At 44.5% G+C, this 119784-nt stretch overlaps 13 protein-coding genes, 2 long non-coding RNA genes and 1 other non-coding gene across 18 annotated transcripts; 8 read left to right on the forward strand and 8 right to left on the reverse strand.

Annotated features, from left to right (window-relative positions):
- Nucleotides 1-4794: 4794 nt before the first annotated feature.
- Nucleotides 4795-7389, forward strand: LOC9271642 (uncharacterized). The gene is made up of 4 exons (XR_001547369.3): nt 4795-4929; nt 5012-5271; nt 5349-5460; nt 7334-7389. It is a non-coding gene; the product is annotated as an uncharacterized lncRNA (long non-coding RNA).
- Nucleotides 7390-13521: 6132 nt separating this feature from the next.
- On the forward strand, nt 13522-16114 carry LOC4327378 (coatomer subunit zeta-3-like). Its single transcript, NM_001409083.1, has 6 exons — nt 13522-13691; nt 13945-14104; nt 14748-14895; nt 15000-15077; nt 15509-15593; nt 15719-16114. Exons 1-6 carry the CDS (start codon nt 13689-13691, stop codon nt 15776-15778), a joined length of 534 nt encoding a protein of 177 aa, NP_001396012.1. The 5' UTR covers nt 13522-13688; the 3' UTR covers nt 15779-16114.
- Nucleotides 16109-19506, reverse strand: LOC4327379 (protein ALP1-like). Its single transcript, NM_001409082.1, has 2 exons — nt 19282-19506; nt 16109-17358 (listed from the first exon to the last, which is right to left on the reverse strand). The coding sequence occupies exons 1-2, from the start codon at nt 19412-19414 to the stop codon at nt 16301-16303; spliced, it is 1191 nt and encodes a 396-aa protein (NP_001396011.1). The 5' UTR covers nt 19415-19506; the 3' UTR covers nt 16109-16300.
- Nucleotides 19507-33147: 13641 nt separating this feature from the next.
- Nucleotides 33148-34017, forward strand: LOC9272517 (zinc finger protein ZAT8). The gene has a single exon (XM_015779175.3). It carries the CDS (start codon nt 33214-33216, stop codon nt 33727-33729), a length of 516 nt encoding a protein of 171 aa, XP_015634661.1. The 5' UTR covers nt 33148-33213; the 3' UTR covers nt 33730-34017.
- A 304-nt stretch (nt 34018-34321) lies between these two features.
- LOC4327381 (protein SOSEKI 5) lies at nt 34322-37112 on the reverse strand. Its single transcript, XM_015779753.3, has 4 exons — nt 36644-37112; nt 36457-36526; nt 35564-36352; nt 34322-34742 (listed from the first exon to the last, which is right to left on the reverse strand). Exons 1-4 carry the CDS (start codon nt 36873-36875, stop codon nt 34598-34600), a joined length of 1236 nt encoding a protein of 411 aa, XP_015635239.1. The 5' UTR covers nt 36876-37112; the 3' UTR covers nt 34322-34597.
- A 2206-nt stretch (nt 37113-39318) lies between these two features.
- On the forward strand, nt 39319-41810 carry LOC4327382 (uncharacterized). 2 transcript variants are annotated; one of them, XM_066309944.1, is made up of 6 exons: nt 39319-39451; nt 39540-39594; nt 39691-39741; nt 40617-40708; nt 40956-41033; nt 41404-41810. In XM_066309944.1, the coding sequence occupies exons 1-6, from the start codon at nt 39396-39398 to the stop codon at nt 41645-41647; spliced, it is 576 nt and encodes a 191-aa protein (XP_066166041.1). In that variant the 5' UTR covers nt 39319-39395; the 3' UTR covers nt 41648-41810. The 2 variants fall into 2 exon arrangements, with proteins under 2 accessions (XP_066166041.1, XP_015627914.1); XM_015772428.3 differs by having other exon boundaries at nt 41433-41810.
- A 1490-nt stretch (nt 41811-43300) lies between these two features.
- Nucleotides 43301-45385, forward strand: LOC4327383 (pentatricopeptide repeat-containing protein At5g42450, mitochondrial). The gene has a single exon (XM_015786147.3). The coding sequence runs from the start codon at nt 43564-43566 to the stop codon at nt 44932-44934; it is 1371 nt and encodes a 456-aa protein (XP_015641633.1). The 5' UTR covers nt 43301-43563; the 3' UTR covers nt 44935-45385.
- Nucleotides 45386-45765: 380 nt separating this feature from the next.
- LOC4327384 (histone H2B.11-like) lies at nt 45766-46606 on the reverse strand. Its single transcript, NM_001409084.1, has one exon. The coding sequence runs from the start codon at nt 46504-46506 to the stop codon at nt 46087-46089; it is 420 nt and encodes a 139-aa protein (NP_001396013.1). The 5' UTR covers nt 46507-46606; the 3' UTR covers nt 45766-46086.
- Nucleotides 46607-47010: 404 nt separating this feature from the next.
- LOC136356263 (uncharacterized) lies at nt 47011-48928 on the forward strand. The gene is made up of 2 exons (XR_010740945.1): nt 47011-47188; nt 48501-48928. It is a non-coding gene; the product is annotated as an uncharacterized lncRNA (long non-coding RNA).
- TRNAR-CCG (transfer RNA arginine (anticodon CCG)) lies at nt 48377-48449 on the forward strand. Its single transcript has one exon. It is a non-coding gene; the product is annotated as a tRNA-Arg (tRNA).
- Nucleotides 48929-49117: 189 nt separating the features above from the next.
- On the reverse strand, nt 49118-55294 carry LOC4327386 (ubiquitin-conjugating enzyme E2 7). Of its 2 annotated transcripts, NM_001409085.1 has the most exons (6): nt 55090-55294; nt 54868-54970; nt 51161-51258; nt 50976-51076; nt 50096-50173; nt 49119-49656 (listed from the first exon to the last, which is right to left on the reverse strand). In NM_001409085.1, the coding sequence occupies exons 1-6, from the start codon at nt 55139-55141 to the stop codon at nt 49579-49581; spliced, it is 510 nt and encodes a 169-aa protein (NP_001396014.1). In that variant the 5' UTR covers nt 55142-55294; the 3' UTR covers nt 49119-49578. The 2 variants fall into 2 exon arrangements, with proteins under 2 accessions (XP_066163080.1, NP_001396014.1); XM_066306983.1 differs by lacking the exon at nt 55090-55294 and having other exon boundaries at nt 49118-49656; nt 54723-54944.
- A 6477-nt stretch (nt 55295-61771) lies between these two features.
- Nucleotides 61772-62815, reverse strand: LOC4327387 (osmotin-like protein). The gene has a single exon (XM_015762600.3). It carries the CDS (start codon nt 62749-62751, stop codon nt 62008-62010), a length of 744 nt encoding a protein of 247 aa, XP_015618086.1. The 5' UTR covers nt 62752-62815; the 3' UTR covers nt 61772-62007.
- An 8807-nt stretch (nt 62816-71622) lies between these two features.
- LOC4327388 (heat shock 70 kDa protein 4) lies at nt 71623-75071 on the forward strand. Its single transcript, XM_015763480.3, has 2 exons — nt 71623-71972; nt 73152-75071. The coding sequence occupies exons 1-2, from the start codon at nt 71762-71764 to the stop codon at nt 74885-74887; spliced, it is 1947 nt and encodes a 648-aa protein (XP_015618966.1). The 5' UTR covers nt 71623-71761; the 3' UTR covers nt 74888-75071.
- A 1026-nt stretch (nt 75072-76097) lies between these two features.
- On the reverse strand, nt 76098-78439 carry LOC4327389 (uncharacterized). Its single transcript, XM_015765898.3, has one exon. It carries the CDS (start codon nt 77962-77964, stop codon nt 76399-76401), a length of 1566 nt encoding a protein of 521 aa, XP_015621384.1. The 5' UTR covers nt 77965-78439; the 3' UTR covers nt 76098-76398.
- Nucleotides 78440-89260: 10821 nt separating this feature from the next.
- On the reverse strand, nt 89261-91847 carry LOC4327390 (WUSCHEL-related homeobox 5). Its single transcript, NM_001409086.1, has 2 exons — nt 91001-91847; nt 89261-89962 (listed from the first exon to the last, which is right to left on the reverse strand). The coding sequence occupies exons 1-2, from the start codon at nt 91482-91484 to the stop codon at nt 89505-89507; spliced, it is 942 nt and encodes a 313-aa protein (NP_001396015.1). The 5' UTR covers nt 91485-91847; the 3' UTR covers nt 89261-89504.
- Nucleotides 91848-114989: 23142 nt separating this feature from the next.
- Nucleotides 114990-117579, reverse strand: LOC4327391 (large ribosomal subunit protein eL36x). Its single transcript, XM_015769703.3, has 4 exons — nt 117534-117579; nt 117272-117400; nt 116021-116220; nt 114990-115212 (listed from the first exon to the last, which is right to left on the reverse strand). Exons 2-4 carry the CDS (start codon nt 117371-117373, stop codon nt 115182-115184), a joined length of 333 nt encoding a protein of 110 aa, XP_015625189.1. The 5' UTR covers nt 117374-117400; nt 117534-117579; the 3' UTR covers nt 114990-115181.
- Between the last annotated feature and the right edge of the window lie 2205 nt (nt 117580-119784).

The following is a 119784-nucleotide window of genomic DNA, read 5'->3' on the forward strand; positions in this document are numbered from 1 at the left end:
ATATAGAAATACAATTAAGAAAAAAATAGAAATTCGGAATTAAAAAAATAAGGAATATTAGAAGTAGAGTATAGAGTCCATATAGGAATTTAAAACTAACTAAAATTCGGAATAAACATAATAAAATTAAAGGTAGAGTTTTGAGTCTGTATAAAAATATAATTTACAAATAACTAAAATTCGAAATTAAGAAAAACACGGGAAGAAGAGTTTAAAGTCAACATAGGAATACAATTTAGAAGTAACTGAAATTCGAAATTAAAAATTAAAGAATATTGAAAGATGAGTTTAGAGTCCACATAAAAATACAATTTGAAATAATAAAAATTCAGAAATAAAAATAAATAATATTGGAAGAAGAGCCTAGAGTCTATATAGAAATACAATTTACAGAAAATTCGGAATATAATTTACAAATAACTAAAATTTGATATTAAAAATAATTAATAACTAACACGTATATAAAATACAATATGAATATTACACATTTGTAGTTTCGTAAAGTTATTGCAAAATTTAAAATTATGATGTTATTTTAATATATTTGAATAATATAATGAGAAAGCATATATGCTATTATATGAGAGAAAATATAATGATGCTAGCCGCGCAATCTGCGCGGGCCACCATGCTAATTGTATTAAAACGTTTAACCAAGATGTTCTGTACGGACAAAATGTGATCGAACACGAGCTGAATTCAGAGAGAGCTTTAAAAAACTAGTGCAGTACTGTACTAGTGTGTTCCGTTGGGACTGCATAAGGTACTCGTGGTTAGCTAGTTATAGCTGTTTGACACGGCAATGTTCATGCCTTCATTCACCCACAAATTTCTTGACTGGAATAGTGGAATGCATGGTCTTTATTTTTACTTTCTGATGAGCACTTCATCTGGATTAACCTTGTATGAATAATCAGCTTGACAGCTTTGCAGTAGCTGAGTCAAATGCCAATCCGTGTTAATTAGCTCACGTTCTGAGCTTTACCGAGGAATTCAAACTTACATGTTTAAACTTTTGGAACTTGCGAAGATTATTATTGTGGTGGGCACACCTAACTTCAGATGCAACTCCGCAATTACGCTTGTAACAGAATTCAGAATTGAGAAAGAAGAGAGAAAGATGAGTTTGGTGATGCAGTCCAGGTCTTGGCGGCAAATTAAACGATTTGACCGGTTATCAGTGGGGCGAAATGGCTAGGTGTGTGCATTTTGTTTGGCTGACTGGGCCCATCCAATATTCCAATGATTCAGTTAATGCCTTTCTCTGCACACTACTTAACGCATTCTACGCTTTTAATTGTTGCACCGCCTGTTCATAGGTGAGAACAGCAGATGCCACTACGAGAACATGTCTTCAATGCAACTACTCCCCCGTCACAAACTACTAATTGCCAATAGTCAAATTAAGTTTTGATAGTTTGACTAAAAGATTTCCAAAATTATAAGAAATCATAGTGCCTAAACTTGATAAATAGTAGTAGAAGGGATCAGCTGAACTAGATGAACTCCCAAGATCGGTCAAATGGTCAACACACACGCATGTCTTAGGCTGGTAGCCTGGGGCGTTCTCTCTCTCAAAAAAAAAAAAGAGAGAAGGTATTGAGCTGAACCTCAAAAGCTAATTTTTGCAGCACATATAGATATAGAACGACCACTATCATGCATGACTCATGCGTGCAAAGAGTTCTAGTTACACCTACCATTTGTTCCTGAATCCTGCATATTTTGTCAACACAAACATCACGAGTAGTGAGTACCATGTTCTAACCAAGAACCAAATCTTGGACTCCGACTGACTGACTCACCAGTCACCACAGCAACACACACATCAATGTGCGGCACGATTTCACGAAACGTGTTCTTTGAATTTTCTTGCAGCAGTTGTACATAGAGCACTAATAAATTAGCTTCTTTTAAACAACTCTAATTAGGCAAGTGCCGAAGAGATAAGTGTTAACGTACTTGCTAGGTCATGCTTGCATAAGTTGTATTCCGTTTTTATAATATAAAAAATATAACGTCTTCCATGTTTCATCATTCGTCTTTTAAAAAAAAAGGTAAATATGTCAAAATATAAGTCACACTTATTTAAAGTACATTTAATACTACGCCCATCCCAATTTATGTATAACTGTGGGTTTTTGTGTCCAACGTTTGATCGTCTTTCTTATTTTAAAAATTTATGAAAAAAATTTAAAAAATAGTCTCACATGAAGTACTATTCATGTTTTATCATCTAATAACAATAAAAATACTAATAATATTTTTTTCAAATAATATGGACAGTTAAACGTTGGACATAAACAGTACAAAATTACAGTCTTTCTGGGATAGAGGTAGTAATAAAATACTACCTCCGTGCAAATAAGTGCAGTTGTGGGTATTCGTGTCCAACGTTTGACCGTTCATCTTATTTAAAAATTTTATGATTTTTTTAAAAATAGTGACACATAAAGTACTATTCATATTTTATCATCTACTAACAATAAAATAACTAATTATAAAAAGTTTTCAAATAAGTTGAACGGTCAATATTGGACATAAACAATACAAAAGTGCACTTATTATGGGATGGAGGGAGTAAATCATAACAAAATAAACAACAATCTCTGTGTCACACTATTATTCATATTTAATAATATTATTACTATATTTATATAGCTGCACGATCATCTGAGTGCCAAAGGTCAACTCGGCATATTTAATATCGGACGACTTCTGTGATAGTGGCTCAGGTGTCTGGAATGGTTGTCTTTCCAAGGTCTGGTTGCTTCTAGCTGATGGAATTTGCAAAAATGTCTAAGAAAATTAGGTCACAATGTTGTACAGATTTTGCTCTAGAAGTATACGACTGGACTGACTGCATGGTAATTCTCTATGAGCAACTCAGCATGATGGTTACGCTCGCGGCTAATCATCATTGTGGAAAAAGAAACGCCGAACTTAATTAATATGCATTTTCTCATCTAGTATACCCGATTGGAACGTACGATGCGAAAAATAGAGAAATCGATTTTGCACGATTCAAATCATATAGGGTAGTTCCGACGTCATTTGGAATTAATTAGTGGGTGACCCCAACATTAATGTTTTTCTTTTTAAGTTCCTAGCCATGGCTTGTCCTTTAGGGCGGTCCCAACCCATGATATCCATAAGCAGTGTCTATGATACCATTTCAATAAGACATCACAACATAAACTACACTTTACAACCCATGATTTCTTAAAGTGGGCCATTAATAAATACATCATCTCTCTTCTCTACCAATAATATTTATTCTTCATCTATTATGAAGACACTATTCTCTCCCAATGCAAAACTTGATAGCGTTGAAGCTATGTCATGCATGAGACCCAGTTTCTTCCTCTCTTCACTCTTTCTCTTAATTAATATAGTGTCATATAAGTTAAAAGTCCTACATAGCAATATAATTAATGTCATACACACCATCCTAGGTGGAGGGTTAGGACTGCCCTTAATAGTAATGACAAAATATGAAAAGCTAAGACTATTTTTTGTGGGTTATTACTTATTACTAGCGTACCGTTTAACTATACCGTACAGCGTTTTCTAGTCTGTACATATGTTTTTTCACTGTGCTGATGAAGAGCGCGGACTGCATTTGTAATAGTTAGAGGTTAACTTCTCCAATTTTTGAGAGCAAAAAAATTTCCGTTTTAATTTAGGTGATGACCAACTTAAACTATTGCATGATTAAAATTTGAGAACAAAATAAAACCTTTTCATTTCCAACATTAGACTAGAAATGTCATCAAGCTTTTGAGCATACACGTGCATAATGCATGCCTAGGCTCGAGTACCTTGTGCATTTGGATTTTGGTCTCGCTTTTCATAATAGGTCTCATGAGCATAAACTAAAAGGGTTAAAATTACTAAACAAACCTATAGTTAATCTTGGGTGATAACATGTGGACTTAATATTAAACTCAAATATCATCTTCTCAGCCCAAAAGAAGTTTAATGTAATCCCTGTAACAATATTAGGTGCAATTATGAAGTGGGAACACATATACAAAGTAAAGTAATCCTAATTCTCTAAAATATTATGTGCAAGTTAAAAACCATGGAAAAAAATTAGATAGACAATGTTTAGCACAAGCAATTCACTATAATATTGGTACAAGTTAATAACTAAGTTTAATACCACAAATTAATCAGTCAAAGCATAAAACTAAAAGGAATCAAATTAAATTTTAATCGGCTAAAGCCATACTTCATCCAAAAGTACATTTAACTGCTCATAAGTGAACATGGAAAATAATTTATTCAAATACTAGATTATTTATCATGCCTAAATATAACTTTTCTAGAATTTTCCTCCTCTATTTAAGCCTCCTAAAAATTCAATCTAGCTTTCTAATAGCCCGTCTTTGTTTAATTTCTATGAGCAGTCTACCCATTATTTTTAAGTGCAATCAAAGAAAATGGAATCTAGATATAAACATCTACCACCAGTAAAATCTACACTAATTCTTCTGGTCCACATATTAAGATATTGAGTTGCAAACTTAGGGGGAAGAAATAATTCCGAAAATTATCCAAAAACTAAGTCTACCCAAACTCCTACCCATACCTCTCTTCCTAGCCTAGCTTCCATCGACTTGGCCCCACCTGGCAGCCTCTCCAGCTCGCCCTTCTTCTGTCCGTCATCCTTAGCCGACCAAGAAACACAGAGAGCAAGAGATCGAGAGCCGACCGAGTCCTGGACGCGTCGACGCGTGGTGACGACGTGTCGACGCCTTCAAGTCACTGAGTCATGCCTCCATCTCCTCCAGACCGAGTCGCCCAACTCCACACATCACTCTGGAGCTGAAGAAGTCGAGGGAGAGGTCCTCAGCCTCTCCGTCATCCTCAACCTCGCCGCCGGTCATAGTGACGACGACCTTCGCCATCTCCGTTTGAGTCAAGGTCACCTCCATCTCTTTCGCGTTCCCATCTCTCCACACAATGCCGAGCATTTCCTCTTTTGACCTAAACCCCTCTCGTGCAGTGCATCGCTGGGAACGCAAGCCACGCTGACAACGCCCTGGAGCACGCACCGGAGCGCCGCCACTTCAACCATCGTCGTCGTCCGGCCATTCTCGACCACCTCAGAGCAAGCCACTGCGCCATCGTCATCGCCTCATCCTCCTCTTCAATACGCCTCAAGAACCCCAGCCGGAGATGTGAAGGACTTGGAGAACACATCTTTTCTTCACCGGCGCCGATCTAGAATTGCCTCCGCCGTCATCATCGATTACCGCTGCCTCGGTGAGCCATTGTTCGATTCCTTGCGCATACACCATCTCCTTGACCTCACAACCCTCGTGCATGCTTGCTTGAAGCAGCTCATTGTCCCGTTCGAGCCGTCGTCGTTCACCCGAGGAGGAGCGCCGTCGCCGAGCCGTTCCACAAGTCACCGCTGCCGCCAAGACCTCGACAACCCTAGCTCGACCCACGGTGAGCATCCTGAAGTCTAGAAGACCACATGCATGCATCCTTTTCGTTCGGAATCGACTTCCATGCACACATGCACTTTCACCCCAAGAACCACCGCCGCTCACACTCGCCATCGGCGCTACTCCGATGTCCTCTAACCAAGAAAACTAGAGGAATGGAATCGCGAGAGCTTGCTCTTCATTTTATCTCTTGACCTCAACCTCAAACGAGCCACCGTTTGCCGCCGGCGAGCTCGAGATCGAGCTCAGCCATGGCTAGCTCTGCTCTGTCTAGAGCAGAGGGATGACTTCCGTGAATTAGATTAAGTGCAGGGATCCGTTTACAATTGTAGAAACACACTGACATATGGGCCTAGGACTGCGGGTTGATTCCTAGAAACCTCAAGGGCCTTTGTGCATATTGGTCCCTCACAGCCATGTGGACCCCATCCTTTAAAATCTGAAGAATAATTAAGAAAATGCCCAAACAAATATATGTTTAGCAGAAAAATGCACAAAGTTGTAAAATCTATATAAAATCAAATATAGCTCATTTTAAAGTGATTACAGTTGCTGTAGATTCTTGAAGTTATGAACTTTATTCCAGGAATATAAAACTTGACACTCACTGTACAAATAATGTCTCTAAAATTTATCTAAGATAGGTCATACATAAAACATGTACAAACTTATAAAATACATAGAAAATTCATCTCAACTCATTTTGAAACAAACTCAAAAACTGCAGATTCATCATCATGCATGCACTCTCTGATTAGGTGAAATAAAAGTAATTACTTACTTTGCATCAAATTCCTCTAAAACTATTATATCTAAAATGATTAGTTTTAGATAAGCTAAACTTTAGAAATTCATGTAGAACCCAATTTAGCTTCAATTTGAATAAACTTAAGTTCTGTAGGATCACCAAAACATGTATTTCCATGTTATGAAATAAGATTATATACTTACTGTGTAGTAAAAGTCTCTAAATATTCATATAAGGATTTACTAACATAGAGCAGCCTTTAATTTGTAAAACTTGTAGAAAATTCATTTTTAGTCCAAATGAAATGAACAAAGTTTCCATAGAACCAGCAAATAGTTATCTTCAACATAGTAAAATAAAATTTGGCACCTTTTGTAGAGAACATAGATCAAAACCTTAACTTAGTGAAATAAGAATTTAAACACATAGTGTTGTTTAAGTAATACATAAACATGTATAAGTATATATACACTTTAGGTCTAATTAAACCTAAATAAAAACTTGATTGACCAGTGAAGCCATAGTTCCATCCTCATCCACTAAAACTTAGAAGAACTTAGCTCATATGACAATTTCTAGGTTAATATAATATATTGCTAGTTTAGATTAGAGCATCTCTAGTTTATAAAATATGAACCATAGTAGTAAAGACCATAAACATGTGAAATAAAAATGTTTTAGTTAACCAAATTATTCCTTTTATTCAACTTAAACAGGAAGTAGCATGTTCTGAACCTATAACTCAAAAGTCATGAACATATAAAACACTATATGCCTAAAACACGTTGTAACTTGTAAAATCTATAAGAAAATCATTATAACTCCAAAAATTGTGAAACCAAATGTGTTAGTCTTAGAAAACACATCTCCACACCCCTGTGAAGTCTAATATAATAAAAATCACTTTACAAAAGTATTTTATAACACTACCTAAGACTATACTACTATAAACCGATAAAACTTCTAAAATTCATAACTCCCAAATGGAATAAAATAAAATAGGAATTATTTCACCTAAAGTCATTTTAGATCAGTACCAACCCACTGTGCATAAATCATGCATTTTAGAGCATTTTGGATTTTCAGCTCTTTCGGTATTTAATTGCATATCGTGTCCTTTATCTAGATAATTGCATAATCGGTGAAGAAGTGGATTAGGTGCTAACATTTATCTGATCAAGGCAAGTTTTCTCCTCCCATCCTTTGAACGCATTGAATCCCATGATTTGAGGAATGAAAATATTTGTTTGCAAAGTTGCATGTGAACTTAAACTATATTGGTATTTAAAATTGGGTTAAGGTAGTTATGACCTATTTGCTGCATTCCCTACCTTGAATAATTGAGCCTCTTGCAGCTTGAACCCCTAGAAATGGTTACAGTACACTCTTTGTGCTCAAATTGGTTTATATATGCTCTATGTGCAACTACTTGCTTAGCCATGCTTAGAAATATGCAAATGCTCATTCCATCTATAATTAAAATGTGATTTTCATATGTGAACCTTTGCTGGAATAAAATGAATATGATGGGTATTTGCGAACTAAAATATGTAAAATGTGATTTTATACTTGGGCGGCAAGTGGTGTGCATATGGTGTTAGTTGCATACCGATAGGGGGAGTGTTTGCCCAAGTCCATAAGGACAGAACTTGTGTTACCCATTTAAAGTTATTCGTACATCCACATGTGCTAGTATGGGATGGCCTAAGCTGATTAATCTATTTAGGAATAGCCTTGCATTCTGGTAGGCCGGTGTGTATGAGTTCGTATAATTCAGAGGAGCTTCCTATTTACCCCGACGTGGTAGTTTAGGTGACTAAGCGTGTCCAATATAACGGTATTGTGCCACGTGGTGGGTTCCCGTCGTGTCCGCCACCACGGCGTTAAGTTTAAGGTGTGGGCCCGCCACTTAACGGTTCTAGGTATATTCCAAGTATGCCTAGGATGGAGGAACACGTATCGTGCTGGTGCAAGGCTAGGCTCTAAGTAGTGTAAAGGCTTCGTTATGGCCTCTAGATCACATTCAACATGAAGAGTGTGGTGGAGTCTTGCAAACTCAAAACAAACTAGAGAGTTCATATCATGTGGGTAAAGCTGTACAAACTCTGCAGAGTTCTTTAAACTAATTGATTAGCCATGCTCACGGTCATGAGCGCTTTGGTGATGTGTCATGAGTATAGACTATGTTTTAAAAATGTGATCATGTGACATTGGTTTGAAATTGATAAATGTGTTGAGTTGTGTGTGTGGTGATACATTATGACTTATTGTTAAGTATGGCAATAAGAGATTGATTATGATGGAATTATGAAGAAGTTAATAATGAAACTTAAAACTTGTCTTTGTTAATTGAAGCATCAACTCCTTTACAAAAGAATTGCGAAACAAAACTTGCTTTATGCTGAAATTGAACTACATATTTCCTTCCTTTGAATATATGCCTTACATGTAGTATGGTAGGATTGACTTGTGCTTGCTAGTACATTAACTTGTTTAATGTACTGACTCTTGCTGTTGATATAACCTTTTGTTTGCAGGTTTAGACTTAGTCTTTGAGTGATGCGGGTTTCGATTGCTTCTTCTAGGATGAGAACTTAATGGGGTAAACCCTTAGTCGGTGTGCTTGTGATTGGGTAGTCAAGCTTCCGCTGTTCTCTAATAAGTCTATTTGGCCGGTCGGCCTATCTAATTATTAAGTTGTTGTATGTCTTAAGTTTCTTTCATCTTAGTTGTGTTTGCTATGTATAATCATGCTTAAGATGAAAGTGTTAATCTAGTGCACATCATCCTGGGAACTAGATTTACATGAGTATGAGTTAGGAATATTTGAGAGGTTGTAGATCTTTAGTCATTTTTGTCAAGTCTTCTGAATGTGTAACACATCTGGTCGCCGCCTTCGAGTGGTTTGACGGGCACATATCAGGCTGAAGTTGACTGGCAGGCTAAGGGCTCAGCAATGTCTCCAATATTTCTCTCTCGAGGCGTCGGATGTTTCATTATGCTTGTTTGATGACTTGAATTATTCACTTCATCTCTCAAATATCTCTCAAATATAATGAAGGTCCGGAGAGCCTACGACAGCATTTATTATAAGCACAAGAAAAACATTGGTGTTCAAAAAAATGTCGATCAGATTTTTTCAGGTTTAGCTCATCTATATTAATGCCAGTAAAGACTTATAGTGTAAAATATATAAGTTGAAACATTTATTAGCGCTAAAAAATTATGAATAAAAATTTATCAGAAATATTACAAAATGGTATACCGTTCCAACGAAATAGATGACGTCATGATGCCGTCAATATGATACCTAGATATCGGATCTGGTACATACGAGATATCATATATATCTAATACCGGAGGTACTAGATCCGATATCTATGATATCATACTGATACTATCATGATACCTAGTTATCAGATCTAGTACATACGAGATATCATATTTGATACCGGAGGTAATATATTCGGTACCTACAATATCATGTTGATGTTAGCACACATTAGCATTCTGTTAGAACATGTATATCGTTCTGTAGTTTCCCTCAACTTTTATACATGTGTTTTTAGTGACTCAAGCAAAGGTTGAAAAATAAATTATGATAAAAGAACATTAAAATTAACTTTAAATTCACATTTTAGTTGTGGCTGATAAGCTGACGAATAAACGATGGTAGTTTATACTTTATAGTAGCATGTGCTTGCAACTTTTCGTTAGGAATTCTACCAATATATTATATCCTCTATTTCTTAAAACAACTGAAATGGCTAAAAATGTGTTTCCCATTTTAGAATTTTCATCGATCAAGCAAATGTTGAAAAATAAATTATGATAAAAGAACATCAAAATTAACTTTAAATTCACATTTTAGTTGTGGTTGATAAGCTGAAGAATAAACGATGGTAGTTTATAGCTGCATGTGTTTGCAACTTTTCGTTAGGAATTCTACCAATATATTATATCCTCTATTTCTTAAAACAACTGAAATGGCTAAAAATGTGTTTCCCATTTTAGAATTTTCATCGAAATTCTAACATTTGAAATATTGTATCTATATATTCCAGGCACTTAATTTCGCGGTCCAAAACACACCGCATAATATAATTATTTTTTTCACCGGATGCATAATATAATTATTGCACTTTTGACTTTTATGTCATATGATTGTTTTCTTTTAGCCCGTAGCAACGCACATACATTCCGGTAGTCTTCTCAACAACAGTAAAATACCTGTTTTTTCGTGTATAACTAGAATTCTTTGTAATCTTGGTGGCGTGCAGGCATTTATAAATCCGTATCTGCTGTACTCGAATGAATTAATTAGGCGGGACTTTCGCTCTCTTCGCAAAAAGGTTCTCTGCGACATACCCTCTGCTTTCTAGACACGCGTGGCCCTGAACATCGATGTACACAGTACACTGCGTTCCAATGCGTACGAACACCTGTTGCAAATGGCAATAATACTGGCTCCACACGGTGATCCACTCTAACGTGAAACAATACTTCAATCTCAGAACATGGGAAGTCAACAAATGCAGATGGAATGTACGCGCCATATGATGTGGACTTTGGAATTGGTATGGAATTCATCCGATGCAACTTGGATCCAACAAGCACTCAACTCGGTTAATTACCAACGGGATATCAGAATATGCATGCAGATGATGGCTAATCACCAGCAATGGACGCATGGTTCATTGTATCAGGATGACGACTCCTAAATCCGGCAAGTCAAAAAAATATAATAGTAACTACTTGAACTACATATGCATAATTGCAGGTATGCATGTCTCTCTTCCATGTTTTGATGTTTAATCTGCATTTGCTTTGCTGTTTCACTGAGTCAATGAAAGAATGTGTCTCTGTCAGGATCTGTAATTAATTGGTATCAACTGAAGGTTCATCCAGAAGAAATCAAATGAGGATTTGTGCGAATGCGATTGCATCATAGATGACATAGCAGTACCAAGGTCAGAGTTTATTTTTATGCCTTGTCATATCTAGGCGCACACCATGCCAATTCATGATTTCTTACTTAGTACATTGCACCTTGCATCATCACGTTGATGATATGTTAATGGTTAGCGACGAACATATCTATTCTAGGCATGGTTGTATCTAGTAAACGATTATTGTTTTCTATCTTGCTATATAAATGCAGGAAACCAAATTTGCAGAAACTGAAGGTTCACCAGGTTTTGGCAATGCGTCGTGGATGACATGAAACCAGTTACAGCTGCAGTTTCAGTTATGTCAAAGATGCTTCATTTATATTAGTGTTTCTTGAATTGTGAGCCATATACTTTTTCTCCTTGCTAATCTTGTGTGGATATGAAACACCGGAACTTCTCTGCGCCTACTTGTTTATATCTTTCGTGAGAAAAACCATTTGCCTGAATTTTCAGAGAGAAGCTTGTTTGCTGCAACTACTCGATTCCAACCCAAAGTACAGGCTGTGGAAGCAGAACACCATCGTCCTTGTCTTACTTTTCCTTGAACTCATCCTCAAGCCAGCCAACTTCCCAGTATTTTCAGGTTTTCAAAGAGCAATTCGAGACGAAATAAATTTCACACTTAATTTTCGTTATACTACTATTCTTAACCGATTAACATGTGCACAAGTCGAACCTGAACTAGCCCGTTTCCTTCTACTACTTTTCAGTAGAAAATACCCTTGAACCCCTTTTGTTTCAGACCAGGATGTGCCCAGGTCAAGAGAAAAAACTTAACTACCCAGCTGTTGCTGTGTCTGCAACTCTGAATGCAATCAAGACATCAAGATCAGAAGATACCGTGCTGCTTTTGAAGGTGATTTACTGAGTTCTGACTTGATTAGCAGTCGACTACGTACTGACTTAGCTATCCAGTGGGAAGGAAGTCAACACACGGGAAGGACTAGTAGTAGTGACCTCGCCACTGATCCAATTTGCAGCTTCTTTTTTTCAGAGTTATTCGGTTTACTTGCCGGAGTAGACGACTTTAGGAAGCTAGCTTGTGCAGTACTTCTCAAGTTGTCGCTGAAAAGCCTTACCTGATGAAAGAGAGAAGATGAGATAACAAGTTGCTTCTGAGATTGAAGTCTTGTTTCAGGTTAGCTAAGAGTGCTGATTAAGTGTGTAAGGTTGACAGCTCTCTTCAACCAAGCTGAGTTTCCAGAAAAAGAACCCAATGAGGCAAGGATCTATGGACCATTTGAAACTTGGCAGGACATTTTGCAAGTATAGCACATGCCCTAATATTTTTGTATCTGATCTATTTATTAATTTTAGATAGAGAAAGGACCAAGGATATGCTAAGAGAAAATGTTGGGGCTGTTTGGTTATTTGCCAAATTCAACCCTACCAAAAAGGTTGGCTCTGCCAGAACATTTGCCACTTGTTTGGTTTGCTACCACAAATTTGGCGATACCTTTTTTTTTCCGTTACTAGTCTAACTAATCTTGCCAGCAATCCAAGCAATCATCTTTGCCAAAAAAATAATTTGCAATAGCCAAATCTTGCCAATGGTTGCCATTGTAAAAATGTTAGCAATACTAAAAATGGAAGAGAATCAAGTAGGCCCATTAAGGCTGCGTTCTTTTGTAGGGTTCCCTACTCCCCTCTCGTTTTTCATGCACACGTTTTTTAAACTGCTTAACGGTATGTTTTTTTAAAAAAAAATTATAGGAAAGTTGCTTTAAAAAATTATATTAATCTATTTTTTAAGTTAGTTTTAGTTAATACTTAATTAATCATGTGCTATTGTACTCCGTTTTCCGTGCTGGAAGAGAATAGAAGGTTTTCAACTAGCACAACGAACACAGCCTAAGCCCTGCTACTTCATCAAATTATTGCTGTGAATTATTTGCTCTATGCTACTTCTCAAGAAAAAAAACCAGCACTTATTCTAAGTCATTTGTTAAGTTTATCTTAAAATATTGTATTATTCCTATAATCAAGTAGATAATCAAGTAAAAATTTAGGTCTCATCTTTTCGCTTATACTTATACTTATACTTATCGGCCAAAATTTAAATTTAAGCTGATTTTAAGGTCTTTTTAATCAAAGTTTATTTTTTAGCCTAAAAACACGTATATAAAAATTTTATTTACAAATTAATTTACGTTTACAAATATGCCGTTTCGCTTATTCAAAACAATGCCTTTTTTGAATGGGCTCTAACGCCCCTGGCCGAAGGATTTATTTATTGATATTCTTATCTTTTTCTTAACCGTAAGTCTGTAACCAGCCCAATAATTATGGGCCGTTGTTTGGGCTTTGGGCCGGATCATGATATTGCAGTTATCGGATTTGTACCCGAAAAGGAAAAATCCGCTTCACTCGCCTCCTTTCTCCTCCTCCGTCCTCGTCCTGGTCTCGCGGACTCGCTCCCTCCTCCCCTCCGCCATCGCCTCGCTCGCGCAGCAATCCGCGACAAATCCACCAGCCAATCGCGGCATCGCGCCCATCCCTTCCCCTATACTGCAAATCCGCTTCCCCGAGATGGTAATTTCCTTCCGCCAGTCTCTCCTCTCACGATGTTTAATTGCGCGCATCTCTGTTTCTTCGGTCTAGTTATGTCGTTTAGGGTTTATGACCAAGAGCAGATGGTGAAAAATCCGGAGTTCTTGGTCACTCGGCGTGCCATTCCATATCTTTTATGCGTAATAAGACCTTTTTTTTATGTTTTTGTTTCCCAAATTTTGCTGTCTGGAAATAATTTCTTGAAAGGGTTGGCTTTGATCGTTTGCTCGTGCAGGAATCCTGTCCTTCGGTGAAGAACATTCTTGTGCTGGATTCCGAAGGGAAGCGCGTGGCGGTGAAGTACTACAGCGATGACTGGCCCTCTTTGTCCTCGAAGCAAGCTTTCGAGAAGTCGGTCTTTGCTAAAACCCAGAAAACGAGCGCTAGAACAGAAGGTGATTAAAATATACTTTTATTCTAGTTCTGTTCTGGAAGAATCAAAACAATGTTTGTTTCTTTTTTTTCAAAAAAAAAAGGTGCTCTGTGCTACTTGTGTAGAGAACAACTGCCTTATCCCTGAGAACATCAATTAGCAATTTAGCATCTCACAATATGGCATTGTTGATTATTGTAAGACTCCTGTGGAATATTCTAGAGGCATACACATATCTTCCAGTTCGAGCATCATTCCATTGTTTGGCTCATCTTCTGTAAACCTGTGGTTTGCTTGTTATGAGATGTTAATTGGTCGATTTCTGAATTTTGGCAGAGTTATCACCAGATTTTGCTGTGGAATACTAACCTTATATTATAGAATAACAGGTTATCTGTTTTTTACTGCTCATGAATTCCGTTGCATTTCTTAAAATTGACTGAAAGATTCAAGTTTCGGAAAAATGAATTTTTGTTCCAACAAATGAAATGATCTCGATGCCTGTGTCATCTGAAATGCCTTATTTTTGGTTGATCATTCATTTTGGGGGATTTTAGAATAATTGCATTGCACATGAGTGTAAAATTTGCATGGTAGGTTGTTTAGTTCAAGTCATCCAACTATATTCATCCAGTGATTTCTTTCTTTTCTTTCCCAATTTGCAGCTGAGATAGTAATGTTTGACAGTTACTTCGTTGTATACAAGTTCATCCAAGATCTACACTTTTTTGTAACTGGAGGTGATGAAGAGAATGAGCTCATTTTAGCATCTGTTCTTCAGGGCTTCTCTGAAGCTATTGATTACCTTCTCAGGTGTGGACATTTCCTGTGCCGTACACTCCTATCTTTTTTAACATCCATTATAAATGCTTGTCAGTACTGTATACTATTTTAACAACTCTCTTTCTTGTTTTCAGAAACAAAGTGCACAGAAGGGCTGCGCTTGAAAACTTGGATCTTATCTTCTTATGCCTTGACGAAGTTGTTGATGGAGGGTAATTACTATGTTTGCATTGCAATATGCTAACCTTTGCTTTCCATCAATTGAACAAGCCCAGTTTTGATAACTATCACATTTTTACGTTCATATCAAAGGCAACAGACAAGGTCTTGGGCTTGTATTGCTGAAATGTGAGGTTAGGCACTAGTTGGTTAATGTAAAGAAACTACACTCTGGCCTTGTTTAGGTGATGAGAATTGAGCCAGAATTTTACACAAAATCAGCATTGACAGCTATCAGTTATCTATAATATTTTTATAGTTCATTGTTGGGTATGCTCAGTTCACAGCCAACCAATTTTCAGATAAACATTTGCACAAATGCTATGCTAATGTAGAACATCTACAATCAGGCATATTAAACATTTGACAACCTGTAGTTATTGATTGACGCTACTAATTGTTTCTTCACAATCGGGTTTTGCAGGATTGTTCTGGAAACAGATGCAAAGGCGATTCTTGAAAAGGTATCAGGTCATGGATTGGAAGGATCCGGGTCTCTCACTGAGCAGGTATGGCAAGCCGTCGCATCACCTTAAGTGCAATTGCACAATGAGATGCAATCATGGTGTCGTAATTGCCACCAAACCAACATGAGAAAATTCCCAAGTGAATTAATTCTTTTTTGTACATGCAGAAGTTAAGCAGTGCCCTAGCAACGGCAAGAGAACACTTTGCGAGATCTATTTTCAGCTGATGGCGTGTCATCCTTCAGGTTGACGATGAGCAAGCCTCAGATAGTGTCTCTGTTAGCAGATCAGTACTCCCAGTTTGCAATGTCCTTTGAACATTTGCCACGGGTTAGTGGTAGGTGCAGCTTAACTGGCGATCATTGTCATCCTAAGAAGGTTGTGGTCGGCACACTTGTTACTCTTGTGGTTTCATGTCGATCTTGGCTGTAATCGAGCACAGTAACCATGTAGCAACATGTTTCTGCTCAAAGACGAGCCAGTTTCCAAATTGTCTTCAGTATACAGCCGCCATGTTTTGACGTAGTACTACATACATTTACTTCGGCCTGGTTTGGAATTTGAATGGTATTCTTTATAGCTAAGTTGCTTAATAATGTTTGACTAATTTCAGAATACTTGCTATCAAAACCGACCAATCATCGAAAGTAACCAAAATTCGCATTACAATTCTATCACCTGTTGGTATGTTTCATCTCATGTCAAGGTAAACAAAAAGAGACAAAAGTAATCAAGCAAAGCGACCAGAATCACGCCGGCAAACTGCTGCCAATCCTGCTCACATACTGGCACAGCTGGTCCCTCAGCGCGGCCGCGCCGACGTCGGCGACATCGCTGAACTGCTGCCGGTAGCCGTCGTCGTGGTTGTGCGACGGCGGCATGCCGCCCCTCGCCGCGTCCTCGAGGTCGATCATGATGTTGGTGAGCAGGCAGCAGACGTAGATGATCCTCGGCAGCCGGTGCTTGTCCGGCCTCCACAGCTCTCCCTTGAGAACCTGCCACCTCTCCTTCAGCTTGGCCAGAGCACCCTGCACCACCATGATCGTCGCGGCGTGCCGCTTGTTGAAGTCGGCTTTCGCCGGAGATAGATCCTTCTCACGGTATGGAGTCATCAGCCAGGGAAGGAGAGGGTAGCTTGCATCCCCAAGAATGTAGTCTCTGACCACTGACCCAGCTGGCTCTCCTGGAAGCTCCGTTTGTCCGTCCAGCCTCGCGCCTTTCTCGCAGAGCCTGTAGAATCCTGAGGTGCGCAGGATGCACGAGTCATTCAAGCTGCCAGGCCAGCCACTGACAACGTCTCTGAACCGCATGTCGGCATCGACGATGGCCTGCAGGACCATGCTGTTCCTGTTCTCGCCGTCGAGCCAGACATTGCTGTTAGGCTGAGCTGAAGAGCACATGAGGATGTGCGTTGTGTCTATGGCGCCGCAGCAGTTGGGGAGGCCCTGAATCTTTTCAAACTTAGATTTGACGGTTGCCATCTCCTCAGGAGTAGGCCACTTAAGATGATTGGCAGCGCGCTCCTCCAAGGCCTCAATAAACTTCCAAGTGATGTTTGAGATAGCTGAGTGGTTCATCCCGAAGCGGTTCCCTATGCTCAAAAGCGACTCACCGGTGGTCAATCTTAACAGAGCAACACCTACTTGATCTTCCACGCCTAGAATTGCCTTGTCTCCAAACCTGAAATTTCTGAAACTTTGTGTCTTTCTTGTGAAGTCCCCACTAATCAGAGAGCAAAGGTAGTCAAAGGTCTTCCTCGACATCTTGAAGACGGACTCAAAGTTTTGGCAGTCTTTGGAAAATTGTCCTGTGGACATAAGACATAGTCAAAGATCGCAGTGGCGTTAGTCGAGCATATCATAAATTATTTGGCAGGGAACTTGAAAGCATAAAAGGGAAAATTCAGATATATTGAAATTCAAAGAATTCGATTCGTTCTCCTCATATTGAAATTAGAAGGGCAGAGGAAGAAACGGGGTAAACCTTATGATAGCAAATTTAACAGAAGAGATTCAAATCTAATAGAACATGGTCCACAAGTGTCGAGAACAGAAAATGAACAATACTAGCAATATCATGAATGAACTGAGCATATTATATGAGAAAAGGTTTAGCTGTTTTGGCAATACAGTGAATATCGATTCAAAATTTAGAAGAATCATCAGTAGAAGGGACACTGCCCTTGTTAAATAGATGACTAGAATGCTATCATTCCTGTATCTACCTTCTTAAATCACTCACACTTGATGCTCAGGTTTGTACTAATTGTTCAAAATGTCACTCTTGTCAAAATTTGAAAATTCTAACAATGTCACTTGTCATAAAGGATAGGTAGGCATTCAAAACCAATGTTTTCCAGTGTTTCAGATCATTTCAGCAATCAGGGAAGCTCAGAATAAATATCACTAACGACTTCAAGAATTCAAAAATATATTGTCTATGTTTTTGTAAGAACATGTATGATCAAAATAAGAATACAGCAGCCAGACAAATAGCTATACAAATCTACTTTATTTGTTCAAGCTAAATTGTACTTGTATGGGCTGCTTCACCCAATGATCTCTGAAAGACTCACTTGAACACCATACAGAGAGGCCTAATGAATCTATACTCCTGGATGATCTATCACATTGAATTATAAAACAGTATTTGCTGTGGTACCAGGTACTATAAGATTCAAGAAACTTATCGTGGGAATCCATTTCTCGGAACACATCATTCAACCGACCTACCTTTGAGCCACACTAATCATTTTCTGGATTTGCCAGTCAATCTATTGGAACCCAATCCCCTCACGTGTTTCCTTTAAAAAAAAATATTAACAGCCAATCGGATGATGAAATTGGGGAAACTACCTGTGAACAGATGAGCTAATTACTTAAAAAAAACGCATATGCTACACTTTACAATTCTGGACTGAACAGGCAAAGCAATTCGATGGCAAGTACAGACTAATTGTTCTCCGGGAGATGTTGTTTTCCCCTTAGCAAAATGAAGTTACTTCATAAGTTGCAAAGAGAAAAGAAGTTAGTTCTTGCAATGTCAAGGCATGAACAGTCAACCAACCTATTCTGAATTAGATTGACACAATGGGCAAAAGCCAACAGCACCCGTAAATTTCTAGCCCCAAAATACCATTGCACCAAAGGCTTCATAGATCTGGATTGGAGAAGGAAACAACAAAACCACAGATGGCACAACCAATTCTTCTCCCAAACACGGTCTACTCGATCGATACCCATCAGAGCAACGGCATTCACAAGCTTTTCCTTGCTCATACCCTCGGAGCAATCGACATCCATGGTGGTCTCCAATCCAGAACATCCCCCCCGCCCGAGATGGTTCGCTGCCTCGGAGCACCGTACAATCCCACCACCTCCAAAACAAAGCCCACCGAAACAGCGGATTTGCAACAGTAACCACCCTGATTAAGGAGCACTGCACGGGCGGATTAAGCGACCGCATCGAACAGATACCGCGCAGGCACGAACAGTGCAAATTCAACGGCGGGTCTCCCTGATCTAACCCCGCGGAATCCGCCCGCGAACAATCCCAAGCGCGCGAGGGGGTTAAGCACGCATTACTCGCCGCCGACGAGGGTTACGGTGCGCGGGCGCGAGGTTTACAGCGAGCCAAGGAACCAGGGAACGGGCATGGACATGGTTAAGGACGAGGAGCACAGTGCTCGCAAACAGGGAAGAGACGAACGAACGAACGGCAAGACGTATACCTGCTGCAAGCCTGCGGGCGAAGCCGTCCCACCAATCCCCGCCGGGCGCCGGCGCCGGCATCGCCTGCCCCGCCGCCGGCAACGCCTTCTCCGGCTGCCGCTTCCGCCGCTTGGCTCCCCTCAGTGGTGCCATGACGAGACGAGACGAGAGCGACGCGAACGCGAACCCCGGAAGGAGGAGAAGAGATCAAGAAAAGAAAAAAAAAACGAGCAAACCAACCAAAGCAAAACTCACCCCCAATGGCTTAGACTTGAAAAGACCCAGTTGTTTTAGTGCCTAAACAAAAGCAGCCGCAGCAGCAGCTGTTGCCCAGACTATTCTGCTTCCGTTATTTTTCAGGCCCAGAGGCATGCAAGAATCCAACAAGTTTTTTTTTTTTTTTTACAAAATGTGAACTCATGTGCTTGTGCAATCTGCACACAGCCTAGCCTCTGGTTTTTTTTTTTGTGTGTGAGGAATGTGAGATGAGATGAGATGGCATGCAGATGCAACACAGGGCTTGGAGAATTGGAAAGACTTGGGCAGGATGGATGGGTTAGGTCAAATGGAATGCTCTTTGTTATCTACCTATGTGTTATTAGGTGGTCTCCTCAGGGCTGTAGTGTAAAGAAAAAAAAAGAAAGAGAGGAGATTCTTTTGTTTGATAAGCTTGCAAATTAGTTGAGAAAAATTCAAGGTAAAAAATACCTTTATTGAGGAGTGTTTGGGTAACCTGCCCAAGGGATTTGTATAACTGACTGATGTTTTTTGGGGATCTCTGTTGCTGTTCCTGGTGATAGAACTGATGATGCTCTGCTGTTTCATGTGATCTGCAGGGCTTGGACAATGCTTACAAGGTAGCTCTATACTGCTATATATGGGTTTCTTTACACATTTCTCTTCCTTTCTCGTTGTTTTCACGCTCGGTCAGTTTAATTTAGGCCGGGTTTAGTTCCCAATTTTTTCTTCAAACTTTCAACTTTTTCATCCCATCAAAACTTTCCTACACACATAAACTTTTAACTTTTTTCTTCAAACTTTCAATTTTAGTCAAACTTCTAATTTTGACGTGGAACTAAACACACCTTAAGGAGGGGATGGTAAATTGGATTTTTTTTTACCCCCTGAATAAGAACATCAGCATTTTGATTGATCAACAGATGTTTTGGTTTAGCTTGCATTGGTTTCACTAGATGTACAAACACAAGTGATGTGAAAATGTACTGAAGCATATTTATAGTATATGTTGTACTTAATTAATTCACGCCATGGTGTAATGCAAGTATGCAAATATTAAACACCGACGTACCTGATGTCTTATGAACTACGAAAATGAACCAACAACCTTGATTTGGTCACGTGTAGATCGGCTGGTGTAGCTATCTGCCACGTTTACATAAGAACCCTTTTTTTTGGGGTAATTTTGCAATGAAATATGCCATTTGGTTTGTTCTAATTATTTGGTTAATGGATTCACACCCAACTTCTGGAGAAAAATTCAAGGGTAAAAAAGGAAACAAAACCTTGTAGAAACGGTCCCGGGAATAGTACATCACCTCGAAAACGTTTTCTGGTCCCTTTCTTAGGCCCCACTAATGAACATATCCAAATCCACCGGAAATGTCTCATGCTTAACTTTTTTGCTAGGCATGAACCCTCTGCTAATCTTGATTGTGCCTAACTAATAGCACAGATTGCAATATATATGATCTTTACACGTCATATTTAAGTGCCATACATATCTTAAAACCGGCTCCAAAATCAACATAAGTAACCAAACATTTTAAAAAGACCATAAATAATCTAAACATAATAACGATACCAAGACACAGTATTTTCTTATAAGGTTTATTTGAAAAAGGACGTGTACAGTACAATACATTGATAGTATATAATACTAGTATAAATAAGGTTACATTAGGAATCTATCATCCCAATTGCATTAATTACAAGACTCCTATCTGATCTAGCATAATTACAACGTATCATGTTATCCACGACCATCGATCGGATAGGACGCCGACCAATCATCCCTCGTCTATGTTATTATCGTTATACGATTACAACCGATGGTGCCTCTCTATTTAAGAGAAACTATACGAGAGAGTTCGACCCTAATTATATCTTACATTTATTATAACTCCAAATTTTAAAACACAATTGACTTTGTACACATTCAACACATACTCTAACAGAAGAAATCACTCACATGTGTGGTCTGCTGAGCTATTTTAAATAGATTTAACTAATTAATGATTTGATTATATAGACAACATATACAGTGATACGGATAATGTTAAATGTTCAGTAGACCGTATGTTAATCAACGTTGTTGACATCATGGCATTGTTTATGCACCTTTGACCTTTATCTTCCAATTCCTCAGGAAGATCGGAGTATAAGACATTTTAGTCATAAATATTTATTAGCTGTGTGCCCAACAACAGAGAACCATTTCAGTTATATAAAAAAATGAATCATGTGCGATTCTTCATTTCTTCTAGTATCAATTTGTAAATCAAAATAATGAATCACTACGAAAAACAATTGTTCATAATTTCTTATGCACAGTATATTCACTTCTAATTGTTTTAATCAGGGTCAAGCGACTCAAGCCTGGTTAACACCTATGCTACAGTCTCTTGATGTCGTGTGTGTTTGAAACTTATTTCGGTTCTCTCTTATGTCATTTATGACTAGATTCAGATGCAGCACATCGTGTCTGGGCATGGTTCCCGTATCTCCAGCCTCACCGTATGCCCAGGCGACAATATTTTTTTTGAAAAGACTACAGATACCAATATTATTTATGAATAGATTCACACTTCGAGCTTTAATTGTCAGCTTGTTATCAATCACAAAATTTTAACTGAAACTTAGCTTTAGCCATGTTTTTTTTAGACATTGGATGGTTTGGAAGGAAAGAAATGTGCGTGTGTTTCAGAACCAGCGGCACTCGACAAGTTTCATGTTTGGTTCAATTAAAAAAGAAGTGGCGATTTGGAAGGAGGTTGGGGTTTTCAGAAATATATAAGAGAGTAATTTCTCGGTGTATTTTTTTTTTTTTTGGAGGTTGCTCATGTGACAACTTTCATTTACTTCGACAGCTTCGTATTGAAGTCAAAACTTTATATATTTGTACATATTTCTCAGTCTTAAGTAAATTTGGTTGGCCTATCATGGCCGGCCTATCATTAGCCATGTTTTAGACCGCTAATAGTACAATCCATAAAATATCTTTAATTGTCTTGTTTATTTCTATACGTTCTTATCAGCTATAGCTCAACTGATCGAAACTTATCTATTATGTCCCGTGAGAGAAACGTCTATGGGTCTTCCTGCTAGTTCTACAAAGTGGTGGGCTAGACGATCTGGATTCGAAGCCTCAATCCTTCTAATTATTGAATATTAGATCATTCCCTAATTAACATTCACGTTTTTCCATTTCGTCCCGTGTCAATCTTGTTCTGCTTGTAAGACTACCTATATTACCACTTCGGTCAGTACGTGCCAATTTTGATTGACAGATGAGAATCGGGATCAACGAGCTAGCCACTTAGCCAGCAGGATAACATTGGAACAAGTAGCAGGTTTCAATGTTCTCAAATGAAAAAAGTAGCAGGTTTCAGAAAGTTTGGCAAGGTATCAACAAGACAACAAGTTCACAATAAGCTTCACAGGGGTTTCAACGATTTTTCAAGTCGAAGTTCTACAATTCTACGTTGCAGCAAAGTTCCAGAGAAAAAACATTCAGATCCACAGCTGCCAGTCTGCCCAGTTGACGCTGTGCCTCGTAGTGCGGCTTGCCCACCGGCCACCGGCCACGAGGCCCACGCCGTCGCTATGGGGCTCGATCGGCTAGGTGGCGAACCGCCACGGTGTTGGGACACCGTCGGTGGCCGCCACCAAACTGGACGGCCAATCTAGACTTCGCCCGCCGATCACTCGGCAAAACGGGGCGGGGTCCGATCGCCGAGTCTGGCTCGCCGCGGCGCTCGCATCGCATGCCCTCGTCGACGGGACAAACGCTACTGGTTGGTCGCCGGTCCGTGCGGTGGTCGTACCACGGAATCTTTGGGTATTCCCGGCCCCCACGATGATTTGTTACGGAATGATATACGGTTCTCTGATATTCCCGTCGTCCGTCGACGATTAGGCGCTAAACTGGCCCGGCAAAAAAAAAAGAAGGAATAGGTGCTAAGCAAGCTGATTGGCGATAGAAAAAAAAATATGACTGTCTATGGATCATTTGATAGAAAACCCCTCAAAAATCTTGCAAATTTTAGACCACCCGATTGCTTTAAGATTCGTGCAGGCAATCAAACCCTAAAAATCCTCTCTCCTCTCCCGATTCCTCACGCGCCGCCGCTCCTCAGCGCTCCCCCCCCCCCGGCCGGCCCCCTCTCCTCTCCTTTGCCTCAAGTCGGCGGCGGCGAGCTGTCCGTTGTCTTCCCCGTCGCCGGCGGCGGGACGCTACGACGGCCGCCTCGTCCTACCACTCTTTCCACTTTGCCCCCGCCGCCGTCCTCAGCCCCGCGGCTTCGGCAGCGCCACCGCCGCCTCGCCGCCCGCCTGATCCGCCACCTCCCACGGCCATCCCTCTAAAGCCGGCGAACTCCCCCCTCTTCCCCCTCCCCCTCCCCCACCCCCACCCCACCCCAGGACCCTAATTCGTTGGCCCTCTACTGGAGTTTGGGTTCGCCGGCGCCAGAGAAGAAGAGGTGGCCGCCGGAGTTAGAGAAGAAGAGCACGAATCGTAAAGCATATCCAGTGATCTAAAATTTGCAAAATTTGAGATAAGATTTTCTGTCGACAGAGTTTTAGCAATTCCAAAAAAAAATCCCAAAACATTAGCTGTGGATACGTATGTCTACGTGATGAGAGTTAGTGGCAGAAAGTATTGTCCAACTTATATAATTATGCAGAGGACTATTAAAAACTGCCGTAAATTTTTAAAGTGATCTTTCAAATCTGACTACAGTATAGTTATAATATAGTTTTACATAACTACAATATATATATATATATATATAAAAGTATAAGTATTAAAAAATATATGTAACTTTGTAGTTTGTACTAAGTTATATAGATATTACAATGTAATTACACTATACTTACACTGAGTTCGATGTAACTCAGTGTAAGTATAGTGTAATTACATTATGGTTACATTGAGTTATATTAGAAAGTTTTTTGAAAAAAGCTTGCGACAGTTTTTAGCAATTCCGATTATGCAACATTGAATAACTATGATATTTGATTATGTTGATATGGTACATATGCCTCTAAAATATTTTTAATTGTATCGTGGCTTTGTTTGCCTTACAAATAAAATGCCTTTACAATTAATATATGTGGTCAGTTTTTTTTTTCATGTCTATTGCATTGCACCGAGTGCTTAGTGAGTTTCCCCGTCACACTATCAAACAGGAAGGATGCAGCTTTGTGTATCTTTGACGCGGCGGCACAGTTATCTTTATAAATGAGGGCAACATATACTATGCACATAGGCCCTCACGTGTACACACGTGCACACCAACTAAAAAATGTCACCAAAAAATCTAGAAAAAATCATACACATACTTTTAATTGTATTACACCTAGGGTTAAAATCTTAACATCAAATTCATTATATTTTAGCCGTAACAAAAAAACAAAAAATCTGACAGTTTTAAAGTTGCAATTTTGTCAGAATTTTATCTTTTTTGTTATTCTCTATGTAGAATGAATTTGAAGATACGACTTTACACGTAGATGTAATACTATTGAAAGTACATGTATGAATTTTCCTAGAATTTTTTGTGATAATTTTTAGTTGGTGTACACGATGTGTACACGCGAGGGCTTGTGTGCATAGGATACGCTCCCATAAATGAGAAGTGTACAATTTATCTATTTTTTTAATTGATATATTAATGGCGTGAAGTATTAATACATATCAATTCACTAAAACAATACTACCACGTGAAAGTATACAAATTAGCGAACAATTTCCACTTCCACACATGGCTACAAAATTGAATAAATGGATGGGTTGTTGCAATAGGCATTATTGCCCAAAAAGAGCATTTTATCTCTTGTCTCGCACGTGAAGGTTTCTTTTATTTCTTGGTGGGTTCTACGATGCGCTAGCAACAAAAGGTATAAATAAAAAATAGAAGTCTTTCTTGTGACATAAAGTCAAAGGGATATGGATCACTGACATAAGAAAACTACACGTTAGAGACACATGTCCCTCTGATGTATGTTAGAGAAACCTCGTCAATCGGAGGATAGAGGCGAATTGATGTATGGGTGAAGTGGCAATGATAAAGAATTTGGGTTCAAAAGAAAAAAAGTATTTGGTATATACCCAGTTACATTTATACATGTAAAACTTTATACATCATCTTGGTGTTGGTGCTACAACCAAAGAAAGGTACCAATAGCCTGTACCCCCACCAAAAGAGTACATATTGGTACATCTTCTTAAGGGCATATACCAACAATCCCAAACCCCATCTTTGCTGTACGATGGGGTAGATAGGTACACAATCAGCAGTAGCTCAATTTGGAAATTAATGACCCGGAATAGCCACAAGAGAGCAGTAGTAACCCTGCTGAGCATTGACAATGACAAGAGCGAGCCACGGAATGGAGGAAGCCGGATCAAACGGCTCAGAAAGATCGGATGGTGACAGGTCAGCTTGCCGTTCCCGGGCCGTCAAAAAGGGCATTTGCCATAGGAATAAGTTCACATTGGGTCCCTCTATTTCTCGTTCAGTCCGATTTTCGTCCCTTACCGTAAAACCGGGTACGACCCGTCCCCCAACTTACGAAAACCGGGCAAACAAAGTCTCTTGGCGGTTTTAAAGGCGGTTTTGGCTGATGTGGCGCCTATGTGGCTTAGTTTGACTAGGTCTCTATCCGACGTGGCAATGACGTGACGCTTACGTGGCAATTTAACCCAAAAAATAAATAAACCTTGTGGGACCCACATGTCAGTTTCACACAGAAATTATAAAAAAAAGGTGGGGCCCACGTGGGCCCCACATGTCAGTTTCACACCGTCTTTAGGGACATCTAGTGGGCCCCATGCTGGCCTTCACGGACAGGCAGCTCAAGTCCCTTGGCGGTTTTGAATGCGGTTTTGGCTGATGTAACGCCTACGTGGCTTAGTTTGACTAGGTCTCTGTCCAACGTGGCGCTAACGTGGCAATTCAACCTGAAAAATAAATAAACCTTATGGGACCCACATGTCAGTTTCACACAGAAATTATAAAAAAGGTAGGGCCCACGTGGGCCCCACATGTCAGTTTCACACCGTCTTTAGGGACATCTGGTGGGCCCCACGTTGGCCTTCACGGACAGGCAGCTCCTCGTCGTCCAGGACATCGCGGCGGTGCTCTTCCCGGCCACCGAGTGCGTCCTCGGCAGGGACGACGACCTCGTCCTCCTCGTCGAGTCTTTGCCCGCCAAGCTCACGGCGCGATCGACGGCCTCGAGGCCTTCGCCGCAGGCGCCGTGGGGCACCCGCTGGGGCACGGCGGTGGTGGCGGCCGAGCACGGGGGAGCTCCCCATCCCATCCACTGTCTTCCGCTTCGGCCTAGCTCGCCCTCCGCTGCTCTGCCCGCGGCCGTGCTCGCTCGCCGCCCCTCCGCCGCCGCGCTCGCCCTCCGCTGCTTTGCCCACTGCTGCACTCACCCGCCGCCGCTCCTCCGCCGCGCTTGCATATTTTTTGTTAGTGGCTGGTTGCAGGAAGCAGGTAAATTAGGTAGCTAACAACGTTAATGTGCTAAGCAAGCTAATGAATTAAATATGACTCATGCATGAGTCATGCACGTAATGGCATATATACATTTGAGTGTGCTCAGCCATAGACACATGTTTGGCTAATATATATGTCTGCATGTTGTTGGCGGCAAACCAACAAGAAGCTAGCTAGAGGCTATAGCTGGTCATCTCCATGCATGCATATATATGCTCGTACGAAGACACATATGCATGCGGCCGTCTGTACCCGGCGTATATGCGTATGAGGCTATGAGCTACTCCTATGGGCTCGGAAGGAACTCGAGAACTTGGAGGTTGTCACGGCGGACGACGGCGGCAGTGGCGATGGCAACACCGTTACCGTGCATGGCGACAAGGCTCCCGTTGATGGCAAAGGAGAGGCAGCGACTCCGGCGAAACGCGCCGACGTATCAGGTGGCCAAGAATGCGGCGTGGTCCGCGTGGAGGATGTACAGCGGGTGGAGACGCCAGCTGCAGAGATCACGAATGCCATGAAGGACACGGAGATCGTGAAGAATAAGGACCAGGAGAGAGGAGGCAGCGAGAGGGAAGAAGAGGAGACTGTTGCCATGGCCGGCACGGGGAGCAGGGAGGAAGCATCTCTTCGATACAGCATGGAAATAGGGGAACCTCCTTACCGGCGGGAGCGGCGGGACGGCGGGTGCGCTTGCACTAACTCGTGGCCGCGGCGGGTCAGGAAGGCAGGCGACGCTGCCGGTCGCTGGGCTGCGGCGGCGGATGGAGTCGCGTCGTCGGTAACCGCTGGCGGGCGCGGGCGGCGAAGGGCGATGGAGGAAAAGGGGAGAGAATGACAGGTGGGGCCCACGTGGGCCCCATCTTTTTTATAAATCTTATGTGAAACTGACAAGTGGGGCCCATGTGGGCCCCACCTTTTTTATAATTTCTGTGTGAAACTGACATGTGGGTCCCACAAGGTTTATTTATTTTTCGGGTTGAATTGCCACGTAAGCGTCACGTCAATGCCACGTGGGACGGAGACCTAGTCAAACAAGCCACGTAGGTGCCACGTCAGCCAAAACCGCCTTCAAAACCACCGAGGGACCTCGTTTGTCCGGTTTTCATAAGTTGTGGGACGGGTCGTAGCTGGTTTTGTGGTCAAGGGACGAAAATCAGATTGGGCGACAAATAGAGGGACCCAAAGTGAACTTATTCCTTTGCCATATGCCATCTCCGAATAAATTCAGCCCATTTAACGTTGTGGGCTGAACAAAGAGAATGAGGAATAAGTTCACTTTGGGTCCCTCTATTTGCCACCCAGTCCGATTTTCGCCCCAGGTCGGTTTTGGCTGACGTGGCGCCTACGTGGCTTGTTTGACTAGGTCTCTATCCCACGTGGTATTGACGTGGCGCTTTATGTGGCAACTATAACTCGGAAAATAATAAAAAGTGTGGCCCCACATGTCAGCTGCACACAAAAAATAATTTTAAAATGGTGGGGCCCATATGGGCCCTACATGTTAGCCTCACCCCTCTCTTCTTCCCTCTCCCTTCTCTCTCTTCTTCCCTTTCCCCTCTCTCTCTCTCCCCTTACTGGGCATGGACGGCGCGGGTGGGCGGCGGAGCAGGCGAGCAGAGTTGGAGTTGGAGCGTGGCGAGTGACGGAGAAGCGAGCGCGCCGGCCGGGCGGTCGGAGTCGGCGAGCGCCGCGACGTCGGAATCGGCCGACAGCTGAAGGTCCACGTCTGGCCCGGGCTCAGCTGCGTGCCGCCGGCCACACCGTGAACGAGCACCGGTTGGTGATGGTGAAGGTTGCCGCGTTGGCGCCGCCGGCGGCGAGGGTCGCCACCAAGGCCACGACGACGAGCACTGCAGAAGAGGCGGTCAGAGCTGACGCCATTGTTGAATATCGATCTCTCGAAGCTAGCTAGTTTATATTGCTTCTTAGGATATATCGATGTATCCGGCCGGCGGTGGCTGTATCGGGAGGTGGAAGGGGACGCGCGCAGTCGCAGTGCTACTGCTACCACCACCACCATTGGGGCTGGGTGTGCGTGGGTCGGAGAGCTCGAGGATTCCGCCGCCGGCCGATTCCGACGTTGTTGTGCTCGCCGACTCCGACCGCCCGGCGCGCGCGCTTCTCCGGTCACCCACCGCCTACGCCGCGCTGTCCGCGGCGCTCCGGTCGGGGGGCAGCGCCGACCATGCCCGCCGCCGCTGCCGGAGCTCGCCTGCTCCGCCGCTTACCCGCGTCGTCCGTTGCGATAGAGAGGGGAAGGAGAAGAAGAAGAAGAGAGAAGGGAGAGGGAAGAAGTGAGGAGTGAGGCTGACATGTGGGGCCCATTTAATTTTTTTTGTGTGCAGTTGATATGTGGGGCCAAGCTTTTTATTATTTTTCTGAGATATAATTACCACGTAAGCGCCACGTCAATACCACGTGAGACGGATACCTAGTCAAACAAGCCATGTAGGCACCACGTCAGCCAAAACCGCCTTCAAAACCGCCGAGGGATCTCGTTTGCCTGATTTTCGTAAGTTAGGGGACGGGTCGTACCTGGTTTTGCGGTCAAGCGACGAAAATCGGACTGGGCGACAAATAGAGAGACCCAAAGTGAACTTATTCCAAGAAATGACGTGTGGCCCGAAGAGAGAGAGAGAGAGAGATATAGTACAGCCCATTATAGCATTGCCGATGTGCGTTCTTCCACTAGGCCTGACGCTTCCAATCCAACCTCGTCCCTTCTCGTCAGCCCATCAATCCACCGACCTTGATGAATTTTTCGTCTCGTTTCTTCTTTTTTCTCTTTTTTATTCTCTATTGGAGTAGAGCATGTCTCTTTTTAAAAAAAACTGAGTAGAGCATGTCATGTTCATCGCTCAATTTCCACGTTCCTCTTGCGAGGGTTTTGAATTCCATGTCAACATACGTTCACGCGGTTGTTCAAGCTGCACGTGTGAGCCGCGCGAAGGTTGACCGCAGTACTGTCGAGAATTGGCTTCTGCCCTTATCTCAAAGCTCACATAAAAAAAACAGGGATTTCGAGTTCTGGATGTAGACTTGAACAAATGAAAAGTAACATGATGTTGTTTTCAAGCCAGGCAAACTATCGCTGGATTTCAATGAAAAACAAATCATGGCTGGAGTAAGTAAGATTTGCTGTTGCATATACGCGCCGCCGTCTGTCTGCCTCCAGTCTCCACTGCATCTTCCAGTGTCCAGTCTTCTCTCTAGTCTGTCTGTTTTTTCAACCACGGCCGGTCTACAAAAGGTACAAATCAAATCCACCGTTCTTGTTGGAATTGCTTAAGGCCAAATCCATTCGCAAGTCAAGCATTCAGATTTCACTATAGGCATCCAATAAAAAAAAAAGAGCATATGGGAGTATATTTGTTAGCATTCCCTTCTTTTGATCGTTTCCCCTCTTCTCTCGTACAGTACCTACCTACTTCTTTGGATTTGACTGTACTTACTGCAGAGTTGGTACCAACTGCCCTATCAACCACACTACCACAGTTGCTAAGCATCCAGAAATTCAGAATACGAGTATTAGGCGATCCCAAACCCTCCCTATCATCTCCCTATCATCTACTGTCCATGTGGCAAAAGAATTAATAAGGAGAGAGATAAAAAAATAAAGAAACTATTTCTTATACAAGAAACTATCTCTACACAGTAACCAAGAATGAAAACAAGAGGATATGTGCAGCCCCATCGTTTGGCTATTTGGTGGAATAAGCCAAACATCATATTTACAAATAAAAAATAATCTGTGAATAAAACTTTTATATACATGTTCTAAGCGATTTAAAAGCAAAGGCTGAAAAATAAACTATGATGGAAAAACTCCAAAATCAACTCCAAATTTAAGGTTGAAAATTCAAATTTTGGCTGATAAGCATAATCATAAGCGAAAAGATGAGGCCGGTGGATAAAAGGAGAGAGAAGAGAGATAATTAGATAATAATTTAATCTGAAGACATCATTCATTGGATATATAGTTTCTATGCATAAGTTGTGTTTAGTTCACACCAAAATTCCAAGTTTGTTTGAAATTGGAACAATGTGATGGAAAAGTTGGAAGTTTGTGTATAAGAAAGTTTTGATGTGATAGAAAGGTTGGAAGTTTGAAGAATTATTTTGGAACTAAACACGGCGATAGTGCTTATATGATATGGCAAGTATGAAAACTACTTGCCCTAGGGGTGCGTTTAGTTCCACGCCAAAATTGAAAGTTTGACTAAATTGAAAGTTTGAAGAAAAAAGTTAGAAGTTTATGTGTGTAGGAAAGTTTTGATGTGATGGAAAAGTTTAAAATTTGAAGAAAAAGTTGGAAACTAAGGCTGTGTTTAGTTCCTTCCAAAGTTGGAAGTTTGGATTGAAATTGGTACGATGTGACTGAAAAATTGTGTGTGTATGACCAATTGAGATCCCCTGCAGTACTGCAGCAGTACTGCAGGCTGACATGTGGGCCCGAGGGCTGTGGGGCCCACATGTCAGCTTGCAGTACTGCACATGCAGTACTGCATGTGCAGTACTGCAGACGACCTGTGTCCGTGTAAGACAGGTTGAGGTGATGGAAAAAATTGGAAGTTTGGATCTAAACACAGCCTAAAGCACTACTCCCTCCGTCCCAAAAAAAAAGGTAAACCCTGAGTTTCCATGTCCAACTTTGACTGTATGTCTTATATGAAATTTTTTTTATAATTCGTATTTTCATTGTTGTTAGATGATAAAACATGATTAATATTTTATGCATGACTTGTCTTTTTAATTTTTTTTCATAATTTTTTTAAATAAGACGGACGGTTAAACGTTGGGCACGGAAACCATCTAGGTTGGGGATGACATTAGTAGTAGTATCTCACATCAGCATGACTGACATCCACATCAGTTTCTGGATAAAGCTCCAAGTTGACTTCTACCAGTGGATTGTATATACTCCCACTCTACCCGTAACTACCTTGCCGACTTGCAGTAGCACGCGTCCGGTACGCGAGAAGCGCACTCCATCAAATAGCTTCCGGATGTACTGGCAGTATTCTGCTTTCGCCTTTCGGCACAAGAAATACACGTATGCGGAAAAAGAAAATCAACTGAAACAACAGGAGGAACAATTAAATTTCAATTCGTTCCGGAATTTTATATGCCTCGCCACACGTACAGGCGAAGTGGTCGTTGTCCCACACGCCTCACGCCCCGTGCGTGGCGCCGCACGCGTCACGTCCGCCGCCGCGCGGGTTCGCCGGTTCGCATGCTCCTCTCGCCGACGTGGTCTACACGGCCGCCGCGCGCTACACTATCCTTTCTTCCAGTAGATTTATTCCCACGATCAAACGCGCGAATATTTATCAGTACACGATACACTAGCTTAGCTCGATCGGGTGTCCATGACGACTTGTTGCACCGTCCACTGACGTGACGGAATGGCCAGTGCGTGCACTTTCGATTCGTCAAGATATGTACGTACAGTTACCAGATAGATGGTCAATGTACGCACACGATTAAGCGAGATGGACAGCCAAGTGGGATGACTGGACGGATACTCATCAACTCGTGACGAATATCCGTATCCTGCCCGTGAGCACACGGAGAGTAGTGTAGTGTTCCTTTTTCGCTCGCACACAACTGCCAGGTGACGTCGCGGCAAACGTTTCCGTTTCCCACTTGCTGATATATTCTCCTGCACTCTGTTGGAGCCAGTCGAAAACGGAAGCTCCAGGAGAAGATTTTTTTTAAAAAAAAATTGAAACGGCGGCTGCAGAAGCGAGTTCCTGAAGTTGACGAGGCTTGTGAATGATCGGCTTCTGGAAAGCGCGCAAAAGCAAGCAAACTTTTAGCCCAACCGATAAACCATGTGTGCGCGACCGAGCGCTTCGTTGCGTTCCGACCCGAGTCGGGGCACGCCACGGGTGCACATACGTGATGCACACGTACGCGAGCAGCGCGACCGCGTCACGTTTCTTCGTGGCCAAGCCTGGCGCGCTAGCTACCTCCTACCGCTACCTCGCTCGCTCATGCGGCTTGCTTGCTTGGCTCTAGTTAGTAGTTTGGCGCCCGCGCGCACCAACCTTGACGTGAACGACTCTATCACACCTCATTAGCGCATATTAACCGCGTACTCTCTATATATAAAACGAGTACGTCCGCCAACGTGAAGGGAATTTTTAGCTCGTCATTAAGAGCGAAAGAAAGTTACTTGGAATTCTTTGGTTTGTTGTAATGACAATCACGAGAGAAGAAGCGGAGAGCAAGGAGATGGAGAGCCTACGGGTGCACGCCAGCGCGCTGCTCTCGCTGTCGTCGCCTGCAGCGTCGGCGTCGCAGCCGACGTCGTCGTCGTCGACGACGGAGGGGGTGTTCGAGTGCAAGACGTGCAGCAAGCGGTTCCCGTCGTTCCAGGCGCTGGGCGGGCACCGGACGAGCCACACGCGGCTGCAGGCGAAGCTGCTGAGCGACCCCGCCGCGGCGGCGGCGGCGGCGGCCGAGAGGGACAGGGCACGCGTCCACGAGTGCGCCGTGTGCGGGGTCGAGTTCTCCATGGGGCAGGCGCTCGGCGGCCACATGCGCCGGCACAGGGGCGAGACGGGCACGACGACCGTCGTGCTCGCGGACGCCGACGACTCGGGCGGCGCCACCGTGCCGCAGCCGCCGGAGCCCATGCCGGACCTGAACTACCCGCCGCTGGAGGACGCCGGCGACGGCTCGGAGCCTGAGTTACTTAACCTTCTTGTATAAGTTGCATCGATAGATATACATGTGAATTGAATTGGCGTCTGTACATAGATATGGTGGATGGATTCTTTACCAAATTTGATCGAAAAAAAGAACTAAATTTTGGAGCGTGATGATCATAGCATGTAAGTTGTAACAAATGATTGTTAACTGTAAGATAGGAATTCTATTCATTTGTTCTCTTCTGTACAAAATTACAAATAGGTTGATTAATTAGTTGGTCGGTTGTGGTTGATTCTTTGTAAAATACCAATTTACTAGTATAAATATACTGACAGCTTATTGTTTCAATTGTTTTGCATCCTTGAAAAATCCTTGTTTCCATGATCGTAATAGGAAGTGTTCTTTCCCAACCCGCAAGAAAGTAAGAAACGGTCGATCAGAGAGGAAAAAGTGCGAAAACGCTAATCCATGGTTCCATTCCATGGAGGAGGTCAACATTTCCAGGCGTATCTGGACCTCCTAGAAGTCCAATCGTATTAGTCTGGGCTGTGAACCGATCTATTACAAACCGTGTGGGCTGTGAGCCCAAGTCACCAACTCATATTTTGTCACTTGGGCTAGACTATGTAACACTGACGCGAGCCCAATACACTAGAAGTCCAAGATTTTGATCAGTGCTTGTATTCCTAATAGATTACTTGCACACTCTCCAGAAATAGTTCTTTAGTACATAAATGATGCATTCATTCTCCAGAAAATGATATAACCCAAGACACCAGACAGTGGTCAGAGGCTAGTCACTAGAGGCATATACAGAACATAATTAATGGCTAACATATAGGAGTATCAATTTCGGAATTATCATCCCGTACAATAGGTAGTATGAGATCACCACACCGGCGCAAGCCTGAACCCAAGCCCAAACTCCTCATCCCCCGTGCCTTTTGCTCCCGTACTGCCCGTTCCCGCCGGAGATGAGGTAGGCGCCGCCGTCCTTCTTGCCCCTGGGCCTCCGCGGGATGCATCTGTCGTGCATGTCCACGGCCTCCGTCGACGGCTCCACCTTCTGCACCCTGCCATGCCGCGAGGCAGAGATAGCATACCATCATATCACCAACTCATCATCATCATATTCTCATCGTACTCCATGACGCCACACAGAGGCAGGCTAGCCTGGCTAGTAGTATTGGGTTCTTTTTAAGCAACGGCGAGCGCCGTGCAGCAGCAGATATGATGATAACTACGTTATCAGGTTCTGGGTTAGGGCTCTGGACCACGCTTAAAGCAGAGTTCAATGACTTCAAATTGCTGACAAAGGCTGGTGCTACTGCTGCTAGGAGCTCGCGTCATATTCATTAGTTACTCCGATCCCTCACCTCGTCACACACGTGATTGAGTGCGGCTTATCATTGACGCGATATGGCTCTCAACGAGCTAATCAAGGCTTTTCGATGAAGGCTCGCATGGATTAATTAGGGCGGGACGAGAATTCAAGCCCCGTCCCTGACATTCCCCATTCATCCCGTCGGCTCTGTGCGAGACAGCTCCGCGAGACCTACTTCCATTTATGAACGCAACCACTAATCAGGTACACTACTCCTCATATCTTGCATGTACAGCAATGGCATTTGCAGAGGAGTTCAGTGCCGCACTAGCAATTCTTAACTGCCGCCACGGCAGTATGGTTCAATGCAACAGTACCAGTTCATGTGTTATTCCTTACAACTACGACTCTACGAGAGATTTAGAGGCAACCATTCAACCAACCAAATGGAGTTCTAAACTGCTACGGCATGGTAACTAACTGGTCGTACCGATTTGGATACTGGCGTTGAACATTGATTTGCATTGATGTTTTGCGACTAATTAACCAGCTATGGATGGATTGGTGTACCTGTCGGCGTTGTAAGAGGATGACCGCCGGAGAACGGCAATGTCTTGGGACGTGTCGGCCGGCGACGAGCGCTTCGTCTCGACGAGGCTACCGCTGAAGTACTCCTTGTCCTCGACGATCTTTTGGCGGTAGTTCGGGATCTCGGTGGTGGTCGACGCGAGTGTAGGTGGGCGCGGTGGCCGTGGACGGTAGTGCGCGGCGGTGCGAGCCATCACCGGCGAGGCGAGCGTGCTCTTGACGGAGACGGACCCGCACGAGATGAGCTGCATGAGCACGGACGACGCCCTGGTCCTCCCGCCGCCGGTGACGGCCGCCATGACGCGTCCGTCCGCCTTGATCAGCGCCTCGAGCGTCTCGGGGCTCGTCGACGCCGTCGGCGGCGACGTCTCCTCTCTGCTCAGCTCCTCCTGCGCCGCCGCGGCCGCGGCGCGCTGGGCGTGTCTACCGCGGCTGCTGCGGTAACCGTCCTCGGTCTGCGTCGCGGCGTCCGCGGCCGCCGCGGCGGGGTCCTCGGCCTTGTACACCCTGTACTCACAAAGCTCCGACGTGTTTATTCCCGCGCCCTTCTTTTGGCGCGCCTCGCCGGTGCCGTTCTCCCACCCGGGCGGCGAGGACGTGGCCGTCTCCTGCGAGCCCGAGGAGCAGGACGACGCGGCGGCCGCGTCGAGCAGCGGGAGCTGGATCGGGTGCAGCCGCTCCGTGCCCTTGAGCACGTACTCTCGCCCAGCCACCGGGTAGATGTAGTCGTCGTCCGCCAGGTCGTGCCACACGAACCCGTTCCGGTAGCTCCTGCAATATTGCCACAACATTGAGGACGATCCCATGTCCAATGCTCGCTTGCACCTCACTGGCAAGCAAGCCACAACAAGAACAAGTTCGTGAAAAAAACTAACCTTTTGGACGCCCACGAGTACATGCGCGCCATCCCCTTGCCTCTGAGCGCGTCGAGCCGGTCGATCACATCTACGCACAGCAACGACGACGACGACGTCACGGAACGGCGGCGAATGCAGCAACAAAAACAAAAGAAAAACCGAAACGCGCGACGACGAGACGATCAAGCTGAGCACACGCACGTACCTCGGAGGTAGAGCCCGTCAGGTGAGGCGACGGCAACCTCCATGAAATGCGGGTGCTCGAGGTGCCCGTTCCTCGAGAGGTAGTACACGACGGCGGCCCTCGCCGGCCCCGGCCTTGGCCTTGGCGGCCGCGACGGCGCCATGTCGGGGCACCTCGCCTCCTGCTGCGCCTCTCGCCACGGCAGCCGCTGCTGCTCCCCTTTCCCCCTGCTGCCAGCCACCACCACTGCCATCCTCGTCAACCTAACCTACCCTTGCTGGCTGCTGCTGCTGCCCCCAGCAATAATCCCTGAGCTATATGCAGCGAGCTGCAATGCAAGGCTGCAGGCGTCGTCGTCACCGCTCAGCAGCTAGCGCTTAAAGGGCGCGAGTGCGACACAGGGGAAGGTGCAAAGGAGGGCGCAGCGGAGGCAGTGATGAGTGGCATTCAAACGATGCCAGGACCAGCTCAGCTGTGAGAGAGCTGGGGCAGAGTGTGGGTTGATGGAGGCGAGAGCAGCGATATCAGAGGATTTGTAGTAATAGAAAAGCTTCACTAGCTCTCTGGTTAGTTGCTTTCTCCTTTAGGTTCTTGAAGTCAACACACTGCTGCATTGTGTATCACTACTGATGTATGGTAGACTGTCCTATTGTTAAGTACTGGTACCTAGAGCTTAATTACCGGTGATGTTGACTAGTAGTAGTACTAATTAAGGTGTTTGCAGTGTGGGGGTGAGACCAGTGGATTAAGGGTGGGTAATTATTGTGGGGGACTCTAGAGGGTGGTGAAATGGCAGCTGGTTCGGCGCTGCCAAAGCAGTTCTTTTAAGCGAAAACGTTTGACTAACGAGGCCCACACGTATGGGGCGCGGCGACGCTGACCAAGACTAGTCGCTGGGCCCGTATGTCAGTGAGCCAATCGAGGACTTCTCCCTCTCTCTTAAGACTCTTGCTAACGCTCTGTGAGTCCAACTCCCAGTGCACTGTAAGTCCTGGATGGTTTGTTAATCTGATTGCTGTCTCTTAATGCCTGATGTGTCCGTAGACAAATAAGCCGTGCATGTGAAGCCTTGGAGCACGGGTTGGGTTTCCCCGCTGATGCTGCGAGTATTAATATTTGGAAGCATTTGCGTGCATGGGAAGGCTGCAATCCCTGTCCTGTCCATTTGGGCCTCCTTCCAAGTCCCAATTAAACTCCCTGCCCCTCCCCTGCCCTGGTGCTTTGCTTTGCCATGGCACAGAGATCAGCGACGCGACAAGTGATACTAATCCCAGCCACGTGACAGGGACCATCCTGCTGATTAACACACAGCAGCGGCAAACACCCGGCGTTAACCTAACACGGGCCATTAAGCAGCGTGACCCACCACCGCGAGGCCCCACGCGTCGGCGAGACGGCTGCCTGCCGCTATCGCACGCGAAAGCAGAGGCGAGAGAGGTGTTTCGCTTCGTCAGGGTTTTGCAGCGGAGGAGGACAAGGGGGGAAGGCTCCACCGACTACGAGATGGCAAAATGGAGGGGGTGTGTAGCCTATGGCGCGGACAGCGAGACAGCACGGCGTACGCGCGCGAAACCGGAGAGGAGAGAGGAGGCTGCGTTTGCCTCACGGAGATGGGGGCGGTGCGGTGCGGTGGGTGCCCGCCACCGCCAGCGCCACACCTCGCCGCGAGCATCGAGATCCGCGCCGGCCGGCGTCTCAGCTCGCGCTGCCGGTTTTCTTTTCACTCACATGCCGCGCTCCTGCGTCTCGATCCCGGCCGCAGCCTTCGCGCTTTGTTCTTTACCGCGCCCCGGTAATTGAAGCCTGCTGATTACTGGGGTCTACTACTCGTCTAGTACTCCTGATTACCGGACCAGTAATTCAGTACGGATTCTACTGATTCGTCTGAGGCCATGCGTGCCTACTGTCAGGTATGCAATCGATCCGGTCACGCAGCCGAGGTGTGTCGGAATTCGGAAGCGAGACGCGCGCAGCGAGCGACACCGTACGCACAGGTTCTCCTTTTAATATTTGCGTAGGTCGACGTCTGTCCGTATCGGTTCGTCGCACATGTCCCCGAACGTATTAGGTCGGGTCGGTCAGTGGCTCAGTGCGTAGGTGAAACGGAGGCTGGAAGCTTGTGCGGGTTGTGGGCTTGTGGCTGCCTGCACGGCACTGCGGATTGAATCGGGACCAGTGCGCGCGTTGAAAACATGAGACGTCTAGGTCACGAGGCCAAGAGGCGCCCCAGCACGACAAATCATCAGCGATTCGTGAACAGCAAACAAACGTAACACCTTAACACGTCATGCAGTTTGCCGACGAATTTGAGCATGCATACGCATACGCTTCACTGCTGGTCCATAGCATAGAGATCATTCTTTCTCCTGTGCTGGTCAGGCACAGCTGTAATAACGGATGATAGTTCCAGCGCAAGAAAGATACTAATGCCGCGGGCGATAGGAGTACGTACGGTGCTACATACGGGTGTAGAACTAGCGTGTTTCTCGTGTCGAGCTCACCAAAACGACCTTTTTGTGCTTGTCCTGCCTGCTTCGCTGACCTGTATAGCTTGACCTTTAGAATCTCTCGTGTTTGCTTCGCTTGGCCCACAAGCTCACGGGCCTACGAAGGAGGGGGGATTTAGTGAGGCCCACTGGGCCGAAAAGGCCGTCGGCGCGGGAGCACAAACCTAGCGGAGTGGACAGGTCCGAACCGAGTTCCACCTCCCAAACCCCTCAACCCTCGCCGCCGCCGCCGCCGCCGCCGCTCGTCGCTCTGCTCCGCCGCAGCCATGGGGAAGTTCCGCAAGCTCGGCCGCCACGCCGCCCACCGAGTATCCATGCTCAGGTACCATTTGGCCTCGATCCTTCTCTCTCGAGCGCGAGATCCGCATCTCTCTGTGTGTGTCGGAGTCATGGACATGTCTGTTCGGCAGGACGATGGTGTCGCAGCTCGTGAAGCACGAGCGAATCGAGACCACCGTCGCCAAGGTACGTACTCTCTCCTTTCCGCCTAGGATCTGGTCGAACACCTTGTAGAGTGGGGGCGCCTCGGATTTATGTGCTGGGAGTCGTGGTTGATTCCAGGCGAAGGAGGTGCGGCGCAAGGCGGATCAGATGGTGCAGCTCGGGAAAGAGGTAAAAACTGCTACCTGTGAAACATTCTCCTGTTGCCATAGAACTATAACCTGAAAAAAATTACTGTTTAGTGCCATCCATGAACCTATGTAGAGCTTTGGATTGCCGCATTTTTTTTTGCACAACCGCGCACACAGTTCTGTAGTACGAGTAACTAGTAAGCATGGATGAGTACTTGATTAGTTCCATGAGCGTGACATTTTGTTTACTGTTAAATTTCGTACAAGAGATGAATTGACTATTGAGGGATGTAGGGATGTGTCTTCACAAGAATGGCAGTATGGAAACAATTTACTCTCTCCATCTTGAAATATAAGCATTTCTGATTTTGTCCTAACTCAAACTATCCTAAGTTTGACCTTATAGAAAGAAAGCAACAATATCCACGATATCAAATGAGTATCATTAGATCCATTATGAAATATATTTTCATACTTTACCTATTAGACATGGTAGTAGATGTTAATATTCTTCTCTATACACTTGATCAAGAACAAAATTAGAAATGCTTATATTTTGGGACGGTGTGAGTAATGTTTTACATCGTGGTTTTAATCAGATTCAAATGAGTTTTCTACTTTTGTATTTTATTTTCTCTCTTCGTTATGAGATGGTTGAAATGTTCAGGTCATATAGCTAATCAATGATTGGTTGTCTGATAAATTGTCTCAAGTTTCTGTTACATACTAGGCGATCCATCTGAATGATGTCTTCTTGTTTTGGAGTCGATGCTACATAAGCCTTCCTGTGATTGTGCCATTCTGCATGTTACCTTAAACGTCTTTTGATCTGGCTGGAATGTTGCATTGATTTATTTAAGTCTATTCTTAAAGGTATTCGTCCAGAAACTTATCTTTTATTTGCATAAATTATAGGGCACATTGGATGCAGCAAGACGTGCTTCTGCTTTTGTTCGGGGAGATGATGTTGTTCATAAGCTATTTACAGAGCTAGCCTACCGTTACAAGTAAAACTCCTTCATGTGTTGTGTATCAATTTGATTTGTTTCTACCACTGTTTAAAAATATGTCATGTTAGCATCTCACATAAGGAATAAAGTAAAATGCCTACCATGGTCTTTGTACAATGCATCTAAAAGGTGTAGGATTTTATGCATCACAAAATTGTAATACTAGAACGCTATGTACTGGTAGCATAGGGTCATAATATTTTTAGGTCGATCCTAATGATTCTTTTGTCCCTTTTGAATTTAGGAACCGAGCTGGTGGGTACACCAGACTATTGCGAACTAGGATACGAGTTGGTGATGCTGCACCGATGGCATACATTGAGTAAGCTTCTCTTATGATTTTTAAAATGGAAAATTGATCAGTGACCTTTCCATTGGGTTATTAGTCAGTTTTTTTTTTGCGGGGAATTAGTCAGTTTTGTTATTCGCTTACTTTTACTTTGTGTTTGCTATTAAAAAATTACTACCATGCCACCGACTTGTTTTTGCCCCTGCTTCACGTGGAACAATCAACTGGTTGAGTATAAAATTCAGCATCATGCAGTGTTTTTTAAATGAAAGAAGCTAGCGTGCTAAAAGCATCTTCAAACCATGCAAAGTTTTTTTTTTCTAAAATGCTGAGTTTTAGCTGGCTGTGCCAGAAATATATCATCATATCAAATTCCCAGAAATCATAACTTGCTGTTTTGCAGCCCAAGTCACTCGCTGTCTTCATCTGCAGGTTCGTTGATAGGGAAAATGAACTTCGAGAAGCCAAACCTGCAACACCACAGCCACCTCAACGGTCTCCTCTTGATCCCTGGGCCAAGTCTCGTGCTAGCCAACAGTGGGCGGGACCTAAAATCAGCGAGGGCTCTAGAAAAGAAGGCTTATGAAAATAATATTCATGTGTTGAGTTCCTTGAGACTGTATTCAATTTTCTGTACTAGGCTATGAGGCACCAGCTTGTCATTTTGGAGGAGTTTTGTCACGAGATATATTGTCAATAGAATAATTTGAACTTGGCTGCTTACTTTTAACAAAGCCTGATGCCCTCATGAGATGTGTATCATGTATGACTGCAAATCATTCATTGAGATATGAAATGCAGAATTATCCATACCTGTATTATTCCCGGAAGAATATCGGTGGAGTACTGGATTTCCTATAGCTGATGTATATGAGTCCCCCTTGCCAATTCGTGATTGGGTTAGATGCTATTCGTTCTGGCTATTGTGTGTACACTGTATACATGTTTCTTTTCTGTAGACTGTAGCTACTGACTTCCTACATGTCCGGATCCTCTGACGTACTTTATTCTACGTCAGAGGGACGTTCGACCATGGATCGCCGTTCCTTGCGCATCCGACGGCAACAACCGTTTTAGTCTCGTCACTTGTCTCAGGCCCCACAGCGCAATGTCTCTGCCTGCTCTCCGGCCCATTCATTGATAGGGACAGCGGTGCCGCGCCGGCCGCCGGAGAGCTCAGGCCGCCGCACACTGCCGCCAGCGGGGAGGTCGGACTAGGACGCGGTGCTAGCGCCGTCCGTCGGCGAGGTCGAGGGCGACGGCTACGCCCGCCTTGGTGTTTGCTGTTTGTCCCATCGCACAGAGACTGCTGTTCTCGGAACCGTCGCCGGCGAAGTTGGATTGGAATCGATCTGTAGCCGATCGAACTTCCATCATCAAGTTGCCTTTTCTCATGGAAGAGGCAGCTGGTTGAAAATCTTGCTAAGGCATTCGTGCTGTCATTAACTTGTCCCAGAAACTAAGAAACTACAAGTAACCTGAAGAATAAAATTCAGAGCTAACCAGAAGAAAAGAAACCAAAACTTTGCCAACAGATTCACAGTAGAATGCGACATAGCAAGTCTACAATTGCAATAAGAAAATACCAAAGAAGATGGTTTTTTTCCTTGAAGAAGAGATCAATCGAGTGCAGATGTTAACCAAGTAAAGAAATCTCATGGCATGAAATGAAGAGAAGATGAGTAACTTTTCTGTTCTATTTGTTCCCCGTATAGCTCTCCGACGACGGTTCCGACAACAGCAGCCGCTGGGCGGAGCCATCGCCCTCGACCTCGCCGGCGGACAGCGGTAGCGCCGCGTTCCAGTCCAACCTCCCCGCCGGCTTCAGCGCGCGGCGGCCTGAGCTCCCCGGCGGCTGGCGCGGTGCCGCTGCCCCTATTAACGAATGGGCCAGAGAGCAGGCAGGGACATCGCGCTTGCGGGGCCTGAGACAAGAGACGGGACTGAAACGGTTGTTGCCGTCGGATACGCAAGCAACGACGATCTATAGTCGAACGTCCCTCTGACATAGAATAGATTACGTTAGAGGATCCGGTTCAATGTTCAGGAGATGTTGTCATTTTCGGAAGTCACAAGCAACACAACCAAAAAACGCAAAAGTATGTACGGAGTAGATGCTAGCAGCAGTGGGGAGATCATTCTCAAGCAAGAATTCCAAAATATAGCGACTCTGGATCAGATTTAGTGCATCTTCCATAAAGGATTATGATGTGTCTCATCTAATTCTTAGTTATTATATTTTGTGACGTGGTAATATTTATTATGTTTTGAATAAATACAAAATTCTTCAAGATAGGAGCAAACCCTGTAACCTGCTAGTAGTCTGCAGCACCAACGTTCTCTTCGGCCGATTCGGCGATTGCATCAGACTGACCAACAAGATACAGAAATCCTCATCCACCACATCCAAAGCGGCAAAGCTCGTCCGCTCCAAAAGGCCCGACTTTCCTGCGATCAGATGCAGCACCTTGGGGGTTCCCTGAGGACCCTGACCTAGCCCACGGCACAGCTGGTGGTGCCGTTCACACGGTTCCCTGGATCCGCCCACAATCTGCTCGACGAAATGCCGCACCGGGACGTCGTCTCGGCCACGGCGGCCATTGGCGCGCTCACCCGCAGCGGCCGGCACCGGGACGCGGTCGCCCTCTTCTCCGGCATTCTTGGGGACGGCATCGTGCCCAACGAGTTCACCTTCGGCACCATCCTGCAGTCGGCGAGCGCGCTGCGCGACCTTCGCGTCGGTGCGCAGCTCCACGCCTGCGTCGCCAAGCTTGGCCTCTGTTCCAACGTCTTCGTCGGCAGCGCTCTCGTCGACCACTACGCCAAGATGGGCTCCGTGAGGGAAGCCCAGGGCGCGCTGCAGGACACCCGCGAGCCGAACGTCGTCTCTTACACCGCGCTCATTGCGGGGTTTCTGAAGAATGGGATGTCTGGGGATGCAGCCCGGCTGTTCCGGTGCATGCCGGAGAGGAATGTGATTTCTTGGAACGCCATGATCGGCGGATCCAGCAAGGCAGGACTCAACGAGGAGGCAGTCAATCTGTTCCTGGAGATGTGTCGGGAAGGCGTCAGGCCGAACGAGAGCACGTTTCCCTGCTTGCTCACATCCGTTGCCAATGCAGGGGCGCTCGGCGTTGGCAGAAGCATCCATGCTTCTGCTATCAAGTTCTTGGGTAAGCTTGATGTTTTTGCGGGCAATTCTCTTGTCAGCTTCTATGCTAGATGTGGCAGTTTGGATGACAGCGTCCTGGCGTTCAAAAAGATCAAGAACAAGAACGTGGTGTCCTGGAACGCGTTGATCTGCGGATATGCGCAAAATGGGAGGGGGGAGGAGGCTTTGGATGCCTTCAGGAGGATGAAAGCTACAGGCTTGAAGCTGGATCGTGTTACTCTTCTTGGCTTGCTGTTTGGTTGCAACCATGCTGGTCTGGTTGATGAAGGTTACTCATTGTTCAGGACTGCCGAGATGGAGCAGCCGGGTGTATTGAGACCTGAGCACTATGCTTGTGTGGTTGATCTCTTCTCCAGGGCTAAGCGATTTGATGATGCCAAGCGGTTTCTTGAGAACCTTCCCTTCGAGCCAGGCATTGGATTCTGGAAGTCGTTGATAGGAGGGTGCCAGATTCACTGGAATAGGGAGCTGGCTAAGAGTGTCGCGAAGCATATTCATGCACTGGATCCTAAGGATACTTCTTCATACATCCTTCTATCTAATGTTTACTCTGCAGCAGGAAGCTGGCAGGATGTGTCAATGATCAGAAGGGAAATTAAAGAAAAGGGACTGAAGAGGATCACTGGTTGCAGTTGGATTGAGGTCCAGAACCAGGTTCATGTCTTCTTCAATGGAGACCGCAGACATCCAAAGAGTGATGATATTTACATGATGCTTGAATCTTGTCTGAATAGCGAGGAAGATGAGGACTGCCTTGTATGATTATCAGACACCATAAAAAAGACAGCTCGAGGAATGGCATTCCAATGAAAGCTTTTTCGGATCTTGAGATAAATATAAAGTTCTGGGCACATGTACAGCAAGCTTGTCTTTGCATATCAAGTATTTGCTTAAAGATTAAACTATGAGCCCTAACAGCATTAGCAAGAAATACTGAAAGTCTGAAACAGACCTCATAAGATTTAAGCATGGTACCTGGTAACCTGGAGATGAACAGAAATGACCACATGCAACTCTCAACTCTGGATCTGTTGTGGTGCTGACCATTTTCTTTATTTTTTGCCTCACATGATTGGCTTCTTGCACAAAGGGAAAATTGATCATATGCTACAAATACTGTCAAAATTGAATTGTTAGCGATAGAACTTTCCTGTTCAAATTTTTTTTTGAATGGAACCAGCACGTGAGTGTGCTTTTTTTTTTCCTGTTCAAATTGAAATTCCTTTGGATGAGAAAACATATTCAATCATACCGAGTGCAGAATTGCAGACTAGGAGTCTAGGACCATCAAGCTCCAGCCTCAAATGGTTTAATAGTAGACACTACACAAAGGATAGATTGTGTAGTGTGTACAAAATCACCATAATACTGGTGTCTTTTGATTTAATTTTTTCGGGCGAAATTCTCTCATTTTTGGAAAGAAATAAACTTGTTTAAATCGCAAATCAAACGTTAGCGCTGAAAACATCAGTGAAAGGAAACTGATCTGGCCACATCAACACTTGCAAAACCATGACATGAGATGAGACCAAGGATACACTTCTAAAGGCCTGTAGAGTACTTAACATGTGTTCAAAACATTCTATATTATTCTGTAATCTAAATCCCATAAATTCGGTATTATTCACTCTGATACATCACAAACTTTTTCCACTGATACAAATTACAAAATCCTCCGTAGGTAGCCTCTGCGGTCACTCATTTGACATTTCCTGCAGCCCGTTCAAAGCACAAACCACAAATTCACAGGAATTCAAGCACCAAGAGAAACACATTGAAAGTTGTGATAAGATCAGCGATTCATTTATAGCGAATTTCACCGATACTACATTGTTCCATGTGGGAAATCTAAGAGCGCTCTAAATAAACATCAGAACAGATAAACATCCAACGAACATGAACAGATCACGCGTCTTAAGACGACGTGAACTTGGTGACGGCCTTGGTGCCCTCAGAGACGGCGTGCTTGGCGAGCTCGCCGGGGAGGACGAGGCGCACCGAGGTCTGGATCTCGCGGGAGGTGATGGTCGGCTTCTTGTTGTAGCGGGCGAGACGGGCGGCCTCCTGGGCGAGCTTCTCGAAGATATCGTTGATGAACGAGTTCATGATCGACATGGCCTTGGACGATATCCCGATATCGGGATGCACCTGCTTGAGGACCTTGAAAATGTAGATCTTATAAGTTTCGACGCTCTTCTTGGCCTTCTTCTTCCCCTTCTTCTCGCCGCCGCCCTCCTTGGCGCCCGGCACCCGCTTCTCGGCCTTGGGCTTCTTCTCCGCCTTCTCCTCCACCGGCTTCTTCTCCGCGGGCTTCTTCTCCGCCTTGGGCGCCATCGGGAATTCGCTGGAGATGAACCGCGACGACGACGAGTAGAGGATTTGGGATTTGGAGGCGAGAGGTGGATTGGATTTGATTTGCTTTCGCCGTGTGGGGAATTAGGATGGGGCGGGTGGGGTGGGGATATATAGGAGTGTGGGGAGGGACGTGATTGGTGGGTTGGGTGGTGGCGCGGATCGATGAGGTGGTGGGGCTCGCGGCCGTTGGATTCGTTGTACGGCTGGATCTTGACGCGCCCCGGCGTGGGGATCCGTGATGTGGCGGCTCCGTGGGTGGGGTTAGGCGGTAAGCTGGAGTTTGGGAAGCGAAATGCAAGCGGGAAACCCGTGTTTTGGCCAAAGGGAGGAGGCGATTCGAGTTGGAATTTTTCAGGGGATTTTGGCGGGCCGCGCACGGCCCACGACGAGCATTGGGCCATAGGCGGGGGGAGACCAACCGCCGCTGGGAAGATGGTCGATCCGCCGGCCGCCGGCCGCCGGCCATCCCTGGCCGCTCGCTTCTCCGCCGGCTTACTTGCCGGCCGGTACGATCCATCCCTACTTTCTCCGTATCCACTCTACATCTCTACAGCCAGGGCCACGCCCATCGCTGGATCTCCTTCTGCGAAGATCTGGTTTAGATCTACCGGTGGCCTGACCTAGATTTGTTGAATCGATCTAACACCCCCCTGATCTGATGGTAAAGCTTTTGTCGGTTGTCTGGATAATCGTTTAGATGCTGTCAACACGCTATTTGTAGGGTTCGTGGCATAGTTGTTGATTTGAGTGAGTTTCGGTCATTTGGGTGCTATGGAATCGTGCTGGTATTACTTAGAACGGAGCGCTGAGTTTGATCTGACACGAAAATTAACCTAGGCCCGGTTGGACCTGGTAATTGCAGGTTTGCAGCGCACATGAGCATGAGATTAAGGCTCATGGCATATGGCTGTATCACAAATTCACAAATATTTGCTTTGCTTTTTCACAACAATGAGTTGCTGCTGCATGCATTTTAGTTCTCCCAGCAAACCAAAACAGTACTATCTCATCAGCTGCTATGCTTTGCTAGCCGTTAGCATGGAATGATTGTAGTGACAAAACTTTTTTTTTGGGGGCATATATGTTCCTTATTTCAGTTATTGAGTTTGGTTACCTTGCCGATTTCACTTACTACTTGTTTGTCATGTACCATCAACATACCTTTACTGGATACAGAAATATTTGTTTGTGTATAGTGCTGGTGAGACTTACTCCCTCCGTTCCATAAAAAACCAACCTAGTACTGGATGTGACACATCCTATTACAACGAATCTGGACATACATCTGTCCAGATTTGTTATACTAGAATATGTCACATCCAGTCCTAGATTCACTTTTTTTGGGACGGAGGGAGTATCTTTTAGGAATTGAGAGAAATTCACCTACAGTTTAACATGTTGCACAGTTGTGCATCCTTGTCATCCTGTGCTGTTTAATGTTTATTTATGTTGTTTGACAGTTATTTTTCTTTCAGTTTCGACAGTCTACTGTTGATGTTTGTTACCTGTATATATATAACTATGTAACTATCTCCCAAATCTTAATAAAATTGGATGGCCCTTCCTTCGGCCACCCTGGCAAAATAATGTTTATCTAGTCTGTAATTTTAAAACGTCTGTAAGTTGAAGAGTATGCATTTCCTTTTGTTTCCTCCCTATAGAAACAGTTCAATGCATACCCTTTATCCATAGTTATTACATTTTGCTTCAGTTCTTGGATGTTACTAATGCTAGCTAGAACTTATTTGCATTGGCCTTGTTAGTTGTTTCCTCTGCCTCTTGAAAGCTAGGACATGGATGCAGATGGCTTTTATGTATCAAAATTTAATTGTGTATGCAAGCCAACAACGATCATATAGCGAAGTGGATATCGCGTTAGATTCCGAATCTAAAAGTCGTGGGTTCGAATCCCACTATGATCGATTTCCCTTGGCTTTTATTTTTCCTTCTTGTTTCTGGTGTTCTGTTTTCAGCTGACAGGGACATATTGGCATCATCCACAAGGGCACGAGGTATTCAGAGTTCACTTTTGAATATGGTTGGTCCCAGAACTTTGCTGCCTTTGGAGAGGATTGGCACGGAGTGCAGAGTTCTGCTCATTTCTAACTCTTGGGAGTCTTACCATCCGGTTTTACCAGCTGCAACCCTGCAAATACATACAAGCTTGCATGCTTGGAACTTCATGGCTTATCGATTTGCCTTCTGTAATCTGCTGGTAGCAATTGTGATCTTTCTTTTTACCGGAAATGGGACCATCCAAGCAAGGTTTGCTCGACGATGGTCCATCAGCATTATCCAAAACATGAGGCTGTGGCGTGGTGTGGTTGCTAGTTTCAGAAAATCTTTTTACGTTCTACCTGTGAGACCATAGTAGATTCAATCCAGAGTTATTGTGTTCGTATGCGTTGCGTGGAGAAAACATCCGATATATATATTTGTCTGTGGTAGCTTGATTTTGGAAAATTTGCTAGAACAAAAAAGGGATGTATATCATGCGGCGTAGATTCAGTATCAGGAAACCCTTTTTTTTTTTTTGAGAACTGCAAACTAAAAAGAGTAGTAGTTTGCCTCGAGAGGAAACGAAACACGGTAAGCCAATATAGATTTATAACTGATGAATGAGTAAACTCCAGCAAGTATTTTTGTACAGCACCGAGTATTGCTCCATTTATAAGAACATATTACAAAGAACGGACTGAAACCAGTTTGCAGACATTGTGTTTCAACGTTCAACAGCTAGCAGATCAGGCAGGTGCCTGCTTATATGACGTTTGTTACGAAAATTGTGATGAGTGGCAGTATTTCAAAGTTTCTCAACGTTTACAGCCCAAGCCACACAAATACAACCAGAGCTTTAGAATAGGTGACAAACATGTCCCAGTGCTATTCAGCCTTCCTGGGAGACGAAACCGCGACCACCACCAGGCACACTATGGGAAGTACAGAGGGGGAGAAGTGAATTGCTAGTGTCAACTGACATTTGGAAATCGACAGCCAAATCATGCACATGTGACGTGGTATGGTTAACTTTCCCCAGTACTGCCGGTTTCTTCAGAGCATTTCTTGTGATTTCCTTACAAGGCGCCTAACCTTTTTCTTGAAGTCATCCCTCTTCTCTCTCCATTCCTTCTGCGCAAGAACAGTAGGCAGAAGTTCAGAACAAAGGTCCACCAAACAGCAGGCAAAATACACTACGCATTGTCCTGACTACAATTTTCTGTGTGTTTAAAAAGTCATTCAAATGTCTGGTGTGTAAATTCACAGATGTTTCAAGGACTATAGCAGTACCTGAGAAAATTCTCAGGGCTGCAACTAACCAAATAAATAGGTGAATATCTAAGATGAAAGGTACATGCAGAATCCAGTATGCAAATGTTGATAATAAAGTTAAATGGTTTTTGGACTGGAAGTTAGATTATTTTGTAGGATCTGCCAACTCTGTGTTTTCCCTATTGACAAGTACTTCAACTCTTCCCCCATCCCTCCGTGACAGATAAAATGCCATATACACCAAGGCCCAGGAGGAACAGAGTTCTCAATTTCCATAGCAAATGTTAAGTGAACTTACAGCTGCTTCAATATTTGCTGGTGATTCATCATTTGGACCAGAAAGCATCGAAATGATGCTCAGAACTATGCTCTCAACCTGTAAATGGAAAACACTCATTAAAATTACAAGAATCAGGAATATGATGATTAGACAGTAAAAAATGGCTACTTACAAAAAGCTAGAGAAGATAAACATATGATCATGACAAGATCAGTGACAAAACAAACAAGTAACTTTGCAGCATTGTTCAAAATATGACTATTATTCAAATGCAAGATTCAAATGCTACAATTACTTTTGACTTTTCAGTATACCAGAAGCTGAGTTTGATATGTCAACGATGGAATTTGTAGTGATGTTTCAAGCTATCATACTATAAATTACCGAAGGTTACACCAACTCTACATATAAGGCTTCTTATACTTTGAAGTTTGAAAGGATTTACTATCTGAACTAGATAATATCAGATGCACAAAGATTCTTATGCAAGTTTAATAACTTGCTAGTCCAAAGAAAATAACGCATTGCACTTTACAGTAACAATATTAGAGATAAAAGGATTACAAAAACGAAACTCTAGGTGGAAGGCAAAAAAGTTATCATGAATATCCAAAATGCAAAACAAAGCCATCATCATTGTTCACAATTTTAGGAAATATTTGCAGTGTGGTGTTATGCCCGTGTATTGCATTGCAGATGCTTAACAAACTCCCAAATTTGCATCACAAGCTCTTTCCTTTGTCAAAGCTTATTGATTATTTATGTAAGAAAATTCAGCAGACAATACCCTCCAGGCCTCCACGCAGAATATATGTCAAGTTGTCAACAAAATGGAACTAGTGCAGAACAGAATGAAAAGGGAAGAAATTGCTTGCATCATAGACACCATAATTCGTACCGTATGCACTGGTGTCCAACGCTCACTCGCAAGCTCATAACCATTGGGATCATCACCAGGCGGATGAAGAATAGAAATGCATACACGTCCATCCGGATAAACTGGCAATTGACCAATATTATGCTGTGTTAAAATTATGGATCATGGAGTTACAGAAACATGAAGTTACAATGAGGAAAGCTGACCATTTGGATGCCACATTTCTGAGGTAAATCTGACAGTTGGAGGACTGTTAGGATAATTCTGTGGAAAGCTCATTATTGCATTAAAGTAACCTCCATCACTGAAAATAAATGTCATTGTCACAAGGCAGTTTGAGAAAGAACAGTTTAGATCATCAAGCTAACAGCCCAAACACCAAAGATGAATAGATGACAAATCAGCAAGCACATGAAAAGGGCTCTATATCTGAAATAAGGACTGTTATCAGTTACCACTTACTAGAAGTTTAAACCATAGTAGCTAACTCATTTTGAGCTCATATCAAATGTTTACACATTTGAGATTCTGGACCATGGAACAAGCAAACCAGTAAATTCGTTTAATGTGTAAAGAATCCTTCTGTCCAAGCCAAGAAAACACCAAAGAGCGCATTATTTGAAAGTAGAAAATATATTGAACGCATATGCAAGCTCCCTGACAAGAGTGCACGATTCCATTTTAAGCTTACCGAGACTATTCTTTAGTTTTCTTTCAAATAACTAGCTGGGTGGCCCGCGCAATTGCGCGGCTAGCATCCGTACAAAACTATCTATCTTTTACATATGATTTTACTTAAAATTTGTTAAACAACTATCTCGTTGTCTTGGGACATTGGACCGAACCTTATCATCTCGGTGTTTCTACTTTTATAGTTTATAAGAGTCACGTCGGTCGCTACCACTTACTCCTTTGTCACATCTCCGTTATTTGCTTGCTCGATCTACTATTGCTTCTATTCATTCTCCTTAGAACCTTAAAAATTATATCTTGTAGTTTTTAGAGTTTATTGGCTTGTTTGGTTTCATTTTTATAATATTTAGAAGTTCCGTCAAATGCTGCCAATGTACTTCTCTACGGCCAGTCCACTATCCTCTCTTTATTAACATTGGGATTTTAAAAATCGAACATAATTATCTAGAAAGTCCCGTCAAACGCTACCATTGTACTCCTCTACGGCCCGTCCACTGCCTCATCTCTTTATTAATATTGGGATTTTAAAATTCGAACATAATTATCTAAGAAGTCCCGCCAAACCTTTAGCGGCTTTGCCAATGTACTCCTCTACGGCTCGTCCACTGCTTCCCCTCTTTGTTATTATTGATATTTTAAAATTTAAACATGATTATCATTGGAGTTTATTTGTTAATTTCTAGAAATCCTGCCAAACCATCAACGGCTTTGCCACTGTACTCTTCTATGGCTCGCCCGCTGCCTCCCCTCAAACGTTGTGACAGTGCTACTTAACAACATGTCTGTGTTCCTCCTCTTAATCTTAATTGGGATTCTATTTGGAGTTCTGTTTATAATTTTTAGATGTACCATCAACCGTCATCTACTACTTTACAGGCATGTTGTTTCTCCTTTTTATTATCATTTGTCATCATTGTATTCTAGATGGACTTTTTTTTTTGAAAATTCTATATTCTTTATTCTGGCATTTTATTTATAAATTGTATTCCTGCATGAACTCTTCTATAATTTTTAGAAGTCCTGTTAAACACCGCCACTGTACTCCTTTATGGGGTGCCCACTGCCTCTTCTCTTTATTTTCATTGGGATTTTAAAAAAACAAACATAATTATCGTGTTAGTTCAGCTTTTACTTTCTAGAAGTTCCGCCAATCCGTTAATGGCTTTGCCAATGTACTCATCTACAGCTCGCCTGTTGCCTCCCCTCTTTATTGTTTTTGATATTTTAAAAATTGTACATGATTATCATTGGGTTTATTTTTTGTTTCTTTCTAGAAGTCCAGCCAACCGCTATAACCATACCGCATAACGATCTATCCATCGTTCCCCCTCTTAATCCTCATTGGGATTCTATTTGGGTTTTTTTTCAAATTTGTAGATGTCCCATCAACCGTCACCACTCAATTTCTTTACAGGCATGACCATGATCCAACTGCTTATATTTTTTAATCCGAGAATTTGTAAGTCTTGAGAGCAAACGTAGAGACTTCTTTTTACATTACTTTATTAAAATAATAGATAGAATATTTTATTTATATAAAACTACATCGATCAATATACACCATTAAAATTTAGATCCTTTAAATACTTCACTTTTTATTATTAATATGGTGATTTCCGCCGCTTCTCAGCATTGCCCCATTCTCGGAGTATGAGCTATAACATATGGACCCTAAATACAGAGAAAGCTATTAGGGAATCTTGTTACTAAGAATTTTATTTTAAAAAAACATATTGTCTCTAAAGATTATGCGATAGTGCAAAACTTGAATGTGGTTGAAGGAGTTTGGATGCCCAGTTGTTTTGTCTCCCCTACACATGATTTTGTACAGGACGTGTCACAGTTGTGCATATTTATGATTTCTAATTTTGCTATGCAGACATGACGTGTTTGTCTCGTGTCAGTAAATTAAGTTTCCTAATTTGATTTTGATTTCAAAGGCTACTGCATAGCATGCACCAAAATTCTAGTTCCACGCTCTTTCACGTGTCCGATTCAAAAAGTCAAAGAGTCAAGCTTTTACATATATTTTGATTAAATCTCAACCCTTATAGTCTAGATTTGTTATGATCTAACGGTGTAGGTTTTTTCTTTTTCCCCGATTAATGTGAAAATTTCTAGCCTCCACGGTGAACGTGGTGCCTTCTTTTCGAGCTGTCTTAATAATATAATAGATGTGGTGTTGTAGTTTGCAACTAGTAACCACACTCATTACTCCATCTATTACATAATTAAAACAGCAGTATGGCAATTGTAATTTTACAAATAAACCTGAAAGATGCATAGCAAATGCGATTGTATATCTAATAGTCTATCCCCATTGCATTGGAAATTCAGCTAGTTTTAATTATGTCACATGCAGGTTGAGTTGAACCTACTGCCAGTTCTTCGGGTTCCTTTCCTAAAACAGCATCCCTGTACCTTTATGTTAATCCATTTATCACTCATTAGATTGGACTATTGTATTTCCAGCATGTGGTCCAATAGTGCAAACTAGCTGCTCTGGACGGATTTCTGGATTTTAAACATAAATTCTACGAAAGAAAAATCCATTCATGCACCAAACACCAGATGAAATTAGAATGTAACTTGGTTGATACATCGGTACTACTTGAAACAAGAGTGAAAAACTTGCCAGGTCAATTACCGGCAAGAAAGCACTAATAAATAAGCTGAAGCATATCTTCCCCAAAATTTTATGAGGGCATAAACTCTTACATTGAGAACATGAGCTGCCCAGTTTATCCCCATTAATAGAAAAACACAGTCAGTCTAATCGATACATAGGTTTCCATTTCCATGATGTAGTTTAAGAATCTGACCCCAGACTGTCATGAACCTTTACCCACACATATGCATATAGAAATATGCGCAATCTAAATGTGAACATGCAAACTGCCACCACTTCAACAAACCCATCCTGCAAAACGAGCTACCCATGCCTCATCCACACATCCAGTTCAAACCAAACTCATTGAAATGGGCATCAACCATGAAAGCTAGTCGTAGGACTGTGGTAGCTATGCAAACCTTCCAAGAACCTAAAATCATCGCAAAATTCAATCGGAAGCCAACCTCAAGCCACGGTTAGAAACGAATTCAAGATTCTGCCTCCAATTCGCGGGTATACACGAAAAAACTCCACTCGCATGGCATGAACACGGATGAGGCAGATGATTCATGGAAGCATGCATCGAATTGGAGAGAGAATCCAACTCACTATAGGGTGTCAGGCGGGCCGATGATTGTGACCTGCCACTCGAAGACGTTGCTGTCGTCGACTAACCCAGCCGAGAACCCATCCACGGGGTGCTTCGCGAGATCTGCACCAATCACCAAACCACAAACCCAACCCCGAAATCGATCAATCCACGGATGAAAAAAAAGGGGCGCAAACAGAACACCGACGAACGAGGACGAAGCGAGCCGCATGGATCCGCACCTTTCAGCTGCTTCTGCAGGAGGAGGCTCGCCTGGCTGATGGTAGCCGCCATGAGATCGGCGTGGCTAGGGTTTTTGCGGCGGGCGCAGGAGAATAATTCTCGGCCTCTGCAGGAAGCGGCGACGCGAATCGATAGGCGCCGTGGGGCGCCTTATTTATAGAGAGACGGAGGAGGCGACGAGGAGAGCTCGGCGAGATGAATCAGGAAAGGAAGAAGGAGAGAGAGGACGATAAGGGAAGGAAAGAGGGAGAAAATGTGGAGCAGCAGAGCAGGCGGATAAAATGGGAAGCACCGTTTTGGGTAAAGGGCTTTTCGGTTGTTTAACCGTTTAACTATGATGATGTTTTTTGTGTACTATTTCAGAGCAAGTAATAATTCTTTTAGATAAGCTTTTGTAGTAATTCAAAGCTAGTCAGATTCTGCAGCATCACGCAAACGATCGTGTAGCTTTGACATTTCGTAATTCCGTCCATTCTCGAATGCTCTCCGAGCAGGCCCAGAATGCAGGATTGTAGTACCACGCATCTGTCAACTGCTTCGGATTCATCGCCATGTACGCGCATCCCGGGGGGAATGGCCGACATGCCGCTTGTGCCATTGAACAGAGTCCACGAGCGAAGGATGGACACGGTATGGCGCCCGCGGCCAGTTGACGAATCGAGCGAAGCGCGAGCGCGGAGGGGAGCACCCCCTGGACGCTGCCGTTCGCGGTTTGGAGCACGCGACACCGAGTGGTAAACCGTAAACGCGAAAACTGAACGAGTGAGCCGACAAGATTTGGGGGGGCGTAGGCAGTCACGTCGGGTTCCCCCGCCCGTCGGTTTGGCTGCGATATGACGAGTCAGCCGCCGATCGACCGCCTGTGCTGTGCGGTGCCGTGCGGTGATTTCCCCCCGCGGCAACCGACGCGCACCAAGAACAGAGCGTACGCAGCTCGGATTGAACGGTGAATCGGTGATCGGCTTGGTTGCCGCAGGTAGAGGGGACCCATGTCACCACTCACCCGCCGTCTCACGCTCGCCCACGCGAATTGCTCGGTCGAACATTGGCGGGAGGCGAGCTCATCGTGGTGGTCAACAGGCTTTCGAAAGATTCCCGTCCTGATATCTCCTTTCACAGATACGCTCATACTCAATTACGCAAGCACAGCAAGTAGACCGTGGTTCCTACATGTGTCTTATACACACACGTTTAGAGCAAGTATAATAGTGAGTATAAGCCTACTATAAACTTACGTGGAGAAGAGATGTAACAAAATATTAAGAGTGTTGGCTCTTATGCAAGAGCTAGCTTAACACAATTTCAAAAATAAATACATTAATGCATATAAGTGTAAGATAGAGAAAGTAGAAGAAAATTATAGTTAACATTATAACTAATCTACTATATATGTTGGCTTTAAAATAAGATAATAGTAGAAATTGAGCTATACTATTCTTGCTCTTACCCGCATCTAGCATCTAAGTAGATGCATAGGGTAGACGGATATAAAACAATCACGCACAACAAAGAAGGACACCGCTTTTGCACCCAAAAGGAAAGAACGAGACCCACCACCACTCGTCCACTGGGGGCTACGAAACCTACAAATTCGGCACCCACTTTCCGTCCCGAGAGACGCGATAGGACGGGCTGTTGATTTCCCGGACCCCGGACGGTCCCGCGCGACTCCCACCACCCGCTTCCCTTCCCTGGTCCACTCCAGTACTCCACCACCACCACCCAAGGAACGCGCGATAGCGAGCGGATCTCGCCCTCGCCTTCGGGTCCTCGCGATCGTATCGCATCGCATCGCATCCCCGCCCGCGCGCGAGGCGGAGTCGCACGCGCGTTCCCGCGCCACCAATAGTGCGGTCAGGAACCTGATGACCTCGCGGCTGACGCGCCGGGACGGCGCACACGCTGACCCGACCCGGCGGAGAGGCCATTCGCCCCCAAATTGGCCTCTGTTTCCCGCAATCCTTTTGCTGTTTCGGGGAATCGTTTGCCGTGCCGGGGAAAGCCGGCGTCGCTCTCATCTCTTGCTGGTGCAAGTCGCTGTTTTCTTCGTCAGGATAACGATGGATCTACTGTTTCGTAGGCTTGGCCTTTTCTTAACCCTGCATGTAGCGGCAACACCCCCCGCTGATAATGGTATGGACGATGTAGGCGGGAGCTGGAGAGGACACATGAACAGCAAAGAGCGTTTCAATTCTTTCCACCACATCTGCACAGTTGCACGCGATGGGGACCGTCAGGTATGGCGTGTTGACAACGAGCGTTTTAATTCGACAACATATCTGGCGATGACAACGGAGAGCGCCATACGACCAACAAGTCAACAACTCATATTAATGCATCGAGATCAAAACATGTTTACTTTGTTGCTAATAATTAATCTTTTCGAATTTTGGTAGTATTTTATGGGTCAAATTTGGAGCCTTGCCATATTTTGGTGGAGTTTTTGTGAAAGAAAACTTATGGAATTATCAACTTTTAGTAAGTCGGTAATGGTAAGGCTATATTTAGTTTATTATAAAAAACAGAAATACTAGAAGAAATACTAGAATGCAATAATATAGTTTATGTTGCTGACGTCATGTTTGGCACCAGATCTATTCCATTCCGAAATGGTATAGCGTTCCCTAGTAACTCTATAAGAAAATTGGTAGATTTACAATTGACAAAAAAATAAATTTGACACTTGCATGGAACCCTTAGAAGACGAAACTATAGGCTTCCGTTGCAGCCACACTACGTTATGTCTAAAGAGAAACAAGCCTGGCCCATTCTACGGCTTCGTACGAACATGGGAACATGTCCCTCGTTGTCACCAAATTACAGAATCGTCTCTCAACCAAAAAATCTGATATATGGCATCCCTCAACTTACAAAATCGGGTTACTCTAGGCCTTTAGGCGATATTGACCCCCTATTTTATCCGATATGGCAGCTGAGTTAGATGGGACCCACGTGGGCCCTTCACGTCAGCAGCTCAATATTCTCTCCCCTCTTTCCCATCCAATCCTCATTCCTCTCTTTAGGGCCAGCAACGGGTGGGGTGGCGGTTAGCAGGAGAGGCGCACCTCTCACACCGACTGGTGGGAAGATACTCGATGGCAGCGGTGGGTAGGGTACACAAGCGTGGCACGAGGCGTGGGATGAGAGCCACGTGTCGATGCTCCAGTGGCAGTAGTCCCCCGCTCAGTTCCGGGTGCGGGCGGTCGACGTCAATGCAGATGATGTCGAACTGCAATCTTTCATCTCCTGCGTGTTCCGCGTCATCACGAGAGAGGAGCGCGGCATCGAGGACTCCTCTTTTGGGGACGTCGTCGACAGGTCGATGACCAGTGTTCAGAACTGCACGTGGGACGCAAATGGAGTCAGAAACGACAAAAGATGCGGGGTTGGAGTCGGGGGAGAGGGGGCCGTGCTAGTAGAGGAGGAAAAGGCCGAGGTGGGAGCCGTAGATCTAGAAGTGGTAGAGGTCAGGGACGAAGTCGAGGGAGAGGTGTGGCAAGGAGGCGGTGAGTGGCTCGAAGACATGGAGGGTATGTTTCGGTTTCTCCTGTAAAGCATGGAAAGGAGGCTTCTATCGGTAATCACCAGAGCACGCTAGTGGAAATTATGAGAGGCGCACGGCAGCCAGTGGGGAGAGGCCGCCGCAGCTGTGTGGAGTCCATTGTCGTGCCACGCGTGTCTACCCCGCTCGTCGCTGGCCACCGCATGCTTCTCCCTGCCGGCCACCACCCCTTGCCCCTCCCCAGCCACGTTGGAGAGAAGTAGGATAGGAAAAGAGGGGGAGAAGATTAAGGTGCTAACATGTGGGGGCCATGTGAGGCTCACGTTGGCTCAGCTGTCATGTCGGACAAAACCGAGGTCAATACCGCCTAAAGATCGAGGGTTACCCGGTTTTATAAGATGAGGGATATATACAGGGGCAGATCAATTTGTGGGGGGAGGGGGGGCTCAATTACGCAGTTTCTTCAACTTCCAGCCATTTAGGAACCTTTAATTTATCATTCATGGTGAAAAAATCGAAAGGGGTGCTCCAGGGATATCCATGGGTCTTGTGGGTTTAGGGGGGACTCAAGTTCCCCCTGCACCCACGTTGGATCCGCCCGTGGATATATATATATATATATATATATATATATATATATATATATATATATATATATATATATATATATATATTTCGGTTAAGGGATGATATTATAATTCGGTGACAAGATGAGGGACCTTTGATGTACTTTTTCGTACGAACATGTGATGGCATCTCTATCATGGGCCTTTCGTTATTCATCAAACATCAAAAGCCCATCAGATTCGACGTCTGAAACCAGCAAATATGTTTTTGCTAGACCCAGCAGCATTTCGAATCCGCTTTTTTATTTTCAAAGATCGAGCTCCGCATCATCTCCTCATGATAATCTAGTGGTGCACAGTGGATAGCTAACGGCTGCCTCAAGGCTCAAGCCCTCGACAATCCGTTTGCTAATGGCACTACTCACTGTGCTTATCCCATTTCATGGACACTAGTGACTTGCGGCTGCCTGATACCAATGTAAAGTGTAAGCTACTAGTGGTACACTTTGCTACAGGAAAAAGAGTGCTGCCTTAGACACTAGCAAGTCACGCCATGCTTAACCTTTCACCTCTTCCCACGCACTACCTTAGACACTAGCAAGTCTAGTTGTACAGCTCCCTACTAGCTTCAATTCATCTATAGTCAATCTAATAGCCAATTCATACAATAATTGTTTACTATACTATTAATATATGGTCCCACCTGTCATACACACAGTGTGTCTTGGAGTCCGTGCTGCAGCTAGCTACAGATCTGTAACCCGCTGCTCTTCTCTCTCATCGTTTATATCATTAAAATATATTTATAGCTGGCTAATAGCCTGCTATTGTACCTGCTCTTAGAGCAAGTTTAATAATAGAGCCAACTATGAGCTTATAGCTTATATTAGAGTTAACATGTATAGTAAATGAGCTATAAGATTATCTCTTTTTTTCTCCTCCTCTCTCTATCTCTCACCTGTGCATTTAATGTATTTATCTTGAAGTATGTGAAAAGCTAGCTCTTGCATGAAAGCCAACCCTCTCCATTTTTCAAATTCTCTTTCCTCCACATAAGCTTATAGTTGGCTTATAGCCTACTATTATACTTGCTCATAGAGCAAGTTTAATAGTATAGCCAACTACTAGCTCCAATTCATCTATAGCCAATCTAATAGCTCATTCATACAATAGTTACATACTACACTATTAATAACTGGTCCCACATGTCATACACACACTGCATCTTGAAGTTCGTACTACAGTTGGCTACAAATCTGTAGCCCACTGCTCTTCTCTCTCCTTATTTATCTTCTTAAAATATGTTTGCAGCTGGCTTATAGCCTGCTATTGTACATGCTCTTAAAGCTGACCCTCACCATCAACTTGAAAAGAGGATGGACCAAGCTTATACACTTGTTTGATCAATCCAATGTTTGGAGACCAGGGTTCATCAGATCATGATACTAGGGTGATTATTCGGGTTTCAAAAGAGAGCACAACGCTACCCTCTTTAATTTCTTATCCTAAACAAACTATCAATACGTAAAGCAGTAGGATGTATGGCTCCATGCTACCATCCATCAGATTTTAAATCTTTCTTTCATCAGGTACTAGGAAATAAATCGTGATTGGGTTGTATACATCCAATTGGATGTAAAGGCCAGGTTTATCCCATTGTGTAAAAAAAGGATTTAAATTGTGATATCGACAAACATGATTACATTCATCCTTGTTGCAAGCTGGAAGCTCTACTTTCCTTAGTAAAAACACATTGGCTATTTGTTCAGAAGGTGCCAATTATTGTGTCAAATGTTGTTGGTGTTCCATATTTCAAGTAAAATGAGGCTAACAAAATTTTAGAAATGTGCATATGTGATGTAGGGCTAGTAGGAGTAGACTAGGGGTCTAGGACCAGCCAAAATTACTGCAGAGAGGCGCCAAAGACGCAGAGAAACAATCCAATGCGCTACCTGAAAAGGCAGAGCGGCAGCGCCAATGGGCAAGAAAAGTTTAAAAGGAGAAAGGTATAAGACGAGCCCGTTACCAGAAGCAGAGCCAGAGAGAAGGGGCATACAGGGAAAGGGTCTGGGGCTTGGGGTACTCCTTGAGTTGGTGCCGTGCCATTTTACTGCATCTCGCGTGCCAGTAACGTGGTACTTTTTTTTAAAGTGAAAAACCGATTAGGAGATTGCGCCTTTTCAGCAATCTATGGTACTTATGTTTAGGGACTAAACTAGTCTCTCTCAAAGACTTAAAAATTTATGTTTTTAAGAGAGCGGCTAAAGTTTAGCCCTGCATAGAACTATAGAAGTACTATTCAAGGTTGCGGCAGCCGGCAGTCGAGTCCAGAGATGGTGGCGGAGATAAGGACGTGCATTTCAGAATTTCAGTGAGAACATGCAAGTTCAAACCAAACTCAAATTACTATATGTATATTTACAATTAAATTTATTATTTTTGTTACGACTTGTAAAAGTTGAATTTGAATTTGCATGTTTGTGGAGTGATATATTACATGTTGATCTATCTTGTCAATTTTTTCGAAAGTTTTTCATAACCATTTAGATGACATGCAATAAACGGGTGAACGTCCATTCGAACTGTTAAAACAGTTTCCAATAGTGGAGCATGTTTGTAAACATCTGAACACACTAGGAACATGTTATTTCAGGCTGGAAACCTGGCAGTAACACCATTACAGTCACAGACATCCCTGCAGCCAACACAAGCAGCAGCACACCGATTACGGGCTAATCGAACGTAAGTAACGACTCCAGCATCTAAACCCGCGAGCTAATCGAACATTAGAACACAGTCACAGACACCCCGGAAGGGATCCTACCGAGTACGCCTTGGCGCGCTGGATTCTAGTGGCAGAAGATGACCTTGAGCTCGCGCGGCGCGGCGCACTCGTGGGTGAGCGACGGGCTGTCGTGCGCGTAGGTGAAGGCCTGCGGGCACTCGCGCTTGAAGAACTCCGAGTACTTGGACGAGCGGCAGGTGCGCGGGCTGTTGTACATGTTGCGGCAGCAGAGCTCGTCGGTGCGGAAGGCCTCGCAGCCGCTCTTGCACGCCACGACGCTCCCCGCCGGCGTGCGCAGCTGCAGCTCGCTGGGGCAGGTCTCGGTCAGGTTCTTGCGGCACGCCAGCACGGGGCAGTTGCCCCGGCCCTCGTGCGGGGTCACCGACAGCCCGACGTTGAAGCCGTCCACCACGCTCACGCCGTAGGAGGTCTGGTCGTTGCCGTGGTGGAGGGAGACCTGCGCCAGCGTCGCGGGCGCCGCGCCGCCGAGGCCCGCGCACTGGAGCCGCCCGCCGCAGTCGCCCGTGGCGCAGTGGAGCTGCGCGCCGGCGCCAGTGCAGCCCGTGCGCGCCCAGATGCGGCCGGACCAAGGGTGGGCCGGCGCGGCGAAGGAGCGGTGGGAGAGCGCCGGGAGGAAGAAGCCGCCGCCCTCGAGGACGTCGTGGCCGGAGTTGGCCTGGATTCCTGGCCACACCGGGTATGGGCAGTTGTTCACGATGGTCAGCGTCATCGGCGCGTAGTCGGCGAGGATGACGCCGCAGCTCAGGAGCGAGGTGGCGACCAGGAGAAGCAGCTTGGCAGAAGCCATGGCGGCGAGCTGACCAGGTCTCGAGCTAATGAGCAGACTGTGATGGAGTGGTGGTGGTGGTGGTGATAGGTCAGGGGTTTTAGGGGGTTTTTATAGGCGACGTGGTGCCATTGTTGTTGTCGTGGTTTGGCATGTCCAAGTATAACACAGAGGGAAGGTGGCTTGTTTTTTTGTGGAGAACTTCTAAATTCTGAATGGGTTTATCAAAACTTGGAAAAACTATTTGCATTTTCATGACTCAGGACTTATCTTCTTGGAATGGTATCATTCGAGAAGGTTATCTCGAAGTTACCTATCCTTAAACTTCTTTTCTCAAAGCAGCTTTTCACAAACAATCCGAGCAAATGCAAAGCTAGCATCGGGCCATTTTACACCTAGCGGGAAGAAAACGGTAATAATCCGCGAGAACCGAGGGTAGTGGCCGGCCGGTGTTGCCTTCCTGGCAATAATCCTATAGCAAGGCACCTCCACCTCCATGGACCATCATGGCCCATGCCAATATGGCAATGCGGTATTTTTCTTCGTGACCTGTGGATAAGCATGGCAGACAGAGACACAGACATAGGACTGGCATTGGGCAAACAAGGGTAGTCCACTGGATTGGATACGAGGGAGGAGACGTACCAGCTTTCTCACACACTGTTCTTCCGTTGTTCTCCACCTCGGGTTCCCTGGCGCTCCAGGGGAATCTGCCAAGAGCAATACGCCTGCGACGTGGACGATATCATGCCATCGTGCTGAAAGCCTGAACACCGGGATCGCTTTCGCTTTGTTTTTGCTTTTTACTGCCTTTTCGGTTCTTTTTTCACATTGAGCCGTGTACTCCTCTGCCCCCACATGTTATCCTAGTGCTCCCCCTGTCAGGCTACTACACTTTGTTACTCCCCATCTTAGCGCGGATTGCAGTTTAATTTGACGCTAACTTTCAAAAACTCTCGCTTTCATTCTGATGTTTACTTGGACGCATGCTGGCTGGGTAGCCCTTGGTGGCTTCGTCCATGTCGGTCTGAGTAAGGTGGTATTTGGTTGGAGGAACTAAAGTAGGGCTAAACTTTAATCCCTTTCACAAAAATTTAGTCTCTAGTTCCCAAACACCCCTTAAGACTAGACGCTGTACGTATATCTCGTCGGCTAATGAAACTCCCGTACTCAAGTCCTTTGCCTTCGCAAGCCCCGCGGGGTTCATCTGTTCGGATCTGAATTGTTCGAAACGACATAGCCCATGTGCTTGTTGGTAATGTCGGGAGTGGTCACCCGGATTGAGTGATGCTACCACTAGGAGCTGAAATGGCACTGCTCGGTATCTGTAAAAACTGGGCAGCATGAAGCGCGCTCCAAGAAGAAACTTGTTACCAGGCTGCCAGCTACTGAACCTGAGCGGTAGGGGTGCCGACAGAGGAATGCCGTGCTACTGACACCGTGCGTGCGAGTCCTCCAAGTAAACAGCACCCGGCGGAGGCTTCCGTCGTGCGCGGTGCGGGATCGGAGGACGAGGTCCGGCGGCGTTTGTGTTTCGCGCACCGCACGGCCGGCCGGCCAGAGCTGGGCCGTGGTGCATACGGTTCCTAATCAACACCGTAGATTTGTTCGTTTATCCGCTTGGACTCTCCTAACCGGCTAACCGTCCCTCTCAGCCGTAAAACCGGATATAACTACACCTTCAACTATTATTAAAATCGTTTAAAATGTCTCTCTCAGTTGTTTTGAGAGCGGTTTTTGCTAACATAATATCCAAGTGGTAACCCAGACATCAAATGTATTGAAAAATAAAGTGGGATCCATATATGAATTAAATTTGAAAATATATTGTTCATTCAATTTTTCTCAGGAATATTCGGGATGTAAAAACTTGTGCAAAAATATACCGTCGGTGTCGCAGAACCGTTGCGTGAAAATGACATGCGAATGATGTCGCGGACGGTATCGCGCGGTCTCGCGCGGCAACGACGCGAGACCGCGCGTGTCAGGGTTATGGATACCACATACCTAATAGTAGTTGACTAAGTCTCGGCAGGACCCACCACATACCATATCCTATACGGAAACAACCTGCGGATATAGGAGTAGTTCCGGATAAGGAAAGACAACCAGAGTTCTATATGGAACGACAAGGACTACTCGGATTGTATCCATATTGGTTTCCCTAGTTCTACTTGGACAAGGGGACACCTATGTGTATAAATACAAGACCCCCTATGAGGAGAGGGGACACACCCAACACAATCAACATACACGGAACAACAGAAGCCACAACATACAAGCCAACATACGCTAAGACAAGCCGCCGGATATCGACTTCACGGATAAGCACGGCTAGTCCCCTACGGTGTCTCTGAATACTATCAGGAGAGACGAAAGCGTTATCTCTGATCTCGCCGGACACGGATTCGAGGAGGAAGACTACCCTATTATTGACTACGAGTCAAACCTTCAGACCGCCATGTCGACAACAGTTAGATAGGCTACCCCAAATATTGTACTGGTGTGATTATGGTGAATAAGATCAACGACCGGCTTCGGCCAACAGGATGTAGGGTTGTTACCTGACAATTCAGGGGCCCAAACCTGTATAAAAATCATCGTCTCTGTCTCTTTTACCTCAGTCTCGCGTATACCCTAGCACCAACGATCCCCATACTATGCAAATACCGGAATCGCGACATCAAACGTCGACAGTAGCGCGCCAGGTAGGGGGATTTTGGTGCTTCAGGATTTCGACGGGATGGGTTTAAGAGATGGATTCTCCGATGATAAGCTACTCGACGACTTCAGCTGAGGGGGAGATCTAACCTAACCAGATCGGAACCATCATCGTCATCGACAACTTGGTCTATCGAAACCATCCAAGTCTCAAGCTTCGCGGCGTACCAAAAAATGTCAGATCATATGATGTCGAACGAGTACGCAACAAGGTAATTGGTAGATTGGTTTTTTAAATTGATCTACTAATTTCGTAGATACATCCAGCATGTATCTACAAAGGTACGCAATATTTTATATGCAATTTATCGTACCTATTTTTCCAATCTATACAATATTGTCAGATCTATAATTTATTATGTTTTCCTAGAGCATGTCTTTTATACAATATCTGTTGCGCGAGTGTCCCCGATGTTAAATCGACTACGGTCTAATGCTAGGGGCTCGCTCTATTTTCTTCTGTATAAATCATGCTTGTTTATGGTTTACATAATGCCTGATATTTACATCTGCTCGTTATGTCCTGATAATGCTAGAAGATCCATGCAGTTTTTTGGAGTACATAATCGATATTCTCTGCTATATTTTGTCTTCTAGAAATTATTTTTCAGGAACAATTGAGCACTCGAGTAGGTTGTGGTCGAGTACACCCCCTTGTCGAGGACGTTCTCGATAAGGCTGAGTCGTCGCACCCAACTTACCAATGAAGACCGACGATCTATCTCATAGCACCGGCCATGGCCGGACTACTCGAGAAAAGGTTGTTAACGGATAATTCCTCGCGAACGTCGTCGGCTTGATCACCTGACATGATTGCGAACGGACATCTGGATATACTACAAGTTGGGTGTGTGAGTCATGCTGGCCACATGAGACGCACATGTAATAAACCAACTCTAGCACCTCCATTGGTGTTCGAGAGATAATTCTACACGTTCGCTGGTCCTCGAACCAGTACGTAGCAATCTCTCGCACCGCAACCTCCATTGATGTTCGAGAGATAATTCTACACGTTCGCTGTTCCTCGAACCACTACGTAGCACTCTCTCGCACCGCAACCTCCATTGATGTTCGAGAGATAATTCTACACGTTCGCTGGTCCTCGAACCAGTACGTAGCAATCTCTCGCACCGCAACCTCCATTGGTGTTCGAGAGATGATTCTACACGTTCGCTGGTCCTCGAACCAGTACGTAGCAATCTTTCGCACCACAACCTCGGATGGTCGAGGTACGACTACAGCAATAACGCAGCGGTCCTCGTACCACGACTTCAAATGATCGAGAGACACCTACTCATTGGTTCTCAACCAGTCAATCGTAGCGATCTCTCGTACATTTACTTCTAGTGGTTGAGTTACGACTACTACTTGGTTCTTGACCAGAGGTGTAGCGATTCTCCCATTACCTCTACTTCAACAAAGTTGATATCAGGTACACAATATCGCCAAGTGTTTTACCCAGAGATCCCTTACCACAAAAGACACCTAGAGTTGAAACCTATTCTCATGTCCCTTTACGCCGTCTTGACAAGGCCTCCGAGGAACCTAAGGGAACTTCGGCTGGGGACGCCCAGAGCTGATAAGGCCTTGTCGGATCCTTCAGAGACGAAAGAACCATGTAAGATCTGGTCGTGTAAGAGTTCTCACCGTGCGTATTAACCAAGCCGTGTAATCGGAAATGGATTTTCCAACTTCACGGCTGGGGGCTAGGATCAGTGCTTGTTCAACCGAGGCAGGTCAAAGGTCCAAGAGCCTTATCCTCCGAGAAGAATTCTCCGACGACAAGGCTGGGGGCTAGGGAGAGTGTATAACTCAAAAAACCGACTGATCGAAGTCGGTAAAAGAGTAGACGCTCATATACAAAACATTGGTATGTAAATTTAATTCATTATCAGTTTTCTATACATTCTATAACATGTTACCCTTTGAGCGTTCGCTCGGGGGCTATTTCTATCTAATATTCTTTTCTGAGTATTGATTTCAGGAAAATTCTACTCGACATTGTCAAAGACTTCATGTCTCTCTGGTTGTACACCAAGATCGACTAAGGCGAGTACGGCAAATGTTGACAAGGCTCCGTCGCAGACTCTACGCCTACTCGATTACTCGAGAACGGTTGGTGGATCTCGACAAGGAATGCGGAATGAAGAGATGTTGTACCCGCCGAGATAAAATTTCTTGACTTCAATCCAAATTCTCGATTACAGCAAGACGTGAGACTTAGTCGTATGCTCTGTACTTTCTTGGTTGACATCGGAGATTGACTCAGACAAACCCTTTAGGTGCCCGCACGAGGCTGATAAAGGAAGTCTAACGTTATCTCCAAACTCACCGAAAACGGTCACATGAGCTCGATAACAGTTACTCCAAGGCCTGCACGCGGTTGAGAATATGAATTCGTTCATTTGCATTGAAGTCAGGGGCTACTGTCAGGGTTATGGATACCACATACCTAATAGCAGTTGACTAAATCTCGGCAGGACCCACCATATACCATGTCCTATACGGAAACAACATGCGGATATAGGAGGAGTTTCGGATAAGGAAAGACAACCAGAGTTTTACATGGAAACGACAAGGACTACTCGGATTGTACCCATATTGGTTTCCCTGGTTCTACTTGGACAAGGGGACACCTATGAGTATAAATACAAGGCCCCCTAGGAGGAGAGGGGACACACCCAACACAATCATCATACACGGAACAACAGAAGCCACAACATACAAGCCAACATACGCCAAGACAAGCCGCTGGATATCGACTTCAGGGATAAGCACGGCTAGTCCCCTACGGTGTCTCCGGATACTGTCAGGAGAGACGAAAGTGTTATCTCTGATCTTGCCGGGCACAGATTCGAGGAGGAAGACTACCCTGTTATCGACTACGAGTCAGACCTTCAGATCGCCATGTTGATAACAGTTAGATAGGCTACCCCAAATATTATACTGGTGTGATTATGGTGAATAAGATCAACGACCGGCTTTGGCCAACAGGATGTAGGATTGTTACCTGACAATTCAGGGGCCCGAACCTGTATAAAAATCTTCGTCTCTATCTCTTTTACCTCAGTCTCGCGTATACCCTAGCACCAACGATCCCCATACTATGCAAATATCGGAATTGCGACATCAAACGTCGACAGCGCGGTCTCGCGGATCGCTCAAGCAACCAGTGACACTGTCCGATGGGCTCCATTTGATTAGTAATTAATTACTTAATTAAAAATTAATTAGTAATAATAAGTGATTAATTATCCTGACGCTAATTAAATCGACAAGGCACGGTATCGCTGTTTGCTTGAGCGGTCTCACTGATTGATTGAGCGAGACCGTTCACGCGCGATACCGCGCGGTCTCGCATTTTCACTGCGCGATACCAGCCGCAACATCTTTTCCGCGTCATTTTCGTGCAACGGTTGTGCGAGACTGATGGTATATTTGTGCAAAAGATTTTACATCCCGGATATTTCTAACAAAAAATGAATGAACAATATATTTTCAAATTTAATTCGGATCAATATATCATCTTCTTTCTCTACTAACGTCTCTTTCCCCATTTCTTCTTCTTGACACCCAGTGTAGCAGGACGACAGCTGACAGTAGCAGAATGGTAGGACAACAATGGGTAACAACAGCGATAGTGGTGGGCTCTCCTCTCTCTCCCCGACCCCTTCTGCACTAGCTTGCCACGGGGAGGTACTTCCACCCCCTCCCTTAGCGACACCATCAAACCAAAACAGCATGTGGTCCCTCAATTACACAACAATGGAGCTGCTCATCGGGAAGTAGACGTGGTCAGAGCTCGCAACACCTGCGAGGTTGGCAAGCTGCTCTTCCTCATCGGGTTCGACGGGAAGACCCCTAAGCTCCCTGTCGGTGACATGGGACCGGGGATATCTTGACTAGAGGTTTGGGGCAGCCGCGGTCACCCGCTTGGCCTGACCCCCTCGGGGGGGGGGGGGGGGGGTCGGGCCCGAGGGTGATGAGGCCGCCCCTCCCTCTATCTCCCCGAGGGGTCGGGCCGCTCCCGTTTCGACCCCCCGAGGGCTGGGACGCCCCGACCCCCTGGGGGTTTGGCGCCACGTGTGTGGGTTAGGTGAGCACAGCGGCGCTCACCTAACCGCGTTTATTGCGGGTTGGACGAGCGCCTCACGCCGCATTTAATGCAGCGTAGCGCATGCTTATCCGGTCCGTGATCGGTCGCAGTGTGTGACCGGTCACAGACCGGTCAGATCGCGGGTTAGGGGGCAACAGGCGGCCTGACACACGCCTCGCCCCATCCCGTCGGAATGATGAGAGCCTCCAGGCACTCGTCCCTAGCCGGAGCCGGCATGGGAACTCCTGGAGTTGGCACGTCAGCCCCGGTCAGATACATTCCAGGCTTCATCGCAACCATTGCAAGGAAGTCGTTGTATGAAGAAGGGCAGACGTGTAGCATGCTAAACTGACACGTGGAGGACAAGAATGACCGGTCTGTGACTGGTCTGACGCCGGTCGCGTCATCAGCAAACAACCGTGCTTCCACGTTGCACCTGCTTCCAGCGGAGTGGAGGTTGGTATGACCCATCCCATCGGAGGGTCATTCGGACAGCAGCCATTGCAAATCTCCGCCCATTAATGAGGGAGGACAGGGTTATCCCGGTGTCAGACAAAGGTACAAGCCAAGTTTTGGTCAAAGTAGGATGGGTCCCCACCCAAAAGGAGGGTAGGTAGAAATGGTGTATGTGGTATCCCCTTGAGATATAAAAGGAGGACCATGCCTACCAAAGGGGGAAAGAAAAAAAAGAAAAGGGGGAAGGGGACCTGAGCTGGTAGACTGGAGAAAGGAGGAGTGAGAGGGGCTCTAGAGTTTGAACTCTCTTGCTCTCCAGCTCTTTGTAACTCCTTCATACACAGATCCACCAGAACACAGGAGTAGGGTATTACGCTTCTCAGCGGCCCGAACCTGTCTACATCGCCCGTGTCTTGCGCATTTACTCTCTCGCGAACCATTCCACAGATCAAGGGCTTAGAACCTCACTTAGCACCCCCGGCCGAACCGGCAAAGGGGGGCCTGCGCGGTCTCCCGGTGAGGAGCCCCACGCTCCGTCACTCCCAGTGTGCGTCTCTGACTCGTGCCGCGACTTCCTCAACAAGTGCCTCCACCGTGACGCCGGCAAGCGATGGAGCTGCGATGAGTTGGTGCACCACCCCTTCCTCTCCTCCACGGACACCCATGACGCTGGCAAGCCATCGCCCCTCCCCCTACCTCCCCCCGCCCCACCCCAAGCCGTTCTTGGCTGGGGGCAACCATGTCGGATTTCGACTTCGGCGACTTAGACGACATGGAGGCGCACAACAAGCGTGAGGTGATGGTGCATGCCAAGGAAAGGCTAGTGGAGTGGGCATCAAATGCAAGCGCGGCGGGGGGGGGGGGGGGGGGGCGCGTTGTCACCGCCATTGTGTTGAAGCCGGCTAGAAGGAAGGGCCGAATCCCGAATTGGGAAGAGGAAGGAGATCGAGAGGGGTAAGGGTAGAAGAGAGAGAATGACACGTGGGCTCCACATTCTTAATTGGTGGAAGGGCCAAGTTAACGTGCCAAGCCAGTGAAAAACACCATGAAAACTGTTAAGGGAGTCAAATTGCATCGATTTTAATAGTTGGAGGGTCAAGATATCTGATATTACTGTTGAGGGATGCGAATAAGATCCGACCACTAATTAAGGGTGTCAAAGTGGACTTATTATTTTATCGGCTGGTTTATTTTGGGCCGCGAAAAAGTGGGTGTTGGTTGTCCATCTGGGCAGAGGCCTGCTATGTTTGGGTTTTGGTCTACTCTTAGTCCATTACGCTTTTCGAGGCCCTCGTGCACGAGCATATTCTCAGGCCCATCTAAAAATTGCCCGACCAACGGTTGGGCTGCGGGCGTGATAGAAGTCCACAGAACAAACCCGTTAACTGTAGAACATACTGGACTGTTCAACGTCACGGAGGGCAGGGTCTCACCAACTCGCGTCACCCGCCGACGACCCCACTCTCCCCTCCTGGCGCTGGCGGTGGCCTCTGCGTACCATCCAGACCCTTCCAGAACTCCCATCCGATCTCAATCCAACGTCCCAGATTGGCGCACCCCGAACATTCTCGAAACACCTTCAACCCCAATAAAACCACTCCCCCTCGCCTCCGTCCCCCAACTCTTTGCAAAAGAATTCCGAGCTCGCAAGGCGAAGAAATCTCGCAACAATCTCATCAGATCTCGAGATCTCATCAGGTTTGGTTTGTTCCCGTCGGATTTTTCTTTTCCACTGTTCGATCTTCCTGTTCGTGCGAGATGGCGAAGGGAGAGGGCCCGGCGATCGGCATCGACCTCGGCACCACCTACTCGTGCGTCGGCGTGTGGCAGCACGACCGGGTGGAGATCATCGCCAACGACCAGGGGAACCGCACCACGCCGTCGTATGTCGCGTTCACCGACTCCGAGCGGCTCATCGGCGACGCCGCCAAGAACCAGGTCGCCATGAACCCCATCAACACCGTCTTCGGTACGTGCTCCTGCTATTTCTTCCTTTTTTTTTTGAGCTATCGTTGTTACTAGTCCTTTTGCACGCTCTAGTTCGAATCTAGATTGAACTGTCATCTGGATGGCTGGATGCATTCGTTATTAAGATGTTCCTGGGTTGCGCTGATGTTGATTTCACTCCGAAACGAAGACAAACATTGTATCTGTGCTCTGTTTGGGTGTGCTAAATTGCTAATCTCATAAAACCAAAGAATAATGATTATATTAAACAAGTATCATGCATTTACTACAACTCTCAGGGTCTGTACTTGAATGGTTGAACATTGAAATTGATAGGAGTTGCTAGTTGTCAAGAAATTGATAGGAGCTGCTAATTGTCAAGAGATTGAACTGAACAATTTAAACATTGTATCTATGCTCTGTTTGGGTGTGCTAAATTGCTAATCTCATAAAACCAAAGAATAAGGATTATATTAAACAAGTATCATGCATTTACTGCAACTCTCAGGGTCTGTACTTGAATGGTTGAACATTGAAATTGATAGGAGTTGCTAGTTGTCAAGAGATTGAATTGAACAGTTTGCTAGTTGTACATGTTACATTTTGTTGCAGTGGTGCATTTTGTTCTATGGAATTTTCGTCTGGAAATTCTGCTTGTTGGCTAGTTAGTAATGCGGTGGTAAATCACAGGGAGTAGGCAACTCATATTCTCGTGGAATTTGCTTTGAGCGAAATATATACCCACAATTTGTTTCGAGTACATTGCTTACTGATTATAAATTAAGCTGGCTTTACTGCTTGTGTGCCTGCTGTACTCTGCTTTAGTTATAAGCTGAATTTTCATATGAATTCAATTGAACAATCTGACTCATAATCTCGTTCGTCTTGAAATTCTGCTTGTTGGCTAGTTAGTAATGCGGTGGTAAATCACAGGGAGTAGGCAACTCATATTCTCGTGGAATTTGCTTTGAGCGAAATATATACCCACAATTTGTATTAGTACATTGCTTACTGATTGATAAATTAAGCTAGCTTTACTGCTTGTCATGCCTGCTGTACTCTGCTTTACCTGTAAGATGAATTTTTAAGCTGGCTTTACTGCTTGTCATGCCTGCTGTGCTCTGCTTTACCTGTAAGCTGAATTTTCATATGAATTCAATTGAACAATCTGACTCATAATCTCGTTCAATTTTGAATGCAGATGCCAAGCGACTGATAGGTAGGCGGTTCTCCGACCCGTCCGTGCAGAGTGACATGAAGCTGTGGCCGTTCAAGGTCATCCCTGGCCCCGGCGATAAGCCTATGATTGTGGTGCAGTACAAGGGCGAGGAGAAGCAGTTCTCCGCCGAGGAGATCTCCTCCATGGTGCTCATCAAGATGAGGGAGATCGCTGAAGCCTACCTCGGCTCCAACATCAAGAACGCCGTGGTGACTGTGCCGGCCTACTTCAACGACTCGCAGAGGCAGGCCACCAAGGACGCCGGTGTCATTGCCGGCCTCAACGTGATGCGCATCATCAACGAGCCCACCGCCGCGGCCATCGCCTACGGTCTTGACAAGAAGGCCACCAGCTCCGGCGAGAAGAACGTGCTCATCTTCGATCTTGGCGGTGGCACGTTCGATGTGTCGCTGCTCACCATTGAGGAGGGCATTTTCGAGGTGAAGGCCACTGCTGGTGACACTCACCTTGGTGGTGAGGACTTCGACAACCGCATGGTGAACCATTTCGTCCTGGAGTTCAAGCGCAAGAACAAGAAGGACATCAGCGGCAACCCGCGTGCTCTGCGCCGGCTGCGCACGGCCTGCGAGCGCGCCAAGCGCACGCTGTCGTCGACCGCACAGACCACCATTGAGATCGACTCCCTGTACGAGGGCATCGACTTCTACTCGACCATCACCAGGGCTCGCTTCGAGGAGCTCAACATGGACCTGTTCCGCAAGTGCATGGAGCCGGTGGAGAAGTGCCTGCGCGACGCCAAGATGGACAAGAGCAGCGTGCACGACGTCGTGCTCGTCGGCGGCTCCACCCGCATCCCCAAGGTGCAGCAGCTGCTTCAGGACTTCTTCAACGGCAAGGAGCTGTGCAAGAGCATCAACCCCGACGAGGCCGTGGCATACGGCGCCGCTGTCCAGGCCGCCATCCTCAGCGGCGAGGGCAACGAGAAGGTGCAGGACCTGCTTCTGCTCGACGTCACGCCGCTGTCGCTGGGGCTCGAGACAGCAGGAGGTGTCATGACCGTGCTCATCCCGAGGAACACCACCATCCCCACCAAGAAGGAGCAGGTGTTCTCGACCTACTCCGACAATCAGCCTGGCGTCCTGATCCAGGTGTACGAGGGTGAGCGTGCCCGGACCAAGGACAACAACCTGCTGGGCAAGTTCGAGCTCTCCGGCATCCCTCCAGCTCCCCGCGGCGTGCCCCAGATCACCGTCTGCTTTGACATCGACGCCAATGGCATCCTCAACGTCTCTGCCGAGGACAAGACCACCGGGCAGAAGAACAAGATCACCATCACCAACGACAAGGGCAGGCTGAGCAAGGAGGAGATCGAGAAGATGGTGCAGGAGGCGGAGAAGTACAAGGCGGAGGACGAGGAGCACAAGAAGAAGGTGGACGCCAAGAACGCGCTCGAGAACTACGCCTACAACATGAGGAACACCATCAAGGACGACAAGATCGCCTCCAAGCTCTCGGCGGACGACAAGAAGAAGATCGAGGACGCCATCGACGGCGCCATCAACTGGCTCGACAGCAACCAGCTCGCGGAGGCGGACGAGTTCGAGGACAAGATGAAGGAGCTGGAGAGCATCTGCAACCCCATCATCGCGAAGATGTACCAGGGCGCCGGCGCGGACATGGGCGGCGCCGCTGGCATGGACGAGGACGCGCCGGCGGGTGGCAGCGGTGCAGGCCCCAAGATCGAGGAGGTCGATTAAGCTGGTGGTGGTCCTACGTGATTCCGGCTGGAAGGGAGTCTGAACCGTGTGATGTGGCTGGCGTCGTGTGATCCCCTGTGTTTTTTAGCCGTCGAGAGTTTCGTGCGATGAAGCTTTTGTAAGTGTGTATCGCCGTATGGTTTTACCTGAACTTGCTCTGAAATAGTTTAAGCTTTGACCTAAATCGCTCTGTCTCTCTCTTTTTGTGCGGCTTGCGGCTTGCCTGCTTCACGAGTTCGTTCGGTCGCAGTTTCAGACAGAGGATTAGCCGCAAGTTTGTTCTATTGCCCTTATCTTTTCGTCAGACAAAGTTAAAGTTGGTGGGATGCAATGACTAGCGAGTTCTGTCTTCTTTTTTTTTTTTCCATTCTTCCTCACACTGAGGATTAGCCAGTTGCTACTGTTTTCTTTACCTTTATTCCTCAAAACAGGACCAATTTTGAGACGCTGTTTTCTTTTCCTTTATTCTTCAAAACAGGATCAAATCAATCTTTTGCGGCTGCGACCAACACAAATGAATTCAGCTTCTTTTGATATGCAACGCAATTCTGCCCTGACCTGATTGACCCAAACTCTAGGGGTAGGGAGTCATCCAAATTTTAGGAGCAATAGGCGAATTGCACGTCCGTTTCATGTTTCTAAACCTAAGGGAAATATCAATCAAAATGCCGACTTGTTTTAGGAATCGACACACAAAAAAAATCTTTGAGATTGACTAAGATTAGTGCCATAGTTTAGTTTAAACAAATTTTGTAGGCAGTTGTATAGGTTTTCACTGCTGCTATTCACAAGTTCTTTGCCGATCAACAATTCACTGCTGTATCAGAGTGTCCTTGACGGTTTGACACAGCTGAGCTACCAAATCATGGTTGGCTTCTGTAGTCAGCTGCTTTCGAATTTGCAAGCCTAACTGGAAGATGAACTACTTCTCCTTTAGTATAATCCTATAAAGAGTTGCATTCAGTGAGTTCTTGGGCGCGCATATACTCTGCAGACCCGCAGCAATGTTCACCATCTCACAACCTATACTACCATATCCAAAAAGACCATCTAACTGCTAGAATTCAACGTATCTCTGCAGGAGAAGATCAAGGCAATCCTGCATATGCCCATTCCTGTGTTGATTGGCACATGACACATGCAACTAGGTTCTTACCCACCAATCATATCTTAATGCTAAACAAAACACCCACAATCCATGATCCAAGAATGGAATAGTAATTCAGACAATTTATTTCTGGTTAATTCAACACAGTACAAATTCTAGAAAAAGCAATCTAGCCATATTCTACAAAGGAGAAGAGCATGAGGGCTAAAAAGACACCCATCATAACATACTAGAACAAACTGAGTAGCCTTCAGCAGACTTCGCTGAAGAGGCCTAGTGCAGTACGACAAATACTCAGAAAGCAAAACTCCCAACACAGTCATGCTCATACCTTCTCAGCCATGTTTGGGCATTGATCTGGTGGTCAGAAACAAGACTATATGGTTGATAGACCTTCCACTGGTTATGTCAGGAGTAGATCGTTAGCTGCAAGGTGAGGGGGGCGCATAGAGACTCTTACTTCATGTTCTTCTGGCTCATTTCCACGTTTGGGAACCATGATCTCAAGCACTGCAGCGGCCTCATCAAAGTATGCTTCTAGCTTAGCGTCTTCAGGGATGCGAGTTGCTAGAGGTATTTCACGGACAAATTCCCCATGAGGGCAGTGCTCAGGCATAGGATCAGCAAGCTTGAATACCCTGTCATGCCTTCTGATGTATGGCGTCTGGGCTGTACTAACACAAAGGATCTTTACTATACCATGAGTAAGACTGTTCCTCCATGAAACTTTCACCTTCTGCTGATCAACAAATGGTAAGCTGACCATTATCAAGTAGCCTTGGTCATCTTCATAAATCGACTTGGCGGCAGTCACAGGCCCGCGAGCCTTTTTCATCACCCCAGAAAATTCGTGCTGCCATGAAGGCTGCACTACTGAATGCATCTCCACATCTTGTTGTGTCCTCTCGCCGCAAGAGTTGAGTGGCAAGAAGCATTCCTCATCCATGGCATGCGGAAACACCTCCTTCCTGCGCTTGCTGCTAACTGGGGAGAGATCCATGCCATCTTCTCCTGAGTGATTGGAGGGTGATGACAAATTCAAGCCAGATCCATTAAGCAGCTTCTTTGGGTGTTGATGAACGTTGCCCTTCATGACAGGATGTGGCCTGTCAAGCTCAATCTCTGTGTTTGGCATAGTCCTCCATGTCCCAAAATCACAGGCCTCCTGCGGGATTGCGAAATTGAGCTCCCTCCCTGTAAGCTCCACCCACCTCCTCCTGTCTACCTCAGTTATGCTTGCAAGATTTGGTGATCTCACCACCTCAATTCCATGAATACACTGTGGGTTTGAGAGTCCACGGTAGTGCTTGCGCTGCATCCGGTGTGATCGCACAAATCCCCTGTCAACGCTGAACGGGAATTGCGGCTCACCAGGGCGGGAGTGCCCGTTCATGTAGCTCCTCAGCTGCATCTTGCCAAGGGCATTCTCCGGCCGCTCCTTGAAGACCCACATGTACATGTTCTCCATGTCGTGCTGCACCATGAACATGTCGAGCCGGAGATCCGTCTTGTCAAACCCTGACACACCGTTGGCATCCCGGGTGACCTTGCCTTTGCACTTGTCCGCGAGCAGGGGCTTGAAGTAGAACGTGAAGAAGAACCAGGCGCCCCAGATGCTGTCCCCGCGCTTGGCGGCCTTGCGGTTCCCAGCCTTCGGGGCACTGCTCAGCACGGCGAGCGCCTCGGCGTCGTACACCTGAATCTGCGGGCCGAGGCTGACGTCGAGCATGTCGCAGAGGTCAGTCTGCCACGGCTGGTTGATGTCCGGCGGATGCGCGCCGGAGAGCGACACGGCGTGGGCGCGCCCGGCGCCGTCCCCGATGCGGGGCTGCACCATGACCCCGACGGCGCGGTCGTCGAGGTGGCCGGCGGGATCCATGGAGAGAAGGGTGCAGAGGCTGTGGTGGCCACCGCCACCGCCACCGCCGCCGTTCTCCATGGACAGGGTGGTGACGAGGTCTTCCCCCATGGCTTGGTGACTCGCGCCTCGGGGTGACTGGTGCTAATGGCGACGGCCTCCGCCTCTGCCACCGCCTGCTCCTCTCTCCTCTCCTCTCCCTCCTCCCCCGGCCGCTATCTAATCGGTGGCCTCCGGATCCCTCCGCATTCCAGGACGGCGTCCCACAGCAACCAATCGTGCACGCACTCCATGAATCCCACCATCAATTCCCCCCCAACAGTTTCCGCCACAAATCTTCACCCAGCTCTCCTCCCCCCCAACCCAAATCCACACCCCCAAGGAGACCAAAATGCCGCCCAAACCAAAAACAGAGCCGCCGCGCGCGGTGGACGATGGGTTAGCCGCCGAGGTTTACCTCCACCACCATCAGGAGTCTGTACTAGTGCGGGGGAAGCGTGAAGCTGCGGGAGCAAGAGCGCGGGGAGGAAGGCGAGGACATGGGGAGGGGAGGGGTGCGCGGCGAGGTGGGAGAAAAGGGGAAGAGGAGATTACTCGTGGGGGCGACCGCTTATAATGGCCTCTCAGATCCGGAAGCGCCCTCCACCGGATGCGGCCGAACACGACGACGACGGCGCCGCCCGTCACGCCTCTCACGCCGTTAGGGCACAAGCCAACCCCGTCTGTTTTAAACCGTGATTAGCTTAGTGCAAAAACCGGCCAAACAGACTCAATCTAGTTATCTACCCAACCAAACACGGTTAACTTCTCGTCTCGGTTGTTCGGCTTTTTATCACACAGTGTCTAGACGGTGAGGTGATGGCCGGGCGGCGTTTAACGAGAGCTTTCCCGGATCTTCCCCGTGTGGGTGCCTTTTCCGGTGCAACAGATGCGACCCACCGCGCAGCAGCGCGGCCACCACCCACCACTATGCAACTTCTATTTGGTGGGTCAGGTTCCGCGATACTTGTCCCCTCCCCTCCCCTCTCTCCTCCCCTTCTCCCACATTGCTTTCAGCCTTTCAGCAAAGCGCGATTCTTTCTACTGCTACTACTCTACTTGCGAAGTTTCACTGCAGCCATCGCTGTCTATGGATTGGAGGCAAAGGCTGCGTGCTTGATCTACTACTACTACCAGGTTGCTTAGCCACAAAAACGACCGAAATTGCGTGTCAAATCAGCGTGGCGTTCGGACATCTTATCAAGGTTAGTATCTTTGTGGCGATTCTTCTTCTTGTGGCAGAGGGTCTGGTAATATCAAGGTTAGGGTTGATAGACTCGCATTGCTTGCCGTTCATCTGCTGTCGATCTATCGGGTTGTTTGGCGCATCTGTCCAAATGATTTCCATGTAATTTTTTCCTAGATGGACTAACTGTGATAAGTACACCGTATATATAGGAAAGTTTTTTATTTGATCTCTAACAGCTGAAAAACTCCTGTTTTTGCCACTAGACCTTAAAAAAATCTCCTATGTTTTGCTTTCAACAATCATATATTCCAAACAGAGCGTTAGAGCATTATTTAGCCATGATAAGCACACGGTTTCATGTTTCTGTGGTACTGCTACAGCGCCAATAGATTAGTACTCCTAAGATGTCATTTGGCAAGTGGGATGCTTAACATAGTTACTCAACTATATGGGAGCGTATCCTATGCACACAGGCTCTCGCGTGTAAACCAATTAAAAATTATCACAAAAAATTCTAGGAAAATTCATACATGTACGTGCAAAGTCACATCTTCAAATTCATTCTACATAGATAATAACAAAAAAGATAAAATTCTGACAAAATTACAACCTTAAAACTGTCAGATTTTTTGTTTTTTTGTTACGGCTAAAATATAATGAATTTAACGTTAAGATTTTAACCCTAGGTGTAATACAATTGAAAGTATGTATATGATTTTTTCTAGATTTTTTGGTGATATTTTTTAGTTGGTGTACACTTGTGTACACGTGAAGGCCTGTGTGCATAGGATACGTTGCCCAACTATATACACACAACAAGAGAATTATTTGCTTTGGTTGTTGGGATATCGCTAGGTCCCACCAAGGTTTGAAATGTAGCGGCATTCATGTTTGACTTGACGAGCTTATCTCTGTACTCTCTAGCCAAGGCTGTTTGCTCGTTTATTTATCAAAGAGGAAAAACTAAAGCAACCTATCGCATCTCTGATTTCTCTCTTATCATGGTGGTTGGTAGAGTAGAACAGAAGTGGTGGGCCTTTGCGCTAATAACACAATCAACTTATGATATGATTAAATTTGTGTCCTGTTATTGAAAGTTCGTCATTTGAATGTCGTAAAGGTGGATTAGATTGGAGATTGGCCTGTTGAAGCTGGTGCTTGTCTGATAGCGATGGTTCCAATTCCATCTTAGAAAAACCTTGCATCATTTATAAGTTATAAACCCCCCACAAACGGCTTTACCACTCGCATTTTTCCTCTTCTTTTTTAGTGTTATATCTTTTGTACTTTAACCCTACTCTTAATTTGAACAGAAAATATGCACTCCTTCAATACTTAATTGTGTGAGCATCTATTATGCTTCTTTAAATTTATTCTACGATTAGTTTAATCTAGCGTAACAAAGAAAACCACGCACACTTAACCAATTGTGGTATTTTAGTAAAAAAAAATCATTTTCTCCTGACGACAAAGGAAGAAAATAAAGGAATTTTTGCTTGCTTCAGCTTTAGTGGGCTCCAATGTAGGTTGAAATGCATCTTTCTCCCGTCACAATCTTCAGTCTTCTCAATGCATGATAATATATGATTTTACCTCTGTATTACCTCATCGATGACGTGTCACGTGTTACCCTGTAAATTCCCTTGTTAGCAAGGTAGTAAATTCTGCCCCATATAATTAATTAGAGGCCTCCCTATCCAAGTTGAGTGAATTATTGTACTTTGTGCCACAATATGCATCCTCATTGGACTATCGTTCGTGGATAGTACATCATTAGTCGTCTGAATTATAACCCCTAAAAACGACTATTAAAACGCACTTTCTAGAGCGAACAAGATTTGGTGGTCCCAAATATATTCTCAACCAAACACACGGTGATAACTGAGAAAAATACCGTGCGTGAGCTCATCGCCACATGCCAAGTTAGCAATTTTTTTTGCTCATAATTGAGCGCATTATATATAGGCCCTGGCAGGAAAATGGCGGATTAGATGTCTAATCCTGTGGTGGGAGTAGCTTTTAGGGTGGGTTTTTTTTTTACCGCATGTATATTTCCCTCCCAAATTGATAAACGTTGTTTTTTGAAAAAACAAAATCTATATAAAAGATGTTTAAAAAAATCAAATTAATCTATTTTAAATTTATTCTAACTAATGCTTAATTAATAATACGCTACTTAATCACTTTTGTTTTGTGTGTGGGGAGCTAAAGTTCACAACCTTCGACTACGAACGCAACCTTAGTCCATAATAGTAAGAGCTCTCCTCCAATTTGAAACCACCATAGTCTCGTTAACCTAAACAATAACTTACCATACGTGCACCCCAAGTCCCAGCTACAACCCACGTATCTAGTTGTACAATAAAGAAATTTGAAGGTTAAATACTTGTACAATGATGCCGACGAGCTTATCATCCTCTTGCAGCTATGGTGTTCCTAGGGGAGGTTCTGTCCTCTGTGATTACTCCAGTGAAAAGTCGTCTAGCCGATTGATCGGTGAACGACGGTGGGTGCTGAGCTGAATCGTGCAGCCGTGCTCAGCGCTCGGCGCCAAGGCTAGTAAACTGCACGTGTGGCTGTCTCGGCTGCGCGAAGTGGGCAGGTGTTGAACAGGGCGACGCGCCTCGGCGCATTGCAATATGGCCCAACGACCAACGTCCGATTCCGATCTCTCCATTTTGCATTCGCTCGATCAGTTCGTGGCGTGTCGAGATTCTCGGCTGCTTGCGCGCGCGGCTGGCAGTGGGGGAGGCGAACCTTTATTTAGTTCACGTTAAAATTAGAAATTTGGTTGAAATTGGAACGATGTAATAGAAAAGTTGAAAGTTTGAAGAAAAAATTGGGAACTAAACAAGGTCTAAGGGTGTGTTTAGTTCACGCTAAAATTGAAAGTTTGATTGAAATTGAAACGATATGATGGAAAAGTTGGAAGTTTATGTGTGTAGAAAAGTTTTGATGTGATAGAAAAGTTAAAAGTTTGAAGAAAATATTAGTAACTAAACCCGGCCTAACCCAGAAAATTTATCGGCAATTCGGCGTTCGGCAGCGTATCAGTATCATCAGTTGAGCACTTGAGCACACTGATTTTGTCAGCAATGTAGTAACTCGGCTCGTCGGTTGGCAGCCGGTTACCCGTTCCGGCAAAGCAATGCATGTTTATTTCCACTTGGAGATGAACTATACTAATAAATTTCAGATTAGGAAAAAAGATGTTCAAAGTTCTTCCACTTGGGAACAGAACGATTTGCAGTTAACATTTGCTGCTACCTGTGTGCCGCTGACTGTTAGTGCCGGGTCGCCGGCGAGAAAGTGGCCGGAGCAGAGCACGCTGGGATGGACGTCGCACTCGCACGACGTGCTCAAGCGGTCTCTGTATCGCACACATATCACACTGTGTGTGGCGATGGCGCTCGAGAGTGGGAAAACGACACGTCGTCCACTCCGGCTAGGCCCGATATAATTTCGATGCCCATAATTGCCGCTGTTGCCGGTGGTTTTCGTTGAGAAGAAAAAACCCCACGAATGATTGCCCCCAAAAGCGCCCAATGCGAAAGCGAAAAGTGCAGGTCTCTCTCTGAATGAACAAGCCCCCAAGCAGATCGAACAGACAGCAGCGGTTGCGGTGGTGCGGTGCGTTTCCTTCCATTATTTCCCCTCCTTGTTCTTTTCTCTCTTTTTTGCTTGGTCGATCTGAAGTCTCAACTGTTGCCGTGTTCTGTTTCGCTCTGTTCAGCGCACACACAGATCGAACACAACAAGACAAGTGGGAAGCTGTAGCCTGTAGTATTATTGCCGGTGGCGTTGTCCGAGTTTGTGAGGGCAGCAGAACGGCACAAGGCTACGGCAAGTGCAAGCGTGATGTGGCCTGCATGGAAGCTTCAGAAGAGAGCTCCCCCGGATACTAGCTGATGCTGAGCGGCATAGTGGTGTGCACTGCTGGTGGCAGTTTAAGTTTTCTTTGTTTCTCGATGCAAATGGCACATGCACTTCACCACGTCTTCTGCATTTCATGACTGTTTCTAACCGGAAGAAATTTTATAAGTGCCATGTCTTGACTGACGATCATAGTGACTGAATTTGCTAACCAACTGAGAAAATTCAGAAGAGGGCAGTACAACTCTACGAGTACACTAGTACACTGCTGCTTAGGTCAAAGTAAGACGTGATTCAACTGAGAAATTCGATTTGGCTCGGCCAACTGGTTGCAAAACTCAGGTCTCATATGTTGGTTCAGATGCAAACTGATGGGTTGTCTGGGATCAGATTCTCAGGATCCTCGTTTTTATTTTTCCACAAGTACTAGCGTGTACGATTAACCTATCATCCTGAATTACTGATGAGCACTAGTAGAAAACCTACTGGCATTGTAGCCAGGGCCGGTCCTATGATTTTGAGGGTCCTAGGCGAATTCATCACGATGGGTCCTCTAAGCTATATAAAAAATTTTATGATATATATAGACACTAATTAATTTTACTTGCAAAACAAATACATCCATATATTAAATCTTAACATGTCTGGTAATTATCGAAAAATAAAGTTGATCAAATTTGTACCTTGGAACTAATATCACTACCTTAATGAAGAATAGAATCGCATCATATCCATTATTTCTCATGAAAAGATACTTCTCGAGCATTTCTTGATGCAAAATCATCAAGAACAAGTCGACGATGTTGTGCGCTTGTGCGGTTGTGCCCTGTGCGATGCGATGTCGTCTGCCGAGTTGCCGACGACGCTACAACTCCTATCGTCTCTCGGACGTTTCTGCTTCCAGATAGACAATAGGCAGGTACTAGACTACTAGTATTAGGTGTTGGCCCCTCCACCATCATAGGCCCCCGACCATCATGGGCCCCCGGCGGTCGCCTCGGCTGCATAGCCCTAGGGCCGGCCCTGATCGTAGCAAGGTACACTCACGAACAACAGTAGAGGAGAGCAAAAAGGCCACGCGTTTTTTTTAAGAAAAATGATGACACTGAAACGCACGTATGACTCGCTCACCGGGCTTGGAAAATTTGGAGTGAGCACAACAGGCGTGGCGGACCTCTCAGTAGACCTCTCGCGAATACTTGCTACAGTAAAGTTTTCCACTTCCCTACTCCTCTCTCTTTCCTCCGGCCTAAGGTGGCTTCTCGCCGATGAAGACCGGGAAAGGGGTCAAGTCCCTCTTCTCCTATTGATTCAGGTTTTTCCCGTGGTCTTTTTCCTTTTGGTTCTCGAGGTGGTTGTTGGCGTTGGCCGTCCTTGTCCCGGCATCTGGGTGAGCGTTGTCGGGCTTCTTCTCAGAGGCGATTTACTCCATCGCTGGGACTCTTCTCCTGGGTACTACCTAGGGCGCCTCCAGATATGTACAAAGAGAGGTATCGCCTGCCTACATAAACATCTCCGGCAAGGTCTTTCTAAGGAAGGGGCCTTATGCTTGATCCCTGGCGACGAATTTTCACTTGGTGGCTAAAATTTTCAGGTTGCGCCAAGGGGGCCTCAACCGGGTACGCCTCCTGCCTTTTTCACGGTGAAATACATCTGGCTGTGATCTTTGGAATAGTTATGGTTTTTTACCGATTTCTCTCAAGAACAATGGTGTAAATCTTAATTGGTGTTGCTAATATTTCATTTTGCTCGTCAACGTCGTAACCTCCACGTGTGGGAGGCCTCTTCAGGGATCGAGTAATGGCGCCACCTCATGCAACTCACCTGATTTCACACTCCACCGGAAGTGAGCTCCAAATATTTTCCATCGGTGACGAAGACCAAAGAAGAAGGATTTGATTGTTTTTTCAATTCTTTTTAAGTTTTTTTTTTGCAAATTGTTGGGCAAAAGTGTAATTTGCCCATTCACAAGGGGCTTCTTTTCAAAACTGGAAGTGTCCCAGTAGCACTGTAACAACTCATGTATTTTATGTTTCTAATCTACTTTATATAAATAAATGCATGAGTTTTAAAAAGGAAAAAAATGACTCGCTCGCCAGGCCTTGTTGCGATCATGCTCCATCTTTTCTTTTGCTTTCATGTTCGTGATGGCCGTTACTCCTATTTTCTCAGTGGAATTGTATTTAGGACTGGTGCAGTAGCATACACTTATGTTGAGTCTGGACCCACGTATCAGCCACTGATCAATAGCCTACATCCTATTTTATATGGACATTATTGGGAGGGTGGGAGTGGGTGGCTGTGGGTATGGAGGGAAGAATCTCTCTCGCACAGCGCCACCCAAGTTGAAAGCTTGGGACAGGTGCAGCCGCATGGGTCGCGCTCTCCGCCACTACGAAGGAGAGGAGTGATCAACCTCAGCTACACCGTTCAGGTGCTGCAAAAAGCGGCGTAACGTCCCTGCTTCTTGTACTGGCTACGCTGCAATAATTCTGTACTATAACCACTTGTCTTAGATCTGATAAGATCGCGAGGCCTTTATCACTTTGATCTCTGGTCGTCATCTGTCAGCGACTTTTTTCTCTCTCTCTCTCTTTTCATCTTCTTTTCTCTCGGAAAGACCAGGCTTGATCAATTCATGTGCATGTCTTCTTTGCAGGATAGCGGTCCAGGACATTCTGATATTTTAGTGAACAGAAGAAAGGGCCAGTTGCAAATTTTCCCACACTTAATGTATTTTGATTTTGCGGGGAAAAGGTATTTTAAGAAGGCTTTTCATCACTAGTTCACTACAGGAAACCAGCAGAAACATATCAGACAGTGAACGGCACGAACTAGTAGTAGACTATAATATCTTGTGCATAAGCTCGGCACATGATTAGTCTTTATTTTAGTAACATGATTGAGGAGCCCTCTAGCTGTCTGGCATGCAAAAGAACTCCAGAAATGATGGAGATCTGAAGGAATCTTTCGTGCTGTTTTTAAAATCCATCAACTTCTGTACAAAGCAGAAATAATAAACCTTTTTTTCCCCCTCACACTTTCTGATTGTCGACAAATTTTTGTCAGGCAGATGGCTGCCTGGCCACTTGTCTGCTCTTTCCTGTGGATCACAGAGTAACCGATCCATGTGAAACTCTTCAGTCCTAAAATGTCGTTTGGTCTCTTGCTGATGGAAAGTTTATAAGCTGCATCTGGTCGAATAGCTCGATGTTAGCTGCATTGATGTCTCTTTTGTTATTCTCTTTGGGAAGCATATGAGCAACTTCATACAGATACGTTGGTATTATCTGTTCAGATCTTCCTCAAAATGTACTACTACTACTACTATTTAGACGTCTGCACATATGCTGAAGACAATAGTTAATTCTAAGCATTGCTGGTATCGGCAGTTTTCAGCAAGGAACACGAATTAGTCGCTATCTCAATACACAATTTCCCTTCCTCAATCCCAACCCCAAGCTGAAAGCCTGAAACTCCTGGATAGAACTAAGCAAACACTGAAAAGCAAACCTTTAAATGGTCCATCGCATATTTCAGATGTGAGACTAGTGAGCACTAGACTTTTGCGATGTTTTGGCTTCAGTTTGGTCTAGCTTCTAGCAATTGCAATTTCTTCCAGAATCAGAATCTCTCACAAACAGTTTAGCTTTTAATCTAGATTATGAAAAACTGTAGTTATAGAATTCAGAAAATGAATTACTTAAAAGTTAGAAGGTGAGAAACCTAACCTTTTCAAATTCTCAGAAACTAACTACCGACTAGTTATTTCTCATAATTTTAACCTTCACAAACAGACCCCTAGTACCCATAGGCCATATCGCGTGCATCAGGAGAAGCAATGCCAATGCAGTGATTGTTAGGTTCGCGTCGTCGTCGTGCGTGCATGCGTGCTCGCGTAACCGCGGGACAGATACATCGCCCAAATCAAGCCTTGTGTCTTTTCGCCATGACCGGCAAACCGACGACAAAACATGTGACGATCTGTAAATATGTGTGCATTGTCTAACAACTAGTCGATCGATGGTGGATGGTTGGATGCCGCAACAATAACCACCCTAAAAAGTCTAGGCGTCAACAAATAAGCGTGCCTCCTTTCTGCCCGGCCTCTCTTTTATTTCCTCATCTGAGAAGTACTGCGATGAAGAACACGACGCGTTACTTTCTTTTTGTGGCTACAAAATCCTTAGATGATTGGTTTTAAAAAATGTTGTACGATTGCACTTTTCGAAGGAGCTAGAAGTACCCGTTGAAAATCTAGCTGGTGAGACTAGGAAAATATGATTTTGATTTCGAGTTTATTTTTCACATTGTATAACTATAACCTTTTAAAATCTGAAAAAAAATCTATTTGGAAGAGCTTTTAGTTATAGGAGAACCCAAACATGCCTATATCTGTTTTTCTTCCAAAAATCTACTAGACTTTGTGAAGTCTGCCCATCCTTGGAAAGATATCTAGAGGTATCATATTTTCTAGTATAAAATTTTGGTACCTCTAGGTACTACGTATCTTAAGGTATCAAAAATTTTTAGTATAAAATTTAGTTACCTAAAAATACATTTTCAGGACTGTAAAATTCCACTTTACGGAAAGACATTTTGGCCCATCTATTATTAAATTACTAGGAAAAGGAGCCTCCACGTGCGCTCTCACGGGCTAGAAATTCTCATATTAATCGGATAAAAAAACAGAGTCCATATATAAATACAATTTTAAAATAGCTGAAATTCGAAATTAAAAAATAAGGAATATTAAAACATGATACTAGAGTCCATTCCGGTATACAATTTAGAACCAATGAAAATTCCGTATTATTTTTTAAAAAAAGATAAAAGTAGATGTTAGAGTTCATATAGAAATACAATTTAGAAATAACTAAAATTCGGAATTAAGAAAGGGAATATTGAAAGAAGAGTATAGAGTTAATATAGAAATACAATTTAGAAATCACTGAAATTCGGAATGAAAAAATAAAGAATATTAGAAGAAGAGTATAGAGTCCATCTAGGATTACAATTAAGAAATAACCGAAATTCGGAATAAAAGAAAGAAATACTAGAAGAAGAGTATAGAGTCCATACAGTAATTTATAATTAACTAAAATTTAGAATAAAAATAATAAAATTAAAAGTAGAGTTTAGAGTCCATATAGAAATACAATTAAAAATAATAAAAATTCAAAATAAAAAAATAAATATTAGAAGAAAAGCCTAGAGGGGTCTAGAGTCCACATAGGAGTATTATTTAGAAATAACTGAAATTCTGATTTCTAAAATAAGAAATATATGAATAAATTTTATATGTAACAAAAAATCAGAATTAAAAAAATGAGTATTGGAAGATGAGACTAAAGTCAATACAATTTAGAAAGAACTAAATTCAATATTAAAAATAATTAATAACTATCACGTACATACAATACAATATGAATATTACATATTGATAGTTTGGTAAAATTAGTACAAAAATTTAAATTATGTTATCATTTTAATATATTGTAATAATAAAAGAAGAAAAAAATACTATTATAGAAGAGAAAATATAGGGATGCTAGCTAAGTTCAATATGAAGCGTGCAGAGTGGACTAGTGGAAACTGATAAGGCAAATTGCGGGCAATAATTTCACCATAGTCATGGCCTCCCTTTCGTCCTCCGTCAGCCAAGACTTCACTAAGTTCAGTAGAACTGTAGATGAGCAGGAATCTTGTAGCCTAGCTCCTTGTCAAGTTATCCGGAGCGGTAAATTATTGGTTAACTAGCACTTTAGAAGTGGACAAGTTCGGTCCATCTGTCTCTTTTCGAATAACTTATCGCATGCAACAACAAAATGACCTTCAACTAAAAAAACAAACAAATGAACCGTCGCCGGATGTCTCATCGATTGACGTCTCAAGAGTGTTCTTGTAGAAGATGCTTTGCTCTATGGAAAGTCCGCTTCTGAAGAGAACTCAGCTACTACAAGGGAACTCGCCGTCGCCGGCCGAGTTTGATTTCTGTTGGGGATTTGGCCCTGGTGCTGGGACTTGGGAGGCTGGGGCCGTCGAATTGGGTCGCGTAGCGTGAAGGTGTGCGGGCCTTGAGCCCTGTTGCTTCTCCATCACTGCCCATTGTACTTGTTACTGGGCCATTGTTTGAGTGGATCAGTTTTTTGGTCCAAACTCGAGCCCCACAGAAAAAAAAATCTTCAACATTTACTCTGACTAAGGACATTCGTAAAATATCTGCAACACTCAGTGTCGAAGTCGACTACCTGTCAAACTCAAATCAGAAAAAAAAAGATCACCTATGATTAAAACAAAAATCACTTGAGAGCACGAACAAATTGTGAGAGCACAGCCGCCTCAAAACATGCATCATTCCATTCCAATGAAACACTTCAAGTTGATGAAGCAGTACACCTTCCAATCCCTTAACCAATTAAACCATGCAATGATCGATGCAACAATGCAGATAAGTTTCAAAAAGCACGACGGGTTCGTCCACTCATGAAGATATCAACTTCCACTCCACTCCACTCCACTCTACGCTCACTCACTCTCACCTTCACGCTCAGCGGCCTCCAGAATGGACGCCGAAGAAGTCGTAGAACGGAGGCGCCTCGCTGCTGGGGCTGTCCGAGCTCTCCGACTCCCACGAGAACGACGCGGACGCGGACGGCGTCGTCGGGGACACGGCGGCGCAGGCGCTCCCGGCGCGGAGCGGCTTGTGATCCGGCAGCACGAAGGTGGGCTGCAGGGGGAACAGCTGGAGGGTCTCGCGCCCACCGGCGCCGCCGCCGCGGCGGCCATGGCCTTCCGCTTCCGCCGCGCCGCGGCCAGCCGCCGCCGCGAGGTGTGCGCTGCTCGGCGGTGCCTGCAGGTACATGGTGGTGGTGGCCGGTGGCTGCGCCGTGGACTTGTCGTGCGGACACACTTCCATCCCTGGGTACAGCAACGGCGTCTGCTGCTGCGGGTAGTAGCTGGCGTTATTTGTCGCGACCGGCATGAAGCTTGGCGTCCTGAACATCACTGCAAGGATCGAAAGTGTGCATGGATCAGTGCAGAACATGGAGTGGAGAATTGGCATTTAAGAATTGAAATGCAAACACAAACTGTAGTAAAAATAGAATCTAATAAACGCGCGCATTATGATCAAATGGATGGTCATGCTAAGAACAACAGATCAAACATGCCAATGTCAACAACGATACTCGAAGCTGGATTGGATGACACGTGCACCGACCACTCATGGGACACATTTTCATGTCCCAACATTATGAGATGGAAGGGCAGCATTTCTTGGATGGGAAAGGAAGCAGCTAAAGGATGATGTGGAAGGTTGTGTCTGGCCGTTTTGGCCCTAGCTAGGAGGATGGTCATTTCCTTCTACCCTCGGTCATGCACAGCATGACAGCAGCACAGTGCACAGAAGATTAATGGAGCTACAAAAGGGTAGCAGCAGAAGCTACATAGGCAGGCAGGCAACGTTAAATCGTGTGACCATGAATAGGCAGTCTCTCTGTTCCACTGGCACTGTATATAGGGGGGCAGAGGAGAAAAGACAGGTGATACGAAACAATGGAAGAAATGGAAGAAAAAACGGACGGATTTACAGTAGGAGACATGAACAAGGCATGCACATCGTGACAGAATAGTGATAGCTAGCTAAGCAAGCGTAATGCGATTGCATGCAACGCAACGCGTGCATGCAGAGGATAAGTACAAATAGACAACTAGCGGCAGTACTACTACCGTGTTATACATCATGCCGTTGTGCAACAAAGCGGTCAAGGTCAACTGTGAAGAATGGATGTTCTACGCCAAGTATACTTGTCATGCCAGCCATGCATGTACAAAACGATTTCGTATAGATTTATTGGCCCATGCATGAAAAATGCAAGAACTGAAACGACAGCACGAGAACTTTGACCTCCATACGCATGAATACCACGAAAAATGAATGGATGCCAGGTGCATGACACCCATGTGTAAAGCTAATTAAGCAAGACATGCCAAAGAGAAGATTTAATACGTGACATTTAAAGCACGAGAAAAGGTTTGGCTTACCACCACCGGCGTTGCATGCGGCCGTCGTCGTCGTCGCCGGCGGCGGCGGCGGCGGTGGCATCGCCGTCGGCGCCATGGCGAGAGGGAAGGGCCGCGCGAGTGGCCTGTGGAGCACGGGCAGCGGCGGCGGGCGGCGGAACAGCTTGCTGAAGTAGTCGAAGCTCTGCTGCTTCTGCTTCTGCCGCTGCCGGGCCTTGTGGTTCTGGAACCAGTAGAACACGTTCTTGCCCTCAATGTGGCCGTGCTCCCGGAGCCTCGCCGTGATCTGCTGTATCTGCTCGGCGGTCGGCGTGCGCAGCCCCTGCCGGTACAGCCCCTCCAGCACCGCGATCTGCTCCTTGGTCGGCGTCCACCGCGCGTTCGCCAGCGCCGCCGCCGCCGCCGAGGCCGGCGACAGCGGCGGCGAGAGCGGAGACGGCGGATCGGAGAAGCCTCCCGCCCGCCCGCCGCCGCCGCCGCCCAACGTCGTCGTCGTCGTCTCCATGGCTTGCTCTGACTTTGGTCGCGCTCGCTCGGCTCGCCCGCTCGCGTTTGTGATGCGTTTGCTGCCTGCGAGCGGCCGCGGGTGCGTGGTTTTTAAGCGTGCATGGGAGTGTGAGGAGGTGGGCGATGGGTGGGCCGTAGCGCGTGTGCGCGCGCGCGGGCGGCAGGGGGAGGCGTAGCTAGCGTGGGGATCGTGTCGCGTTGCGGTCAAGGGGAGCGTACGTTTCGACGTTTTCGTGAGGACGGGAGGAGTCGCGTGCCGCCCCTGTGCCGTGCGCCGCGTAGATCACCACGGCGAGTGGCGTGATCCATCCATGCGTGCATGCATCGTCGTCGGTACTCCAATCGATGGATCAAGGGCGTACGTGCCCATTGTGAAGTGAAATGAAAAGCAATTTTTCACTCGTGAAAAGGGCCTTTTCCTTCGTGTACGCGTTTTTTTTGCCCAGCTGGCCGCATCGATCGGAAAAAGGAGAGAGTAAAGTGTGCGTGCGTGCTGTTCGACGTGGGCTCTGAAAACAATGGGGGAAGAGGAAGGAAAGGAGGCTGCGGAGCGGAGCGCATGCAATGCACGCAGCTAGCGCGCGGCCGCACAGTGAATGCGTGCCAACTTGCCTTTCCAGAAGAGAAGTAGAGTAGCCTAGTCGATCTAGTGTAGGAGGCGCAAGCCGTACGAAGCATCTCCTCTCCTCGTAGTCGTCCTCGGGAATGATGGGAATTATTTGCTCGTGGCAACAGATTTTTCGTTTTACGGGCGAGATCTCGTGTGTTTAGCCCCTTTCGGTAGAGGACTAGCTAGCATCCATCGCGTCGCTCTATTCATCGCGTACGTACATGTAGCCTCTGCACGTACTATGCGCTGTACTCTGCGTCCCCGTATAGGCTACTTTTGCAATGTCCAAGTTAGATCGATCAGATTCAATGCATGCACGAGTTTGGGAGTGAATTGAAGCTTGCTTGACTGCTTGAGGCCAAAGTAGATCGAGTTGTTACATCGCATTGCATGCTTTGACTACTACGCGATCAGATCAGAGTGCCTTCAGGATAAACGGATCAAGCATTTTTTTTGTTGGGAAATGCTCGTATCGTGGTTTTGCGCCCAAACTTCAGTCTATTGTCACAGAAAATGTTCGCCGCGGTTCTAAAGACATCAATGCAGGAGATTCATATCGATCTCGCGCATTCCGTTCTGTGAAAGCTTAATTCAGTATACATCGGTGTAAAGCAATTGGTTGCAGGCTTGCAGCATGCTGCATGCAGCTGAAATTTTTCGAGTTACTGGTTGCCGCATGCGTGCCCGAACAAGGATCTCTGAAATGATAAATCAGGTTTATTTTGCAATAACAAAAGATCAAACCAGCAAGATACTTCCTCCATCTAAATATAAGTGCAACTTTAGTACAGATATGATATAAGGTGTATTTAATTCTTTGGGTGTAAAGTTTTTGAAGTATACGGACGCACATTTGAAATATTAAACGTAGACTAATAACAAAACAAATTACAGAGTCCGCCTATAAACTGCGAGACGAATTTATTAAGCCTAATTAATCCGTCATTAGCAAATGTTTACTGTAGCATCACATTGTCAAATCATGACATAATTAGGCTCAAAAGATTCGTCTCGCAATTTACATATAAACTGTGCAATTGTTTTTTCCCCACATTTAATGTTCCATACATGTATCAAACATTTGATGTGACCTTTTTGACCAAATTTTTTTGAGATCTAAACAAGGCCATACTCCAATCTAGGAATACAAATCTGAAAAGTAAGGCCCGTTTAGTTCGCGAAATGAAAATTTTTGGGTGTCACATCGAACGTTTGACCAGATGTCGGAAGGGGTTTTCGGACACGAATGAAAAAACTAATTTCATAACTCGCATAGAAACCGCGAGACGAATCTTTTGAGCATAATTAATCCGTCATTAGCACATGTGGGTTACTGTAGCACTTATGGTTAATCATAGACTAATTAGGCTCAAAAGATTCGTCTCGCAATTTCTCCCCTAACTATGCAATTAGTTTTTATTTTTATCTATATTTAATGTTTCATGCATGTATTCAAAGATTCGATGTTATGTTTTTGAAAAAAACTTTCTGGAAACTAAACAGGGTCTAAGAAGTATGCTGTGTGCATGCAAACGGAAAGTTTTAAAGACAACTTTACTGCTTGTCTACATGTTGTGTGCATGGTAATCAGCTATCACGAGCTCACAAACAATGAAGAGGAGAGAGAGGCCGGGACCTGAATGATCAATATTGGGACAGAGGGACGCCGGCCATGGCTTTTACTCCCTCAACTGGAGACGGCAGCTAGGCTGCCATAGGTAGGGATTGAAATGGCGAGGCACATTGGGAAATGGAGATAGAGGCTGAGGCTGATACCAAAGCAGGCTAGTGTAGGGCGATAGATGAGACGACGAACACTGTATGCATGCATGCATGCGTTGTGTTTGGGACATGCATGCAACGCACGGCAATGGGAGAGGGCAGACCGGACGGTTCAGGAGTCGGATTTTGAGATTATCGCTTCCCGTTTCCCCGTAACGTGATGTGAGAGAAGCCGAGACGCTGCACGCCTGCGTCGCATTACTCCTCACGAGCTAAGCTAGAGACTAGAGAGGCAGGGACGAAGGGAGAGGCAGACGAGAGGGGGAGGAGGAGAGAACGGATCGGAGACGCTGCAAATTGGCGCTTGCTGGTGCTGCGCGCATTGGGAAATGCCATGCGTAGCTAGAGGCTAACCACGCGCGACTCGCCTCACCCAATCGGGCTCCGGTGAGCAGTGGCAGCGTGAGCGTCGTCGTCGTCGGGTGTCCCTGACTAGATAGGACATGGATTGACTTTGATCGGCGACAAATCTTCAAGAGAGATCCGAATACCCGGAAAACCGTTCGCCCTGATCCGACTTAAAAACTTCGACGGCCGGCCGGTTGGGCAAATCAAAACACCGGAGCAGGTTAACCGCGAGCGAGCCAACGCTAGCGCGAAACCACAAAGATCCAAAGCCCGTGCTGGTTAGTTGCCGTGGTGCAGTGCAGGCGCAGGTAGACGCCGGTGGAAGGCGACGCGAGACATCCGCGTCAAAGAAATCCTAGAATTCCGGGCACGTAGCGCAACGGTGCGTGTGCCATGATCAGGAGATTGTCAAAAAAAAAAAAAAAGACAACACTTGAGAGCTGTTGAGCAGCTGCTGGAACAGACATTCTGAACGGATAAAAATAATAACGGGCACGAGAAGCATGAGTACAACGAAGTTTTCTGGGCCCAACATATATTTTTTCCTTGGTTGATTAGCACCGTGAAATAGTGCATAGAGGATCGATCAGAAAAAAACAGGCCAGTGCAAATGTGTGCATGTTGTTGGTATGCATGCTCAACAGGGATGCAAGTGGGTAATCCACTACCCGTATAAAAACTCGCTTGTTAGTATATTTTTCGTATGATAGTTTAAAATTTAGAAGAAAAAATTAACTAAAAGTGAGATAAGCGGGAAAAAAAGCGCGCTTGCCCGCCCCACTTGCATCCCTAATGCTCAAGGATTCTAGAGGTGAAAATTAGGGATGACAATTGTGCCCGTTTGCCCGTTTATCCATGGGTAAAAACCCTATTAGGGTTGGGTTTGTTCTCCATTTTATACCCATGGGTATCTTATTGGGTCAAAAGCTATGCCCGATGGGTAAATTGGCATGGGAATGGGTAATCACTACCCATGCCCGCTTTGCCCATTTACCCGCAAAATCTAACTTACATGTAGGCTAGGAGCAAAATCCACTAGAATACATAAGCCACGTTTTTATTTTCTACGGTTTCCCTTTTATTTCCCTTATTATTTCTCTCCCTTTACTCTATCGCCGCTAGAAGAGAGACGACACCGAGGCGGAGAATATTTGATGTTTTAAGTTCAATTCGAACTTAGAAGCTTGTAGACTTTTTGTTCCACTGCTTTTGTTGTGGCGGGTAAACGGGCACGCCCGCGGGCATAAGACGCCCGCGGGCAATGGGCAACCATCCTTACCCGTCATGTAGTAATTGTAGGATCAAGGAGGCCGACTAGAGGGGGGTGAATAGGCGGTTTTAAAACTTAATGGCACTTAAACAAAACTAACCTAAGTTGCTAGGCAAGGTGAGGTGCAAGGTTAACTAAGCAACTAAGTTAAGTTTTGCAAACCTAAGTGATATGGGCTCAAATATGTCTCTATGAATGTAAATAGCACAAATGTAAATGCAACAAATAAATGAGACAAGAGACAAGGAATTTTTCACCGAGGTTCGGAAACTCGCCGGTTTCCTAATCCCCGTTGAGGCGAGCCCAACTCCACCGCTCAACCACGAAGCCACCGCACGCCCCCTTCGTCAAGGGGTGGGCAAGGCGGGAGCCGGCCCACGGAGAGGACTACCCAAGCCTCGATCACTTGGGGTAGTTCTTCCTTCACTCCGAAGGTGGTGAACTCCAAACCACTCACAAACGGTGCCGGGCCTCCTCCACAATCTCCTCGGAGAGGTCACCGGGCAACACCTCCACAAGCTGTCTAGGAGGCGGCAACCTCCAAGAGTAACAAGTCTAGGATGCTTGCCGAGGATGATCAAGTGCCACACTAGCTATAACAATGAAGCAATGCACTTGGATTGGCTTAACTCACTCTCTAACACCTCACTAGATAAACTAAGTGCACAAGGGTGTGAGAGCTCTTGCAAGGGTTCAAGATAATGCAATGGAGTGCCAAAACCTTACCCTTGTTGCTGGGGAGTGGGTATATATACCCCCAACCACCAAAACTAGCCGTTGGAACCGAAATCCCCAACTTTGTGCTCTGCCGGTCAGACCGCCGTTATGAGGCCGGTCAGACCGGACTACTTTGTAACGGCTAGAAAACTAGCCGTTACAGGGCAATCATTGAGCCCACTCAACCTGGCCGGTCTGACCGCAGTGTAGGGGCCGGTCAGACCGCCGTCGGCTCGGTCTGACCAGTTGCGGCTCTGGCGGCTCTGTATCGCCACCAAAAACCAGACCAGTGCAATAGACTAGTGGGGCCGGTCAGACTGGCCTTACCACGCCGGTCAGACCGGCTAACAGACCCGGTCAGACCGGCCTAAGGCCCACGGTCAGACCGTAGGTCACTTTTCAGCTCAACCGACTGTTAGTAAAACGGTGATATCTCTTGACTCGGGTATCGGAATTTGGCGTTCTTGGACTCTATGGAAAGCTTATTCAAAGGGCCATCCAACCCATGAAAAATCCATCCAAGAAACACAACTTAAGTCAAGGATAAAGGGCTCACACTCCAAAGGATATCCACCGGACATACCCACAAGATGTCACTCACTCCTATTGGACATGCCCACTTCTCTCTTGGTTTAGGACTTGAGAAAACTCATCACACTTGGTTAGACAAGCCCACAAAATGCACCTACATGCATATGAACTAATATGGCATAAGATCATCCACAAGCTCGCTTCATAGACCCCTCTTGATAGTACGGCGCCTATCTAGCAAATCCAGTCTACACCAAACACCAAGACCGGGAAAAGACTAAGAAAACATTCTTAGCTACATTATACCTTTGCCTTGCGCCATCCATCTTGGGGTCAAGCTTGAGCCGAGATCAACACTTGTGACCATCCGGTTGAACCATGTTTATGCCGAGGTCTTGTCCATCCTTTGTCAAGACTTTATTCTCATTACAAGCTTGACTTCATTCTTGCCAACATGACGATGTCCTTGGCTTGGTGACCACTAACCCATGGTGTCATTCATTAGCCTCATCATAATGGGACCTATTCCTTTTCACACCTCAAAGGAGAACATTAGTCTCAACAAATCGGTTGTCATCCTTCACTTGATGACCAACCGGTTGCATATGAAAGATATAGATATGTTTGTTGAGTATTCATTAACATCACAAGTGTCATATACTCGTATGCAAGCTCAAGTGCAAAGATCCGATATAAATAATAGGTGAACAACATGGATCTAGAACATGCACAATAAATGTATAGGATTTGCTCCCCCTAAATATATGCATACAAATAAATATACAAGAGATGCAAGTGTATGCATAATTAGAGAATGACCAATGGGGGTTTATCCTATACATATAGAGAAGGCATATGTAGTAATGATGTAGACTAACATAAAACATATACCTTCATGATCTCCATGTTCTCAATGTAAATGAGACTAAATAAGATAACATTCGAGTAAACATTAGTCTCACACTTATATATCAATAACATGGAAATCATATATATGAACCTATCAAAAAGTAGGAGATAAGAAGTGGTACATATCATTTTATCTCCATGCATTTCATCCTTGTCATGATTAAGGTCCATCACAAAAGAATGCATGTCTTCCACATCTCATTATCGGGAAATAACCTAGTAGACAACTTATGCAAAAGAGAGGTTAATCCCATAAACATCGGTTTATCATCTATCACCAAAGTAACAATTACACAAATTGTTTAATCCAAGATCTTTCAATCTTTTCTCTCTTTGGTGATGGATAATAACCCGATATAAACAATATAGAGAGATGAGATGAAAAATGATTTCAAATCAAGAAAGAAATCTTATAATAAACAAAATATAGAATAAGCTCCCCCTCAAGATGTGCATACATATGGATATGAAGGAACGCATATGCACATAATCAATAAAGATCAAATAGGAAGCTCACACTATATTTTGGATCCACAAGAGAGACCAAGTTAGAATGTGTGAAGTTTAATACATACCTCTCATCATTTTTACTTTCATATCCAAATGAGACTAGTCAAAGAAAGGCTCATAAAAATGTTAGTCTCATATAATTAAATTTGTCATTAATCACCGAAACAGAATTAAGGCACTTGAACTTATAGTAATGGGTATACCCACGGGCACAAATAATCTCACGGGCATGGGTATGGGTAGGAACTACCCGTGCCCGTCGCGCCCGATTGCCATCCCTAGTGAAAATTCTTTATTTTGAAACACTTGAACCGGTGTACCGTCCATCCTCTCCCACCTTCGTGTGACCTCTCGCCATGTCCACAATGGCTTCACCGACGACCCTATTTGGCGATTAACCCTCAAGGCCTCGAATACGAAGGAGCCATCGTGGAGGTGCTGTATGGGACAAATAGGGTCTGTTTGGGAGAGCTTATTCTGAAAAGTAGCAAGTGAGAATCTAGAGAAATTGAGAAACTCATTTCTGGATTCTACAACTGTAGATTCTCATAATCTAAATGAAAAACTGAACTGTATGGAGGAGCTCGCAGCTAGAGATTATAGAAGAAACTGCAGTTGTCAGAAACTCCCCTAACAGACCCATAAGCTATATTGGGAACAATGTGGGCAAGGAGGATGTGGGGGTTGAGCTTAACACGGGCATGTAGTGACGGCGTGATCCACGATGGGATGACCAGGGGACGGCGGCTAGATCTAGTTGTCTCAAAGTAGATTCAGTCCCTCCATTCTGGGATCCTTCCGTCATCTCTTGAGTTCCCAACACCGTTAGAGCAGGTACAATAACACTATTGACCTTGCTCTTAGGACAGCTACTTCGCCACGCTCAAGGGCCCCGAGCTCGACACTGTTAACAACAGAATTTGGTAATATCAGCGTCGGAGGTGAAGATGGGATCGAAGCGGAGTCGGAGATAAGGATTGTTGCGGGAACAAAGTAAGAATCGGCTGGAGTCCAGATCGGCTACGACTAGAATCGGCTAAATCTGAATCAGACTGGGTTAGGTGATACAACCGATTCCGGCAATACGACTTGGTGTACAACATCGGGTTGAGTCGATATGCTTCAAGATGATTTCCGCACATGGATAGAGTCCTGAGAAGGCAATTATATCTATTAATTAGGATGTTTTACGTAATTTCCTTAGAGATATGCTTAGGGCAAAAGTCTGCCGTAAAGACTTATGGTATCTTAGAGTTTGTTAGAGATAATAGTCGCGTCTGGTATGGACATATCTTGTAATTCTTGGGTATAAATAGACCCCGAGCCCTATGTAACTTTAAGAACACACGTTCAATACAATCTCGGCGCATCGCCACCCTTTTTTGCTTTAGTGTTATTTCGACGAGTTCTTGCTTTCGGGTTGAGCTGCATCGGTTTCGATCTTCAACAAGAGGTAAAACTTGTTATGACGACTTGCGTTCTCGGGATTAGTGCTTCCATCTTTATGACACTCTAATCTTGTTTATGTAATTCGTCGAGTTATCATATATCCTACATAATCCCTGGCAATATTGATATCTAACCTACAATCGGCTAACGTCCGTCAATAGAAGGCAGCCGATTAAGTTAAATACCGATGTTGACTTAGATTATATAGGATATCTACCACTCTATGACACATCTAACGGCTTGATTGTCTAGATATTGTCCTTCTTTTCATACTTATACCTACATCAGTTAAGTTTGATCTTATGAGTCGTGATTAGAATCTCAATCTCTAGCCTGCTTCTCGGTTGCTGATTAGGGTAGCATCGGAGTTTCAGCCGATCTTACCTGATTTAACTACTTTTTATCTTATATGCTTGATTGACATGTTAAATCTGCCCTTTACGTTAAGATCTTCCTGCATTTAAGTATATTAGGCTGTTGTTTAGTATATTCTACTTGCTTTAATATCTTAATATAAAGTGGTATCGGAGTATTAGCCGATACATGCTAGATCTATCTGATCGGCTATGCTATGAACGTATATAGTCTCATTATTAATATATATTTTGATCTAAGTGATTTATACTGTCTCGGCATGGCGACCGATCTATCCCAATCACTTGATTTAAGTATATATCGATATAAAGATTATATATTAGTAATATCTGCAACCGATCGAGTATATTTAGTCCCTTCTTATTTATTAATGGCTGCCGATCGATGCATATATGACATCGGCTCAAAGATAAATGATATGTCATCGGCACTAGCCGATCGGCTATCATTTTTAGATTTAACCGCGATTTCTTTGCTTCTACTTCTTGTTGGTTACAGGATCAAATCAACTGGCATGCTAGCACACCCGAAGGCGAGCTTTGGACCTGCACTGGAGTTAAGCAGATCTCCCAGGCCTCGTGTTTTCTGTCAACACGCTTTTGGCACGCCTGGTGGGACAACTAAGAAGTCAGCCAACAATCCTCCCTCATGGCCGAAAAACCACCACCACCACCATCTAGCCCAGGCTCTGTTAAGGAAAAGATGCTGAAGTTGGGATTGACTGACGTCAATGAAGGAAACGTCGTGCCGATCGATCCAGAAAAATTCACACCTGAGCAGAAGAAAGAGTTTGAAGCAATGTTGCGGCAAGCACGGGATCAGTTCTTGAACTCATTCATGCAGACCCGCAAGGGGACACTTGTTCAGAAGTACAAAATAAAAGTTGTTGCTGATGATCCTGGAACCAGTTCTTCTAAGGATGGAGATGGGAAACAAGCTCTAGACGGCTCCGCTCAGCCGAGTATCAAAGGTGCTGCCGATGGCTCTCTAGGAAATCAAGGCAACAATTCTCAAGGGGTCCATGGAGGACAAGGTGACGGGGTGCATGGAGTTCAAGGTGACGGTGCTCAGGGGCTGCAGGGAGGAAATCTTAATAGTGACGTGGCACAGGACTTTTTCAATAACTTCCAAGATCAGGTTGATTACGCTGTACATCATGCTTTGATCAATCAGTCTGGGGTGATAGTCAATACCCTGTCAAACATGATGAAGTCAATAGCCGATGGTTCAATAGCTGAACATCAGGCTGCAGGCCCGATCTATTTGCAAGGAGGTGTTTTTCCAAATTATCGGTCTTTGATTACCGACGTTCAGTCATCTACTCAGGCAGTTCCCTCCGTTACACCCACAACTCAGCCGACGGCACCGGCAACAACTCCCCTACCTGCTACATCAGCTATGGCGCCAGGCCAGCCAATGAATCCTCAGCTGTTAATGAGAGAGCATCCATAGCATAGTGGGCAGGTTGCGAATCGGCCAACCCAAGATCAGGTTGCTGCTATGTTTTTGCCGCCTCAACATGCGGTTGATCTAATACAGTAGCAGCCGATTCAGCAACAGCCGATTCAGCAGACACCCCAAATTCAGCAGGTTGTGCAACCAATCCAGCAACAGGTCATGCAACCAGCACAACCAATCCAGCAACAGGTCATACAACCAGTTCAGCAAACACCACCAAGGCAGCAGTCTCTGCAGCCGATTTAGCAAACGCCGTTGAGACAGCAGATCGTCTAGCCGATCCAGCACCAAGGTTTAGTGAGCGCATCGGCCGGGTTTGCAACGCCTGGTGGTCAGCCTGTACAACAACTTTTAAACCAAGTTGTCCCAGAACATTTGGTTCACCACGTACAGCCGGATGGCATAGTAATGCCTCAGGTTGTTCCTGAGCACTTGCTGTGCAATATCCAGCCGGACCCTCACAATTACCAAGGGGGTAACCTAAATTATCAATATCAACCTCCTTCCCCACAAGCCCAATATCGGCCAGGGGGATTGGCTCAACCTCAGTTTGCATCGCAATATGGTCAGTTCGAGCCCATGCAGCAACAGTCACAAGGCGCAACTCAGCAACGACCGTGGGCCGATGTAATTGCTGACGTAATGAGGGAACAGTTTGGGCTTAAACCAAAAGAGATCGGAAGCTTGTATCGGCAGCCTTACCCTGAGTGGTTTGAAAGAGTTCCTCTTCCCAATCGGTTCAAAGTTCTGGACTTCTCCAAATTTTCAGGACAAGATGATGTGTCGACTTATGAGCACATTAGCCGATTCCTAGCTCAATGTGGTGAAGCATCGGCGGTAGACGCTCTGAAAGTTAGGTTATTCCGGTTATCTCTGTCTAGATCGGCTTTTACTTGGTTTTCCTCCTTGCCATATGGTTCGATCAACAGTTGGGCCGATTTGGAGAAGCAATTCCACAACTATTTCTACAGTGGGGTTCATGAGATGAAGTTATCTGACTTGACGACGATTAAGCAGCGGCATGATGAACCTGTGCACGAGTATATTCAGAGATTCAGGGAGATGAGGAACAAATGCTTCAGCTTGAGTTTAACTGATGCCCAGTTAGCCGATTTGGCCTTTCACGGTATGATTGCTCCAATTAGGGAGAAGTTCTCATCTGAAGACTTTGATAGCTTGTCACATCTGATACAGAAAGTAACCCTGCATGAGCATAGGTCTGCGGAAGTTAGGAAGAGCTCTAAGAGAGTTAATCATGTTTGTCCGTACATGTATGGATGATGAGGATGATCCTGAAATAGCTGCAGCCGAATGGGTAAGGAGTAAAAAGGTCGTACCATGCCAATGGGTGAAATGTTCTGGAAAAGAGGAGAAGTATAATTTTGATATTACTAAAGCTGACAAGATCTTCGATCTGCTACTCCGAGAAAAGCAAATTCAACTTCCTGCTGGTCATACAATCCCATCGGCTGAGGAGTTAGGCAAAAAGAGGTATTGCAAATGGCATAATTCTAGGTCTCATTCTACTAATGATTGCAAGGTTTTTAGACAACAGATTCAGGTGGCCATTGAGGGGGGCAAGATTAGGTTTGATGATTCCAAAAAGCCGATGAAGGTCGATGGTAATCCTTTTCCTGTTAATATGGTGCATACAGCTAGCCAAACAACCGATAGGGCCCGCGCAAGGGGTTTTCAGGTGAATTCGGCTAAGATTATCAACAAATATTAGAGGAAGTATGACAAGCAGCAGGAGAAGCATTATGAAGAATACGATGATGGTTTTGATCCTCATTGGGGTTGTGAGTTCTTTAGATTCTGCTGGAATGAAGGTATGAGGTTGCCATCTATTGAAAACTGCCCTGGGTGCAGTGATATTGTCGAGAGCTCAAGCCGATCATATAATAGGGGTAATCGGCTGAGGCAGACAAGAGTTTCTATTCATCAAAGATTGGGTCCTGTGAATCAAGATCATGGCTAAGAAGACAGTGTGGTCAGGAAGAATCAATGGTGTCCTTCTGGTACTTTCACAAAGAATCAGAAGAGAAGGGTTCAAAGATTGAGGAACAGAGAACGCCTTCAGGAGGTTGAACAAGAAATTAATCATCGGCTGAGGAAAGCAAAGCCAAGGCAGGAGTGGCGTGTTAAGAATCAGGTTCATGTAGCCGATGATGTTGCAGCCGATGAGGCAAAGAGGTTGGCAAAAGGGAAGAGTGTTGTGACGGCACTGATTAACATGGTCTTTACCTTGCCAGCCGATTTCGGGATTGATCAAGCCGATGTCGACGAGGTGGAAGAGGAATCGGCTAAGTTGGTTCTATCACCAGAACAGGCAGTGTTTGAGAAACCCGAGGGGACAGAGAATCGGCATCTTAAACCGTTGTATATAAATGGCTACGTCAATGGGAGGCCAATGTCTAAAATGATGGTTGATGGTGGGGCTACGGTAAATTTGATGCCTTATGCTACGTTCAGGAAGTTGGGTAGAAATGCCGAGGATCTCATCAAGACAAACATGGTGCTCAAAGACTTCAGTGGTAATCCATCGGAAACCAAAGGTGTTCTGAATGTGGAGCTGACAGTCGGCAGTAAAACTATTCCTACTACGTTTTTTGTCATCGATGGGAAGGGTTCTTACAGCTTGTTGCTTGGAAGGGATTGGATTCATCATAATTGTTGCATTCCTTCAACTATGCATCAATGTTTGATTCAATGGCAAGGCGACAAGATAGAGATCGTGCCAGTCGACAGGTCAGTTAATGTTGCCAGTGCTGATTTAGCTCTTTGGGAGATGGATAGCCTTGATTGTTTATCTGGAAAAGTCTGGGATAGAGATTTTCTAAAAGTATCCGATTCTGATATACAACCAATTGAAGATGGAGAACCCAAGCTATTATTTTGAGGGCGTCGTGGGGGGTTCAGTCGTCTACCCTAAGGATACAGTAGATGATCTCGATGACAAGCAAGGTCAAGGTTTCATGTCGGCCGATGATTTGGAAGAAATAGACATAGGTCCAGGCGATCGGCCAAGGCCGACATTTATTAGTAAGAACTTATCTCCGGAGTTTAGAACCAAGCTGATAGAACTCTTAAAAGAGTTTAGAGATTGCTTCGCTTGGGAGTATTATGAGATGCCTGGACTCAGCCGATCGATTGTTGAACATCGGTTACCTATCAAACCAGGGGTTAGGCCACACCAGCAACCTCCGAGGAGATGTAAAGCCGATATGCTTGAACCTGTCAAAGCTGAGATTAAACGATTGTATGATGCTGATTTTATTCGTCCTTGCCGATACGCTGAATGGGTTTCTAGCATAGTTCCAGTTATCAAGAAGAATGGCAAGGTCAGGGTGTGCATTGATTTCCGAGATCTGAATAAAGCTACACCGAAGGATGAATATCCAATGCCAGTAGCCGATCAGCTGGTTGATGCTGCATCAGGGAACAAAATTTTGAGTTTTATGGATGGGAACGCGGGATACAATCAAATCTTTATGGCTGAAGAAGACATTCATAAGACAGCTTTTGAGTGTCCTGGTGCAATCGGCTTATTTGAATGGGTTGTCATGACTTTCGGCTTGAAGAGTGCTGGAGCTACATATCAAAGAGCCATGAATTACATATATCATGATCTAATCGGCTAGTTGGTTGAAGTCTACATCGATGATGTGGTTGTTAAGTCTAAAGAAATAGGGGACCATATAGCCGATTTGAGGAAGGTTTTCGAGAGAACTAGAAAATATGACCTAAAGATGAATCCGACAAAATGTGCTTTTGGTGTATCGGCTGGCCAGTTTTTGGGATTTCTTGTGCATGAAAGGGGGATTGAGGTAACTCAAAGGAGTGTTAATGCGATTAAGAAGATTCAGCCTCCGGAGAATAAGACAGAATTACAGGAGATGATCGGCAAGATAAATTTTGTTAGGAGGTTTATTTCTAATTTGTCTGGAAGATTAGAACCTTTTATACCATTGTTGAGATTGAAAGCTGATCAGTAATTTACTTGGGAGGCAGAGCAGCAAAAGGCTTTGGATGATATTAAGGAGTATCTTAGCTCTCCTCCTGTTTTGATTCCTCCACAGAAAGGAATACCGTTTAGGTTATATTTATCGGCCGGTGAGAAGTCAATCGGCTCAGTTTTGATTCAGGAGTTGGAAGGAAAGGAACGAGTCGTATTTTATCTTAGTCGTCGGCTCTTGGATGCTGAAACTCGGTACTCCCCTATGGAGAAGTTATGCTTGTGTCTGTATTTTTCGTGTACAAGGTTGAGGCATTATCTACTATCTAACGAGTGTACTGTTATATGTAAAGCCGACGTAGTCAAATACATGCTATCGGCTCCAATATTGAAAGGAATGGTTGAAAAGTGGATATTTTCCTTAACCGAGTTTGATCTTCGGTATGAGTCACCGAAGGCGATTAAGGGACAATCTATAGCCGATTTTATTGTGGAACATCGTGATGATTCAATCGGCTCGGTTGAAATAGTACCGTGGACTTTATTCTTTGATGGATCGGTGTGTACTCATGGCTGTGGTATCGGCTTAGTCATAATCTCCCCTAGGGGGGCATGTTTCGAGTTTGCTTATACTATTAAACCATATGCGACTAATAATCAAGCTGAGTATGAGGCAGTGCTCAAAGGGTTGCAACTACTCAAGGAAGTTGAAGCCGATACCATTGAAATCATGGGGGATTCTCTGTTAGTAATCAGTCAATTGGCAGGAGAATATGAATGCAAGAATGATACATTGATGGTTTATAATGAGAAGTGCCAAGAACTAATGAAAGAGTTTCGGCTGGTTACTTTAAAGCATGTTTCTCGAGAGCAAAATATTGAAGCTAATGATTTAGCTCAAGGGGCATCGGGATATAAGCCGATGATCAAAGATGTTAAAGTTGAAATTGCAGCAATGATAGCTGATGATTGGAGGTATGATGTACATCGATATTTGAGTAATCCGTCTCAATCAGCTTCTAGGAAATTAAGATATAAGGCATTAAAGTATACTCTGTTGGATGATGAACTTTATTACCGAACGATTGATGGAGTATTACTTAAGTGCTTGAGTGCTGATTAGGCTAAGGTTGCAATCGGCGAAGTTCATGAAGGAATTTGTGGTACTCATCAATCGGCTCATAAGATGAAGTGGTTGCTTCGGCGCGCAGGGTACTTTTGGCCGACAATGCTGGAAGATTGTTTCAGATATTATAAGGGGTGTCAAGATTGTCAGAAGTTTGGAGCAATTCAGCAAGCACCGGCGTCGGCTATGAATCCTATTATTAAGCCATGGCCGTTTAGAGGATGGGGCATTGATATGATCGGTATGATAAACCCACCATCGAGTAAAGGACATAAGTTTATATTGGTGGTAACTGATTATTTCACCAAGTGGGTGGAGGCGATTCCTTTGAAGAAAGTTGATTCTGGGGATGCCATTCAATTCGTTCAGGAATATATAATCTACCGATTTGGTATTCCTCAAACTATTACTACTGATCAGGGTTCAATCTTCGTGTCTGATGAGTTTGTTCAGTTTGCCGATAGCATGGGTATCAAGTTGTTGAATTCTTCACCTTATTATGCACAAGCTAACGGGCAAGCCGAGGCATCTAATAAAAGTTTGATCAAATTGATTAAGCGGAAAATTTCTGATTATCCGCGGCAATGGCACACTCGGTTGGCCGAAGCGTTGTGGTCTTATAGTATGGCTTGTCATGGATCGATCCAAGTCCCTCCTTACAAAATTGTTTATGGACATGAGGCTGTTTTGCCATGGGAGGTTAGAATCAGCTCTCGAAGAACAGAATTACAAAACGATTTAACGGCCGATGAGTATTACAACCTTATGGCCGATGAGAGGGAGGATCTGGTTCAGTCACGATTGCGTGCCCTTGCAAAGGTTACCAAGGATAAGGAACGTGTTGCTCGGCACTGTAATAAGAAAGTGGTACCTAAAGATTTTTCGGAAGGAGAACTTGTATGGAAGTTGATTTTGCCGATTGGTACTCGTGATGGTAAATTTGACAAGTGGTCGCCGAATTGGGAAGGACCGTTTCAAATTATAAGGTTGTATCTAAAGGAGCGTATATGTTGCAAGGGCTTGATGGTGAAGTCTATGAGCGAGCGCTCAATGGCAAGTATTTGAAGAAATATTACCCAAGTGTTTGGGTTAACGCATAATCGGCTAGTATTGCCGATGCATGACAGCCGATGTGTTTCCATCGCCTTGAGATGGCCGATATGGTTATATCACCCTTAGTTGTTTTTTTTTCCTGGTGTAATCGGTTGTGGTTTGCCGATGTACAATGGCCGATATGGTTATATCGCCCTTAGTTGTTTTTTCATGGTATAATCGATTGTGGTTTCTATAATTTTATCAATGCTTTTGACATTGTAAAATTAGGGGGCACATATGTATCAAAATGAAATTTTTTTGAGCAAATTTCGAAGTCATATTAATCGGCACAAAGGATTGTCAAGACAGTAAAGTACTAGAGCATCTTAGCCGATTACAAAGATTTCTAAGTCCTATTACATAAAAGTTATTGAGACAAGTATTGCTGGATAGCCGAAATAGCTTTTTGCCTAATTTGTTCAACTTCCTCAATAGCTTGGGCACCTTGAGCATCAGTTCCAGGAATGATCTTCAAAGACTTAGTCAGATCAGCAACATTCTTGATAGCCGATTTAAGTCTTGCTTTTTGTTCTTCGACAGACCGCGGGAGATCGGCTAGTTTCTTGTGCTCCAGATCTAATTCGGCATTGCATTCCTGAAGTTGTGCCAGGAGCTCAATCTTGCGAGCCTCGAGCCGATCAATGTTGGATTTGATCGGACCTTCTGAAAGCTGATCAAGTTTGGATTTTTTCCTCATGCACAAGTTGCCGATTAGCTTGGATTGTAGCTTCAATGTCTTTACGTTCTCGCCGTTCGGTCAGTCTTAACTTGGCTTTCTCCAATTTGAATTGATGTTGCTCAAGATAAACGGCTGGAGTAAGGATATCGACTAACTCATCTGGGATCAGAGCTTGAATTTCATGTAGCTGAGTCCTAATTGAGGCGCAATCAACTACCAAGCTATCTAGTGATGATGCCTCTAGCCGATGAGAAATATTTTCCAGAGTTTTCTTCACGTCATCGGATAAAGGGGCTAAGGCTTTGCTTATGGTGTCTTCTTCTCCTTCATCAAGATAATCTTTGATGTCAAAAGAAAAAAGATCGGCTAAGACCTGCAGCGACGATTTAAAGAGAGTTAGGGGTCAAATAGGCATAGCCGATCTGAATGTTTTTTGTCAAAAGAAAACCTACTGGGATAGTAGGAACAGTTGGTTGAATTTCTTCTTCTATATGGTGACTTCCTACAGCTGATGGAGTCTGGTCACTTGTTGATTGCTGTACAGAAGGAGAAGGAGGAGGAGGAGGCTTAAAAAGAAACAAGTGTTAGGCAAAATCGGCTGAGAGTTAATTAATGGAAAATTGAGGTTATCTTACTGGTGGAGCTGGTTTAGATGTTGTCGCAGCCAATTTCTTTTTCACAGCAGTCTTCTTTTTCTGCAATTATTAAATCTTTAAGTAATCGGTCATAAGATACAATGATTATAAAAGGGATTAAAGGGAGCTATTTACTCTTGAAAAGTGGACTGGAGCAGAAGGAGTTGGAGGGGTTTGTTTGGGTGAAGCCGATGGTGTTCGTTCTGTATCGCTTACTTCGGCTGCGGCCTCGTCAATGTCATCTTCAATAATTTCTTCATCCAGAGCTTGTTCAATGGATGGATCTAGAGCAGATAGATCATCAGCTGGTGTGGTCTTCTTTGTCTTAGTCTTCTTCTTTGGAGCTGGGGCTGAAATATTTATAGCCGATGATCTGGTCTTTCTTTTCTTGCGGGCATCAGCTGGTTCTCTGATAAGCCCTTGGAGAAGAGCTGAAGACTTGGGGGCATTATAGCCGATGACGGGGGGAGATGGCCCACCTCCGTTGGGGATCAGTCCTGGGGCATACTCGATATCCCTGCCGCTGTTGCTTTGGTGATGGGGAGAAGATTCTGTTGTCTGTAAATCAGGAGGAAAGTTAGCTAAGGGCTAATCAACCAAGTAGTTATTCAAATAAAATCAAGTGAGTTAGGACTTACTTGAGGGACAATATCTGGAAAGAGATCTATCATATACTTGGAAGCCGATTGATGGAATAAGTGTAGCTTCCATTCACCCCACCATCTGTCAAATAATTTGCTCCTAAAGGTTGCCAGCTTTATGGTGTCAATGCTGCCTAGAGGAGGTCCTTGGAGATTGAGCAGCCGATCCATCATTAAAGATGATGAGATTTCTCCTCGGCATTGGATCTTATCGGCAAAGAATAAGCCAATTGGGAGTTGGCCCATTCCAAATTGTCTGGCAGAACTCATTGGATGATAAAACTCGTAGGAAACTTGGATGGTTCTCCCTTGATGAATGCCGACTGGAAGGATGCATGGGGTGATTGCAGATAAGAAGATTTCTCTGGGCTTCTGATATCTGTCATTGTTGATGTCTTCGAATTTGAAGTCCCATGGATTTTCTAGAAGTGTTGAGTCTCCATAGAGAAACCAAACTCGAGCATCCTTTTGGAACCCCTCATAAAAGCTACAAAACCAATCTTTGAGCAGCTCGGCCGATAGCTTTGCTCCTGCATCAGTTGGGGTAGAGGCGTACTCTCCATATGATGTGCATCTCCGATGAGTGAGTTCCTCTCCGTCATCGTTAACAGTCGGCTCTAATCTTGGGAATTCAGTTTCTGTTACAGATGGCCGATCGACGAACCTCATGACTACCAAGTTTAGCCAGGATTGCAGCAGCCACCATGGTCCACCCGCTCCGACTACTGAGCCGACAATTAGCTTAGCCGATGCATTATTTAGCATTTGGTACAAGTAGCCGAGGAGGATTTTGCCTAAAGGAAATTGTCTTTTTGTCTCCAAGGCTTCGGCTACGAACTGCCAATTGGTTGTAGGACCGCAGCTAGACCCACAAAAGAGAAACTTTTCTAACCACATTAATAGGAAAGCCACATGTTCTCGAGGGGTAACTGGACCCTGGCCTATATATGCTGCTACATAGCCTGACCAGCCGCCTATGCTCTTGGTCTTGAAGTCATATTGGTTCTTTGTATTCAAACTCATAGGGTTGGCCGATGAGGTGACATCCAGACCCGTGATCATGCTGATATCTATGAGAGTTGGGATCATCGGCCCTTGATTAAACGAAAAGGCATTGATGGTGTTTGACCAGAAGTAAGAAGCAGCTGCCATCAGGGGTTCATCTTTGGCCGAGTTTGCTATAGTGAGGTCAAGTGCTTGGCCGATTCCAATTTCGTCCCAGTGAACCCTTTTGCTTGCTGACACACGTTTGAACCATGTGGTCCAACTTTTCTCGGGTGGAACTTTCTCTAGAGATGGCCAAGATTTAAAGGTGTTATTCCAATGACCTAGATCTGGGTTGGTTAGTCTGAAGGGAATCCTATTGGTTTCACCAATGATAAACTCAGTGGGATCAGGATTGCCGACTGGGCCGAGAAAGTAGTAGTTTTCGTGTGATAAGCTTGGAATCGCGATTCAGTTAGAGAGATGCTACAAATCCAAGACAACCGAGAGAAAGAGAGCGATATAAGATAGGAGAAAATCGATCTGCTGCTAAGAAAGGGGATCTAGCCAGTGGAGACTTACCTCAGCATACTCGGCCGATGGCACATCAGATGGATTGGTGGAAGACGACATCGCTGCAGGCGGAGGTCTCGCTGGAGATGAAGTCACCCGGGAGTCGCTTTTGCGTCGGAGGAATCGCCGGAGAGAGAGAGAGGATAAAGTTTCGCTTGAGCGGTGAAAACAGAAGTCACGGTGTGAGATTTCTCGAGGGTGACGGTTAGTATTTCAAGCACGGCAATAACGGTCGGAAAACAGCAAAGTGCGAAACTTGCTCGAAGTCAGTACACGGCAAATCCGGAACATTACCAAATATCCCGGACTTGGGGGGCATGTGTTAACAACCGAATTTGGTAATATCAGCGTCGGAGGTGAAGATGGGATCGAAGCGGAGTTGGAGATAAGGATTGTTGCGGGAACAGAGTAAGAATCGGCTGGAGTCCAGATCAGCTACGACTAGAATCGGCTAAATCTGAATCAGACTGGGTTACGTGATACAACCAATTCCGGCAATACGACTTGGTGTACAACATCGGGTTGAGTCGATATGCTTCAAGATGATTGCCGCACATGGATAGAGTTCTGAGAAGGCAATTGTATCTATTAATTAGGATGTTTTACGTAATTTCCTTAGAGATATGCTTAGGGCAAAAGTCTGCCGCAAAGAACGTATATGCTATAAACGTATATAGTTTCATTATTAATATATATTTCGATCTAAGTGATTTATACTGTCTCGGCATGGCGACCGATCTATCCCAATCACTTGATTTAAGTATATATCGATATAAAGATTATATATTGGTAATATATGCAGCCGATCGAGTATATTTAGTCCCTTCTTATTTATTAATGGTTGCCGATTGATGTATATATGACATCGGCTCAAAGATAAATGATATGTCATCGGCACCTAGCCGATCGGCTATCATTTATAGATTTAACCGCGATTTCTTTGCTTCTACTTCTTGTTGGTTACAGGATCAAATCAACTGGCACGCTAGCACACCCGAAGGCGAGCTTTGGACCTGCACTGGAGTTAAGCAGATCTCCCAGGCCTCGTGTTTTCTGTCAACAGACACCCTCCGAATGCCTGCATGTCGTCGTGCGCGCCGCATTCTGTGCTGTCCACCCACGCCCACCGCCCGTCCTCGCCATGCACGCAGCATGTGCGAGAGAGAGGAAGAGGGGAAGTGGAGTATGATGACTGGATTGCCACGCGTGCGCCACGTTGGACAAAACCAATCTTAATTTGGTCTAGGGGGTTAATTTGTCCGGTATGGAAAGTTCAGGATAGGGTTTAGGGGGCTATCAAATTTTAGTTATTTCTAAATTATATTTCTATACAAACTCTATACTCCACTTCCAATGTTCTTTATTTTTTAATTATGAATTTTCATTATTTATAAGTTTTACTCCTATATTTCTTATTTTAAATTCAAAACTTCAGTTATTTCTAAATTATACTCCTATATGAACTCTAGACACTTCTTTTAATATTGCTTATTTTTTTTAATTTGTGAATTTTCATTATTTCTAATTGTATTTCTATATGCACTCTAAACTCATCATTCGATATTATTTATTTTTAATTTATGAATTACAGTTACTTCTAAATTGTATTTTTATGGACTCTAGACTATTGTTCCAATAATTTTCATAATTTCTAATTTTAGTTATTTGTAAATTGTATTTCTATATTTACTCTAAACTCAACTTTTAATTTTATTGTTTTTATTTTGAATTTTAATTAATTCTAGATTCCTATATGGACTATATACTCTTATTCTAATATTCATTATTTTAATTCCTAATTTCTATTAAGTCTAAATAGGCTATAAACTTACCTTTCAATATTTCTTTTTTTATACTCCTTCCATCCACAAAAGTTACACCTATTACTTTTGTCGCCAAGACCAAGGAAAAATTGAATCATCTTGAATGTTACAAAATCAATGAGTGAATGCAAGCATGCAACTAATGAGTATTTAGATGACTCCTTGGATTGTACTCCCTCTGGTTCTATATTAATTGACGTTTTGGACAAGGTTGAGGTTAAACTTTTATAACTTTGACCATCTATAACTTTAAAAATATTAAGTTTAAAGAAACTAGAAAAACATATATAGATTTGTCTTTCAAAACACTATAATAAAAGTAAACATGCATTTATTTATTTTATATATTATAATAGAGAAATAAGGTCAAAGATATATCTTGTAGAGCGTATCATTATCCAAAGCGTCAATCAAAATAAAACCAGAGGGAGTAATCAAACATTTAATTTATCTCCTCAATCATCTTGAATGTTACAAAATTAAGGAGTGAATGCAAGCATGCAACCAATGAGTATGTAGATGACTCCTTGGATTGTAATCAAACATTTAATTTATCTCCTCATTTAAGTCTTTTTTTTTATAATTACACAGTACAACGCATACACTCACAACGCACGCGCACACAGCCTTATGAAGGCACGCACGCAAACCCTACCCCTATGAGCATCTTCGAAGACTAAGCCGGCAAATCCTTGAGATTGATGAAGTCAAACGCACGCTCATTCACACCTATGAACGCACGCACGCAAACCCTACCCCTATGAGCATCCTCGAAGACTAGGCCGGCAAATCCTTAAGATTGACGAAATCATCACAGGCGCCTCGCTACCACTTAAAGCACAACACTGTTAAATCGTAGAAAATTCGCTTCCATGGAGAGTCGAACCCAGGACCTCAGATGCTACTGAGACTCTTGTAACTACTATAGGCTACAGGCATTTTCGCTCCTCATTAAGTATTGAATGCAAAAAGACTACAAAACTTATTTGGAAAAACTCAAATGTAAAATATGTCTAACTTTTATGGATGGGGGGAGTAATTCCGAATTTCAATTATTTTTAAATTGTATTTCTATATGGACTCTATATTCTTCTTCCAATATTTATTATTTTTTAATTTCAAATTTTCATTATTTCTAAATTGTATTTTTATATGGACTCTAACCTCTACTTTTAATTTTTCTTATTTTTTTAATTCCAAATTTCCATTAGTTATATTGTATACCCGTATAAACTTCAGTCTTCCTTTTCTATATTCATTATTTTTAATTTCAAATTTCATATATTTTTGAATTGCATTTATATATAGACTTTTTTTTATTAATATGAGAATTTTCAGACCATAGAGCGAACGTGGAGGCTTTTTTCTATTCCTTAAATAAGTTAATAAATTCTATAGTTTTATAGTCCTCCAATTACCAAAGTGGGTGGTAGGATTTGTGGGACCAATGAATATACAAAGCTTATTGTGCATCAACCACTCGATGAGATGAGAGAGAGAATAATATGTTTGTAAACATCAGCGCCCGATATTTTGGCAAGAGCATTATTTTGGATATTCCTAAAATATCTGTAGGATTTATGGAAGCCAGTTCATGTGTTCTGAATGGCCATATAGAAATTTGTTCTTAGTATTTTCTACAAAAAGTATCGTCGTCCGATTATATTCCCTTCAAGACCCTTAAAGAAAAAAAAAAGCATGAGACCACACCTCGCGAACGTCTGTTTTAAAATCTTCCAGGGTTCCAACGTAAACCAATGCACATGACACATTGACACCATATTCTTGCATTTTCCCAATCCCATTTTGGATAATCCAAATCTAATGCACATGACACCATATTTCTTACATTTTCCTAATCTCATTTTGGATAATCCTGTGTTTCAGAGGATTAGCATCCACAAATTTTTGGTTAATCGTTGGGCCATTTCGCCATTGGAAACCAAATAGCTCCCAATCTTACAGCCCAATAGACCGTTACGATCACGTCAGGACACAATAGGCAAGAACAGTTTCAAGGACAAAACTCCACAGAATCAAGGGCAATAGAACCCTGAGAAATTGTGACAAAACCGATGTATCGAAACATGTGCCAAAATTTCAATGCTCCTCAATAGCATTGCAATGTTCTCAACGGCAATACAGCACCTCGATCTAGAGCTTACTATAGGTCCATATAAATGAATTACAATAAGGATTGCAAAAAGATCTTCAACTTGAAACTTCTATTTCTTCTTGTCAGTAGTACCAGCAGACCTGCACAACAAGAGAAGGGATTTAGTTTGCAAATTCTCTTTGTCAAAGGTAAGAATTGGCCAGAAAATGAAAAATGAAACAAAACTTACATACAACTGAGGTACCAAAACAACGGAGAAAATCATTTGTACTGCTTTGAATTATAAAGCTATAATAAATAACAGAACAGAAGTATAGGGACACAAGTTGGGCGGACAAGCGGGATTATTTTATTTTTCCCGGTTATCCCACTTATAGTTCACTTTTTCTTCCAAAATTTGTGCTACCATGTGGGAAATGAACTAGCAAGAAGGTATTTATGCAAATAGTGGTATTGTCCACTTGCACCCCTACATAGCTACAGAAAAAGGACCAAGTTAATTTAGAGACAAGTCCAATATTTGCAGAATGCCTCTTATATACTTGGGAGTACTTACACAAATAAATCTCACAACAATGTTACCGATAAAGTGCTACTCCCTCCGGTTCCATAATTCTTGACGTTTTGGACAGAGTGTAGTCAAACTTTTATAACTTTAACTATCAACTTTAAAAGTATTTAGTTTAAAAGAATTAGAATAGCATATATGGATTCATCTTTCAAAGTTCTATAATAAAAGTAAACATGCATTTATTTATTTTGTATATTATAATAGAAAAACAAGGTCAAAGATATATTTTGAATACCGTGTCATTGTTCAAAAAGTCAAAAATTATGAAACCAGAGGGAGTAGAACCCATTCTACAATACGCACGGAAAAAAAATAGCAACTAAAAAACAGAGAACATCAACAATGAAATTGCAGAATGCAGTAGTAAAGACACACACCTCATCTTCCTGATGACACCCGCCATCTCCTCTCTCTTCTTCTTTGCTCTCTTGTGGGTACCGAGCTTTCTCTTAGCGACCTTCAGTGCACGCTTGTCCTTTCCAACCTTCAGAAGCTCAGTGATTCGTTTCTCATATGGAGCAAATCCCACAACCTCCCTAATCAAGCCCCTGACAAAATTCACTCTCTTGGTACTTTTCTGCAATAAGACAAGAAAACATATTAATGAAAGAATATAAATAGGAAGCAGCTATGGTGTATGGCCGTATTCATCAGGAAGACAGCAAAAGAAATCTCTGGTCATAGACTCGAGAAGCAGCTATGGTGGAGATTGTAGTTCTCCTCAGTAAAGTGAATTTTTTTTTCACGTCATAGGCTCAAGAGATCACAAGATCAACTAATGGTAATTCAGAATTTTCTATTTGACATGAGGTGACAAAGCATCACTTCATCGTTCATTTGTCATTTCAAAATATTGAAGCTGTGGAAGTTAAAAAATAGATTTTAACAGAACATCATTTTTATTTGCTTTTATAGCTTTGCTCAGAAAGGTAAACCAAAGATCCACACAACTGCACAAGCAAAAAACATTCAATTTTTGTTTACATTGCACAGAAACCGAATCTACATTACTGGATAATAAAAAACAAAAAACATTAAAATATTTAGAACAAGACAAAACAGAGGTAAATTTAGTGAGATATTTTAGAAACAAAATCATGAGGTGATTAAGCTTCCACGTTAGACTCACCAAATAAATATATGCCTCCAGGACTAGCAATTTTGGAGTTGTGTTTTCTCCAAATTGCCAAAGGTGAGACGAGGCACAAAGACATCAGTGTGCATACACATCTAAGCCATTCAAATGCAATTTTGATGTACAGAAAACGATAACCCATTGCTGATACTTGCCATTAACACGCCACCATTTCAGGCAAATAAATTAATAAATTAAACACACCATTCTTAGTCCATTATAATCAAATTGCCAGGAAGGTGATTAAGCAAGCACAAGCCACCACGCACTTACTCATGTCCAATGGTAATTTAGACAACCATATAATTTTATGCCGACATAATATATAATTTAACAAAAAAACAGCAGTCGCTGCTCCGATGTCTAGTACGACGAAACGAAATTAGCTAGCAAATACAGTAACTGTACCATATAGATCTAATCAAACAGATGACATGCCCATGTTGCTACGATACGAGATGAGCAAGGATAGAGAAGGGAGGAAACAAATTACCCCCTTGCGGTCGGACGGGCGAGGTGGCAGCTCGCGCTTGGTGACGACGTGGCCCTTGTTGATGCCGACGAAGAGCCCCGACTTGGGCTGCGGCGGCGCCATGGCGGATCTCCTCCTCGCTCCTCGGACCTGCGGCGAAGGCGACGGAACAAACCAAAATCGATCAACAAACAGAGAATCGAAGCGGAGAGGGGCGCGAGAGATCTCGAGTAAGGAAGCGCTCGTGTGTGTGAGAGAGAGGCGGCGCTCGGAGGCTGCGTACCTTGGATCGGCGACAGCTACAAAACCCTAAGCCGCCGGCTGCGTCCGAGGAGAAACCCTAAGCGATGGAGAGGATGTTGTTATATACACGTCGGGTACTAGGGTCACAGCCCAGATCGATTCGTAGGAGGAATTAATGGGCCGGCCTAGTTTGCCTTCCTGGGCAATGACTATGGGCTTGCTTCACTTATCCATTTCGCTTTTTAGCTCGCGTTTCGTTGTTATCTCGAGAGGCTGTAAGCCTTGAAATGTAAAATTCTTGTACATGAAATCTTTCGTCTGCTCGCTTTTCACTTAATGCCATCATGTAGCAGCAAAGAAGATTAGTACTCCCCTTGTTTTTTGTCGAAATATTCTTTTTCCTATAACCTTCACCAATCGCTATAGGCTTTTGTACCAAATTTTGATAGCGTTGGTTTAGTTTGATGTTTTTCCAAAATTTAGTAGCATTTTTATGAGGGAATCTTCGGAACTACCAAATGTTGGTAGGATGGTGTTGTTAAGGTAGTGTTTAGTTTTTTTCCCAATTAAAATTTGGTAACACTAAAATTTGGTTATGTTGAAAGTAGCGGTAAAGTGGCACATGCCCTGTATGTCAAAGAAGAGCGTTTTTTTCTTTTTAGAGATGCAAGCCCTTATACATAGGTACATTCACCCTTTAGCCTTTGTAAAGGCGAATCCGAACACCTTATCCTCTATGGATACGTTTAAAAATTGGTGTATATTTTGAGGCGAACGAAAGTCACCATAAACGTCGTCATCTATCTATCTATCTATCTATCTATTATCTATCTATCTATTATATACTAAAAGTCCATAAAACTTCCTACAGACGTTCTCAAGCCACCACGTGGCGCTCTAATAAAATAGAGAAAATCCTAGAAATTCTAAGAAAAAAGCAAAACATCTATCCCTTGATTTTAAATTAAATTGGCGGGGTCCAATATTACACACCGTTAGATAAAATTGATCTTAAAACAAACTAAATACTATGGGTCCCACCTATCCTCCTCCCGCACATTGGCAGGTGGATTATATACGTGCGTACTGTACATACGATTCCTCCCCTTTTTTTTCCTTTTTTTCTTCTTTTTTCAATTTATATATATAATGGATATATTTTTTAAATAATAATAATTTTACAAACAAAGAATCTACCATCATATAATTTAAACCGGTGTACTCTTTACTTTGTACTATTATTTTCAAATAATGCACTATTTTAAAATAAATTTTACACAATTATATCGTGTACCTATCAAATAAACAATATCTATATTAACAAATTTATACGTGCACTTAAACTGATGGCCCTATTATATAAATTATCGGATCTACTTTTTACATTGGTCTATTATTCTCAGGTAATGCACTGTTTCAAAATAAGGTCTACTATTATTAACTAATTAACTAATTTAAATTCTATATTAACTAATTTACACTTACACTAGAACTGGTGGACATATTATTATAATCATTGGATCTATTGTTTGCTAATAAATAAAGCGTCCGAAATTCTCTTTTTGCATGCTGCACAGCGCACGTCTGCACCTTGGCCTTTCGCACGTGTGACAAAGCGTAGTGTCTGAGACATCTAAGGTGATCACAACCGCTCTAGCACTACCGCTTTGCCACATATCAAATCATAAATCATATATGAAGATGATTAATTTTGTTAATAACATGAAAAGAAAATTAAAGGTGATGCAACGAGAGAATAATTAAGCACCATGGGTTGTGTTTTTCTCAACACTAATTAGCTCTGTTTAAGTTGAAACCGAGAGTTGATTACATAATAATTATAATGTATTTGTGTTATGTCGTATTTGGATTTTGTACTATTTATCTGTACAGGTGAAATGAATCATTATGTTATAAATGCGAGTACAATATTGACGAATATCAATAGAACTCTTAGTACGACAAGGGTGATAATAGGAGCTTAAGGCCCTCTCTTTTTTTCCCGATTCCATATTTTGGATTTTTTTTTGCACGCTTTCCAAGTTTCTAAATGGTGTCTTCTTTAAACAACATTCTAACTTTTTAGAAGTCAATTCATTCGTTTATACCCTCAAATAGCTATCACATAAATTATATAATTCATCAATTTCAGCTATCCTAAACCTTAAGTACTACATATTTTTTTCATGCGAGTCATGGTGATCAGTAAATTGGTGATCAACGAATCATCGAAGTTGTAAGATGAATATGTAAGAGTTACTCTGAACAATTGTAAATAGGTGTTAAAATTA

The sequence above is a fragment of the Oryza sativa genome, chromosome 1 (genome assembly GCF_034140825.1).
Source record: "Oryza sativa Japonica Group chromosome 1, ASM3414082v1".
Taxonomy (NCBI): Eukaryota; Viridiplantae; Streptophyta; class Magnoliopsida; order Poales; family Poaceae; genus Oryza; species Oryza sativa.

Excerpts from the sequence above, each read along its gene's own strand:
- LOC4327379 (NM_001409082.1), bottom strand. The coding sequence starts at position 19,414 with ATGGCACCACTGAGGGGAGCCAAGCGGCGGAAGCGGCAGCCGGAGAAG. Across the intron at positions 17,359-19,281 it reads CGCCCGCAGGCTTGCAGCAG|GACAATTTTCCAAAGACTGC; the intron begins GTATACGTCTTG and ends TTATGTCCACAG.
- LOC4327391 (XM_015769703.3), bottom strand. The coding sequence starts at position 117,373 with ATGGCGCCGCCGCAGCCCAAGTCGGGGCTCTTCGTCGGCATCAACAAG. Across the intron at positions 116,221-117,271 it reads GCCCGTCCGACCGCAAGGGG|AAAAGTACCAAGAGAGTGAA; the intron begins GTAATTTGTTTC and ends GTCTTATTGCAG. Across the intron at positions 115,213-116,020 it reads GGTGTCATCAGGAAGATGAG|GTCTGCTGGTACTACTGACA; the intron begins GTGTGTGTCTTT and ends CTTGTTGTGCAG.
- LOC4327382 (XM_066309944.1), top strand. The coding sequence starts at position 39,396 with ATGGGGAAGTTCCGCAAGCTCGGCCGCCACGCCGCCCACCGAGTATCC. Across the intron at positions 39,595-39,690 it reads TCGAGACCACCGTCGCCAAG|GCGAAGGAGGTGCGGCGCAA; the intron begins GTACGTACTCTC and ends GGTTGATTCCAG. Across the intron at positions 40,709-40,955 it reads GAGCTAGCCTACCGTTACAA|GAACCGAGCTGGTGGGTACA; the intron begins GTAAAACTCCTT and ends TTTTGAATTTAG.
- LOC4327384 (NM_001409084.1), bottom strand. The coding sequence starts at position 46,506 with ATGGCGCCCAAGGCGGAGAAGAAGCCCGCGGAGAAGAAGCCGGTGGAG.
- LOC4327386 (NM_001409085.1), bottom strand. The coding sequence starts at position 55,141 with ATGGCGGCTACCATCAGCCAGGCGAGCCTCCTCCTGCAGAAGCAGCTG. Across the intron at positions 50,174-50,975 it reads GTTGGACACCAGTGCATACG|GTTGAGAGCATAGTTCTGAG; the intron begins GTACGAATTATG and ends TTCCATTTACAG. Across the intron at positions 49,657-50,095 it reads CAGCAAATATTGAAGCAGCT|AAGGAATGGAGAGAGAAGAG; the intron begins GTAAGTTCACTT and ends GTTCTTGCGCAG.
- LOC4327381 (XM_015779753.3), bottom strand. The coding sequence starts at position 36,875 with ATGGCAGTGGTGGTGGCTGGCAGCAGGGGGAAAGGGGAGCAGCAGCGG. Across the intron at positions 36,353-36,456 it reads TACTCGTGGGCGTCCAAAAG|GAGCTACCGGAACGGGTTCG; the intron begins GTTAGTTTTTTT and ends GCAATATTGCAG. Across the intron at positions 34,743-35,563 it reads TCCTCTTACAACGCCGACAG|GGTGCAGAAGGTGGAGCCGT; the intron begins GTACACCAATCC and ends GCGGCATGGCAG.
- LOC9272517 (XM_015779175.3), top strand. The coding sequence starts at position 33,214 with ATGACAATCACGAGAGAAGAAGCGGAGAGCAAGGAGATGGAGAGCCTA.
- LOC4327378 (NM_001409083.1), top strand. Across the intron at positions 14,105-14,747 it reads AACGAGCGCTAGAACAGAAG|CTGAGATAGTAATGTTTGAC; the intron begins GTGATTAAAATA and ends CCCAATTTGCAG. Across the intron at positions 15,078-15,508 it reads GACGAAGTTGTTGATGGAGG|GATTGTTCTGGAAACAGATG; the intron begins GTAATTACTATG and ends CGGGTTTTGCAG.
- LOC4327383 (XM_015786147.3), top strand. The coding sequence starts at position 43,564 with ATGCCGCACCGGGACGTCGTCTCGGCCACGGCGGCCATTGGCGCGCTC.
- LOC4327389 (XM_015765898.3), bottom strand. The coding sequence starts at position 77,964 with ATGGGGGAAGACCTCGTCACCACCCTGTCCATGGAGAACGGCGGCGGT.
- LOC4327388 (XM_015763480.3), top strand. The coding sequence starts at position 71,762 with ATGGCGAAGGGAGAGGGCCCGGCGATCGGCATCGACCTCGGCACCACC. Across the intron at positions 71,973-73,151 it reads CCCCATCAACACCGTCTTCG|ATGCCAAGCGACTGATAGGT; the intron begins GTACGTGCTCCT and ends TTTTGAATGCAG.
- LOC4327387 (XM_015762600.3), bottom strand. The coding sequence starts at position 62,751 with ATGGCTTCTGCCAAGCTGCTTCTCCTGGTCGCCACCTCGCTCCTGAGC.
- LOC4327390 (NM_001409086.1), bottom strand. The coding sequence starts at position 91,484 with ATGGAGACGACGACGACGACGTTGGGCGGCGGCGGCGGCGGGCGGGCG. Across the intron at positions 89,963-91,000 it reads CGCATGCAACGCCGGTGGTG|TGATGTTCAGGACGCCAAGC; the intron begins GTAAGCCAAACC and ends CGATCCTTGCAG.